This window comes from Mytilus trossulus, chromosome 9 (genome assembly GCF_036588685.1).
Source record: "Mytilus trossulus isolate FHL-02 chromosome 9, PNRI_Mtr1.1.1.hap1, whole genome shotgun sequence".
NCBI lineage: Eukaryota > Metazoa > Mollusca > Bivalvia > Mytilida > Mytilidae > Mytilus > Mytilus trossulus.
The window spans coordinates 46199642-46343820 of NC_086381.1; the positions used below are offsets into that span (position 1 = coordinate 46199642).

The 144179-nt window shown below is 31.4% G+C and overlaps 8 protein-coding genes and 1 pseudogene across 12 annotated transcripts; 4 read left to right on the forward strand and 5 right to left on the reverse strand.

Moving 5' to 3' along the window:
- Nucleotides 1-1722: 1722 nt before the first annotated feature.
- On the forward strand, nucleotides 1723-11758 carry LOC134683937 (uncharacterized). Its single transcript, XM_063543248.1, has 4 exons — nucleotides 1723-1858; nucleotides 7487-7553; nucleotides 8251-8424; nucleotides 11574-11758. The coding sequence occupies exons 1-4, from the start codon at nucleotides 1817-1819 to the stop codon at nucleotides 11591-11593; spliced, it is 303 nt and encodes a 100-aa protein (XP_063399318.1). The 5' UTR covers nucleotides 1723-1816; the 3' UTR covers nucleotides 11594-11758.
- Nucleotides 11759-23954: 12196 nt separating this feature from the next.
- Nucleotides 23955-61505, reverse strand: LOC134683001 (uncharacterized). 2 transcript variants are annotated; one of them, XM_063541987.1, is made up of 16 exons: nucleotides 61384-61505; nucleotides 55994-56107; nucleotides 51890-52107; nucleotides 49896-50065; nucleotides 48638-48743; nucleotides 48144-48244; nucleotides 47383-47544; nucleotides 39505-39598; nucleotides 37808-37871; nucleotides 36581-36690; nucleotides 35841-36097; nucleotides 28423-28480; nucleotides 27510-27724; nucleotides 26709-26799; nucleotides 25349-25466; nucleotides 23955-24285 (listed from the first exon to the last, which is right to left on the reverse strand). In XM_063541987.1, coding segments are annotated over exons 2-16 (1980 nt in total). In that variant the 5' UTR covers nucleotides 55996-56107; nucleotides 61384-61505; the 3' UTR covers nucleotides 23955-24071. The 2 variants fall into 2 exon arrangements, with proteins under 2 accessions (XP_063398057.1, XP_063398058.1); XM_063541988.1 differs by having other exon boundaries at nucleotides 55937-56107; nucleotides 61384-61497.
- LOC134683002 (renalase-like) lies at nucleotides 61154-67975 on the forward strand. 2 transcript variants are annotated; one of them, XM_063541991.1, is made up of 4 exons: nucleotides 61154-61171; nucleotides 62339-62525; nucleotides 63817-64794; nucleotides 67814-67975. In XM_063541991.1, exons 2-4 carry the CDS (start codon nucleotides 62423-62425, stop codon nucleotides 67918-67920), a joined length of 1188 nt encoding a protein of 395 aa, XP_063398061.1. In that variant the 5' UTR covers nucleotides 61154-61171; nucleotides 62339-62422; the 3' UTR covers nucleotides 67921-67975. The 2 variants fall into 2 exon arrangements, with proteins under 2 accessions (XP_063398061.1, XP_063398060.1); XM_063541990.1 differs by lacking the exon at nucleotides 61154-61171 and adding an exon at nucleotides 61188-61306.
- A 3368-nt stretch (nucleotides 67976-71343) lies between these two features.
- LOC134683003 (very long chain fatty acid elongase 4-like) lies at nucleotides 71344-86930 on the reverse strand. 3 transcript variants are annotated; one of them, XM_063541994.1, is made up of 8 exons: nucleotides 86810-86930; nucleotides 82262-82345; nucleotides 80094-80281; nucleotides 79447-79527; nucleotides 78540-78711; nucleotides 77747-77874; nucleotides 75701-75862; nucleotides 71344-74744 (listed from the first exon to the last, which is right to left on the reverse strand). In XM_063541994.1, exons 2-8 carry the CDS (start codon nucleotides 82326-82328, stop codon nucleotides 74634-74636), a joined length of 909 nt encoding a protein of 302 aa, XP_063398064.1. In that variant the 5' UTR covers nucleotides 82329-82345; nucleotides 86810-86930; the 3' UTR covers nucleotides 71344-74633. The 3 variants fall into 3 exon arrangements, with proteins under 3 accessions (XP_063398064.1, XP_063398062.1, XP_063398063.1); XM_063541992.1 differs by lacking the exon at nucleotides 75701-75862 and adding an exon at nucleotides 75906-76070; XM_063541993.1 differs by lacking the exons at nucleotides 75701-75862; nucleotides 86810-86930 and adding exons at nucleotides 75906-76070; nucleotides 82913-83075.
- Nucleotides 86895-96168, forward strand: LOC134683004 (very long chain fatty acid elongase 4-like). The gene is made up of 8 exons (XM_063541995.1): nucleotides 86895-87082; nucleotides 88276-88353; nucleotides 89321-89508; nucleotides 90103-90186; nucleotides 90969-91025; nucleotides 92832-92946; nucleotides 94127-94254; nucleotides 94716-96168. The coding sequence occupies exons 2-8, from the start codon at nucleotides 88296-88298 to the stop codon at nucleotides 94935-94937; spliced, it is 852 nt and encodes a 283-aa protein (XP_063398065.1). The 5' UTR covers nucleotides 86895-87082; nucleotides 88276-88295; the 3' UTR covers nucleotides 94938-96168.
- A 4993-nt stretch (nucleotides 96169-101161) lies between these two features.
- LOC134683005 (NADH dehydrogenase [ubiquinone] 1 alpha subcomplex subunit 9, mitochondrial-like) lies at nucleotides 101162-113891 on the reverse strand. The gene is made up of 11 exons (XM_063541996.1): nucleotides 113783-113891; nucleotides 110780-110953; nucleotides 109410-109507; nucleotides 108772-108863; nucleotides 108147-108309; nucleotides 107669-107777; nucleotides 106524-106594; nucleotides 104889-104965; nucleotides 103622-103717; nucleotides 102638-102716; nucleotides 101162-101475 (listed from the first exon to the last, which is right to left on the reverse strand). Exons 1-11 carry the CDS (start codon nucleotides 113820-113822, stop codon nucleotides 101281-101283), a joined length of 1194 nt encoding a protein of 397 aa, XP_063398066.1. The 5' UTR covers nucleotides 113823-113891; the 3' UTR covers nucleotides 101162-101280.
- Nucleotides 113892-113927: 36 nt separating this feature from the next.
- Nucleotides 113928-120974, forward strand: LOC134683007 (thioredoxin-like protein 4A). Its single transcript, XM_063542000.1, has 2 exons — nucleotides 113928-114084; nucleotides 119959-120974. The coding sequence occupies exon 2, from the start codon at nucleotides 120021-120023 to the stop codon at nucleotides 120447-120449; it is 429 nt and encodes a 142-aa protein (XP_063398070.1). The 5' UTR covers nucleotides 113928-114084; nucleotides 119959-120020; the 3' UTR covers nucleotides 120450-120974.
- A 16612-nt stretch (nucleotides 120975-137586) lies between these two features.
- Nucleotides 137587-138644, reverse strand: LOC134683938 (integrase/recombinase xerD homolog; annotated as a pseudogene).
- On the reverse strand, nucleotides 138640-140694 carry LOC134684670 (uncharacterized). The gene has a single exon (XM_063543974.1). The coding sequence runs from the start codon at nucleotides 140692-140694 to the stop codon at nucleotides 138640-138642; it is 2055 nt and encodes a 684-aa protein (XP_063400044.1).
- Between the last annotated feature and the right edge of the window lie 3485 nt (nucleotides 140695-144179).

Sequence of the window (144179 nt, forward strand, 5' to 3'; positions counted from 1 at the left end):
TTACATAAATATGAATGCTCGTGAAAATAATGTTTATGGTATACATTATGAAAATGAAGATGCGGTATGATTGCCTATGAGACAACAATCCATAACAAGACCAAAATGACACAAACATTAAAAATTATAGGTCACCGTACGGCCTTCAACAATGAGCAAAGCCCATACCGCATAGTCAGCTATAAAAGGCCCAGATAAGAAAATGTAAAACACTTCAAACCAGAAAACTAACGGCCTTATTTATGTATTAACGTTTATGATATGAAAGGTTTCAACTTTTACAAAACTAGAGCTAAAAGTTGGATTCAAATGTTTACTTGATTTGGCCTTTTTAATTTCATTTGACGTTATTTGCCTTTTTAATTTAATTTGATTCGAGCGTCAGTGATACGTCTTTTGTACACGAAACGCGCGTCTGACGCAAAAACTGGCAAAATTTATATCCTGGTATCCATCTATACTGAGTTTTTGTAGATACCTTGTAATAGTATCTTGACTCCAATCTACTAATATTGGATCTTAGTACTCTTAATTTCAGCGAAAATAAGACATATATTTATAATAAGACCTACATGTATAAGACATATAAGATATATATATTAAAAACCTCCCACATTGTAGACTAGCACAACCTTAAATGGAACACCATGCATTCGGTATTCCTACCGTACCAAAAAAATATTAACTAAAATCATACAAGTCAATATAATTATGATCGTCATACAACCGATGAAAATGAAAACGTAACGTTAAAAGTTACGACCGAAGCGCTTTTTTTATCGATCTTCTTAGGAAACGCTCAAAGTAAAGCTAAATATTAAGGGCCAACAACTTACAAATCACAGATTTAAGATGATCGCTCATAGTGTACATGAAATGATATTTTCGGTTTCAATAGGTTTATTTATTTTTATTTTTTTTTGATAGATTCACAATCTTAAAATTTCAGGATACTGTTCTTCTTTTCATTATTCATTTTGTAATTAAAAATGATTTGGTATATTTCGTGCTATTTATTTATTAAGAATGATAGTTATCAGAGCCGTATTTACATCAGTGTTTACAGTTACCCCTCTTTTCGCCCCTTTTCTATTTTTGATATTTTAATCAAAAGTTTAAAAAATCAAACTTTCAAAAAGTGAAAAAATCAAAATTGCACGTTAGGTTTAGTATTTTAAAAGTTTGTTCAAATTCCTAAACTATCAAATTTTTAAACGATATTTAGAATTTTAATATTTTAATAATTTGGTTAAAATTTCAAAATTTCAAAACTTTAACACAATTTGAAATTTTGATATTTTAAAACTTTGATCAAAATTCTAAAAATCTAAAATTTCAAAACTTTTTAAAACTTTGAATTGATAAGTGTTACACGGACCCAAGTCCGTAGAATAGAAGGTCGGTTACGAAAAGCCAAAAAAAAAAAATACGGCGATTTGAGAACATATATAATAGTCTACAGTGATATAATAAAATAGAAATCATTTGGATATAATTTTATTATTTATCATATTATGACTCGGTTGATATAAACAAAAAAAATGTCGATTAAATGAGGGGAAAGGTATTCAATTCATGGTCGTTGATTTGGAACATTATTTTATAATGACGTCTAATGTAAATGATTATTGAAAATATTTATTCTGTCACAGTGTCGATTGTAGACCTACTTAATATTTCGCGGGAAATCAAGGGGGAGATAACACTATATCGGAACTCCTTTTGATTTACCTTTATTAGAGTTTACATAAAAAGATATGTGACTTTGTCTCTGTTAAAAATGTTAAAATAGTATTAACAGGCATTTAAGTTAGAGATGACAGTATTAGATGCAGCAAAAAGAGCCAAACTTGCAGAAGTTAGTAAGATCTATTCTTTGAAATTTGTAGTAGGCACTGTCAAATAACCCGTTTAAACAAAAAGGGGGATGGTAGAAGGGTCCATAACCATGTAACTAATATGAGACGCCAGCTTGAAATGTAGACGCTAGAGGAAAGAAGACACAGCCTCCGTCTTATCCTGATTTACAAGGTGGTTGAGGGTCTGGTGCCGGCTCTACCAGCCGACAATTTTGTCATACCAGCAAGACCGAAACGAACAATTAAAGCCAAAACTTACTTAAACTGTGAAACTGACAATATCATCGAACGTCAAGTTATCAATAACACCAGAGGACTGAAAGTACCAAATAGCAACAAACCACAGTACAAACATTCATTTTTTGTGGAAACAACTATTCACTTGAACCAACTACCAGATAAAGTTGTGCATGCAGGTTCTGTAGAGGCATTTAAGACCGCTCTACAAGAACACCGCCCATAACAACGGCGCTCTTCTCCACCATGTATAAAAGCCTTAATAGGATTCTACACGTACCACTACAGATACAGATAGGTAGAGAAACCGGCCCCCTTTCACTTTCAGTCTGTGTAACATAGATTTTAAAATAAATTCAGCAGTTTATATATGAGTTATGCTCATTTCCAAACAAAACAGCCTGTTAATTGGGATCTGTTATCCTTTAAAATTAGAGCAAGCCATGTAAACCATGGATAGAAACAAGTTCTGTGACTTTGGCTTTGCATGTTCACAGCAAATTATCTGAAATATCTTTATTAGAGGGTGGTAACACAACACAGAAACACATGAATTGAAAACCGTGATGAAGTTGGACAGAAAATATAAATGTAGGAAAAACAAAGCATGAGAATTTGAATCGTAAATATTAAGGGGGTCTCATTGGGGGGTTCGGATCCCTGATCCCGCTTACTACTGTTTTGTCAGATTCCCGTATCCCGCTTACACTATATACGTAAGCTATTCTCATTTTTTTGTCATTTCCCGGGTCCTGCAAGACCTCATTTCCCGTTTTCACGACACGATAATTTGACTTTCACGTGTCACGCTTACAAAAAATCAGCAATCCCGCGTCACACTTAGACCCCAATGAGACCCACTATTAAGGGGAAAAAAGAACTAGAAGTGATTACTCAGCTGTTCTTGGAGATCATACAGTCACTATCAATGGACATGTAGAGCTTGCGGTCACCTTCTAACATCCACTAATTGCATCTGATTTAAAAACCAATGTTGAAAGTCATTTGATGGACTGCAATAGTAGAATGGTAACAATATACAATCATCAAGTACTTTTAAATTACACAAGTTTCGGATGGTAATTATAACACACAGACTTTCAATAAGTCCCGGTTTACTTTTACTTCAAATGCAAGACAAGCATGAGAATTTAAGAGTGTCAACACTAAACAGGGTAATAACTCTTTTTTTTCCAAACGAGAAATAAAAGGTTAAGAACTGAAAAACATGAAATAAAAAGGCAGAAAACTTTGCACAAAATAACCCTTTACAACCCTCTTGTTACCAAAGTCTATATATAGATTATAGTTGCACATTTGAAATACATCCACTTCAATAATACATACGTAAACTCAATATGTGAATAGTGGAAGGTATTGTAATAATAATTTTAATTAATAAACACATGAACTTCCCTATTTCAAGTCAAGTGGCACATGCGGCACATAGTTAAATAGACCACTTTCGAGTTCATCCGTCACGGGAAAAATCTCGTCAATTAAACGCACCTCAATGACGTTGTTTACCAGATAGAGGGGGTCGCCTGTATCCCTGCACTATTAACTTTCATCAAGTGTCTTAGTGATCGTCATTGTGCAGGATAAACTAGAAAGAATGGTTCTTCTGTAGGTACTTAATGACAATTCCCTAATGACAGCATTGCTGATTGTCACTTTTGAGAATTCAATTTGCAGAATAATTTGCAATATAGAATTGTAGTTTTCCAACCAATCGCTTAATATGGAAATGGAAGAGACGACGCCCCTAAAAGCACAAATGACGTTCACTAAAAGCAGAGTTTTTGACGGAAATGCATCGAAATTCGAAAGTTGTCTATTGGCCAATTGTCAAATCAGCACCCAATATAGTCTTAATCTTCGCACCGTTGTTGAATATTTTAAGAAAGAAGATTGAAATAAGGAAGGCATTGTACAGAAATACTCATTTAATACTTACTTATTTACATGTTTTCTTTGTATATAGTTTTTTCGTTCAACTGTGAATTCAACGTATTTGGTATTTTTTTATGCATGCTCAAACCAGTTGAGCATTTTTCAGGACTCTTGGTTCGACATACAGGTTCTGCCAACTGTCACTATTTGTTGGTTATTTTCACTATGGAGCCTCACCAATTGGAAATTTTATAGAGCAATTTTCGTCCACAGTTCTAAACTAACAATCAATTGTACCATAGGTCATGTAGGTATATGATTTTTAAAAAAAGTATGAAGAAGCAAATAAACATTATTAAAATAAAATTGACATGATTGAAGGCCCCATGAAAGATTTTGTGGGACTGTGAGAGCTATCTTGCTAAAAAAAAAGCTTGGTAATCTTGAAATGTCGGCAACTGCAAAAAATCTACATGGTTTAATGCTGTTTAAAGGTATAATAAAGGAGTGACCGGTGAAAAATAATGTTATTCCAATTCTTGAACCAATGCATATAAACATCATAAACTTAGTCTTCTGTGCACCTTTTTATCATTTTTTTTTCGCACACTAGTATATTACGTATAATCGTCAAATTTATTTTTCAATCAGTCAGTGTTGTTGTGAAAATATGGTATGTAATTAAAGTTCGTGTTTTGAAGCCGAAATTTAACTATTGTCACCTGTCTGTCAACATTTATCCAAAAGCATGTATGTCATTGTATGTTGAGTATGTGTTTAACATGTACAATCAGAAAATAGTTTATTTTAAGGACATACATGCATATTGCGATCACTGGATTTTTTGGAGATGGGTCATGTTGAGGTCACTTTGCATATGGAAAATATGTGTTGAGGAATTAAAATAAAGTAAACTTAATTTGAACAACCGAAAGAATTTTCTTCAGAAAAAAGTATATGTACATAAGTTTTATAATGAAAACTATCCATTGAGTTATAAAAAACATATAACAGGCTATTATTTGAACTTGGAATTATTTTTATACGACCCCAAATTTTGAAAAAAATTTCATCGTATATTGCTATCACGTTGGCGTCATCGTCTGCGTCGTCGCCGGCGGCGTCCGAATACTTTTAGTTTTCGCACTCTAACTTTAGTAAAAGTGAATAGAAATCTATGAAATTTTAACACAAGGTATATGACCATAAAAGGAAGGTTGGTATTGATTTTGGGAGTTTTGGTCCCAACATTTTAGGAATTAGGGGCCAAAAAGGGCCCAAATAAGCATTTTCTTGGTTTTCGCACTATAACTTTAGTTTTAGTTAATAGAAATCTATGAAATTTTGACACAAGGTTTATGACCACATAAGAAAGGTTGGGATTGATTTTGGGAGTTTTGGTTTCAACAGTTTAGGAATAAGGGGCCAAAAAAGGGCCCAAATAAGCATTATTCTTGGTTTTCGCACAATAACTTTGGTTTAAGTAAATAGAAATCAATGAAATTAAAACACAATGTTTATGACCACAAAAGGAAGGTTGGTATTGATTTTGGGAGTTTAGGTCCCAACAGTTTAGGAAAAAGGGGCCCAAAGGGTCCAAAATTAAACTTTGTTTGATTTCATCAAAATTGAATAATTGGGGTTCTTTGATATGCCGAATCTAACTGTGTATGTAGATTCTTAACTTTTAGTCATGTTTTCAAATTGGTCTACATTAAGGTCCAAAGGGTCCAAAATTAAACTTAGTTTGATTTTGACAAAAAATGAATCGGTTGGGTTCTTTGATATGTTGAATCTAAAAATGTACTTAGATTCTTGATTATTGGCCCAGTTTTCAAGTTGGTCCAAATCTGGGTCCAAAATTAAACTTTATTTGATTTCATCAAAAATTGAATAAATGGGGTTCGTTGATATGCCAAATCTAACTGTGTATGTAGATTCTTCATTTTTGGTCCCGTTTTCAAATTGGCCTACATTAAGGTCCAAAGGGTCCATAATTAAACTAAGTTTGATTTTTACAAAAATTAAATTCTTGGGCCTCTTTGATATGCTGAATCTAAACATGTACTTAGATTTTTGATTATGGGCCCAGTTTTCAAGTTGGTCCAAATCAGGATCTAAAATTATTATATTAAGTATTGTGCAATAGCAAGTCTTTTCAATTGCACAGTATTGTGCAATGGCAAGAAATATCTAATTTCACAATATTGTGAAATAGCAATTTTTTTTAAAATTAGAGTTATCTTTCTTTGTCCAGAATAGTAAGCAAGAAATATCTTATTGCAAGAATTTTTTTTAATTGGAGTTATCTTTCTTTTTCCAGAATCAACTTAAATCTTTGTTATATACAATATGCAATGTATATTCACTTTTTACTACTAACTGATAAATTTAAATGATCTTTACCATTCAGTGATAACAAGCAGTTTTTTTACATCTTAATATTTTATGATGTATTTAAATGAGTAGTTATTGTTGCAAACTCCATTAGAATATTTTAATTGAGATAAGTTTTGGAATAAGGGAAAGGGGGATGTGATTAAAAAATTGGGTTCAATTTTTCTCATTTGAAATTTCATAAATAGAAAGAAAATTTCTTCAAACATTTTTTTGAGAGGATTAATATTCAACAGCATAGTGAATTGCTCTAAGAGAAAACAAAAATTTTAAGTTCATTAGAACACATTCATTCTGTGTCAGAAACCTATGCTGTGTCAACTATTTAATCACAATCCAAATTTAGAGCTGAATCCAGCTTGAATGTTGTGTCCATACTTGCCCCAACCGTTCAGGGTTCAACCTCTGTGGTCGTATAAAGCTACGCCCTTCGGAGCATCTGGTTAATTATGGAATTTGTATAATTTCTTGTGTTTAAAATTTTTGATAAATTCCATGTTTATTTGGTATTATAAATTACAATACAACACTATCTAACCAAAATACATTGTATGGACAGTGTTATTAACCACTCAAAAGATTATTATAATCTTTTGAGTGGTAAATAACACTGTCCATACAATGTATTTTGGTTAGATAGTGTTGTATTGTAAATTTCCAACAATCTATGGCTTCCATGAATTATTTCTTAAATAGACCCTCAAATCTGCACATGTAGTCATTATAGGCATGAAAAATTAATAAATGAGTATTTTGCAGTTTGTATTCTTGCACAATTACTACTGAGACTGCACTTTTTGGGAATAAATTTAAAGCATTTTTTTTCAAATTGGGAATTTTCTCCAGGGGAAAAAGCCAATTATTCTCCAGTAATTTAAGGCAAACAATATGATTGAATGATCAGATTTGTCATTTATGCACTTGCTGATTAAACATGTCTGTCATTGCTAGAAAAAAGATCAAATTGGTAAAGTACAAGTATATTTTATTATATACTTATATCGTGTAAACTTTAAAAAGAGAGAGAGAATTAGCAGTGTCAATATTTTTCTACTTTATGTTTTTATCAACTGAGTTCTAAGATCATGTTTATTTTTCAGTATAGAAAACAGAAAGATGCTTGTTTTTTGGAAGCTATTTGGCAGTCAGTTTTAGTATTAGGCGCAGGTAGGTAAATTGAATATGATATGTTAGGACAGCTTATTGTTATGTTTGTAACCAGTTGAATAAGTAAAAGAAAAGTAACACATAAACAAAATAATACATGCAAATAAGGAGATGTGGTATAGTGATAGTTGCCAGTGATACTAACTATTCAACTGAAACTAAAAAACAAAGTGTTAACAATTACAGATCAATTAATGAGCAATAATTATCAACAATGAGCAAAATCAAACCTTTTATACATGTAGTTAGTTTTATTAAAATATTACAAATCAGTAAATATATGTAAAATATGATATTCTAACTGTTTATAGTCAGTTGCCTAAAAGATACCAGTAAATGTTTCAGGAAATTGCATTGTTGAAAAAGTTATGTTGACCTTCAGATGACTGAGATTTTATAACTTTTACTTATCATATGTGATGTTTCCATAATTACTCTGTTTGATAGGTTATTTACAAACAAACTTAATTTACCAATTAGAATTTCTTTGTTTTCAAAATTCCAATAGGGAACATGCTTTATATAATTGTATCAAAAAACCAATTTTTCAAGATGTTTAGGCTATTGACCTTCTTCAGTTCTTTATTTTCCCTCTCAACTACATGGCTGACATTACATTTGTTTTTCCTTTTCAATCATTGAAAAGATTTTCCCTTACCTTAAAGGACTATGAACTATAATAGATAATATTTTTCAGCATGTGGAGGTGTACATCTTGGTCAAAAGCTACTATCTTCTGTGTTACCGTATGGACCAATGAAACATGTGATGGTGACAGTGTTAGTCGGGGCTGGAGCATCAACTTATGTATCAGCAAAGGAGTCTGCTAAATGTATACATAAGTGGAATAGACATATAGACAGATTATATGGTAAGCAGTGGAATATGATTCTCTGCCTAAAAAAAATAGAGGAAGAATTAATTATTGATTGATACTTTTGAATTAGTTGTACATTTATGCTGACTTACTGAAATTTTACAGGAACTACACATACCGAAAACTTGAACTTAGACTTAAATTTACCATCCTATTATTATCTTTTTTTGCATCACAACAAGTACATTCTTATACAATTATTTTTTAAAACTATAAATTCATTAGATGTGACAAATATTTTGAAGGGTTAAATTCTACGTTCTACAAACGATAACTAAGAAGCTGCCATTTTGAGTTCCTAATGTTTTGTTTGTTTTGTAATTCCTCATAACAAGAAAGTCAGGTTTTGTGCCTCAAAACCTTCTTTTTGTCATTATTGAAACAAAAAAGAAGCCTACGAAAAGTATAAAATGTCTAGTGTTTATGTTTGACATCGAGAGTATACATATAATGTCACTTTTTAGCTCACCTGGCCCGAAGGGCCAAGTGAGCTTATGCCATCACTTGGCGTCCGTCGTCGTCCATCGTCTGTCGTCTGTCGGCGTCGGCTGTCGTCGTAAACTATTTAAAGAATCTTCTCCTCTGAAACTACTAGGCCAAATACTTCCAAACTTTAACTGAATGTTCCTTAGGATATCTAGTTTATAAAATGTATCCGAAGTTTTGATCTATCAACAAACATGGTCGCCATTGCTAAAAATAGAACATAGGGGTCAAATGCAGTTTTTGGCTTATATCTAAAAACGAAAGCATTTAGAGCAAATCTGACATGGGGGTAAAAATGTTCATTAGGTCAACATCTATCAGCCCTGAAATTTTCAGATGAATCAAACAACCCATTGTTGGGTTGCTGCCACTTAATTGGTAATTTTAAGGAAATTTTGCAGTTTTTGGTGATTATCTTGAAAATTATTATAGATAAAGATAAACTGTAAACAGCAAAAATGATCAGCAAAGTAAGATCTACAAATAAGTAAATTATGAACAAAATTATCAATTGACCCCTTAAGGGGTTATTGTCCTTTAATGACAATTTTTCACAATTTGTGCATTATATTTGCTAACTTTAAAAAATCTTCTCCTCTAAAACTACTCGACCAAATTCAACCAAACTTCAACTGAATGATCAGTAGGGTGAATAAAATAAATTTGTGTTTTATTTTCTATTTTGTCAAAAAACATGGCCGTCATGGCTAAAAATAGAACACAGGGTAAAATGCAGTTTTTGGCTTATATCTCAAAAACTCTAGCATTTAGAGCAAATAAGACAAGAAGTTAAAGTATTTATTAGGTCAAGTTCTACCTGTCCTGAAATTTTCAGCCGAATTGGGTAACTGGTTTTTCAGGTATAATGCCCCTGAATTGATGATTTTAAAGAAATTTTGCAGTTTTTGGCTATTATCTTGAATATTATCATAGATACAGATAAACTGTTTATAGCAAAAATGTTAAGCAAAGTAAGATCTACAAATAAGTCAATTTGACCAAAATTGTCAATTGACCCCTTAAGGAGTTATTGCCCTTTAAAGACTTTTTTTCTCAATTTGTTCATCATGTTGACTTACTTTAAAAAAATCTTCTCCTTTGAAACTGCTGTATCAATTTCAGCCAAACTCAGGCTAAATGAGTTTCAGAGTATCTAGTAAAAATTTTATATTTTATTTCCTTGTATGTCAAGAAACATAGCTCCTATGGCTAAAATAGAACATAGGAGAAAATGATTTTTTTTTGCTTTTGAAGAAAAAAGGACGATTCAAAGCGATTCAGGCTCTTGAGAGCCTCTTGTTTAGATACCAAAGACAATGTCGCAGAATTTTTCATTTATTGCATTATAAAGCCAAAATATCAAATGGAATTGATTTTGATATGTGACATTAGAATGGAGATAACTGTATTATATTTTAAGCCTGGCCTTCGTAAATGTTGATTTTACTGTAGCAAATATTTGTTCATGTGTTGCTAGGTAAACTCATTTGCGATATTAAAGGCCAAGCTTAAAATACAATACAATTATCTCCTAAATACCATTGAACAAGTCAATTATTAGCTCACCTGGCCCAGTGGGCCAATAGGAGCTTTTTTGCAATTACTTTGTACCTGTCATAAGAGTTAATGCCCTTTAACAACAATTTTTTTCTAATTTGATTTCATATTTGCTTACAATCTTGAAAATTATATAAATAGTTTAATTGTAAAATGAGGAACAATCACCAGGATAATTTCTGCAAAACATTGACATACTAAACCCCCAACGGGAAGGATTGTGCCTGATGTTCATATGATGAAATCATAATCTTTAGTCAGTTTAATTGAAGTCTGGAGCTGGCATGTCAGTTAACTGCTAGTAGTCTGTTGTTATTTATGTATTATTGTCATTTTGTTTATTTTTTTTGGTTACATCTTCTGACATCAGACTCAGACTTCTCTTGAACTGAATTTTAATGTGCGTATTGTTATGCGTTTACTTTTCTACATTGGTTAGAGGTATAGGGGGAGGGTTGAGATCTCACAAACATGTTCAACCCTGCCGCATTTTTGCGCCTGTCCCAAGTCAGGAGCCTCTGGCCTTTGTTAGTCTTGTATTATTTTGATTTTAGTTTCTTGTGTACAATTTGGAAATTAGTATGGCGTTCATTATCACTGAACTAGTATATATTTGTTTAGGGGCCAGCTGAAGGATGCCTCGGGGTGCGGGAATTTCTCGCTACATTGAAGACCTATTGGTGACCTTCTGCTGTTGTTTTTTTATTTGGTCGGGTTGTTGTCTCTTTGACACATTCCCTATTTCCATTCTCAATTTTTCATGACTAAAATTGTCTGTTAACCCATAAGTAATAGATTTATTCCCTTTTAATCAAGATTTTTTTTTTATTAAAAAAAGGCTGTAATTGTTGACGATGCAAGTGAGTGACTTGAACTTCTTAAAGCCTCTAGAACTTTCTGGAATAATGCCCCACTTGCAAAAAAAAGTGACAATTGTTGAAGATGCAGTTGAGTGAGTAAAGAGCCTGTTATATAAACTAAAGTAATGGCTTTCTGTGTACTGGTATAAATCAAAATCCAGAGCAACATGTAAATGAACAAATTATTTTTCACTGGAATGACCTTGGAAGAAATAACATTTAAATGTTTTTATTTTTCAGATAGAAACAAAAAGACCTAACCAGTATTCACTAGTGGACACAAGACTGATTTATTGATTGGTGGCCTAACACCACGTGAATTTTATGTGGCAGATAAAAGTAGGGAATTAACAGTTGTGATAAACTTGTACAACAGAGAGAACTGTCTGAAAACTTGTTTTGAGAATTGAAGAATCATCATTGTTTTTTTTATTAAATTAAATTTTTATATAAAATTTTAACGTTGTGTTCTTTCCCTGAGACTGGTAGTGACAAAATAAAATGCCTATAAATCATAATAACTTGTTGGCTTAGAAAATCAAGTACATTGGTCTGGTTTTGGCTGAAGTTTATGTTCTCCATAAAATACAAAGTTGGGTTTCATGTGATATCATATTCAGTTGAGTTCATACTGGATATGATTTAAAGACTACAGTGTTTGCCTGTCATGCTGGAGGTTTGGGATTCTAACCTCGGCCAGGTTAAAACAAAGACTTTCAAATTGGTATAAGTATAAAAAAGAAGATGTGGTATGATTGCCAATGAGACAACTATCCACAAAAGACCAAAATGACACAGACATTAACAACTATAGGTCACCATATGGCCTTCAACAATGAGCAAAGCCCATACCCCATAGTCAGCTATAACAGGCGATAAGACAATGTAAAACAATTCAAACGAGAAAATTAATGGCCTTATTTATGTAAAAAAATGAAAGTGTTGGTTTTTCTTTGAAAAAAGATTTTTTTATTGTCCTTTTGATGTTTGCTTCTTTTTCTTTCTTTTTTTAAACAGATCACCTTATACTCAGAAAGTTGTAATGTAAGAAGTTTATGAGATACTTACTCTTTTTGAAAGAAAAACCATAGACAACTTTTAGGTTATTCTAGGGGTGTCTAGTTGGTGCTTCTAGAAAATAGTATGGATGGGTTAACACTACCTCATAAAAAAACCTTAAAAAACAAGCTTAAATGTGTAAGTTGCATAACAATGTACAGTGTCAAATATTACAGAAGGTTTTGGGTTCAGTATGAAACAACCAGCTTAATGCTTTGTATTTTATTGTTTAGATTATTCAAAATTAACTTTCCTACTAATTTTCACCTTGACAATAATAGACCAAATAGTTTTGTATAATATTAAGCCTAGGTCATATAAAAGAAATAACCGAGTCATCTATAATGTATTAGTTTTGTCCATTTACAAGTGGGTAAGCTATGTTTGTAATGGTTCATCCCAGTAAAGTTCAGTCCATTCTTGAATAGGTACACATTTAAAAGTGGTATAGTCCATAACAGTCCAGTCTGTTTGATAAGTAACTTTAACAAGTGAGTAGTTTTCTTTATGAGCAATGTGCTCATCTTCACTGACTGAACAATTTAGGATTTGAGTAAAGGTCAATTAACTGAACTCTCATATGTTGTATTTTGTAAACCTATTGAGCCAAGATTATGATTCACATGTTAATAGAATTTGTTTTTAACATGATAAATCATTGTTCAGTTAATAATTACTGAAATTAAATCACAATTAATACCTAGTCACATGTTGCATCTTTAAGGTAAATGCATTATAATGTTGCAGTAAAAATAGACAAAATTGAATATATGGATTTAAAAATTTAAATAAAAAATTTATTAGACAACTTTCGAGTTCATCCGTCACCGGAAAAAACTCGTCAATTATACGCGCCTTTATCATCGTCATTTGTGCGTTTAGGGGCGTCGTTACTTCCTTCCAATGTTGAGCGAGTGGTTGGAAAACTACAATTCTATATTGTACGAATTATTCGGCAAATTGAATTCTCAAAATTGACAACCAACACTGCTGTCATTAGGGAAATGTCAGTAAGTACCTACATAGCAACCATTATTTCTAGTTTATCCTGCACAAAGACGATCACTAAGACGCTTGATGAACGTAAATAGTGCAGGGATACAGGCGAGCCCCTCTATCTGGTAAATGACGTCATAAAGGCGTGTATAATTGACGAGTTTTTGCCGGTGACGGATGAACTCGAAAGTGGTCTATTATTGTCATATTTCCTGCCGATTGTTGTATTAAAAAATCTCTAAAACCCCTGGTTAATTCTTGAGTTATCCTAGGGGTGTCTAAAAGGTATGAAAATATCAAAAACATCTATTTTCAAATTTCCTGCTGACTGTTTCTATAACTTATTAATATACTGAGCACATTCCAAATATGGACTTCTTGAGTTTTCTCAATTGAATTATTTCATATTTTTCATGTTGGGACCTTTTAAAGTTGACCATACTGTATGGGTTTTTCTCATTGTTGAAGGCCATATGGTTGCCTATATCTGCTTACATCTATTTCATTTGAATTTTAGTGGATGGTTGCCTCACTGGTAAATTCACCATATCTTCTTATTTTTATATCCTCAGGTCTTGTAACTGACATTGTAATTAAATATTGAAACCCAACAATATATTTATATAAGAGGCAAATTATACATACAGATTTTGTCTTACACATTGTAAAATCAAAAGGCATGTTTTGGTTTTAGTTGGAAAAATTATAGCTATTTAAAATGGAGAATGGAAGTAAATCTAAAATATTTTAGCCATAGAAAATGTCAAAGGGAGGTAATTTTCCTTGATGTTTTATTAAACTGTTCAAAAAAAGAATACATTGGATCCACAATGCCAAATATCAATGAATTTGGATTAAAATAACCATTCTTAACATTGTAATGCTATCTATGCTGAGATTTATGCTATTTCAATTTTTATTATTATACTTTCAATAAAATGTCAGTTTTATCTTGGGATAACTGAAGATTTATAAAGATGTCTGATCAGTATTAAATGTTTGTTTATTTCATTGTGTGACTGAAAGTTTCATTATTGTTCATTCTTATTTGTTTTATATAACTGGATTATCCAGGTAGGCCATTAATAATCACCTGAAGGATCTGGTTTTTGCTTTCCTAAGACAATTATAGAAGAGTGTGCTGTTTCTGGCCATGTCAGCAATTTGTAAATGTGTGCCACCTATTGTAATTCGTTGATTCATATGGTATGTTGTTGTTTTTAGTATTAGAACATTCCCATTCAGATTATTTGGCCATGCAAACAATTTGTAAATGTGTGCCACCTATTGTAATTCGTTGATTCATATGGTATGTTGTTGTTTTTAGTATTTGAACATTCCCATTCAGATTATTTGGCCATGTTAACAATTTGTAAATGTGTGTCACCTATTGTAATTCGTTGATTCATATGGTATGTTGTTGTTTTTAGTATTAGAACATTCCCGATTTAGATTATTATACCCCCGCTTTAAGAAAAGGGGGGGTATACTGTTTTACCTCTGTCTGTCCCTCCGTCCGTCCGTCAGTCCGTCAGTCTGTCCGTCCCATGAATATCTTTTGTTGCATTTTTCTCAGGAACTACAATACAAGGATTTCTGAAATTTGGTTTCAGGGTTTCTGAAATTTGGTTTCAGGGTTTATCTAAGTCAGCTATACCGTGTGATGCGTTTTCAGATTGATCACTTGACAACTTCCTGTTAACCGAACACTTGTATGATTTTACACATGATAGCCAAGTTGAAAACTTTCGTCACACTTTTCTCAGGAACTACAATACAAGGATTTCTGAAATTTGGTTTCAGGGTTTATTTAAGTCAGCTATACCGTGTGATGCGTTTTCAGATTGATTACTTGACAACTTCCTGTTTACCGAACACTTGTATGATTTTACCATGATAGCCAAGTTGAAAATTTTCGTCATACTTTTCTCAGGAACTACAATACAAGGATTTCTGAAATTTGGTTTCAGAATTTATATAAGTCAGCTATACTGTGTGATGTGCTTTCAGATTGATCACTTGACAACTTCCTGTTAACCGAACACTTGTATGATTTTACACATGATAGCCAAGTTGAAAACTTTCGTCACACTTTTCTCAGGAACTACAATACAAGGATTTCTGAAATTTGGTTTCAGGATTTATATAAGTCAGCTATACCGTGTAATGTGTTTTCAGATTCATCACTCGACAACTTCCTGTTAACCCAACACTTGCATATTTTTACACTATTTATTTTTTCGTCGCATTTTTCTCAGGAACTACAATACAAGGATTTCTGAAATTTGGTTTCAGGGTTTATCTAAGTCAGCTATACTGTGTGATGCGTTTTCAGATTGATCACGTTTACCGAACACTTGTATGTTATACATGATAGCCAAGTTGAAAATTTTCGTCACACTTTTCTCAGGAACTACAATACAAGGATTTCTGAAATTTGGTTTCAGGATTTATATAAGTCAGCTATACCCTGTTATGCGTTTTCAGATTCATCACTCAACAACTTCCTGTTTACTGAACACTTACATATTTTTACACTATTTATATTATCCACTTGCGGCGGGGGTATCATCAGTGAGCAGTAGCTCGCAGTTACACTTGTTTGGCCACATCCCCCCAGTAGAGGCCATTTTAAAACTTTTACGTAGTTTACATGTTTTGTGACTAGGTCCGCTTAAAGGGGTCCAATAATGTTTGTCTATGTATTTGCATTGTTAGATCTCATTTCAATGGCTATTATTTGGCTCTACCTCCTCAGTAATCATTCATTGAATAAAAATAAAAATTAGGAACGAGACTACTATCCACCAAAGTTGATGATGTAAGCAATCATAGGCTACTGTAAGGCCTTCAACAATGAGAAACATTGTTGTTCAGATACTTTGAGTGTTTTTAAACATTTGCCTTATAAAAAGCACATACAGGTGTGGCATATCTCTGTGCCAACAGTTGATTCAGTAACTGTTGATTTAGTAACTCTGTTGATTCAGTAACTGTTGATTCAGTAACTGTTGATTCATTAACTTAATTTAGTAACTGTTAATTCAGTAACTATTGATTCAGTAACTGTTGATTCAGTAACTATTGATTCAGTAACTTAATTTAGTAACTGTTAATTCAGTAACTATTGATTCAGTAACTGTTGATTCATTAACTGTTGATTCAGTAACTATTGATTCAGTAACTGTTGATTCAGTAACTTAATTTAGTAACTGTTAATTCAGTAACTATTGATTCAGCAACTTGATTCAGTAACTGTTGATTCAGTAACTGTTGATTCAGTAACTTGATTCAGTAATTGTTGATTCAGTAACTATTGATTCAGTAACTGTTGATTCAGTCACTATTGATTCAGTAACTGTTGATTCAGTAACTATTGATTCAGATACTATTGATTCAGTAACTGTTGATTCAGTAACTGTTGATTCATTAACTGTTGATACAGTGACTGTTGATTTAGTAACTGTTGATTCAGTAACTTGATTCAGTAATTGTTGATTCAGTAACTGTTGATTCAGTAACTGTTGATTCAGTAACTTGATTCAGTAATTGTTGATTCAGTAACTGTTGATTCAGTAACTATTGATTTAGTAACTGTTGATTCAGTAACTTGATTCAGTAACTGTTGATTCAGTAACAGTTACTGTTAATTCAGTAACTGTAATGAATTACTAAGGTACCTAATTTTTCTTGACATATCTTTTGTCTTTCTTTATCAATTGACTGGGAATGTAAACCTCAAAGATATTTCAGACCAAGTAATTCATATTGCCAATTTGTACAGCAGGCCTGTGTTGTTCAGTTACCTTTATAAATTGAAATGTTACCCAACAAACTATCTTTTGGCATGCATTTAACTTTTTAATACAAAAAAATGTGAAAGGAATTAAATCTTAAGAAAAAACAAATTAATTTAGTAAGTTCTTCTAAGCTATTGACAGATTGTCAGTGATGTGCATTGTATGTGTGTGCGATTGTCTTTGTTATAACACACTGATTTTTGTTTTCTTTCTTCTATCTGTTTTTTATGGATTTTTAACATTTCCTCTTTGTTTGTAACACATGTGCCTCCATTTTCTTCAAGTCTTTAATTCAACGATCAATCTTAAACAACATCATTTTTTTCTACAAAACAACAGCTAAATTTGACAAAATCTCAAAGGACAAGATTTGGGGCCCTTTATAGCTTGCTGTTCGGTGAGAGCCAAGGCTCTGTGTTGAAGACCATACTTTGACCTATAATAGTTTACTTTTACAAGTTGTGACTTGGATGGAGAGTTGTCTGATTGGCATTCATACAATATTTACTTATATCTAAGAAAATTAGCAATACTGAAATAAACAAAATCATTTTCTGATTTTTTTTTTATTAAAATGTATATAAAATCCTTTTGCTGGTACATGAAAACATAAATACTCCAAACTAAATACATAAAATAGATTACGTTAATCTTATACAATTCCAATTCATTCAATAGATCAAGAAAAGTATATTACTCTTTTAATTTTAATAAATAAGGCATCACAATTTCTTTTTTTCTAAATTGCACAAAATTCTATTTCAAACATTGCAAAGGTGACAAATGTGTAGATATCTCAATTTGGTTTCACAGTCTGTCATTATTTTGAAATAAACAATAAATACATATAATTGTTCCTCTTAACTCTTATGTTAAAAATGAAATCTGTAATCTTGATATATGCAGCAAAACGCAAATTAGATGAACTGAGAAAAATCATGATATTGAAGAAAAAAATCTTGAAAGCATACAATTTGGTATCAAGTGAAAAGCTCTAGTTTGATTGAGCCTAAATAAGTGTTCACTGTTTAAGTAAATATGCTACCTGAATACAAATACAAAATGTATAGAAGAACATGACAAGATCAATAATATCACATATCAGTAATTTTATTATGCACAGTATTAAAATAGAAAAAAAAGAGTAAAATCACTTAAATACTGGACTCCGAGGAAAATTCAAAACGGAAAGTCCCTATCACATGGCAAAATCAAAAGCTCAAACACATAATATGGATGAATAACAACAGTCATACTCCTGAGCTAGTACAGGCATTTTCTTCTGTATAAAATGGTGGATTTAATCTGGTTTTATAGCCTAAGCTTAACATCTCACTTGTACGACGGTCGCATAAAATTCCATTATATTGAAAAGGCACATCTCTATAACAACCACAATCGTCATATTCTTGACTTAGTACAGGCACTTCCTATGTAGAAAATGGTGGATTTAACCTGATTGTATAGCTAGCTTAACCTCTCACTTGTATGACAGTTGCATAAAATTCCATTATATTGAAAAGGTACATCTCTATATGAATATATTACCCTTAGTAAGAACATCTGTAAGTCCAATTATTTTCAGTTTTAAAATATATCAACATAACTAAGTATCAAGTTGGTATTAAAGAATATGTCTTGGCTAAATAAAACATCTTAACAAACACAAAAAACATGTTAACTCAAGCAATAACTTAAAACAAATATCTAAAACAGATAAAACCTACCCAATAAAACTGAGTATTTTAGTACAATATGTAATCCTTTTTATACACCCGTCTTTTAGACGGGACGTATTATGGTTTACCGCTGTCCGTTCGTCTGTCCCTCCGTCCGTCGTCCACACTTCGGACAATAACTCAAAAACACTTTCACCAATTTCCATGAAACTTAAGTGAATTGTTTATATCTATTGAAGTAAGCTCCCTTTTGTTTTTTTTAAATTTCAGATTTTAAGTTTTGGATTTATGGGGCTTTATTCATAAAAAAAGGGGGATTTTCAACACTTTGGACAATAACTCAAAAAGGCTTTCACCAATGTCCATGAAACTTTGGTGAATTGTTTATATCTATTGATGTAAGCTCCCTTTCAATTTTTATAAATTTCAGATTTTAAGTTTTGGATTTATGGGGCTTTATTCATAAAAAAAAGGGGGATTTTCAACATTTCGGACAATAACTCAAAAAGGCCTTCACCAATGTCCATGAAACTTTGGTGAATTGTTTATATCTATTGACATAAGCTCCCTTTCCATTTTTATAAATTTTAGATTTTACGTTTTCTTAAGTAATGAATTTTTATACTTAAAAGGGGGATTTTATGAAACTTTAGTGAATATATTAATGTAACATCCCTTTTGATTTGTATATTTATTTCTAGTTGATCATATAAATTCATTTAAAGCATAAAAGACAAGTTAAAAGAGCAACGGGCATATCATGCCCTAAAGCGCAGCCCTTTATTAATTATTACTCTAGTATTTTGTTACAAGAAAAACTAAAATAAGTAAAAAATATGAAAACAATGTGAAAAAAAGCTTTGCAGCAGTAAAATCTTATAACTTGAATATGATAAGCTAATGACAACTACCTGCATTTTTTAAAGCTAATTTAGTAATTAAACTTTCAAAAACATTTCAACATCACATAAAAAATAAACAGCTGCGCCATGAGCGCATGATACGCCCGACGTCTTGTGTGGAAGTTTTATGCAATAATCATAAATAGTTTATGAGGAAGTTTTAAGCAATAACCATTTATTGTTTTTGAGAGACGGCGGGACATGTGAAACCCCCCCCCCCCCCCCCCCCCACCCTGTTTTTTTTTTTACAAATATCACTAAAATAAAATTTTGAATCAAACCAAAAAGTATACAGATCTTTAAATTAGTAAAACAAAGAAGTGTGTACAGTTTCAAGCAATAAACATAAATTGTTTTGAGATACGGCGCGACATGTAAAAAAAAAAAAACTCCCCTTTTTTACAAAATACTCATTAACTCAAAAATAAAATTTTGAGTTATCACCAAAAAGTATACAGATCTTTAGATTAATATAACAAAGAAGTGTGTAAAGTTTTAAGCAATAATCATAAATCGTTTTTGAGATACCGCACGACATGTAAAAAAAACCTCCCCCTTTTTTACAAAATACTCAATAACTCAAAAATGAAATTTTGAATCATCACCAAAAAGTATACAGATATTAAGATTAATATAACTAAGAAGTGTGTGAAGTTTTAAGCAATAATCAAGAAACGTTTTTGAGATACGGTGCGACATGTGAAAAAACCACACCCCTGTTTTAGTTACAAAGTGCCGTAACTCAAAAAGTTTAAATCTTATTTTCACTAAAAAGTATACAGATCATTTGACCATCATAAGAAACAACTATATTAAGTTTCATGAAATTTGGATAAGTCGTTCTCAAGTTACGGTGCGACATGTTAACGCCAGACAGACGGACAGACGGACAGACGGACAGACGGACAGACGGACAGACGGACAGACAGACAGACGGACACCGGACATTTGTATACCATAATACGTCCCGTCAAAATTTTGATGGGCGTTTAAAAATCTTGATGATGATGCATATAACACAATTAAGTTTAAGTAAGTTTTTAGATTATGCCTCAGCTTGCAGCCTTATCACAAAAATTCAGCTGTAGTCTGCCAAAAGTCAGTCAACCAGAAACAAATAGGTGTACAGGTGCAACACTTATGCCTCGCCTTGCCACATTATCACAAAAATTCAGCTGTAAGAGATTGCCAAAAGTCAGTCAGCCAAAACAAACCACAAATTCAAGCTAACTAAAGATAAATAAATTGAAAATATTTTGAAAGCTTAATCTAAATAAAAATACCAAAGAAAGCAAGCTAATCTAAAACTCTCACTTGTATGACAGTTGCATAAAATTCCATTATACTGACAACAATGTATGAACAAAATAAACTGACATAATACGTAAAAATGTCAAAAATAAGTAGTTACAAGTTGTAATCTTATAAATATTTGACTGACATTTAATAAAGATCCAGATACAATATCAAGTTTAAATATGAACCACAACTCAAGACTTTAACTGAAGTTCATATCTGAGTATTAAATACATTGCAGACTTGAAAAGAAATAAATTCAAATAAACAATGAAATTTATACATTTTCCTATTAATACAATAATTTCCATACTAATACACTAAGGAGCAACTGAATTCAATCAATATTGAAGAATAAGAAAATGTATTGTTCTACTTAAGGGCCCTTGATGGGCAGTATGACATTTCTGACATTTTAAGTATTTTATCATTGAATACAAAAATATGAAAATAAACCTTTACATATATATCCCCTTAAACAGAATTATGCCTCAACTGCTTTTCAGCTAAACTTAAAAAAACTATCTCATAATCGTTAAAATGACATCCAGATCATATATCGGCAGTTCAAATATCAATTTTCCTTGTAAATTGTCATCAACATACCCAATTCAAAAGCCAAAGAATTGATCAATGTAAAAAGTAATATAATAAATCAAAAAAGATAAAAGTATTCATCATTAATATTTAATAGCACATCAGACTACACCTAGCACAAACATCAGACTCCTCCAAAAAAAATGGAATAAAACAAAAACAGACAGGAAAAAAATAAAAAAATCAACAAATTATAGGAAATAAAACCAAAAAAAAACAACACAGAGTACTGTAAAAAAAGGGGGAAGACAAAAACAACAACAATTAATAGACAAAAAAAACCAAAGAAAATCAACACAGAAAAACAGCAATGAAAATAAAGAATAAAAACAAAGAAATACAACAACAAAAACAGGAATAAAACAAAGACAAACAGCGACAAACAATACATGGTCTGCCAAGATATGTCAAGTCATTTGATGCTGACTTTAATAGGTCTTAGGCCTTACACTTCTACTATAGCAACAAATAAATAACAAGTATTTAGGTACTTCACAAAAATAACTTATAATATAACTGTAGCAGTCTACAAGGAATTGTGTAAAATTGTGATGCCAATAAAGTTACACCTATGTTTCAAATCAAGAAAAATAAAAAGATAATCACATGGAATTCATGTATAAAGTCAAGTATAAAGTACAGTGGTTTAAAACCTAAGGTTTTTGTTAAGGAATGATAACACTGCCTGTTTATCAAAAAGAACTCTGTTACTGAAAGTGCATCAAAAAGTATTATCGCACTGGGGGTAAATTATCAAGTTGTGATTGGTTTAACGCTGTCAAGTGGTGACCCCCTATGGAACTGTAAGGGGTTAGTAAATTTCATAGGGGGTTCATGACATCACGTCTACTGTTAATGGTGACGTTATCTATTACCATGATTACTGCTGTTGTGTTTCATTGTTTATTTTTCAACAAAACGCAGCAGAAAAAGTCCAGGGTGCAATAAATTCATTAGTATACAGTTAATTACTGACCTCCTACGGACCATAGAGGGCGAATAAAATCCATAGGCTGTCATGATCTGTCATCCCCTATGGATTTTACTAACTCTCTATGGATCCATAGGGGGTCAGTAGTGAAGCATATAACTTATACTGTTAGGTCTGGTCCTTATTGGGAATAAAATGGAATGTAATCTTTATTGTGGTCATTATGGTCATAGTGGAAACAAAAAAATATTTTTTCCTTAAAATAAATTTTGCCTGTTCAGATATTATTATGGACTAATCACCACAATCTTAACATATGATATTGATGCATGATTTTTTTTCTATTAACATATTCATAAAAAATAAATAAATCTAGTTGATATCTTGAGTATTAGAAGCTCTGAACACAAATTACAGTGACTTGACTGTTAGTGTTGCTATCCACCAATTGCAACTCATTCAAAATTTTGACCCAATTGCAATTTGTTTTATTAAACCAAATTGTTCAACTGGTCAGAATATTGAACAAATTGTTCAGTCTAAATGTAAAAGTGCAAGGTGATAAAATAAAACATACTTACAATCCTATAAGACTTAAACTCCACTTTAATGATGTTGTGAAAATTTGAGTCTATCAGTTTGTATAGGTATATTATAGTCATTACCATGCTTTAGGTGAAATTGTTTATTTTGAATTGCTATAAAAATGTCCAAACTAAGCTTTTATATAGTTTTTCTTTCTAAAAGTATTCTATATTCATAAGAACCAGATATCATTTAAAATAAAACATCATATACTCAGGAAATTATGTGTGAAATAACACAATGCTATTGATAAGTTTTCATGGGGAGATAACCTAAAATATTAATCTTTTGAATAAAGACATTTTGAAAGAAAAAAAATATTATCTCCCCATGGAAACTTCCTACAAACATATTGCAATTTTACACATATTTTACTGAATATGAAATGTTTTAATTCACAAAATGTCTGATTCTTATGAATATAAAAGACTTTTCGAAAGAAAAACTATATGAAAGCTTAGTATGGACATTTTTACAGCAATTCAAAATAACAATTTCACCTTAAGCATGGTAATGACTATAATATACCTATACAAACTGATAGACAAATTTTGTCACAACATCATTAAAGTGGAGTTAAAGTCTTATAGATTGTAAGTATGTTTTATTTAATCACCTTGCACTTTCACAACCTGACTGTGGTTTCTACAGCAGTTGGTTCAAATTTCTGACCAGTTGAACAATTTGGTTTAATAAAACAAATTGCAATTGGGTCAAAATTTTGAATGAGTTGCAATTGGTGGATAGCAACACTAACAGTCAAGTCACTGTAAAAGCCTATAGAATAAATAACTTCTATGATAAATGGAATGTTGCATTATAAGAATGATTCAAGAGTCAACATGGTTTCTGTATAAATCTAAGTACTTAGTACCCTGCATATAACAATGATTTTAGTGTAAATGTGGTTTCTGTATAAATCTAAGTACTAAGTATCCTGCAATCCTAAACACAACAATATATATAAATAGAGGCATTATGTATTGCCAGTACTCCAAATCTATGTTATAGTATTTTAGTATATCCTCTGACGGAATCATCGTTGAATTAGACTGTAAGCATGTGGTAAAGTGGGATCCTGATATATTATTGGATGGGGCAGCACACCTGAAAAATAAAATAAAGACAAGTCTAGTACAACTGTATCTATAAACAGTTCAACTGTCATTGGTCTTTCTTTTATCTTGGATTTGTATTTTGTTTATCTTGGATTTGTATTTTGTTTATTTTGGATTTGTATTTTTGTTTATCTTGGATTTAAATTTTGTTTATCTTAGATTTGTACTTCATGTTATTATTGTTTTTGTTGGTTTTTTTGTACTTTGTTTCTATATGTAAGTTTAGCCCTTTTCAAATGGTTCATGCAGTTTGCTCCTTTGTTGTACTGTCAAGATGCTGTTCCAGGTTAGGGGAGGGTTTTGTGCCTGCAAAATGTTTCACTCTGCCACATTCTGTTAAGGTTGCTTTATATGTATTCTCAACATCTGGTTTTATTCATACTTTACAAAGTTTAAGAGGACATTGGCTAATTAGCTGTCCCAAAGACATAAAAACTTAAGGCAAAGGATTACAATTACTTCTGAGGGTCAAACAAAACAAATTTTGTTTAAGTAACTAAATATAGAAAGATGTGGTATGAGTGCCAATGAGAAAAATCTCCATCCAAGTAACAATTTATAAAAGTAAACCATTATAAGTCAAGGTACGGCCTTCAACACAAGAGCTTATATTTTTTTTTCAAGAAAGAACCAGTAGTTAGTTGTAAGCATAACATTAAGAGACACTGGTCAATCAAATTATACAGCCACCCCAAAACCACCTGAAGTCTAAGGTTCAAAATTTTAAACTCAGTAGCTGTGTACATGATAGACATTTTATTTTTAAACTGGACTTAATTTTCAAATCTTCTGTAATAATATTCCTTGAATATAAAATAAGCAAAATATATCTCTGTGGAATTCTATGGAACAGTATGCAAAAAATAAAGAATGTTTTTGGGCAAAGACTTGAATAAAGTATAATGCTTTGTGAACTTATTAGCATCTGCTAGTAAGATATTTTGTTTTGCTGGTTAGATATTTGTTTACTAGGAGGTTTATTGTTGAGTAGAGAAATATTCAACATTGTTCAACTATCAATTTAAAGTCTTTAATATAATACATGTACTTACGAGAATGGAGCACTATTATGGAATTCCAGATATAATAAACAATTAAATGTATAATTGAGGAATGATATGTATTTTATCCAGGTCAACCATGGTGGCAAGCTACGAGTATAAAATCCTCCTAAAAAAGAAAAAAAGTAAACAATTTAATCCAGGATTATAACAAAGAATTCACATAGAAACAGATTCATACATTGTATTTTTTTTTCAATAATTGGTAAAAAATACTGGAATCACTGTTAAAACTTGTCAGTCTGTTCATTCTGGGGTTAAGTAAATAAAGTTTTAAATAGATTGATTAAGGACTCCCACATATATAAATATACAAAGATAACCAATTGAATTGTAGTATGTCATCCACTCAATGAGTGGCGGTATAAAAAAATTTTGCTTAAAGAAGGAATACATATCCTTCATATTCATTCACTCTTTTTAAACATAATTTCCATAAATCATCTCAGAATTATAACTTGTAGAGACAAAAGTGGCAGAAAACGAGATATAGTGATTGTTTTCAGTTCCATAACTATTAGTACATATAGTTTGATGACTTTTTTGTGTCCAGCCCCTTTGCTTATGGTCCAGTAATAATGCATTAATTAGCAATTTTCGATGTTAAGTTTTCTGCTTTAGTAAGTTTGAAAGGATCTACCTGTGATAGATAATTGGTATTAAATATGAAATTGCATAACCATTGGTACATCTCAGTTTAACAACTATTTCGAGGCCCTGCCCCCTAGGTCATTGTCCAGTGATTTTGAATTAAAAAAGTACAATGTTAAGGTCTGCTTAAGTTAGTTTCATAGGATTTACTTGTGAAAGATCAAAGATATTTTGTATGAATTGTATGTATTATTAACAGTTCATATAATTTTGATGGTTATTTTGAGGCCCTGCCTACTTTTTCATGGTACAGTGACTATGAATTAATTAGCAATTTTCAATGTTAAATTTTCTGCTTAAGTTAGTTTGATAAGAACTACTTCAGATAGATATTAAGCATATTTTGTTTAAATTTGCATTACTATCTGTATATATCAGTTTAACAAATATTTTTAGACCCTCTCCATGGCACAAGATAATGGTGCAGGGACTGAATTAATGCACCTTGTTGCTTTTCATCAGATTGTCTTTTCTGAATTTTATGCCAACAGGCGAGACATTTCTCTGTATCAACAGTTTATGAAAGTCTTAGCTAAGTAGTGTACCTACAGTTGTAAGAAAATTACAATTTTTCCATGATTTCAGGCAAAACTTGCAAACTTGAGCTTAACAGGCCAAAGGAACAAACCTCTCATTCTTTGTATTTTATGAATAAGCTAAGCTACAACATTGTAATTCATTATTTATACTATATAATTACCTAGTAACATAATACCCATAATGCAAACAGTAGCTAAACTCATTCCTTTTCTTATATCCATGCAAACTATACCAAGGAATAAACCTATACTCTAAGAAAAATAGAAAGTCAATATTAAAACCCAAAGCACATGTTAATAAAGTTTACCATCAAACATAAGGAATGTTCACCAATTTGAACAGCTATTTAATAGAACATTAGAGATTTACTGAATATTTCATGACATGGATCCTTATAAGGATATGAATATATGGGAAATCTTTAACCAACAGTTACAAATATATATAATTTTTATTTTAAAACTTTGCATATATATTTAAAATTGGTGTAATTGATATAATAATAAGTTTCAAAAGATGTTGTGCAAAGTATACCTCAATTGTAAGAGACATTGACAAAAAATCCATGCTAATAATGTTTTCAGAATTCAAATTATCTTAAAACAGGAAGTGACTGCCAGTACTAAATCAACAAATATGGATTGAAACTGTGCTTGTTTTTCAATAATGTATTGTTTCTATAATTATGTATGCATTTTGGAAATTATAACAGGGAAAACCTTTTTTAAATATAATAACACATTTGAGATGCTGACATAATTACACATTGCAAGGGATCTGATTATTTCTGAACTTTTATTATTGTATTAAAATGTGTTTTTTTTTTTGGGGGGGGGGGGGGTTATAGTCACAACATATGTTTTAATGGGATAGCACAACAATACTTGATCATTTATCTGTCTAATTTTTGTTTACTTCATTTTCTCATCCTTGACCTTGACCTTCAGTTGTAAGAGTTTACCTGGCCAGCAATAGCATGAATGATCAATGTCCCTATAGTGGCAAAGAAAGCTGTTACACCATTGAGTCCTACACACCAATACACAACAGTAATGAACAATATTGGCTGTATGAGTATTAATGGAATTTCACTGGTCATTTTGGCCAGGTAATAGGCTGACAATCTGTACCATCCTGCTGACCTCTCCTTGTTTATAACCATTCTTTCTGATGGAACTATACAAAAAATGATGAAAAAGGTCAAATTGCTTTTAAGAAATATTGATGAACCAACAACATTGGGTATAGTAATAATATAAGTGTGCTTTAAGAATTCAGTCAAGTATAAGAGTTAGTCATCTACAGTCCTTAGTAAACTAAATTTACAACTCTTTAGATTCTGGAAAATTTGACTTCTTGTCTTGAGTCTCTCTTGACACAAGTATATTTAATAATACAGGGTTTGACCTCTAATTTTTTCATGTGTGTGTGCATCTTGCTGTTGGGTTACCTTCTCATTGATAGATAACAAATATCTCTTTTTATTTATGTTTAGTTGTATAAATGGTAGTCTTTGTAATTGCATTTCCCTAAATCTGTTAGCTTACTTGGATAGTTTTTAGATTCCCTTGAACTTACTGTCAGTATTTTATTGTACTCTTATTATAACCATTTTTATTTAGCAAAATAATTTAACTATTGAACAGGTGTGTAATGTAAGTAAGTGTTTTTAAAGAGTTTTAGATGCATTAATTTTGACATATTTTTTCTTTTCATATCCCTTTATACGATTATAGAATTTTCCATATAAATCAAATGCCTTTATAATGAAATTATTTGTATTTGCATTCAATGCATCATTTTAGGCAGTAAAATCACTTTTATCTTTGTTTATGGCAATTTTTACATCAATATGTATGTGAAGCTTAACTTACAAGAAGTGATGGTATCAAACAGGGGTGTGAATCCAAATGTCATCCCAAGGTAAAATATCTACAAATAAATCAAACAATATACTAAGGATTCCTTATTATTCATTGGATACTAATTTTCGAAGTTTTTGTGAGTATTAAGGTAAACCATGAATTAAAATGGTCAACACATTACATTTTTTTAAAGATAGTACTGTATGCAGATGTTGGCAAACCATGGAATCACATATCCACAAAAAAGGCGTTTTTTTTTCGGTGATCCATGAAAACTGGTAAATAAATCCACAGTAATAAATTGTGGTTGATACATAGATATGTCTCACCTAAAAAATATTTTTATACAACAAAATACAAATTGACTAAATTCTATCATGAAATGGGGAATCTTCAAAAATATTAGAATCATCAAATATAACTTTGATACTAATACATTTAGAAAAAAATAATAATAAACTATGCTTATTTAAAGTCTCACGATTTTCTTCAAATATTTAAAAAAAAAAATCATGAAAGATTTTAATTTTTATACGCCAGACGCCTGTTTTTTCCTACAAAAGAATCATCAGGAACATTGGAATAAAAAAAGTTAAATCACCGATAAAGAAGAAATTGAATAAATTCAAGGGTCAAAACTTAAAAAAAAAGTTTTGCAAAATATACAAAGTTCTAAGATTATATAGAGTGAAAATCCTTAGTATGTTGAATATTTCAATAATGAATCTACCACACCAAATATACAACTAAGATTATATACACCTGGTGTGAACATCCTTAGTATGTTGAATATTTCAATAGTGAATCTGCCACACCAAATATCTAACTAAGATTATATACACTTGGTGTGAACATCCTTAGTATGTTGAATATTTCAATAATGAACCTACCACACAAAATATACAACTAAGATTATATACACCTGGTGTGAAAATCCTAAGTATGTTGAATATTTCAATAATGAATCTACCACACCAAATATACAACTAAGATTATATACACTTGGTGTGAACATCCTTAGTATGTTGAATATTTCAATAATGAACCTACCACACCAAATATACAACTAAGATTATATACACCTGGTGTGAAAATCCTAAGTATGTTGAATATTTCAATAATGAATCTACCACACCAAATATACAACTAAGATTATATACACTTGGTGTGACCATCCTTAGTATGTTGAATATTTCAATAATGAACTTACCACACCAAATATACAACTAAGATTATATACACCTGGTGTGAAAATCCTAAGTATGCTGAATATTTTACAAATGAACCTACACCAAATATACAACTAAGATTATATACACCTGGTGTGAAAATCCTTAGTATGTTGAATATTTCAATAATGAACCTACCACCCCAAATATACAACTAAGATTATGCTTTATGCTCTCCCTTGAGGTTGGATGTGGGATATTTTGCTCGGATAATTTTCTTGTGTTTTTGAAGCTTTTCACAAGGAATTTCGTCAACATATTTGGTGAGCTAGAACAATTTTGTACAATCACTATATTTTCACATAGCATGATAAGAAATACAACTTTAAAATCAATAGATCGGCAACACAAACTTTGTCAATGTGTAAAGTAATGAATAGTGAACTGTTTTAATCCACCCGTTAGATTATTTATTCAAAATGAACAGTGACAAAAGTGTAAACAATGAACCAGACTTAATATACACTGAATTGCAACCCTGTTCCCTACAATGCAGTCAAAATACTTATATACAAAATAACTTTGATACGGAAATTACATCAAATAGCTCACAAGACATCATCAGACAATTTCTTGGTTCTCAAAGCGAGCATATGGCAAACCCGTTTGATTATACCCCGTCTACCAATATGTCTAACCAAGACCCTGACCCAAAGACATTAGTATTACAGAGCATTGAAGATCAATGTAATGGCCTACCCAAAGACACTTTCGTTACCCGATTGGTTCAATTTTGTGACAATGACGCAATAGCTCTAGAGCAACTACGATTACAATATTTTGTCATAGCAAAGCAAAGACCGGACTTTCCGTTTGCATCTGCAATTTTGAAAAAACGCATGCAACCAAAAACAAAGAAAGGCGAGCCATTGGTAAATAAGCTTGGTCGTGATTGCTTTTCCCTCCGTCTTGCAACTAAAGGCGAATTTTGCGATGATTTAAAAGAAGCTCTAAGTATTAAATCATCGATAAGGGACACTACTTGTGTGGATGACTTTGTCACATCTACCCCGCAGCTGTATGTAGATAGTTCCATTAGAGACACTTTGATACATGTCGAAAGTTCAATAATTGAATTAAAGATTGCCCACGAGAACGACAAATCTGCTTTACTGTGTAAAATTGATAGTTTACAAAAACAAAATGTAAAACTTAATGATGATTTCACTAAGCAAAAGGAACGCATGAATAACATTCAAAGTCAATTAAACTTGGCTAGAACTGCAAATAATAAACTAAATGATAATTTAGCATGTGTTAAATCGGAACTTAAAAGTGTGTCACTAAAGCAAGTAGATTTAGCTAAGGATAACTCGATTACCACAGAAACAATGCGCTCAGCAAACAACAAAATAAAAGAAATCGAACTTGTTATTGTAAACAACACAACGGCTGTTTCGAAATGCGAAGCTAGAATCTCTAAAGTATCTGTCGTAGCAAATGAAACAAAAACCCGTTTGAATTCTGAAGCATCACGCATCACAAATATAAGTGATATCCGCTCAACTGGAATTTGTAGTGTTAAAAGTAAGGTGCTTCTGTTAAGTGACCAAGTAAAGGACGTCAATACCGCTTTAGAGGATTTTCAGACAAAAGTTAATTCATCTATGACATCCACTAGTGAATTACGAAGACGCGTAGTTAATGTCGAAAAGAACGTCCAAGCGAGTAAACGTAAAGTAATGACTTACGCAGCAGCCGCAGTTCAAACATCAGATAAATCTGTATCTGTTGAACCTGTGGATTCTCCGATTAGGTCCGAGACACCTCGCACTTCAACTTTATGTCCGACATCACCTGCACACGATCGAAATCGTGTATCTCAAGGGACAATATCTAATACGGATAATCAAGTTAGAAACATGCCAACTTCATCCAAAACAACGAAAATTCAAGCAAATGACAATAACAGTATTTCGGTACATTTTCCAAGATCAGTATGCAACCCAAAAACTTCGGACTTTAAAGGTTTCACTCGTAAAAGTAGACGTGTTAGTCGTTTCTATATAGGCGGGATCGATAAATCATGTAGTTCTGAAGATAATATGCGATATTTTCTTTCCGAGCGGAATATACGTGTGACATTTTTAAGATATTTCAATAGACCATCAAAACGTACTGCCGCCGCTCAACTCAATATTGTAGCAGATGATGAACATTTAATAACTCATCCAGAATTTTGGCCCCAAGGAATTTACATGAAACAATGGTTACCGTGGGAGCAATTCGCCAGTGAACATTCTATAAACCCTTCATAATGACTGTTGCTAAAGAAAAACTTAATCTAATGTGTTGGAATTGTAGAGGTGTTTTTTCGTGTATACCGTTCCTAGCTGAAAGTCTTCGAATGTATAATGTAAATGTATGCGCCTTATCAGAACATTGGCTACGTACTTTTCAATTACATGTTCTTGATTCGATTGATAAGAATTATATCTCAATTGCAAAAGGGACTGATGAATTTAATCCTGAATTACTCACCTGCAGAGGACGTTCCGGGGTTGCATTACTCATATCAAAAGACATTTATCCGTTTACATCTTTAATTGAGGTTAACAGCGACAGAATTATCGGTATTGAAATAAACATACCAAACAGTGAAAAGTTTTATGTGTTCTCTTTATACTTACCTGCAGTAACTCAACCGTACGAATATTTCCGTAACGAAGTAGAATTGCTGTTCGAACTGTCTTCCGTATACGAAGAATTTGGTTCTGTGATTTTAATGGGGGACTTCAATTCGAAAATAGACGGCCCGAGGTGTAAAATTAAACACGACGAAAGAAGTAAACTTTGTAAAACTTTGATGGCAACTCACAATCTTTGTTCAGTAAATATGGAATTAATGTGTAAAGGTCCTGTTAATACGTTCCAATCTTACGAAGGTGGTCCTTCAACTTGTATTGATCACATCTTAATCAACCGTACAAAATTGCAACAAGTTAAACAAGCTAAGGTTATTGACAATCATTCATTTAGCACGTCCGATCATAACCCAATATTATGTACCTTAGAAACGGAATCTCATCTCCATCATCCACAAGAGACTAGTGACCCAACTGTATCTTGGGAACGCGCACGACGTACTAACTCTATAGAGGATTACACTTTTGCAGTATCAACAAATCTATGGACGGTAAAATTTCCAAATACAGCCACACCTGATGTGATTGAATCGTACTATTCTTGCATAGTCAATGCTATAAAGAAAGCCGAAAAAGACACTTTACCGTATAAAAAGTTCAATCGCCACTCAAAACCGTATTGGAATCCAAACCTTACAGTTTTACGAGATTCGATGCGTAGTATTCGGAATGAATGGATAAACAATTGTCACTGTCATGATACAAACTGTGAGTTTTTTCAAAAATACAAGTCTTCAAAACGAGAATTTCGTACAGCTTTGAGAAAAACATTTGACGAATATGAAAGTAATTTAGCAAAAACTATCGAAAGTAACCTTGATATCGATCAGAAAACGGTTTGGACAATCATAAATAATCGAAAAAAGAAATCAAGCGCTTGTAGTGCGTTAGTGAAAGATGGTGTGACTTATACCGATCCTAAAAAGATCAACGATATCTGGCTATCTCATTTCCAAAACGTATTTTCTCCGTCGACATATACCGACCCGAAGCGTGAAACTGAAATTACCGAAAAAGTGTCATCTATTCGCAAAATTGTCAACCGAGATCAGAAGAACATTACATTTAAATTATCAGATGTCAATGAAATTTGTTCAAAACTAAAGAACAACAAAGCGTGTGGCCACGACGGCTTGTTTTATGAGCACATACGGCATGGCGGTAAATTACTTATAAAACACTTACATCACCTTTTCAACTTGTGTATCAAATGTGCGTACATTCCGAACGACTGGAGAAAGAGTATGATAATACTTCTTTATAAAGGTGGAAACAAGCCAAAAACAGATACAAACTCATACAGAGGCATCTCGTTAGTGCCGAGTGTCACAAAGATCTTCGAGAAGATGGTCGACTTGCTACTTACCTTATTGCGTACTGACTTCCCGAATGTCCAACAGGTAGCTTACCAAAAACTCTTGTCTAGTTAAAACGCTTCATTCAATCTTAATGAAGTAACTATTCATCATATAAAAAAGAACGGAACAGTTATAGTTGTTTTATTAGACAGCACTAAAGCATTTGACACAGTACCTCCTGATGGATTACGTATTAAACTCTTTGAATATGGTGCGACCGGAAAATTATGGCTACTATTAGATAACATGTACACAGATTTATCAAGTGCTATTCTGTCTGGTGGAAAACTTTCGAAATGGTTTAAACTAAACCGTGGTGTGCGCCAAGGTAGTGCATTGTCTGCAAAATTATATCTGATCTTTATTAACGATTTGATTAATGAACTTGAATCTAGCAACAAAGGAGCATTCTTATATGACATTAATAGTAGTTCTCCCGTCCAGGCAGATGACATTTCTCTCATTGCCACAAATCACGAATCCGTTCAGAAAATGGTATCAATTTGTGAACAATACAGCGAATCATGGAGCTTCTCCTTTTCACCCACGAAAAGCAAACTGCTTCAATTCGGCAAAAAACTAACAGGTCCAGATATATTCTTATACAACGAACCTATTCTATCAGTTAAAAGTGCAACACATGTTGGCATTTCACTAGACACTTCAATGAAAACAATGGATCGTACACTGAAAGCGTGTCGAACATTAAGAGCAACCACTGCGTCTGTGATTCGCTCTGGTATTCACCCTGCTGTTCTCAACCCTATAGTATGTGCAAAGATTATTCGCCAAGTATGCTACCCAAAAGCTCTTTACGGATGCGAGATCTGGGGCAAGCTGTCTAAAACAGAAACACTTATGTTAGAACGGACGCATCACTATGTTTGCAAGTTCATTCAAGGATTACCTAGACGGACAAGAACTGATATGTGCCTTTCTCTCATTGGTTGGTTAAACCTAGACAGTTTTATTAATGAACGAAAGTTACTGTTCTTCGGACGAATTTGTAATTTACCACAAAGAGCGATTTCAGTTCGTATTCTCGTACGTAAACTTTTTGAACTCAAGTACTTCAATCAAGAGTACACCAACTGTGCATCGGATTTTTCAAAGGACTGTGTGGATATACTCTACAAATACCATTTATCAGACTATTTAACAAAGTTTATGGATAGCGGAAATTTTCCGTCCCAGCGTATATGGAAGCGAATAGTTCACAGATCTATTTTTGAATATGAACTTAACGAACGGCAACAACGTATAAATATAGATAGTGACTTTAACATTTTCAAGAAGATACATAAAGTATTTCAGCCTCATCCTGCATGGACAGTTGCATTAGACTTTCCGTATTTGCGTAAACAGGCAAATTACATAGTATCCCTGTGTTGTTTGGTCCACAATACAAACAGTGATAGTATTTTATGCGATAAATGTGGTAAACTTTTCACTGACCCGTGTATTCACGCAATTTCGTCATGTGACTATTTATCCGACATTCGGGATGAATTCTGGTGCGAGCTTCTATGCTTAAATCCAATAACTTTCAGTGCCTTTCTTGGATCCTTAAATGACGAAGATTTCTGTTACATTTTGCTCTCATGCGAAACCGAATTTGAACTAGACTGTGAGCAGAAAAAACGTTTTCAATTTTTATGTGTCAAATATGTTTACAGATTTTGCAAAACATTTTCTCATTCCTAATTGACAATATGAATTAAGTTCAAAGTTTTGTGTGTGGTTTTTTTTTTTTTTTTTTTTTTTTTTTTTTTTTTTTTTTTTCCCTTCTCAATCCGAATTTACAATGTGAATTAAGTTGAAAGTAGTTTCAATTATTATTATTACTATTTTTTATTTTTCATTTATGTATTTTTTTTTTTTTATTTTTTTCGATTCAAATTTGTATATATTGTGTTATGCTATAATATTGTATTGATATCACTATCTCTCCTTAGGGAGGCTAATAAAGATATATATATATATACACTTGGTGTGAACATCCTTAGTATGTTGAATATTTCAATAATGAACCTACCACACCAAATATACAACTAAGATTATATACACCTGGTGTGAAAATCCTAAGTATGCTGAATATTTTACAAATGAACCTACCACACCAAATATACAACTAAGATTATATACACCTGGTGTGAAAATCCTTAGTATGTTGAATATTTCAATAATAAACCTACCACACCCATCCTATCACGAAGTGTCTCCTCAATCCTTGGTAACTGAAACCATATCAAACTCAATAATACAGTCATAACTACAGTCTCTATAATCTTAAACTTATTGAATATAAGAGCTTTTGATTGTCTAAATGTTCTGATTGTCAGCTGTGTGTACTGTGTAATAAATCCAGTCGGCCATTTTGGATCATTAGAATTTGTTTCAACTTGATCAGATTCAGGAATCTCCATTAAACTAATGTGAACGCTGTCTGATTCTGAAAAGAAAGATTAAAGTCTGATATTATTTGGTACGAATTTCTTCAGTATATTCCCTTTAAAAATCACACAGAAAATGTGCCTATTGGATACAAATGATGCATCTGCTGGCATATAACGTTATAAAGGGGCCTACCTCCAGAAACTGAAAGTAAAAATGACACCATCTTGATCTGTGTTTAGTGTTAATAAGCATTGTTTATAAGTTTCATAACACTTGGTTTCAGCTACTAAAGTTAAAGAAAGGAAACCAATTTGGGGAGAACAGATAGAAGGATAAGGGTATCACTTTATGCCCCATCTGGTGACGATTGGGTCATAAAAATTTGCTGTTTCTATTATAAATTTAAATTTAAATGTTGAAATAGAGTAAAAATTAAAAATATTTTTAATAGATAATTTAAATTGCTGAATGTTGATTTTGAAGTATGTGCATAGCTGAAGATAAATATTCATTCATTTAAAATTGAACAAGAACATACCATAGGATTCACTTCCATTTTTCTGTTTGACTTTTTGGTATTTTTTCTGTTCATCAGTCATATTCCCTGTTCTAGAAGTTTTCAGTTCTTTTGGCCAGGAATCTGTATTTCTGAGAAAAATACACAGAAAATTACAGCCTAATATGTTACAGTATTAGTTATCGTTTAACAAGCTGCCTGTAGAAAACATGTTCGACAAAAAAGAGGAGTATGAAAAATGCACTTATATGTAAACTTGAATTCAGTTCAGTGAAATTTTGTGCTAATGTGTCACCAGTAAACTTAGTTTGTGACCAACCAATTGATGCCATCTGAGCTGTAAATACAAAACAGGTATCTCCTACATACAGTGTTCAGTGAAGGGAAGTATAACTACATCTATATTGTCAGGTTTTAACTCTTCAATCCATTTAAATCCTGGTCATGTTACTGTGGATTCATTAATATTCGATGGATACCAATTTTCGTGGATTTCATTGGTACATGGAAACCACGAATTTAAATATTCAACAAATTACAAATTTTTTAAAGGAATATATGCAGACTTTGCCAAAACCACGAAATTAAATATCCACGAATATGCAAGTTTTCCTCAAACCACGAAAACTGATATCCACAAAAAATAAATGAATTCACAATATTACATTTGTGTTTTTAGTTTGAGATAAATAATGCAATGCATTATGAATGCTTTTATTAACATTGGAAAAGTATTCTTGGTTTGAGTTAACTGAAATTTTGACACATCCAATTTCAAATCTTCAGTAGTCAAAATACATATATTCAAACTGAACAAAGTTTGGGACCTATTAAAGGAAGATATTGACTCATCCGAAAATTTCAAGTCAACTGACTTCAAGACTAAGAGAGTTAACTGTTTTATGGTTTGTAATTCATTTGACTCCTGCAAATTAAAATCAAGATCTGTGGATTCAATTATTTTCGTGGGTCTTGACATTCATGTATTGAGAAAATATTGCATTTTCCTGGTTATTTGACTTCTTTGTTTTGCTAATCTTTGCATACAAAGTTTGTAATTCATTGAACATTTGAATATTTGTGGGTCACCTGTACCCATAAAACCAACTAAAATTGGTAACCAATGAAAAATAATGAATCCACATTAGTATATACCAATCACTAATGTTGTTTCTATGCAGTTTTTAACATCAATTAGTCAAAAGCACTGCCTCCTTCCTTGTATCTATAAATGTAGCACATCATTACCTTAGCTTGTATGCAGCATTAACAATCTGTTGTCTGGTATTATCGTCTTCTTTCAGTTTCTCTACTAAAATTACAAGAATTTCATAAAATTTTACCATAAATTTTAATTGATATGCAATATTTTACAAATATTAAAGAATGAAGCATTTTAAAATAAATGCATAGTATAGGGAAAAGCCAGAGAGGCTATACAACTATAAAGAAAAAGGGCAAATACTGTGGATTCATTTATTTTCGTGGGTATCAATTTTCGTGGATTGCTGAAAACTTGCATATTCGTGGATATTGGATTTCTTGGCTTTGACAATTTCTGTATATTAAGCCTATTATAAATATGCATTTCATTGAACATTTGATTTCGTGGTTAACCCATACACACGAAACCCACGAAAATTGGTATCCAACAAATAATAATGAATCCACAGTAGACCAATTTCATATTACTGACCACAGAGGTTATATTTTTTTGACAGATTACAGCATAAAGCATACATAAAAGATTTATTTAAAGTCGGTTATACATATAACAATACAACATAAGCTTTGTAGAGCTTTTATCCGACATAATTGTTACCTTCTCAGTTGTTGCATGGACATCCTGGTACTCAGTCAAGCAAGAGCAACATAAATGAGTAAATTTAAGATTTTAATCAGTATAATTTTGAGGGAAAGTTTACTGTTTAATGCTTTCAATATATTGCTCCGTTTAAATATTTGATTTTACTTCTTTTGGTTGCTCATGATTGACTGAGTACCAGGATGTCTAAACACAGAGTAGGTTACCTGTCTAAAAGACTATTCAGTAAGACATGACAAGCTTACATTCTTTAGTTGCTGTTTGACAAAACTATTTGAATCATAATATAAAACAACAAGAATGTGTCCAAAGTACACGGATGCCCCACTGGCACTATCATTTTCCATGTTCCATGGACCGTAAAATTGGGTCAAAGTCTAATTTGGCTTTAAAATTAGAAAGATCATATCATAAACAGCAAGTGTACCAAGTTTCAAGTTGATTGGACTTCAGCTTCATCAAAAACTACCTTGACCAAAAACTTTAACCTGAAACTCCCATTTTCATTTTCTATGTTCAGTTGACCGTGAAATTGGGGTCAAAAGTCTAGTTTGGCTTTAAAATTAGATCATATCATAAGCAACAAGTGTACTAAGTTTCTAGTTGATTGGACTTCAGCTTCATCAAAAACTACCTTGACCAAAAACTTTAACCTGAAACTCCCATTTTCATTTTCTATGTTCAGTTGACCGTGAAATTGGGGTCAAAAGTCTAATTTGGCTTTAAAATTAGAAAGATCATATCATAAGCAACAAGTGTACTAAGTTTCTAGTTGATTGGACTTCAGCTTCATCAAAAACTACCTTGACCAAAAACTTTAACCTGCGGACGAACGAACGAACGAACGGACGGACGAACGAATGAACGAACGCAGCCACAGACCAGAAAACATAATGCCCCTTTACTATCGTAGGTGGGGCATAAAAAGATGTGGTATGATTTCCAATGAGACAACTCTCCACAAGAGACCAAAATGACACAGAAATTAACAATTATAGGTCACCGTACAGCCTTTTACAATGAGCAAAGCCCATACCTCATAGTGAGCTATAAAAGGACTCGATATGATAGTCTTATCTGAGTTTAACTCAAATATAGGACTTTCTTATGGTCAACTCACAAATAAAATCTGCTGGATTATAATGAGGCTCCATAGGGAAACCAGCATTGCTGAAGAAATCTATGACCTCTCCTGTCTTCCCAAAATAAGCAACCTAAAAATAACAAATAAAAGTTGATTGGTTATCCTTCTATGAATAATTTTAAAGGAATATTCTAAAAGTGAAATGACAACATGATATACAAAAAAAGTATTGGTAATACTGTGGATTCATTTAGGTAGCAATACACAGTTAGAAGTTTAGTTTCGCATTATGGCCCCTGTGAATTTTTTAAATATGAAATTTATTGTACAATAAAATTGATTTTTAGATAATTGAAGAATAATATAGCCTTCTTAGTGGGTTTATATGAACATTTAGATTGATTTTAACATGTTTTATAGGCCATTTCAATGATTGACAGTCCGTATTTTCCTATCCGTACCGTTCATAGGTCCATAAATTATTGTAGTGTTTATCAACAAAGATTTTGCGCTCGATCTTTTCAATTCAATTTTATGGAAAAACGAGCAGGAAGACATATGATTTTTTTTGGACCACTTGATAGATATAAACCTATGGATTCAGGAAAGGTATCACTGTAAGTCATTGAAATTTTCCTTTAAACCAAATTCTGGAGACTTTTGTGACATGTTCACCCCCCTTTTTTGCTATATTTTGTATCTAAGAAATGCAGATTGTTGCCATGGTTACACCCTAAAGGGATTATATTTCACCCTTATGACCATTAGAAATCAAATCTAGGGAAGATTCTCTTTCTACAAGTATATACATGCATAACACACATATAAAGCCTTCTTTGTTAGACAGGGGGAGAAAGAGGGTGGTTAAAAATTATGAGTGTCAATTTTAAGTTTTTTTCCTAACTGTGTATTGCTACCTTATGGCATTTGACAAAGCAAATTATTGCCTTTTTTTTAGACAAATATACCACAAAACTATTGATATTTAGGTTCTAGATACAATTCTAAGGGAGAAACAACCTTTAGTATGACAATATATCTTAGTTTTGTTGTTTATTGTCCTTAGCAACTAATATAGACATTTTGACACAAAGCCTTGGTTCCGTTATTACTTGATACTTTATTGGCTACCCCTTGGAAAAGAAGATTGCATGTTATGTAGAAACCTTAGAAGGGAACGCTTTATATTTTTTCATGCGACTAAATCAAATTTATTATTTTAGCAAGTATAAAGTCACAATTTAGCATGAATTAAGCCCAATTTTTCCCCCGCTGTTATAAATAAATTCAGTATTGACTAAATTTTAACCAAGGCCTTGGTATTGTAATACACAACAAAATTGACATTCTAGAGCTTTAAAATAGCTTTAACTTGTAAAACTTGTCTACTGTTAAGGTTAATTTAGGTTTTTAAACAAGGAAAGACAGGCTTAGAAGGTATAGTTTTAGAAAATTGACTAAAAAAGGAGAAAATGCACTTTGACATGGCATGTTTCATAAAATCACTTTTTTGTTGCGTTTCAGTGTCAACTGCTAACCTTCATAAAATATTTATTTCTGAACTGATTTTCAAAACAAGCAGGCGAAAATGCTCGTTTTAACTAGTAGAAAACAGAAATCCATTTAAAGTGGAATTGGGGAAAAAAAATGTTAATCCTTAAGGTAGCAATACACAGTTAGAAGTTTAGTTTCGCATTATGGCCCCTGTGAATTTTTTAAATATGAAAGTTTTTGTACAATAAAATTGATTTTTAGATAATTGAAGAATAATATAGCCTTCTTAGTGGGTTTATATGAACATTTAGATTGATTTTAACATGTTTTATAGGCCATTTCAATGATTGACTGTCCGTATTTTCCTATCCGTACCGTTCATAGGTCCATAAATTATTGTAGTGTTTATCAACAAAGATTTTGCGCTCAATCTTTTCAATTCAATTTTATGGAAAAACGAGCAGGAAGACATATGATTTTTTTTTGGACCACTTGATAGATATAAACCTATGGATTCAGGAAAGGTATCACTGTAAGTCATTGAAATTTTCCTTTAAACCAAATTTTGGAGACTTTTGTGACATGTTCACCCCCCTTTTTTGCTATATTTTGTATCTAAGAAATGCAGATTGTTGCCATAGTTACACCCAAAAGGGATTATATTTCACCCTTATGACCATTAGAAATCAAATCTATGGAAGATTCTCTTTCTACAAGTATATACATGCATAACACACATATAAAGCCTTCTTTGGTAGACAGGGGGAGAAAGAGGGTGGTTAAAAATTATGAGTGTCAATTTTAAGTTTATTTCTTAACTGTGTATTGCTACCTTATTTTCATGGGTATCAATTTTCTTGGATTGATGAAAACATGCATTTTCGTGGGTATTTGATTTATTGGTGTTACACTCTTTATACAAAACCTATATTAAATTGGTAATTGGTTGAACATTTCAATTCCTGGTTCACCTGTATCCACCAAGGAGGGGGGATAGGACCTTTAATGGGACTCCGGCATCGGGTGTATTTAAGCTTGGGTTTTCGGGATTTACACTGTCAGGATCAGGGAATTCTTTTTTTTTAAATTTTGGGATGTCAGGATTGAGATTATTTAAATTTTGGGACCTCTTGATTTCTTGTTTATAAGCCCGAAATTTTGGGATCAGGACCCCTCCTATCCCCCTAACCAAACGCACAAAATTTGGAATCCAGCAAATAATAATGAATCCACAGTAGTGTGTGTGATTTTGAGGATTTAGCTAAAAGTATAAAAGATCAGGGTTTTATTGAAATTATAGATCAGGAAATCACACAGGACGAAATACTGTCAGCTGTTAAAAAGTTATGTAATGGGAAAGCCCCAGGGGAAGATGAGATTGTCAACGAATTTATAAAAAGCATGGTGAATCAATTTTTGCCTATTTACACTAAGTTATTTAATTTAGTGTTTGATTCTGGAATCGTTCCAAATTCATGGCTTATTGGTATCATTAAGCCGTTATTTAAAAATAAGGGGGATCCAAACAATTTGGATAATTACAGAGCTATTTGTCTTACATCGAATTTAGGAAAAGTGTTCACCTCTATACTTAATTCAAGACTTAATGCTCTGTCAGACGAGATCGGGATTATAACTGATGCCCAGGGTGGTTTTCGTAAGGGATATTCTGTCCAAGATAGTATGTTTATCATGCATGCTTTAATTTCATTATATTTGAGTTCGGGAAAGAAATTATTTTGCGCTTTTGTAGATTTTAGAAAAGCGTTTGACACAGTGTGGAGGGTGGGACTATGGCAAAAACTATTAAAATATAATATTGGTGGGAAAATGTTTAAAGTTATATTGAGCATGTATACAGATATTAAGTCTTGTGTTAAAAATGGAGAACTGAAAACAGATTTTTTCCCGTGTGAGGTAGGTGTAAGACAGGGAGAAAAAATGTCACCTTTTCTCTTTGCCTTATACCTTAATGACTTGGAGGAATATCTGGATGAAAACTCTGTGGATGGTCTAAAATTTATTAATGGAAAATTTACAGAGAATCTTGATTTGTATATCAAGTTATTTATTCTTCTGTACGCCGATGACACAATCATTTTTGCGGAATCGGCAGAAGGGTTACAAAAGGCTCTGGATGTTTTTGAGCAATATTGTTTTGAGTGGAAACTCACTGTTAATGTTACAAAAACAAAGATTGTAATTTTTTCAAAGAGAAAGTATAATAAGAATGTTACTTTTAAACTATGTAATGAAATTATTGAAATTAAAGATTCATATGTTTATCTTGGTCTGCTGTTTAATTACAACGGAAATTTCTTTCAAGCTCGTTAAAAATTGGTAGACCAAGCTCAAAAAGCACTTTATGCTCTTTACAAGAAGATACAAAATATCTCACTTCCGATTGATCTACAGCTAAAATTATTTGATGCTTTGGTGGTTCCTATTTTGACCTATTCCTCGGAAATATGGGGGTTTGAAAATAAAAATAATACTGAAAAGTTACATCTACAGTTTTGTAAGCGCACTTTGGGTGTGCGATCATCTACGCCAAATTTTATGGTATATGGGGAACTTGGAAGATTTCCGCTTGAACTGCAGATCAAGTTAAAAATGGTATGTTTTTGGCACAAGCTAGCAACAAATGATAAAAAACTTTCGGGCAAACTTTATAAGTTACTTTGGTACATGCATGAGCATGAAGGTTGTAATTTTAAGTGGTTTAACTATGTAAAATCTGTGTTTAATGATTGTGGCTTTTGTGAACTATATAATTTTCCGGAGCAAGTTGATTATAATTATATTAAAATTAATGTAAGGCAGCGTCTCCAGGACCAGTTTATTCAAAAATGGTTCTCAGATATAAACAATTCATCAAGGGGGGAATTTTATCTACACTTTAAAGAAGAGTTTTGCTTGGAACCATATCTGTTAAAATTAAGGCGGGGTCATAGGGTAAACATATGTAAATTAAGGGTATGTAATACAAAGTTTCCCATCGAAACAGGAAGATGGAGAAATGTACCACGAAATGAGAGGATTTGTCCACTTTGTAAAGCTGGTCTTGGAGATGTATACCACTATATATGTAAATGTACCAACTATGAAGTTAAGGATTTAAGGGGGAAGTTCATACCTCCATATTATTTAAAATATCCAAATGAAAAAAAAGTACTTGGCATGCTTAAATATAGTAATAGTAATGTGCTGTCTAAGCTGTCAATTTTTATTCAAAAGGTAGAAAAGATGCTTGTCTAATTTAAAACTGTAATAAACACAAACTTATTTTTGAAGATGTATAATTTAAAAATGTATTATGTTTGTATGATGAACTATGTTGTAATTAATATTGTGTATATAAATATGCTCCTGTTACGCAGTCTTCTGCGGCTGAGTTTTCTCCAATAAACTATCAAACTATCAATATTAGATGTTGAATGATCACATGATAAGTCAGCATGTTCTTCCAGAACAATTGTAGAATTAAATAGTGTCCCTCATGAAATGATGTCCCATGGACAGATATTCATGGATATGACCTGTGAAATTTTTTCAAGGACAGAATTTTATTATAAAATATTGTCCACTACTGTGTAAAAGTGTCCCTTGAAAAAATACTTGTTTTTTTACCTTTGTTGGATATTTTTTCATAGTTCATAGTGAAATCATAACTATTTATGTTAAATTGGAGTTAACATTAAATTTACAGCATGCAGGTGTCAAGGACAAAGTTATACCAAATGAATATGTTAGTACTTTACTATTTGTTTACAGCATGCAGGTGTCAAGGACAAAGTTATACCAAATGAATATGTTAGTACTTTACTATTTGTTTACAGCATGCAAGTGTCAAGGACACATGAAAAATGCATAATGAAGATGTTAGTACAAAAAAATGTACTTTACTTTTATTTACAGCATGCATTCAAGGACACATACAAAATGCTTTACAATGTATACATAATGAGTATGTTAGTACTTTACCTTCTATTTACAGCATGCAGGTGTCAAGGGCACATACAAAATGTAGTTATACTTAATGAATATGTTAGTACAAAACAAGAATGTATCCATAGTACAAAGATGCCCCACTCACACTATCATTTTCTATGTTTAGTGGACCTTGAAATTGGGGTAAAATCTCTAATTTAGCATTTGAATTAGAAAGATCATATCATAGGGAACACGTATACTAAGTTTAATTTTGATTGGACTTCAACTTCATCAAAAATACCTTGACCAAAAACTTTTACCAGAAATTTGCACTATCATTTTCTATGTTCAGTGACCCGTGAAATTTGGGTCAAAACTATAATTTAGCATTCAAAGTAGAAAGATCATATCATAGGGAATATGTGTACTCAGTTTCAAGTTGATTGGACTTCAATTTCATCAAAAACTACCTTGATCAAAAACTTTAACCTGAAGTTGGACAGATGGACGGACGGACCAACGAACCCCACAGACCAGAACAAAATGCCCCTCTACTATCGTAGGTGGGGCTTAAAATTGTACTTTACCTTCTATTTACAACATGCAGGTGTCAAGAACACATACAAAATGCAGTTATACATGAATTTGTTAGTACAGGTACAAACTGAAAAATACAGTGTTGAAGCAAACTATAGGTAGGCATGAAACTGAAAATACACAAAGTTACACACTAAATATAAACTGAACATAAATTGTTAGAACTAAGGCAGCAACCATTTGATTTTCTGGGGGGGCTATGTTTTTTTTTCTGTGCAAACTTTTTTTTTCGCCTTCGGCAAAGAACAATCTATTTTTTTAGCGACAAACGGAAAACATTTTTTTCTTTCAATTTTAGCATAACATATAGTGGCAGCTGAGGGTGAAACAAACAATTTTTTTTTCTCAGGGTCCAAAACAAATTATTTTTTTCACCAAAACCTGGAAACAAACTTTTTTTTCCAAAAAAAAAAACCCATAGCCCCCCCCCCAGAAAATCAAATGGTTGCTGCCTAAGTACATATGTGTACACAAAAAATAACATAAATTGTTAGAACTGAATACATATGTGTACACAAACAAAACATAAATTGTTAGATCTAAATACAGATGTGTACACACAAAGAACATATTTAAATTGTTTGAACTAAATACACTAGTGTAAACAAACAGAATATAAATGGCTATAGTTTTGTATATCCATTCATTTAAATATATAAGATTACACAGGGGTATTCCTTGGAACAATAGTCCATTTGCCAATTACTGATTTGATTCTGTTATTACACACTTTTTCAATAAATTACTTCCCTTTGTCAATAAAAGACAGGTTCTTTACTGGACAAACTTGGCTTTTGCGCATGCAAAGCATGAAACGTTGAATGTCATATATCGGCTTTTTAACAATTTAATTAAAAAAAAACTACTGGTATCGAAAGTTTTTAGCTTGATAACAAATTAAATGTAATTAAAAGATTACGCACAGATACATTTGCTTTTTCTGCTAGCTATCCATTGTCAATAAAAAAATATGTTACTCTTAAGGGAGACAACCAAATAAGGGATCTCTAATTACAGGGTCAATAACTGGAATTGGCAAACAGACAATTGAATATTCCATATGACTAGTTATTTTATCATTTTTCTGTGGTTGATATGCACATGAATATTTTCAATGAAAAAATTCCATAGATCTATACCCTTATGTGTGGCAGAATTACAGGAAAAGTAACTCCAATTTTATTTTCTAGAAACGCCTAGGTAGAACTAATCAATCATACTGTATATCAAGAAATTTTTGAGTCAAATTTTGTTTATGTTTAAAGCTTTAGACAAAAAAGGTAAATCTTCACTGAGTTTTTTCTTTGTGATTCAATGTGTTGCACTAAATTTAATATTCAAGAAGTAAAACTCCTACATAATTGAGACACAAATGAAAATTTCCCCAAAAAACCTAGGACGAAGATCAAAAACATTTGTTAGTACTCTATATAACTATCATAAATAATGAATGGAAGGCCTTATTTGAGCTATAAAATGCAGCATTACAAAGTCATGCATAATAGCATTTACTATGCATTCAAATTCTAGATGGGTAGTGTATCATAGAACGAAACTTGTAGAACTATTGTTAATTCAGAAAATTTTGCTTGCATATAAATTTAATAGCAATTATTAAACTATGGATTCAAATGTCAGATTAAAATTATTATGATTCAATTTTAGAAAACGCTGCATACAAATTATGCTACAATGTATTAAAATTCAAATTGTAAGTTTTTTATGTGCAAATCCTATCAAGTTGAATTATATAATTCATAAAAATTTCTGAATAAACAGTATTTCCTAATTTCTGTTAGTCATGCAAAACTCCAAATAATAAGTTAACTGAATGATATTTCAATTACAGTATTTCATTCTGTTAGTATAGATTGCGTTGTGTTAAATTACCTCTCCATCAGATAGCAGTAATAGATTGTCAAACTGATAGAAAATAAAACTGGATGGCTGATGTATGGTTGTGACAACAGTTTTATTGTGGTCTTTGGCATATGTCTTCAAAATTTGTATCAAACCAAAGGCTGTACTGTAATCAAGACCTGATGTTGGTTCCTAAATGGAGATAATGTATAACATGTACTTGATCAAATAGATAGACAAATGGACAGACAAATAGAAATATGATCACAAGGACAGATGGACAGTGTGATTGTACTATAGATCCCATTTTAGAGTAATATGGTATAAAATACTATATTTCATTTTTATTTCACTTTCAGGGTTGATACAAAAACAACTGACATAAATTTGGAAAGTGTCCATGGAACACAGATTGTGCCCCTGCTTGCATATTACATTATAAAGGGCCATAACTCAAGAATGAGAAAGTGATGCTACCCAAATTTGTACTTGATCTGAGTTTTGAGGTTATGAGCATCACATTAAAGTTTCATAACATTTGGTTGAAATAAACTAAAATTAGAGAACAGAAACAAACAATTTTCCAGAAATTTTCAATTTGTAAAGGGACATAACTCTAGAATAGTAAAAGTGACACCAGTAAGGTTCAAACTTGATCTGTAATTAGCAGTAAAAAGCATTGTGTATAAGATTCATAACATATGGTTAATGTAGCAATATACAGTTAGGAAAAAACATCTGTAACGGCAGGGGCATGAAATACCTGAAATCTATGAGCTTACAGTACTCACATCTAAAAGTATCATAACAGGGTCAGTTATTAATTCACAGGCAATGTTTGCTCTTTTCTTCTCTCCACCAGATAACCCTCTCAGCCAAACATCTCCAATAACTGCCACAGAAACAAAAATAAACAATATACTGTACAATGACATATAGTTGTCAATTTCGGATCATTTGGTGTCTTTTGGAAAGTTGTCTCATTGGCAATCATAGCACATTTTTTTTTAGAAATATATATACACAAAATTTAAACTTGTTCACACGTTTCAGTTCAATTTATGTGAGAATAAGGCAATCAAATTATTCCATTTCCATGGTGAGAATTAAGGTTTTCTCCTGAATTCTTAATAAGATTTTTCAATTAAAAACATCGGACTTGAAACATTCACGTGTCTGTAAAATTATTGACCCACATTTTTAGTAAATTCTAAAATTCTAAATTGTCAACTACCATGATACCAATATGCAAGAAGCCTTGGGAAGAACACTGCCTATTACATACTTGTGTCTAAACATTTTCTGAGGTCAAGGTCATCTATAAGTTGTTCCATTCTTCTTTCTTTCTCTACCTTTGGCATTTTGTCTGGTAGACGGATCATTGCAGTAAACTGTCAAAAAAAAATAACAAAAAGATGTTTTATGAACAGTTTGCAATTGCAAAACTTTCATTATATTTGAAATAGACTGTTGGATGTTGCTTGCTTACTGTCCAGTAATATTATTATGCCTTAAATTTTGCACATGTGCTATATCTTTATTTGCCCAAAGTTTTAGTTGTGCTTCAGTTATGGTATGTTTAGATATGTATTTTAGTAATGCTTTGCCTGTATTTCAATATGCCTGTGCTGTTATATATTTTGTCTGCCTGTTCTATGTTTTAATGTTGTTTTTATGTTATTTTATATTTGGTAAAAAGCTCTTGAGAGCTTATGTTTGTATTGTTATATGTGATCCAAATTAAAATAAAACTTTAATATTTGTACATGTATTCATATTTGTATTCAGTGACATTTATTCCATGCATAATTTCAAGACAAGGAAAACATTTAAAAGATATTTAGATTATTTTGACATTGAATTAATAAACTTGACGGTCTATTTTCATTTTTTTTAATCCTTTATTTACCATTTTCTATTTCATTACATTGTGTGTCCAACGAAAAATTAATAAACTTTGATTTCACTGCATACATATATTTTCTTATGATTAAATTTCTGGTATGCTAAGTTGTATTTTGACTTTATTTCAATCTTACATGGTGGATATTCATTTAAATTTATGGTATTTAATCGAAAAACATAAAATGTTGTTCTTAAAGAGCTTTCTTGTTGTCAGTTTAAATGAATGCAACTGTTGCTTTTTGAAAATTTTGAATAGGTTTTCTGTCATCTTGTTGACTAAAGCTGTCTAAGTATAGGTGGTTAATAATGTGCTCTTTATAATAATGTTTTGTTTGCAAGCTATGAAAAATCTAATAAATAATGAAATATATTGAAGACAAACTGTTATCACTAGCCAGTCAACACTGAGGTTGTGAGTTCAAACCCTGCTTGTGAGGGTGCACTCCACTCCATTTTTAATCGACTAGGATTGTCAGTTTTCCTATTGAAGGTTGGTGGTTTCTCCTGATACTCCAGCTTCAACCACAAAAAAAATGGCCGCCACAAAATAGCCCAAACGTGGTGCTTAAAAAATTAATTAATCAATCAAATGATGATATGCAATGGTTTATGTAAATGTATCAATATTTTAAACTTACTGACAAAGTTTCTCTTAGAGTTAAGTTTGGGAAGAAAACATCCTGCTGTAGTACATAACACACTTTCCTTCTCATCGATTTGGAGACAGAACAACCATTGAGAGTTATCTCCCCTGATGTAGATGGGAATCTTCCTGCTAATGTATTTAACAGTGTAGTTTTCCCACCTCCTGGAATTAAAAACAGTGAATTATGATTATAAAGCCAATTAAATGCAGGGATGTTTTCTTTGAATGCATTGATTTGTTTTGTGACAAGATTGGATTTATTTAAATTGCAAATGAACATTGTGAAGTCAACAAAAGGCTTTTATTTGTTTGTTTGTTCATTTCATCATTTGTTTTGTTTGTGTTTATTTATAATTTTTTCTTTTCTATAGTAAATTTCACTTGAAGTTGAAGTACAAAAAAAATATCATTATTTATAAAACATCTCTGGTACATTATATTCTTATAAAATAAGAAACAAAAATAGAAACACCAGCATTTTTTTTACAACACAAGTCTACAAGGTAGTCGGACTCTGCAGCTTTCGCTAATCTAACAGAAGATGATTATTTGTGTACACCAATTTGAAGCATACTTATTGCCTGGTAATAAAATGACATCATTTCTTGTCATCCGTATGGCAGATTTTTTTTTAGCACATTATTTCCCCCTTTGGCATATTTTCTTCTCTGGACGAACCTGCTCTTTTCCGTCCTATGGCAATAAGGCTAAATAAATGGCATATTGCCCTTTTAATATACCTCTAATTAATTTCTAATACATATAATGAATCACTGTTGAATAATTATTGTAACAAGGTATAAAGTAAAGCACATATTCTTTTTGACTTTTGGCAGCTTGTTAAAAATCTTGTGACCTTATGTCTAGCATTGTCAAGCCTAAATGATAACCACAAATGTGACAGGGTTATAATCAATCTAATCATTTTCTGTGATTTATTTTGTTATTCATTCAATTGTTTAGTTCAAATTTTGGGCACCATGATTGGTTAATAAAATTATCTTATCTATAATAGCTATAATTCAAACTTGCATTTTGAAGAAATTTTTTTTTTGAAGTAAACAGGACTTTTCTCAATATCTCAAAATTTTTTAGTCTAAAATGACAAAATCGCAATGATAAATGCACTCAATAATTTCTGAATTTACAGTATACAGAATTAACTTTGTCATTCTATTGAGATAAATCTATTGAGTATCAGGAGACAATTATGATGTTCAGAACTTAAGTATTTTGGTGGACCGACTCCTGGCTGAGAACACCATGATAAATGGCATCTTAAGTAAATTTTGTTCACATGATGTCAGATGATAAATATTTAGATATAATTAAAATGATTCCCTATTCTATTCTATGATTATATAGGTTATCCATAAATTTGTGTAAACGTTACATATATATATAAAAAAAATTAAAAAAAATAAATATCCGAATTCTTACCCCCAACAGATTCAAAGTTAAAAAACAAAGCATTATTTTGTTAAATATATAGGCACTAGTATAGAATTTTGTGGCTAAAATCTAACAAACAGTCACATCTTGGTTTATGAAATGTATATAATATAGTTTTATCTCTTGAACAAGAAAACTTTGTATGATATGGGAAAATAAGTTTTAATTGACCTTCTTCATATAATACTAGACAGAGTATGTATTTGTTTTTTTGTTTTTTTGGGGGGGGAGGGGGGAGGGGCAGGGGGGTAAATCTTTTGATAGTAAAAAACCACCATGATGATAGATATAGGCGTTAGTAGATTTTGTTTATTTTGTGGCAGATACAAGTTGATTTAATTGATTTTTAAAAGTCCACGAAGGCTCTGATTCTCATCACTAATCAACCATATGATTTAATAATTTGGCCATGACGGCCAATGGCAATATTTAAAGAAGTATGGTGTCAGAAGAAATTTAAATGTAAACACTTGCTTTATTGTCCTGTAAGTTTTACATAACACTTTGTACAAAAATAAACAATTTAAATCTTACCACTGGGTCCCATTATAGCAGTTAAACATCCTGCTTTAGCAATACCAGATACATCTTTTAGAATCTGTCTTTTATTGATGGTCACATTTACATGGTTAAATATCAGCTCCATTTCTTGACCACTCTTTGGCGAAGACACAAAATCATTCTCCATATTAGTCAAATCTAATTTCTCTTCCACCATTTTATTTTTTTGGTCCTTTTTTACAAAATGTGACCTGCAATGCAAATATGTAACATTTAGAAGGACAATAAAATGATATAACTTTCTAAATGAAAATTTGAATAATTTATGAGGGTGTGGATGGAGTTTAACAGAATAGAGAATAATGGGCAAAATATAATAAGAATAAACAGAGAGAAAAGTGGACTAAAAAATAGAAAAATGAAAATAATGGGCAAACATAGCAAAAAGAGAACAGAGAAGAGTGGACAAAAAAATTGAAATAAAGAAAGAGGGTGCTAAAATAAAAAGAATAAAGGAAAATAAGCAAAAGTACAAAAGTATTATTAATAAAGAACAAGGTCCAAAAATGAATGAATACAGAAACAAAAGAACTTCCCATCCAAACCCTCGTTTATATCCTGGTCAGAAAATACCTGTTAAGAATACATGTAAATAATTACATTGCCTAATCTTACGTTCTCAATTAATTGTAATAGCAGAGTAAACTGAAATCTTTTAGAAAAAGTTCTAAAATTGTTCAATACTTGTGGTTGCTTGTAAAAGCTCATCTGAATCACTTACGGTTTCCAGACCAAAATCAAATAAAATTGAGAATGGAAATGGGGAATGTGTCAAAGAGACAACAACCCAACCATAGAAAAAAACAACAGCAGAAGTTCACCAACAGGTCTTCAATGTAGCGAGAATTCCCACACCCGGAGGCGTCCTTCAGCTGGCCCCTAAAAAAATAAATACTTAGGTTCAGTGATAATGAACGCCATACTTATTTCCAAATTGTACACAAGAAACTAAAATTAAAATGATAAAATCAAACACTATCTACAGATAATAAGTTTTGATATAAATTGAAATTGTTTAATATTCCTTACACCTGTACACTCTAATCTTGAAAATTTATGCAGCACAAAATAGGCTCAAGAATGCATAGCACACATTAAACAAACACAGCATATCTGTTATGTACAAACAGAAGCTTAAATGTAAATATCATCAATATTAAATGTTTCGTTTACATGGTATAATTTATGAAGTCAACTTAGCATATATGGCTTATGAACATGGTAATTAAATTTCAATTTTTGAGGAGGAAAAACCTGTTTTCTTTGGTTTACTGTGAGTATTAAATTAAGCTGCTCACTAAGAAGTTTAAAATTATTAAAAAGTTATTACCAGTATACTTTAATGTTAATTATCATACTATCCAGAAATGCCAAAAATCTCCTTAATTTCTTAAAGTCATTTTGTGTCACTTCATACTTGCAGATGCTGTTTTATTTAATTTACGATTATATAAACAATTCTGGTTTTGGTTTTATGAAAGCAAGGCCACCTGTTTAGATACTAAAAGGAAAATGAACTGACAAGAAAATGACAAAAAGATAAAACTATAAAAGGACAAGCTATAGCATACAAAACAAAATTTAGGTGGGGGGTGATCCTGTATGCTGATGAGGGAATTCGAAGGTAACAGCATATCCTGCTCCATTTATAATTTGCCCAATACATATCAACAAAAAAATAGCAGTTAAGACAAAAAGTTGCACTTGAACAATTTTGAATTTGATAACCAATATTAGATATATGAGAACTTTTAACAAATTAATTGTTTATAATAGATGTATGAAGATGTTGTATGAGTGCCAATGAGACAACTTTCCATCCTTGTCAGAATTTATAAAACATGTAAAAGTTAACCATTATAGGTCAAGGTGCAGTCTTCAACAAAGAGCCTTGGCTCATACCAAACAGCCCCTAAAGGGCCCCAACAAATTCTAGTGTAAAACCATTCAAACAGGAAAACCAATTTAATTGTCTAATCTATATATAAAAACAAGAAAAAAACCACTTATGAACGCAATCAACAAAGGTAGTAGTTTCTTTATGGTCATTCTTTTTTCATTTTGTAACTTTAATATAGAGGCGATTGACCTTTTTTAAACTGTGACAACCAGCATTTTTTTATTTGTCCTCTATGAACTGTTTATCTCACCTACCTACATCCAAGGGTTTATTCTTTAAGTGTCCAATATATCTAATATTTCCTACATGTAGGTACTTAAAATTTTTCTAGTGTCACTCTAAATTTGACAATAAGTAAAATGAAAAAACATCAAAAATAATCTCAATAATTTGAAATTGAACCTAATCTTTTAAGAGACGATGTTTAAATAATCTAGGGTTTGATGTCACCTTAATTGCTGACAAAAAGTCAAATAAATTTAACTTAACACTTTCTCAAATAACTTCTTATTCATATTCATAGTCTTTGTTTTTTAGTAGACATCCTTGAATACAATGTATAAAGTTTAAAAACACTTGAATGTTAATATTTATGCCCTTTTTTACATTTACTTTCGTGGGTACCAATTTTCATGGATTGAGGAAAACTTGGACATCCCAATTAGGGACCTCCCAGGATATTTAATTTTGTGATTTTGGAAAAGTCTACATATATTCCTTAAACTTTATGTGTAAATTGTTGAACATTTTAGTTCATGGTTCTCCTGAACCTATGAAATCCTTGAAAATTGGTATCCTACAAATATCTTTGAATCCCAACATTACAATATAATATAGGAAGGTAAAACAAATGTTCGTCCTGATATAGATAGGTTACGTCTCTGTAAAAGTTCATTCACCTCAAACTAAAGTGAAGTCAAATTATAGTGTTATAAACATTATTAAGTAATCCTATAGTCTATAAAAGCTAGTAAACATTCTAAAATAAAACTTTATAAAGTTTGACTGGTCCTTGAACTATGAAAAACAAATATTTCAAAATTTGTAACAATAAAAAATTACGACAACAAAAATTTTCTCTAAAAAATATACTGGCGTGGGTCATTGAACCAAGGATGCAAAAAATTATTCGTCCTTGATTGAAACACAAAAAATTATATTAACTTTTTAGGAGTACAGTTTGAAAGAGAATCACTGTCACAGACTCCAGGCATCAATAATTATTGTCGACAGGGGCGGATCCAGCCATTTTAAAAAAGGGGTTTCTAACCCAGGACAAAGGGGGGGTCCAACCCCCGCCCAGAACCCCCCTTCTGGATCCGCGCCTGGTCTAGCTAGGAAATTGTCTTTTCTAAGCTCTGATGGACCATCAAAGGTTTTTAATAAATAATTCAAACAGATCTTGATCTTTGCTTAAAAGGGCAAAATTGATATGTACCGAATCTGATGTTCAGGTCAGTCCAAACAGGGGGAGTTAGTAAATCCCTTAAGTATGAGGTCAACTCCTTACGGGAAGAAGAAGAAACACAGTCTTTGATATGAGTGTTTGAGCATAAGTATTGCAATAAGAATATATCAAATATAAATACATGTATGACTGTATTTAGCTTTTCCTAAAATCACAATAAATATACTCCCATTTGTGTTCATTTTTCAAAATATGCAATAATAAATGCAAACATTTTTTTACCAATTTACAGTATTAATCATAACATGCATAGATTAGACCGTTGGTTTTCCCTTTTGAATGGTTTTACTCTAGTAATTTTGGGGCCCTTTATAGCTTGTTGTTCGGTGTGAGCCAAGGCTCTGTGTTGAAGGCCGTATTTTAACCTATAATGGTTTACTTTTTAAATTGTTATCTGGATGGAGAGTTGTCTCATCGGCACTCACACCACATCTTCCTATATCTAATAACTTACTTGTGAGGCAAAAAGTTTTCAATTTTTTTTTTCAATTTTCAAAATATGCAATAATAAATGCATACATTTTTTTTTACCAATTTACAGTATTGATAATAACATGTATAACTTACAAGGTAAAATGTTTTCAAACTTTTTTTTTCTTAAATTATACAAACCAAAAAAAAGGAAAAGCGGTAAAATGAAAATCTATGTTACCTTGATTTAATTGCAAATTGTTATACAGGTAATCTCCGTATCAATCGGATGAATTACATGCATGTGATGTCTGCTTTTCCATGTGCTGTCCTAAACTCCTAAACTCTCCGTGTGATGGCGATAGTTAGTCATGTCCCTGAATAATTACCGAATTGTCCTCCACTTAAACTTCTGAAATTGTGTGTGTAAATATATTTAAACAGTGAGACAGAAAATGACATAATAATACTAAGTTATCAATAGTACTATTTTATGTTGTAACCACTCACCCTGAAAGACTACGGTATATGATTTAAATGGACTATAGTGAGAAAAAGAGAGGGATTTGAATATCTGGTTTCTGAGACTATAAACTGTAATATACATTATTTATGGAATGCAGAAAACAACACTAAATTATTCATCAGTAATATGAAATTAAAATATTATATTTCTCACTTTTGGCCTTACTTTATTTAAGAAACGTAATACAATATAAACCAATAAGCTTAAAGAATACATATATTATAATTTTAGCCTTAGAACAGTATGAGGTCAATACAAGGTTAAATTGACCTAAGAGAAGCATATTGATTGAGGACTAAGCCTGAGGTCAATATGCTTCTTTAAGTTGATAAAACATCATATTGACATCAACAACAGGCTGTTATTATTATGTAATTTAAATCAACAAGTATTGCATGAACATTATTAAATTAGGGATTTATAGAAGCATATTGATTGAGGACAAAGTTGGAAGTAAATATACTTCTCTAAGGTTATTAAATTAACATCATATTGACCTCAACAACAGGCTTTTGTTGTTATATAATTAATCAACAACTGTTGCATGAACATTGGTAAATAGCAGATTTCTAGAATTTATTTCTAGTAACATGCTGTGTGTGTTGTGGAATATGCTGTTTTTGACCTCCAAAAATCTGAACACAACCTTGAACAGTATTGGCCATGTTGGAGTGAAAACTGAGTTAATACAATGTACAAATGTACATGTGATCAAATTTTAAAGAATTACAAATCCTTAAAAATATTTAATTAAATAATATTTTCTATTTCTCTCTTTTAACCGGGAGTTGTGTAAGAAATGTCACAAATATAGGAAGATGTGGTATGAATGCCAATGAGACAACTCTCTGGAGTCTTGGCTCACACCAAACAGTAAGCTATAAAGGACCCCATACTCTAACATATAGTACATTTGTTTATAGTATAACTAATCGCCGTATTTGAATATCAAAAATAAGACAACGCATGACCGAACGACGCATGGATTAAATGAGTGCGCAGCACGAGTTTAATCCATAGCGGCGTTCGGTCACAAGTTGTCTTATTTTTTATATTCAAATACGGCGATTAGTTATACTTTTTATTACATTGTCAAATTGCTTTTATTTATGGAATTAATGTAGAAAATGTAAGGAACTATATGGTTTTCCTACGCATGTTTTGTTTCGACGTCATCGACGTCTTGACAACGCCTATTGTTGTATGACGTCAGAGAGTGAAATAACCACGTTTATTTCACATGTGAAATTATCGGATTTATCTAACTGGGAAATCAATGTAATTCATTGCAACCAATGTAATAAATATATATAAAGGGTATATGTAAATGAGACTCAGAGTGTAAATCCAATTTCTTCTAATTTTGACACTTAAAATGGATATAAAGGTTGGGTAACATTTACTTCTTGACATTTTGCTTCGTATTACGGTGCAAAGCTAAGATTAGTTTCATTTGATATTCATGCCATCTTGAAATTGTTACAGTAAATATCACAGTTCTGATTTAATTGTTGCCTAATATGAATTGATGTGGCTATGCTTCTTTGGAGTTAAATAAGATATAGCATTGGGAACAGACCCTGGAAAGTAGAAGATATTAAATATGGAGGATAGCATGGTTAAAGTATATGATTGCAATTTAAGATATCAAATTCTCATCAATAATTAATGCACCATGCTGACGTAAGCTATTAGACTGAGATATCGATGCACTCTGTACCTTTAAAGAAAGGTTAAACATGTATCCAAATTAATTTTGTTAAATCAGAAACATGCTGAAAGAAATTTCACTTTAGTAGATAAGATAGATAAGATAATTTTTATTAACCAATCATGGTGCCCAAAATTTGAGCTATACAATCAAATGAATGAATTACAAAATAAAGCACAGAAAATGATAAGAATGATTAAAGTACATTTAGACAACAAAAAAACAAAAAAAAACACAAGAATACACATTTACACTAATTAACCTGATATAAACCAAGTTATTGACAAAACATAGTTGTTATGGGTGCCACTGTGACCTGGAGAAATTACATAATTCCTCCTATAGTACTAGGTCTATGGGAGACAACTCCTGGTCAATTTTATTTCCTATATATAATATTTTCTATAATTTTCTTTCGTTCTTCAAAAAGGGAGTGCAATAAATTAGATAAGTTTGAAGTTACAAACAAATCTTCAGATGAAAGAATCCAAACAAAATTCATTTCATCAGATAGATTGTATGTTATCTGTAACAAAATGATATTATGACAAAAGAAGTGTGTACTAAGTTGTGGATTCAGGGCCATAGAGGATAAAACAGTCTATGTATTTTGCTTCAAATCATAAAAAAAAACAACACTTTGCCTCCCAACGTTCAGAGGTATTTTTACTATTTTGGACAATAACACCCTCCTTCCCTTTCTCATATCCTCCCCAGCTTCTGTTCAGTAAAGTATTCAGGTGGATGACATAGTAGTTAATGGGACTCTATTTCACGAGGTTCTGTGAAATATGCAACAGATAATAAATACTGGAACATACTATCCGCACAACACAGATAAATTTTCACTCCTCTGGAAAAATCTACCTGTGAAATAACATGTCTGGAAAAAAATTACTGGGACAAAGTATCCCCAGGATAGAATTTCACAGAGGAAGAAATAAACTGATACACATGCATACATTTGTATAAATAATCATTGGAAGCTAGTTGCTAGTATCTAGATAAATCATCATGAATCCAAAATGACTAGTAATTACCATGATTACAAATTAAGATTTTAATGCTGTGCCTTCCAGAAAAAAAAACCAGAAAACAACTACAGTAACCATGGTAACTGTATATTCATTATTATTCCTTCGATATCGATTTATGTGGATTTCATGCATGGATACCTGGGAACCATAAATTCTTATGTGCAATTTTCATTAAGAATAAAATTAAGAATGGAAATGGGGAACGTGTCAAAGAGATAACAACCCCACTATAAAGCAGACAACAACAGAAGGTCACCAACAGGTCTTCAATGCAGCGAGAAATTCCTGCACCTAGAGGCGTCTTTCAGCTAGACCCTTAACAAATATATATACTAGTTCAGTGATAATGAATGCCATACCAAACTCCAAATTGTACACAAGAAACTAAAATTAAAAATAATACAAGACTAACACAGGCCAGAGGCTCCTGAATTGGGACAGGGGCAAAAATGCGGCGGTGTTAAACATGTTGCAGACATTGGCAAAACCACGAAACCAAATTAATATCCATGAAATTGCAATTGTTCCTGAATCCATGAAAACTGGTACCCATGAAAATAAATGAATCCACAGTATTTTGAGTGAATAATGAATTGGCTTGAACATGCTTTATGTTATTTCTAATACAAAAAAAGGATCTCTTGAATAAATAATTGCTCTTTTAAAATGGTATTCCATTCACACTGGAAAGCTATAAAGCTATATATATGTTACAGTAAATAGGTGAAATTAGGAATTACATGTAAACCCTGATGCACTTAGAAAATACAAGTAATTCCTGAAATGGCCCAGTTATTACCATGATTACCAGTAATTACTAATTTTAAAATGATTTTTTACTCCTATTTACTAACTAATAAAACAATGCTGTAATATGGTCAGCTGATCAAAAGTCAGGGTAATACTTATATTAAACTATAGAAGATCTGTGAGTGAGCACTCTTAAAAAGTGATTAGACTAAAATGTACCTTTTTGTTATATGATCATTAGCTACAAGATATATAAAAAATCATTTGTTTTTGTTAAATCATTAATGAAAATGATATAGTGAAATTATAATTCACTTTTAGCAGTCAATCTGGATCTATTTTACTAAAATAAGCTGAGAAACTGAGTTGTACATGTTGTATGTGTATTTTCAAATTCAGTCAGTCAGTATACTAATTTTATTCTTTCTAAATATGTGCACTTTCATTTGATTTATAATTTTTTTTCAAGTTTCATCTTATTTGCATTTTTTTAATGTATTTTCAACTGATAAATACAAATTCAAAAATTAATTGTCTCTTCACTTAGTTCCCAAAATCCGCAAATTATTAATAATTTCTAAGTTTTTTTTCACATTTTATTCTTGATCTGAAGACATTTTTTTCACCAGATGCAGGAATATCTAGCCTATGAATGTCAATTTGGCTACTTGTCCAAATTTTAGTGTTCATGCAGACAATACCTGGCTGTCTGTCTCTGGAAATGATCTAAGTAAAGTTCTGCACAGTCTCAAGAATTCTCAAGTTCCAAATAAAAAGTAAAATATTATAGATTTTTATTTTTAACAAATGACAAACACATGTAACTCCAGAGTAGATTTTAAGAATAAAAAGTAAACATTAACTCATGAATTGAAAGTATCTATAATAACACATTAATGTTACTTTTCTCTAAATAACTTATTAAAGTTATATACATGTACCCTTGATTGATATCTACCTTTTTTAGGGGGATATCAATATCCCATTTCCCATTAAGCTTTTGTTCAAATATCCCGTATCTCTGCTAAAACTATTCTGAAATATCAGTATGAGGGAGGGAAGGAGGGGTCCTGATCCTGAAATTCTGAGCTTAAAAAACACAAAATCCTGAGGTCCGGAAATTCGAAAAAAGAATTCCCTGATCCCAAAAGGTTCAATCCCCAAATCCTGAGCTTAAAAACACCCGATCCCAGAGTCCCGATAAAGGTCCTATCCCCCTCCAGTATATGTATACATGGTATATTTTATAAATGTATAATGCATACTGTAAATTTTCAACAATATATCTTTTTTTGATAGATTTTTTAGATTTCTTTATATATAAATTTGACTTTCGTGTTTGAATAAAGATTATTTTTTAAGATAAATCCTTTAAAACGCTTAACCACTAAACATTTAGTATCGTTTTGTCTAAAATTTTCATATTTTATTCGATCAATACTTATGCAACTGGTGAGTCGAAATTCCCTCAACAAGGCAGAATAATGTCATGTTAAAACAACATAAAATTCCTTATTTAGAACGATTATACCTCTCTAATAATGCAGAAGTTTAATTATTCCTATCGTATGCTCAAATAAACAAAAGGTCGGTTTACGATGAGATAAAAACTGCATCCCGGCACACACATGGTTGTACTGAAAACACAACGCTTTAAAACTTACTCTAAATGTTGATTTTCATTCTTTTGAACTTCATAATATTAATGTTATAGTAGGACAACAACACTTTGATGAAGAAGTCCGCTTATTTACTCTGCAACCGTAGCTGCACCAGTCAATAAATTTTACACACAATATTTACAAAACGAATTTGGTGGAGCTCGTATACCCAAATCAGTTTTTCTGTGTGAAGTGTATTTTTTTGTTCAGTGATGTAAGGATTTATTTAAATGTAAAATAAAAACTCTAAAAAACCTATCTCACCATTAATTAAAATGTTGATTTTAAAGGCTTCAAACGGGTGTGAATGGTCAAAACATTAATTTTTTTACCATCAATCTCAAAACATTATCTCCTTCAATACATCATTTGGCAAGAATTTTTACTGTTATTTTTCATGAAGGTACCCGCATAACCACCCTCAGTCATTAATGCTGCATTTGGACAATGCATTATTGACAAATATTTCCTGAGACCAGTCCCAGTTTTGATTTTCTCGGTTTTTTTTTATATATTAGATCGTTGTTTTTCCCATTTGAATGGTTTTATACACATTTTGGTGGCCATTTAAAGCTTGCTGTTCGTTGTTAGCCAAGGCTCTGTGTTGGAGAAAACAGGGACGAAAGATACCATAGAGAAATCTCATAATTTAAAAAAAAAACTTACAACGCCATGGCTAAAAACAAAAAAGACAAACAATAGTACACATGACACAACATAGAAAACTAAAGAATACGCAACATGAACCCCACCAAAACTGGGGGTGATCTCAGGTGCGGCGGAAGGGTTGACTGTACTTAGACCTATATATATATATTGTTTTTTTTACTTTTGCAAATTGTTACTTGGATTAGAGAGTTTTCTCATTGGCATATTGATAATAACTCTTTCAAACTTCTAAAACAAGTTATGAGTATGTGTATATGATTAAAATAAAAGAAACATTTTGAAATTCCAGATAGATATTTTCCAGTTTGAAGACAGCTGATCAAGGATATGTATATGCATATGAAGAAACCAAAAGAAGCTAATTGAAGACAACATGGAGAGATCTGTAGCAATAATTGGTGGAGGTATTTCTGGGCTGGTTTGTGCTGCTAGACTTAAGCAACTTAATATGAACAACGTTACAGTTTTTGATACAGGTATTCATAAAAATTAAATAAAGAATATTGTTATCTCCCTTGAAAAAAATGTAATATGATAACTGTGTGAGATTTATAAAATAAATGTTTATATTTTACAACTATATAATTATTTCTTTTAACTAAAATATAACCTTAAAAGTCAAACTAAACAAAACGCCTACATGATTTTTAAAACTGTACAGTGTAAAATATATACATAATGAAATCTAAAGAAAAAAAAATTCAAAAGTGAAAATGAAATTAATTCAAATGAAATCAATTTTAAATGATGAGCTTAAGGAGGCTCGCGGGTATAAGATTTTCCGAAAAAAAATAAACTTTAATTTTTCATTTCAAATTTTATTCCCTTCCTTAAGTAGTTGTTACTTTATCATATGATCCAAAATTCCGAAAAATCAATTCGTGTTGGCCCCAGGTGATTTTCAAAGTGTTGATATCACTGAAAAAGCTCCAAATTATCTCCCTTTGGTGCAAAAATGCCATTTTTTGGTATTAAAATTAAAATATCTTTGTTAACTCATCGGTGACCTATATTTTTTATTGTTGTTTTTCGAATAAGCTGTACATGAACTAAATAATTGTAAAATTTAAGCGATTTCTGTAATTTAGTTCTTTTTTTATTTCGATATTACCGATATTTCTCCTATTAGTTCAACAGAAATAAAGGACATTAACAAAAATGTATGCTTCTTTCGAAGGCAGATAGTGAGCGTAAATAAACGGTGACCCCATTTCTTTATTTAATTTTTCTATTAAGAATAAGTTAAAGTTCGTTTATAGAAAAATATAGGTATATCCTATATTAAATAAAAAAAATGATTTAGACCCGCGAGCCCCCTTAAGGTAAAAAAATTCTTAGAAAAGAATCTGATATAAGTAAACTTTTAATTTTCCTAGCCTTTAATTAAGTCATGTAAGTGGTAAGAAGATTTATTCACTAAAGAAAATTCATTATAGAACTAGAGTTTTTATTGGTGCAGCAATGCCAAGAGAAATAAAAGTTTTATTCTACTGCCTATAAATGTACTTTTTCCTACTCTATGAAAATAGAAAATTATTTAAGGAGTACTCAATATTTCAAGAGGAATATGATGCTTCACCAATCAAACATTGGTTTATCTAGATATTAGAAGATGTATGAATATATATACATGCAGTGGAATTATATTGCATAATGAAAAATGATAGAAAATTTACCAACCTTCTTCATGTCATTGAGAACAAAAATGAATGAGATACTCAGACATGTAAGAATTGTTTAAAAAAATGTATTTTTTATCATCCATAGGTAAACATGGCCCTGGCGGAAGATGTTCCAGTCGTACAGTCAATGTAGATGGAAATTTACATACATTTGACCATTCAGCTCAGTATTTTACTGTCTCAGATCAACGATTTGCTAAAATAGTCTCATTTCTTCATAAACAAGGGGCTGTGAAAATATGGAATGGTAAAATTGGACACTTAAAAGAAGGGAAGTTTACTCAGGATGACCAGCTGACTCAAGCTTTTATAGGCTCTGATGGAATGGTGTCTATTCCAAAATGTCTAGCTGGTCTAGTTCAAGTAAAAGGACCAGCATGGATAGCAAACGTTGAATGGGAGTCATCACTTGGAAAATGGAAGGTTGACAAATATGGCTACTTTAATTATTTGGTGATTGCTCATAACGGGAAATGTGCAGATAATTTAATGTCAAATGCAGGTGCACCAAACATCCATCGTCTATTACAAGTTAGGTTTAGTGATACTTTGAATATGAGAGAAAACAAAATGCAACTGTGTTCAATATGGGCACTACTTGTGGCATTTCCTTCCTCACTTAAACTACAATATGTTGCTGCACATGTTGAAGACAGTCAGATCTCCTGGATAGCAAACAACACTTCCAAAATGGAGGTCAGGGCAACTTTAAGTAAATCAGTTGAATGTTGGACAATTTTTAGTACCAAATCTTTTGCATCTGCCAATAAAGTTCCACAAGAACATATTCCACCAGCAAAAGCCAAAGATATAACTAACACTCTTCTCTCTGCTTTTAGTAGAGTCACAAAAATTCATAAGCAATTACCTCCCCCTTGTTTTACAAGGGTACAGTTATGGGGTGCAGCTGTTCCCCTGAATGTTCTACAGAATAAGGATGAGTGTGTATTTGATGGACAACATAACATAGGAATATGTGGTGACTGGTTAGTTAGTCCTTGCATACAGGGAGCTGCTATTAGTGGATTGGCTTTGGCAGAAAAGATACAAAATAATTGCTCAGGTAAATTAAGATGTACAATTCAAAATATGTTTCATTTTACAATTTATCAGTACACAAGTACATAATATAAAAAAGAAGATGTGGTACTGTTGCCAATGAGACACCTATCCACAAATGACCAAAATGACACAGACATTAACAACTATAGGTCACTGTACGGCCTTTAACAATGAGCAAAGCCCATACCTCATAGTCAGCTATAAAGATAATAGCCAGTTTTAAGTTGGCATCACTACATTGAATAATAAGTATCTTATTTATTATCATGATTATGGAAAACATATTAATAAAAATGTGTATTAAATATAAGTGTATGTAAAATCAAACAAATTTTATTCAGATAAAAAAACCTGTTTGGTTTTTTATACGACCGCAAATTTTGAAAAAATTTTCGTCGTATATTGCTATCACGTTGGCGTCGTCGTCGTCGTCGTCATCGTCGTCGTCGTCGTCGTCGTCGTCGTCGTCGTCGTCGTCCGAATACTTTTAGTTTTCGCACTCTAACTTTAGTAAAAGTGAATAGAAATCTAGGAAATTTTAACACAAGGTTTATGACCATAAAAGGAAGGCTGGTATTGATTTTGGGAGTTTTGGTCCCAACATTTTAGGAATTAGGGGCCAAAAAGGGCCCAAATAAGCATTTTCTTGGTTTTCGCACTATAATTTTAGTTTAAGTTAATAGAAATCTATGAAATTTTGATACAAGGTTTATAACCACAAAAGGAAGGTTGGTATTGATTTTGGGAGTTTTTGTTTCAACAGTTTAGGAATTAGGGGCCAAAAAAGGGCCCAAATAAGCATTATTCTTGGTTTTCGCACAATAACTTTAGTTAAAGTAAATAGAAATCAATGAAATTTAAACACAATGTTTATGACCACAAAAGGAAGGTTGGTATTGATTTTGGAGGTTTTGGTCCCAACAGTTTAGGAATTAGGGGCCAAAAAGGGACCCAAATAAGCATTTTTCTTGGTTTTCGCACCATAGTGTTAGTATAAGTAAATAGAAATCTATGAAATTTAAACACAAGGTTAATGACTATTAAAGGAAGGTTGGTATTGATTTTGGGAGTTTTGGTCCCAACAGTTAAGGAAAAAGGGGCCCAAAGGGTCCAAAATTAAATTTTGTTTGATCTCATCAAAATTGAATAATTGGGGTTCTTTAATATGCTGAATCTAACTGTGTATGTAGATTCTTAATTTTTGGTCCTGTTTTCAAATTGGTCTACATTAAGGTCCAAAGGGTCCAAAATTAAACTTAGTTTGATTTTAACAAAAATTGAAACCTTTGGGTTCTTTGATATGCTGAATCTAAAAATGTACTTAGATTTTTGATTATTGGCCCAGTTTTCAAGTTGGCCCAAATCGAGGTCCAAAATTAAACATTGTTTGATTTCATCAAAAATTGAATAATTGGGGTTCTTTGATATGCCAAATCTAACTGTGTATGTAGATTCTTAATTTTTGGTCCAGTTTTAAAATTGGTCTAAATTAAAGTGCAAAGGGTCCAAAAGTAAACTAAGTTTGATTTTAACAAAAATTAAATTCTTGGGCCTCTTTGATATGCTGAATCTAAACATGTACTTAGATTTTTGATTATGGGCCCACTTTTCAAGTTGGTCCAAATCAGGATCTAAAATTATTATATTAAGTATTGTGCAATAGCAAGTCTTTTCAATTGCACAGTATTGTGCAATGGCAAGAAATATCTAATTTCACAATATTGTGAAATAGCAAATTTTTTTTTAATTAAGAGTTATCTTTCTTTGTCCAGTATAGTAAGCAAGAAATATCTGCAATATTTTTTTTTAATTGGAGTTATCTTTCTTTGTCCAGAATCAACTTAAATCTTTGTTATATACAATATACAATGTATATTCACTTTTTACTACCAACTGATAAATTTAAATAATCTTTACCATTCAGTGATAACAAGCAGTTTTTTTACATCTTAATATTTTATGATGTATTTAAATGAGTAGTAATTGTTGCAAACTCCATTAGAATATTTTAATTGAAATTTTTTTGGAATAAGGGAAAGGGGGATGTGAATAAAAAATTGGGTTCAATTTTTCTCATTTGAAATTTCATAAATAAAAAGAAAATTTCTTCAAACATTTTTTTGAGAGGATTAATATTCAACAGCATAGTGAATTGCTCTAGGAGAAAACAAAAATTTTAAGTTCATTTGAATACATTCATTCTGTGTCAGAAACCTAAGCTGTGTCAACAATTTAATCACAATCCAAATTTAGAGCGGAATCCAGCTTGAATGTTGTGTCCATACTTGCCCCAACCGTTCAGGGTTCAACCTCTGCGGTCGTATAAAGCTACGCCCTGCGGAGCATCTGGTTTTACTGTTGAAATAAAAACCATTGATTCATTTTTAAAATGTACAAACTACAAAACAAAATGTTCATTAAAATCAACTACATTAAATTGAAAAAGGGACATTGAGAATGTGTCATGCAACCTGACCAAAGAGCAGAAAACAGCAAAAGGCCACCAATGGGTCTTATCTGATTGAAGATTAAAAAAAACAAACTATAATTTAAACATACAAAGAAATTGGTATTTGATTCTATGTATATCATAAAAGGAAATTCTTGTTAAAAAAACTATTTCAACATTAATTCATGGTTTAGAGTGAATGATAATCATAAAACAAATACAGTCAAACCTGTATATATATGAAGGTCACCCTCTAGACCCGAAAAAAATTACCTCATATCAAAAAAGGTCGTATTTGATTTGAGGTTCCAGAAACAAAAGGATTGTTACAGCTGAAAAAGGAGAGGTTAGGTTGACAGCAAAGTCTTCACTTTTACAGTTGCCTTTATTACAGGTTTAACTGCATAGGTACATGTCCCGAATGCATTTACAGAGATTGTTACAAGGGAGATAATTCATGATTTTATTTTAAACTATCATAGACGGTCTTATCTTCATCATTCATTACTTAGTGAATAAAATATTTTTTTTCTTTTGGTATATTTCAAAGTCTCTTTGTTACCTTTTGTAGGTTCTACAAGAAATAGTACAGATTTACTGCCAAGATTCAAGCCAGCAGAATCAAAAACAATAGGAGCTTTTCCTTCTAATCCAGGAATGATATTTAACCCAAAATAAATAACTTATTTCTCAGGCCATATTTGTTGCTTTTAATATAGTTTCTCAAATTATATTTCCTGAAGTCTTTAGTTTTATGTATGCAAGCTAATTTTTTTTTTTTTTTTTTTTTAATTTAAAATAACATATGAAACTCAAACTTAAAATGTCCATTTATTATCAATAAGGACAAGGATGGCTACATCACCAGGTCACCATATAACCCTCAACGTTGAGCAAAACCACATCAGAACAGCTGGCCCTTATATAAAAACGTGTACTAGTTCAGTGAAAATGGACGTCATTCTAAACTCCAAAAACTAAAATTAAAAAGAAATAAAAGACTAACAAAGTCCAGAGGCTCCTGACTTGGGACATATTTACCATAAACATGTGAATTCCATAAAAAAAATCAGAAACCCTGAAAAATCAGTACATGCACAGCAAAAAAAAAGCATACAAAAAACAATGGAATAGCCCTTTTGATTGCTGTTCTTCATCTCAAGGTCATTGTAAGGCTTTCAACATTGAGCAAAAAAAAAAACTCACCTCCCTTCAAGTGTGAATAATATGATTTATTCATATAGGCTTCTGTTTCATAAAAGTTTGAAGCAAAGTGTGACTTGTTGTATTGTCTAGCTAGCAAACAAATGTAGCAGGAACTCTAATGATGCATCATGCAGTGTGATTTGATCTTTAAATAAAGCTAAAGGTAGATACATGTAGCATGTGACAATAGTCACAATATGCAAGTTAGAGGGATTACTATCCAGTAATTATGATTTCATGAACTTTAATATAGGTTAACTACATTTTGGTGTAAAATTTACATATCCTACTGTTAGGTTTCATCTAACCTCCCCTTCATTTTCATGATTCACTTTTTATGATTTGGTTTATTTGCCAGTTTCTATAAGGAGTAGGGCCCCTTATTTTAGTGTAAGTGATAAGTGAACGCTGTATAGTCTGTCTAATAGGTATCATCTGACTTTGACCCACTTTCATGGCTAATAAGTTAAGAATGTTTTCATGGCTTTGTCATATGCTAAAAGCAATAGGTCAACTATATTGGGTGAATGAAATGATTTGAAGGAATACATGTCTGTCTGGCTGGTTTCATCCACCTTTGACCTCATTTTCATTGTTGAGACACAAGTCATTGTTAGATTTCCTTGGATTTTGTCTGTTCTTCAGATTCTACAAGCAATTGGTCTGTTATGTTTGGTTTATGAAATGCTTGTGTGATGTACATGTTGTCTGGCAGAGTTTATTTGACCTTATTTTTATGGTTCATTGGTCAAATGTTGAACTTTTATACCCACTTTGTGTGTGGTGCATAACTTTGGTTCTGCAACACATGAGCTATCCAGACTTGCACATTGCAAAAGGTCAAGTTTTTTCTTTACTGTGAATGACGTCTTTACACTAAATCCTTTGGATGTGGGGTGTGTAAGTTATGATAATTTAGTCTTAGTTGCATGATTTTTGTTGATCCTGCAACTTTTGTTGCAGAAACCTCGACATAGGGATAGTGATCCAGCGGCGGCTACCGCGGCGGTGTTAGCTAACTTCTTAAAAGGTTTATATTTTAGAAGGTGAAAGACCTGGATGCTTCATACTTTGTATATAAATGCCTCATGTTAAGAAGTTTCCGTCAGTCACATGTCCAATGTCCTTGACCTCATTTTCATGTTTCAGTGACCACTTGAAAAAAAAGTTCAGAATTTTAGTAATGTTGAATTTTCTGTTATTATAAGTAATAAGATAACTATATTTGGTATTTGCATACCTTGCAAGGACCTCATGCCTGTCAGACAGTTTCACTTGACCTCGACCTCATTTCATGGATCAGTGAACAAGGTTAAGTTTTGGTGGTCAAGTCCATATCTCAGATACTATAAGCAATAGGGCTAGTATATTTGGTGTATGGAAGTACTGTAAGGTGTACATGTCCAACTGGCAGGTGTCATCTGACCTTGACCTCATTTACATGGTTCAGTGGTTATAGTTAAGTTTTTGTGTTTTGGTCTGTTTTCTCATACTTTATGCAATAGGTCTACTATATTTGTTGTATGGAATGATTGTTAGGTGTACATGTCTAGCGGCAGATGTCATCCTACCTTGACCTCATTTTCATGGTTCAGTGGTCAAAGTTCAGTTTTTAAGTTTTGGTCTAATATGTTTATCTAATATTATATGCCAAAGGTCAACTATATTTGGTGTATGAAAATATATTATGATCTATATGTCAGTCCCGCAGGTTTTATTTGACCATGACCTCAATTTCAAGGTTCATTGCACAGTGTTAAGTTTTTGTGTTTTGGTCTATTTTTCTTAAACTATAAGTAATAGGTCAACTATATTTGTTGTATGGAAGCATTGTTAGCTGTACATGTCTGCCTGGTATGGTTCATCCAACCTTGACATCATTTTCATGGTTCGTTGGTCTTTGTTTAGCTGTCTTGGTTAATGTTAAGTTTATGTGAAAGTTGTAATAAAGCTTTATATTTAGGTCTACCAACATAATATCAATGATAAGTAAAGAAGGCGAGACATTTCAGTGTGTGCACTCTTGTTTTTTTATTAGTTTATAGTGGCTTTGAACTTGCTTCCATTAACTGTGAGTACTCTCAGATCAGTACTTAGTGTATTTTCGTTGGGATATAGAAGTACCCAGCACCAACTCGGTGTTTTTGTTCTATGGATTTCTTTTTATCCATCTGATGAGTTAAGCCTTTGAAACTGATTTTTATAGTTTGTTCTTATACTATACTGTTACACCATTTTCCCACTTTAGAGGAGGGTTGAGATCCCGCTTACCTGTTTAACCCTGCACATTCTGTATGAATATGCTTGTCCCAAGTCGGAAACCTGTATTTCAGCAGTTGTGGTTGGTTGATGTGTGACATATTTGTTTTTCGCTCATTTCTAGTACATTAGTTAGGCCTTTAGTTTTCTCATTTTAAATGTTTTACATTTGTCATTTGTGGATTTGATAGCGGACTATGTGGTACATGTATTGACTTTGCTCATTGTTGAAAACCGTACAGTGATCATAAATTGTTGATTTCTGTGTCATTAGGTTCCTCATGGAGAGTTGAGTCATAATCTCATTGGCAATCGTACCATATCTTATTTTTTATATTGGTATGCAGTTGCATTATGGGCTGGGAGGGATTTGTGTCTTGTATCAATGTTAGATCACCTTGACCTTGACTTTGAACTTTGACAGTTAATATTGTCCAATTCGTATCTGTTGCATGACGTTTGTTCCTGAGCACTTTGTATGCAGTTGCATTATGGGATGGGGATATATGTCATATAACACATTTTGAATTTGACCCCCAGTATAGTAAAATATTATCCAGCGCATGTCGGGTGCATACATTTTTAACTAAATGCTTCCACAATTGTCCCCCTTGACAATAAATAATAAACTATAACTTCAATGTATTCAATATTTTTATATTATTATTTATATAAATATGCACAAAATAAATATCAAATGTGAAGACACTTTGTATAAAAAGAATACTTAAATAACATTTGTTGAATTATAACATGTTAAAAACACATTCAAGAGTGGTAAAATCACATTGTCTTTTATCATGGTTTCTTCTGTAAACTGGTTAAAGGATATTCATAATTAATCATATAATGATTTTTGATTCATCTGCTCACCCTTGGTCTTATTCCACTGTTAAATCGATGATTAATAAAGTAATGTTAGACTTTGTAGACAAGATTGCTTGGGGTAAACAAACATTTGTATCAAAGGGTACAAAGCTTGAATTTTCAAGAGCTGTCATTTAACCAAAGTGTATGTTATTAATTTTGGATCATAGAATGTTACATGTAAGATCTACTGAAGAAATAACATGTCAGTGGTGTTAATCCTCATGATAAAAAATAGTAACTTAATAAATAAATATCCCCCCCAAAAATCTGGACCTTAACATTTACAGTTATCCTTCCACTAAAAATTTTAAAGTTTTTAATGTAAGCTGTCTAAAGACTTTTTTCATGTTTTAGTAATTATTTAGCAGGGGACATAACTCACAAGATTAGACAAAGCCTGATAATGATTTCCTAACAAAGAAAATGTCATTCACTACATGATTAGGAAAGATAAGTAGGAAATTAATAAACCTATACATATAAGACACAATATTGCAATACATATACAGGTATATTGCATTAGATCTAAATCAGCAGTAAACTTGTTTGTGCCAAGAGTTACTTCCCATGTTAAAATTGTATAAGGGAGACAACTTCTGTTATCAAGAGATTACTGACAATACTATTGCCACACTATTTTGAATTTCATGACAATTGTATTATTTATAAACCAATACTGCTGTTAGGTAAAATTACATGGGAAGAAAAGTTCACTTATATTTAATTCTTGTGATAGAAACATGGTTATATAAAAAAAGAAGAAAAAAACAAACAAAATACCAACAAACTTGAGCAGCAGTAACAAAAAGGAATTCATTAACAAGAAGAAATCGAACAAACACTAATTAAACAAAATTTAAATATGGTTTAACAGTTTAGAAACATGAAAAAGATTAACATGATTTAATACTAAATAACAAGATATGGATTTCATGATCAGAGTAAACAATTTTTTATACAAATATTTTATTGCATTTCCTTTATATATATGTGATTATACAACTAAAAAAGTTGACATTTTTCATCTTTTTAGTATATTTGATCATCTTTCCTTAACAATAGAAAGACTGAGCACACAAACACAGATACAAATTATGCATATTTTCAATGGGAGATAACCCTAGCTTTTAAAGATAGAAATATTGCAGACCTCAGTCAGAAAATTCAATAAAAACTATTTTCAAAAATATATAAATAAAGAAAACATAACAAAAATGTCAGATTCTTTCAGGTGTTTTTATTCATATAAGAATATCAGCTGTATTGTATGCAAATATATTACGGACTGTATAATGAATATGTAAAGAATGAATATGCATGAGGTGAAATTTAAATAATGAACTTTAATAATTTTGTGTCATGGATGGATACCCCATATACTTTGTTTTCTATTTTAAAAATTTAAATGAAATTAATGCTTATATTCAACAGGAAATACTTATCCTTTCATCGCAAATCTATATATTAATTTTAGTAGTCATTTTTATGATATGAATATGGTTTTGTAAGACTTATATTAGCTACTTTACATAATGAAAGATTGTCTTTGGTTCAAATTTGTCTATCAACTAATAAATGGATCTGGGTAAAAAAATAAATAAAGAATATTAAACCTATAGTTACTAGCTAAGAGACCTCTAATAACTGGTTTTTGACCACTAACATACAACAATACTTTCAATTTTATGAACAATGAGAACAAACTACAAATTCTATAGATTTTGGAATTGCAAACCGAGCGAATAATCGCTAAATGGGTATGCCTATGAATTACTATAGGATACATACATTCAATGTCTAAATAAATGCAGTCATAAACATATCTCATTTCAAGACCTGCTTGAAGTTCCAGGTGCTAAATATTTAAGAAGTGATAGTATAAGACCTAATGCCCAAAAATACAATGTTTAATGATCTACATCCGAAAAAATGAGACTCAAAACTAACTTATATGTCCTATAACTAAAAATTCTAATTTGGGTGATATGAAAAAAGTGGTGGCCCATGTATCTGTCCTTTTTTTTAAACTGGCAGATTGTGATTCAAAATTTATGTGATGGAACTAAACTTGTAGGACTCACTCATAGATGAATTATATTCTATGTGGTAAAAATGAATTATGATAACATTTTTCAAAAGTTGTTTCTTAGGAAACAGCATCAAACTGCCCTATTAACACAATATTAAGGATATATCTATCAGGAAGCTGTAATCATCAGGAAAATGTTACTTTTTGAGGAAAAAAATGGAATTTAATTTTTATATGCAGAAAATCATGCTAAGCATGTAAGTGAAAAGACTTTGACTTTATAAACATTTATAATTGTATTCAAACTGTCTGTGATATAAAGTATGAACTGTGTCAATCTTTAATATACAATGAGAGGAGACAGCAAATTTTAGAACTCATATGACAATTAGGGTTTTTATTTACTGTGAAATTATGATTGAATTTTATGGTTAATTGGGGCCTAAAAAGTTTTTACTGGACAACCAATACAATTTATTTTTTTAACCTAACATTCCTAACAAAAAGTGAACAAAAATTTATTTTCAATTAAACACATTTTTTCTCTCCATTTTTTTTAATGAATTTCTATCAAACTTAACTACAAACCGGTACAACTTTCCATTTAAGTCAACACCAAGAAAACATTTTGTTGTAAAACATTATATAGGATTTTTACAGCAAATATAATTGCAGAAGATTTGTCATTTGTCATATCATTGGTAAACAATTTAGACCATGTCAATCAGTTACTGACTCCAATGATACAAGTTGATATGCCATCTTTATATTAAACACAACTTAAATTTACCCTTTCAAAATGACATTAACACTAACTCATGGTTCTGTTTAAGTATACTTTATACTCCAGACCAATAAAAGTTGAAGTCTCCAATTATTGGTTCATATTTATAAAAGATGATTGCCAACTATCCTCCAATTCAAAGACAACCAGAATTGACCCCAATTGTCATGCTATTGAACACAAAAAATATAACTAACAGAGGTAAAATCAAATTAGCCATATAAATACTGGTCCATAATACACTTATTTATGTTTCTTTGTTTCAACATGTCCATTGATGGTTGATTTGTCATTAGATATATGACCATTGGCCTTGGAAGATTTAACTGTTCCATTTGATTCTTTCTTGGAGGCCTGAAAAATAAAATACAAAAAAGTTTAAGACAAAATTGAATTAAAATGTGAAGATAACGATTAATGAAAAATATCATTTTTGTGTTTACATAATTTACCTTCATTAAGTTTCAGAAATGATTCAACAGATTACATGCAATAACACTTTTAAAAAAAAACATTTACATAGGAATCATGTTGATTGTGAGATAGGATACAATACAATGTACTACCTTCTTAATAAATCAGGAATTTGTCCATGGAACGCAGATGATGCCCGGCTTGCATGTAATGTTTTAAAGGGACACAACTTAAGAACTGTTAAAGTGATACTGCCCAAATTTGTACTTGATCTGTGTTTCGTTGTAATAAGCATTGTGTATATGTTTCATAACATTTAGTTGAGGCAAACTTAAGTTATAGAATGGATATAAAAATTCCTCAACAATCAGTAAATGGGGGATAACTCTACAACAATAAAAGTGATGCCACTAATATTTTAACTTTATCTGTGTTTTGTGGTAATAAGCAATTGTGTATATGACATTTGGTTGAGGCAACTGAATTTAGAAACCAATTTTTCGGTACCAACAGACATACAGAAAGAGAAGGGTAAAACTTAATGCCCCCTCTGCTACGGCTGGGGCAAAAAAATGGTCTGATTCACAAAAACCACGACACAAAAACTACACCTAGTTTTTGGTGGGGATTGTGTTGCTCAAACTTAATCTTTCTATGTTATTTTGTGTACTATTTTTGTCTCTTGGTCTTTTTTTCTCTTTTAGTCATGGTGTTGAACTTTTTGTTGTTGACTTAGTAAAAAAAAAATGATGAAGAATTTCTTTCCTTGTATTAAATATCTCTTTCTCAAAATCTATCCCCATATATATTTTCTTTTTTAAAATACAAAATATAAATGGAAATATAATCAGGAATTCTTGTTCAATCAAAAATGTAAACAAAAACAAAAACTTTACCTTTCTTCTTACTGATTTGATATATGCATGGAAATAAAAGTTGAGAAACAGGCACAGAATGGTGAAGGCATAGAAAACAAGTGCCCACTGCATCCACATTGGAAATTCACATTGTCTGACCAGTGACTGGGCAGCATGGGCAATTCCTACCACAAATTGGATCTAAATTAAAGAAAACAATAATAAATACAAATAATATTATTACCTTTGACCTTGCTGGCCTCTTTATATATGTCTGGATATAAAAGTTGAGGAACAGTGCTATTATAGTTGCACCATAACAAAAGCCTGCATACTGCATCCATTTTGGGAAGTCACAATCGAAGTAAAGACTTTGAAGAGTGTAAATCATGCCTACATAGAATTGGGTCTAGAAAGAGAAACATAATAATATGTACTTTACAATTGGAGCATTTTTTTTCATGCTTCATGCAAATTATTTCAGAATGTTCATGCTTCGTACAAAATTTTATAGAGATGCAACTATTTTCCACCTCATGCAGAACATGTTTAAAGATAAAGCTGCAATAGTTTTAGTTCAAGTAAATTTTCTAAGATTTTGATTTCAAATTATTTTTAAAAATTCCAATTAAACTTAATTATTTGAAAGCAACTCATTAGATCTTTACAACATTTTTCAATGGTAAAATTTATTTTCAACAAATAGTTCTATTTTATCTATCAATTTTATATTGCAAAATGATAGATGAGTTAGTCAATGAATACTGTTACATGTGCAGACACAATGTATGTCTTGAGTGAAAATATTGGGATGTTGAGTAAGAGTGCATGCCAATAAGAAATTATATGGAGACGGATTAATAAAAGTTTTATTCAAACTTTTTTCTGAATCCCATATTTGAACTTTATGTAACATTGTAATATTTATCTTGTAATATTTCATTAACAAATACTGTTTAAATTAAGAAGTTACATATTTGATCTTAATTTTAGAATGCTAGAAATTGTTCAAATAAATAAACCTAATTATTTTCACAGAAAAAAAATCTACATTCTTCATGAATCTATTAAAAAGCTTTGCCAACTTTGTGAATCAATTTTCTTTTATTATACTTAATCTTAGTTGACCTTCAAGTCTGCAATAAGTTTAAACCAAAATAAAAAGTAACTACAAGTCAAATTAATTGTAAGTTTTGAAACATTTCTTAATTCTCATTCTTAATCTGCAACTCTTTTGATATTAAATCTTATCTTACAAATAAAAGTCATGAACATTTCTGTATTACTCATGATCAATTTTAAGCATTAGATTTTTTATGAAAAGAGTTGCTCAACTCTTCAAAATTTTAAAAATAAATACTCTTTAGAATCTTTCAAAAGACATTCACTAAAAGCCAGTGTAAAGATAAACATTTTATCACCTAATCAGGTTAAAATAATTTAGGATCAAATCTAATTTTGTTCTGAGTACAACACCTACAAAAGCTAGTATGTCAACATTTTGCTATTTTGCATTGTACATGTATTTGTTAAAGGTGTTGGTGCAGAAAGATAGACACATACTGAATGTATAAAGATTATATGACAATAGAGGCATCTTCTTGTTATAGTATGTCTACATGTAAGAAGGCAATATAAAATTTCTGCATACATATTAAGTTTATAAAATAGAAAAAGTTCTATGGAGTCAAGCTTAGTTCAGACATATCAAAGAATATTTTGGTTTTTTTTACAATCTCTGTAGGACAGGTTTTTTTTTTGTGAATATAAATTTTTGTACTAAACTTTTTTTTTGTGAATATTTCTTAGAAATATGAAGAAAGTTTTTTTTTTACAAAATATATGCATCTTAAAAGTATATATAAATAAGTGTTTGCAAATCTATAAATTCATAACGTGTCATTCATTGTGTCAAAAACTGCAAATGAAATGGAATAAAGTTAAAATGGGATCACTAAAAAAAATGTTTTTATTCATAAAATAGTGAAGGCAAATTTAAAAATTCTAACATTTTACAAGTACAAAAATATATATTTGTATATGTGGGAAACACAGTTACAAAGAGCACAAATTTCAGAAACCTACCAATTGCATCATTGTTAAATATCTTTTCCACCATAAATATTTCTGCATATGTGGCCCAAGGGCAGATAATCCATAATAACCATACATAAGAACATGAATGAAAGAGTTGATCATTGCACCAAAGAAAGCTGAAATGAAAGAGAGTAAAATAGATAAATAAGGTGTTTTTTCATGGATATATGGAAGCCTTTTTAAAATATAAATCAATGAAAACTATTTTCATGAAATATATATTACATTTTTTTTAAGAGGTTCTGTGCAAAAGTTTGTGTTTTAATGAGGTTGTAAAATAGAAAAGTGTACATGTTTAACAAGACTTTTCACCAAAGCAGACAAAATATCATCTTCAACATTTCAATTTGCCTAATATCAATTTCTATCAGGCTTTCCACTTTCAGTTGTGAAAGTTGACATGATGATGTTAAAGATAAAAATAATGCGATTTCACATGGTGATAAATTTGCATTAGCCTGAAAGCTAACCTTTTCACATCTACATTTAGCTAGTATTTAACATAAAACTATTTTCCATTCAGGTATTGTTTACATTTTTATCTTGTAACACTTATAATTAAAGAATACTGTAGATTTCTTATTTCATAGCTACCATTTTTTGTGGATTGAGGAAAACTTGCATTTTTCGTAGATATTTGATTTCATGTTTTTTTCAAAGTCTGCATGCAAGACTTAAGTGAATTTTTTATTCGTTTCACCTGTAACAACGAAATCCATGTAATTAGTATCCCATGAATAATAATGAATCCACAGTACCTTAAAACACATGTTATACTTACATTGTCCACCAGCTACCCATTTAACTCCAATCCACCATAGGGGAAACATAGAAGCATGATGATATACATGTAAGAAACTAACTTGGTTATTTTTCTTACGTAATACAAAAAATATTGTATCTAACATTTCTAAACACTTAGAGAAATAAAACCACCATAATGCCTTGGCTATCTGAAATGAAGAAAAAAGATAAACATTAAAATTTTACTTCTGGTATGGCTGTAACCAAAAACATAATGGCTGTAATTAAAAACTGTAACCAAAAACATGAGTGCTACTACAACTAATGTGGGTTTTTTTGGCTAAATCTACATTGTCTGTAAAAGACATCAAAAAGACACATCAAATGATGTTACGTATGCATTTTACAAATTTCATGGTTATATAAATAATAACTTGCTAATTGACATTATGCACTTTATTAGGACTGATTTTATAAAGAAAAGTTCTCACACAGTACAATTCATCATTGTCAAACTACTAAAAAATATGGAATCATTCAGTTTAAAAGTACCCAAGTAAATATGGCTGAATTATTTAACAGATGAACTGATAAACAGATGGAAAATGTAAACTAAATGGATAGCTCCTATTCTTATAGAGTTGAATAAAACATAATGCATATGTTCCATTTACACTTTTTGTGGTCGTCATCAATGATTTAAAGTTGTTTATGCATTACATTTTTTTATAATTTAATTTTGGATATAACACATCTTCTGATTGACTGACGTTGTATTGTTTTTCAGCTCATAGACATAATTTTCATGATTTACTCAGGTTTAAAATGGAATTTAGAGTTAAATTATTAGAAATGACTGTAATATTTTTTCTGTCTATTCAAATAACATAAAAAAAATATTACAGCCATTCCTTAAATATAAAATTAAATGTGTATAAACTTACTTGTAATTCATTTTCATCATCTGTGTAAACAACTGTTTGACATGAATAGTTATACCCTGCTTTTGTTGTGTAATAAATAACCTGGAAAAAAATCAAAATACATTTAAATAGAGCCAATTCAGTATAAATACAAATAAATCTATAGTTTATAATAGCAAAGTTTGTCAGTAGAAAAGTATTTACATACATATTGTAATCTTTAAAAAGAAACAAATATATATATAACAATAAACAATTGTTTATAAAATTTTATAAATCATTCTTAACTTTCTCTTGCTTAGCTCAGATATATCCAGACATAAGGTTTAAGCTCTATGAAATTATATAATTGTTTAAATTTATAAACCAATTTTTCAAGACGTTTCGCCCAATGGCCTTCTTCAGTTCTTTATTATCTATGATATTGCCAGGCATCGAAGAAAAAACATGCTTTAAATGTACCATGACTGTACATATGTAAGGTAGTGTTATTATTTTGAAATGAGAAAACCCTCAGACCGACTTTCAGTGCTATTGGATTGGCTTGCAAAAGGGAAAAAATAACAGCAGAGTTTTGATTGGTTATAACATGATTTTAGATATTTATCTTATTCTTTTTAATTCATTCAGCTCATAATTACCATCTCTGTATTTTTTAAAGGACTTACCTGAGTAAATATATGTAAATTTAATATCACAAGAGCTATGTTGTAGTAAAATAAAAAATTTCCTAATTTCACTGGTTCTCGTTTTTCCATAAATTTCATTCCAGCTAAAACTATTATGATATATGCTATTGTTGTTACTAATGTAGGAACAATGCTTTGCATCAAGAACCAGTCTTTTACTCTAGGATCTGCAATAGATAGAAAACAAATAATAATTAATTCAGTGATATTTATTGTACAAAATTGAATAAAAACTGTAAAATTAAAAAAAAACTAAATCAATTAATGCTGCAGATAACAACCTAAGTTTTTGGGTGTGTTAATGTGTATGTTGCACTTAATTAGTGGCAAAGAAACTGATCGGCATTATGGCCATCAATTTATAAATCTATAAGATTTAAATATCTATGACCATTATATTAAAAAATATTATAACATAGTAAAATCAATAGAAAGTGGTGTAATTGCAGATGTGTCAGTTATCAACAAAGGACCATTAAAAAGATCAAATATGAAGACATTTTATTTATTATGTTTATACAGATATCAATGTGCAGGACAATTATATATATAAGTACCTACAGCCAACCTTTAATATACATGCTTACAGATTAGACAGTGTTTTCCCTAATGACTAGGTTTTACACTTGTCATTTTTGGGGCCTTTTATCTTGCTGTTGGTGTGAGTCAAGACTCTGTATTAAAGACCATACTCTGACCTATGATGGTTTACTTTTACAAATTGTGACTTGAATAAATAGTGGTCTCATTGGCGCTCATACCACATATTTTTATATTTTTATATATATTAATAATGGGCAATTCTTTTAAATTTTGATCTTTGAATTAAAAGATCCATGTATGGCAAGCTAGACTAATTATTGATATTTTGTATGAATCATTTATTTGTCAAGTTTCAATGTTTGTTTGTTAAATGTTATCAAGCCTTCAGGGTATATATTATTGAGCAATTCAAATACCACCATTCAATTCATTAATATTGGAGGATTTTTCCCAATCATCTATGCAATGGGGACAATGTTGAGGCGTATTGTGTGTACAGTTAGCTGTCTTGTCTAATGTTAATAACTGTATGTTAGTTGTCTGTTGTTTATTATTGTTGCTTTTTGGCTCATTTCCAGATAAATCTTAACTTTTAACTTTTCATCATAGTAATCTTAAATATAAGCTTCAGATTTCCAACTGACCAAATTACAATCACAAATAATCACACTTTCTTAATTAGATTACACCATGTTTGTGTTGCAACAAAACTTAGATTTGAACAAAGATTAAATTTAAAAGGCCATACAAAAAAAGTTTTTTTTGTGTACATAATGTATGTCCATATTAAAAAGCCCATAGTACATACACCATGAAGATTTAGCAGACAGTGTATAGAATATCTGACAGTTCACCCACATCTAGTCTAACTTATCTTAACAACAATTCTTTAACAAGTCAAATTTTAACCTAAGTTTTTCTTTTACTTTATTTGGCCTTGTGCGTAAAGACAGGAAATAAACTGAATATTACAAAATGTTAAGAGGAAGACATATGGATAAGTTTTGGGTATTCCATTTCCTTCTTTATTATCAGTAGTGTACTTGTAAATAACCAAAAACAATTAAAATACTTCACATATCAGTGATTTAAACTTTGATATACAAATATGTATCATGTCTGGAGTGTTTAAATGTATTATATCTTAGATAAAGGGCATTTCGCAATTTTTGAAATGCAAATACTGTTAAAGAGAACAAATGAAAAATAACACTTTATGGTTTAAATTTCTAGCTAGAGGAGGACAATTTTCTCTCTTATTACTCAAATTTACAAATAGTTTAGAAATGAGAAACAAATTATGTTTATGCATTCAATAGCCATCTGGTATAAACATGACAAATCAATTTTAATTAATTAATGAATGATAGAAGCATTTATGGAAATAAATTATTCATGGTGAGATAAAAAAGAAAAAGAAAATATGTTATTATACATATCAAAAATTTATACACAAATAATGTTCCTGGATAAGTATAGAATGAACAGTCAAATAAAAATTGAGTTTCAATTTCGGTCAGCACAATATGTTATGCATGACATTGCATTATCAAATTTGATCACATGATTTTGTAAATACAGAAACAAGAAAAATCAAGCCTTACCTGATATTGACAGAGCCCAGTCATAAAATTCTGATACTTCATAATATTTGTCCTTTATTATATCCATGTCTATTTATTTAAAATCTGAAATAAAAACAATTAATTTATACATTGCAAAAAGACACCAGTTACTATATACATGTAGTTCAATTTTAAATAACAAAACTATACTTCACCACATTTCTATTTATCTCACTTTTAAAATAAGTGACACTGGAGGCCAATTACTTAAAATATTTATATCTAACCATGCTAACTGTATTTTTGGAAATATCTGCCTCTAACATATACACACATTGGTCATTCTTTCTTTACCATGTTTACGTTCAACTATCATCAGCACTTTGTACGTAAGGAACAGAATTTCATTTTTACCTCAAATCATTACATATTCAATCATATTTAGCACAATGTCAATGTGATGCACAAAATATTTTTTTGTTATAATCTTTTGAAAAAAATCCAATTTAAAAGGCATTCATATATATTCACTGTAAAATGTTCTACTTGCCCTAGAATTTGACAGCTCTTTGTAATCGTATACAAGTATTAGATAAACACAATTAATAATAAATATGAATGGATTCCCACTTTTTACAACCCATCATCGATTACCATGGCATGAGTATAAATATATTCAGTTTAAATTACCTTTTCTGATCAAATATAGGTCTTTCCAGTCCTGTGCATCTAGGCTAATTAATTCAATATATATAGCTGATCTTTTATTACTTAAAAAAAACAAAAATCAATCACAGTTTAAAACTGTAGAACGAGTTGACACAAGCGAAACCCTGTTTTGATGTGTTGTAGCAACAGCTAGAATTGTCTTGATTTAGCAATTAGTCTGTTTGGGTTATTTAAATCCCAATTCAATGAGGTGCTTAACTGACAGAAAGGATTAATCTTGTACTATTTAATAGACCTTTACACATGTAGACAATAGTGATCTTGACCTTGTCATTAATGAAATTAAATACCATATTGATTATGTAATTGTTGTAGGACAAAAATTAAAAACAAATTTGCAAGATTGTACATTTTGTCACTTTTTTATATTAAATTTGTTTAAAACTTATTTTATTTTTTATAATCATTTGATTTAATTGATTTACAGATATTTACATGATTTCAGGTGACAACATATGAATAATAAATGTAATTTTACAATTTCTTTAATGGATTATTGTATACATGTACAATTTGTACTACATGTAGTAGTTTATTAGGTTATAAACCTTTTGACTTTTACATGTATACCCAACATCTTCTTTATAATGTGTATTCATGAATTTAAAGGTATAGATATACACATGATACATGTATAGATTTAAAAATAAAGAATAAAAACTAAAAAAAATATATACCATACCAATTAAGAGAACCAAAACTGATAAAATGTCCTTGTTCAACTTTGTATTCATAAATTAAAAACCTGAGCTTTTACCCAATATTTATTGACTAATATAAACTTTTTTTCAGGTACAAAATATTTGTAAGACATTAAGTAATTAAAACATGCATATGGATGCAACCTTTTAAGTCAATAATGTAACCTACACCATTTAAACATTTATATCAAATTTTATGCATATCTTGATAATGCTACAAAGCAGTGCACTGAGACTTGTAGAATAAAAACTGAGAAAATAGGACAACAAACTGTTGAAGTAATGAGGTTTTTAAATTATTGCATTCGAGCCTGCATGACAGCATGTATATATAAAAACATCATGGATACCTACATGTAGATTCAAATTATCTATGCCAGACTCACATATATTGTCTGCAAAAGACTCACCAGTGGCACTAGAATTAAAATTTATCTAAAAAGGCCAAATAAAGTCAAGGAGCATTGAGAACCCAAATTTCTAAAGCCTTGCCAAATTCAGCCAAGATAGTCTAGTTCTTGGTGTTGAAAATTCTTAGTTATTTCGAAAAATTCAAAGTTCTGAAAACTGTGAGTTAATTTGTAATTTTGACCAAATTAAATGATATAACTCATGATCCTGTCATCACAGAAGTGTTGATTATTGGGCTGGTGACATGTATCTCAGAATTGGGTACCAGGGTAGTGTTGGCATGATAAGCATGTTGCCTGTTGGATTATGAGTGACAAAGAAAAGTATAACATATATTCTATTAGTCAAAACACTTGACAAATAATTTCAGTTCATTCTGTCAGTAATGATAAAGAGCTCTTGAGTGTTATAAATAAACATCTGATATCTCATGGGACTATTTGATTACAAAATGTATATATATACATCATGTACATGTACATGATTGTTTATCTTTACTCTGTCCTAACATGATTTACACTATGATGTGCAGGGGCGGATCCAGCCATTTTAAAAAGGGGGGAGGGGGGGTTACCAACCCAGGACAAAAAAAAGGGGGGGGGTCCAATTATATGTCCCCATTCAAATGTATTGATCCCCCCCTGGATCTGCCAATGATGTGGCTAAAATGAAATTGGATACCCTGCATTTATCATGCATTTCAATAGCATATCAATCATCAAATCACAGACCAACCCCTCCTTAGTAATGAAAAACTATCATTCAGGATTGAACATTTTGTGTAAAAGGTATAATTTCAAGTTTATAAATAAAGACATTAACTTGAGATTTTCTACACAAAATTTTCAATCTAAAACAGATTAAAGTTTATTCAAAGCATGTTTAACACTTGAAAAATACTTTTAATTGAGAAATGAAGAGATGTGTACATGTAGATAAAAGCTCATATGATCATCTAGGCCAAAATTTAAAATATGTTTGTTTCCCCTCCCCCACCCGGGTGAAAAAATATTTTCCAAAAAAAAATCAAAATTTTTTTTTTTCCAGAAAATAATTTGTTTCCATTTTTGGAAAGTGCTTGAAAGCAGAAGGATTGATAATCTAAATAGATACACTCAAATTGTGCACAAACAACTGATAAGTGACCTGGACTGGTCAAGTCAAGCCATTCATGTGACCATGCTATGACAATCACATCCAGTTAAAAAAAAAAAAAAAGAACCTGCATTCCTAGTCTGTTTACAAAGGGTAGACCCGGGGGAGGGGAAACAGACATTCTTTTAAATGTGGCCCTATTGATCTATTCAAACAGTTACCATTTTCTACCCTAAGAATATTTAGACTTCCACAGCTGTATTAGGCAATTTTTTTTAAGGAAATCCAGTCCTCAAATCTCTTATATTTTGTACCTTTAATAACTATTTGTTCCTCATTCAAGCTTTTGCTGTTTAACCAGTCTGCACCAAAAACTTTTTCAATTACTAGTCCGAAGCAAATATTCTGACATTTTTCTTATTGGTCCAAACAAAATTTTGCAAAAACTCACTAGTCCGGATCAAATTTTACTAGTCTGGGGCATCGGACTAGTGGCTCACCGTGCAGACTGTTTAACTGCTGAGTCTTAAGAAGATAAAACACCAATATAACATATACACATGTATTCATAAACTCAAACTTACAAGCAGTTAACTTATTTAGATACATGTATATATACATTTTAAATGTACATGTAAGAAGATGCATGCTAAGATTGTAAAGCATACATGTCATGTATGTATTAATTAATTTCTATATTATTTCAAGACAATCTTTCTATTACATTATCAATAATTTTAAAATTTGGCTTTAACACGAGAACAATTTGGTATGCTCTCTCCAAAATTGTTCCAAAAATATATTGTTGGCAAAAAACAATAATTGAGAATAAACATTTATAAAAGTCATGAACATGATGAATGTAGACCATACTAAATCTATGAACCAGCATTCTGTTAAAATATCAATGAAATAAAGCTTGAAGAAATTAAATTATCATTATAATAAACAAGTCTTTATATGGTTAGTGATAGCCAAACTTTACACAGTCAATGTTAGAGTAACACGGTCTGTATCATAGTCCGAGATTACTCCGACATCCAACAATTGTTTTGCTGTGGGCCCAGCTTGTCAGGCAAAACAGCTGTTGGATGTCAGAGTAATCTCGGACTATCTGTGTCACAGTGTTATTATACTTCCTGGTCCCAATTGGATGAATTGCAGGGCTTAATTATTTGGATTAGGTTAGTAAGTATAATATTTTTCCATTAAAAATAATCTCACAACTATCAGAAAAGATGGCATCGGCTAGTCATCACTGATACCATCCTTCCTTGGTATCTTTAACTGTTGATCATATCAATACTAACAGGTCAGAAAAGCCTTTATATGTTTAGGAACAAATTAATAGGTAACTTTTTCACCTTGCACCCAATTTAGTACAAAGTTCATTCCTTAAATAAACAAAACATTAAATCTGTTGATTCAATTAAAATTACTAATTATAGGTACTTTATAAAGAAAACTCAGTTTGCTTAATTAGCAATCATGTTTTTAATCGATATTAATTGTGATTATAAGTCACTGAAGTGATCAAACGTGCAGACGCCAGATTCCGGGTGTTGCACCACGGGGGATGGCCAGAGCATATGAAATATTTCTCGAATTGGTATAGAATGAAAAACTATATGTAAAATAAAAGAAAATGTACCTTCTCTGTTGTAAACAATTGTCAGGAAACCGGGTAACAAGCATGGACTTACTGCATGTGTTGCTATAAACAACTAGAAACAAATATACCGGTGAAAGCACCTGCTAGCCAATGAAATCCCCGTTTGCTTAATTATCTTACAAAAATCTTGCAAGTCAACGTTTCTGATTGGTCAAAATCAATGAAAGTAAATTTAGATTTGTTGAGGATCTCCGGAATAAATCTAATGCAGAGTTTACCAGTTGCTAGAGAAACAGATTTATTCACCTTCTGGTAAGAACTGTTTGTGTCATCAATTTAATTATGTGCATTCTCAATACATTGCTACAATTAACAATACTTTATACTTATTATTCTAAACAATTAATAACATGTTTGTATGTCTCCACACTTCTGAAAACACTCTGTCTCTGGAAACAGTGGAATAATGGCAATAATCAGTCAGCAAAATTATTGGTTTACCATACTGAAAAAAAAATGCAAATATTAACACTTTACTGTAGATCTTCCCACATAGCATTTTCATATATATCATCAGATTTTTTCAATTTATTTCATTCGATAGCATGGTTCAAACTGACCTTATATTATCTGCTCCGAATACACTTTATATCGCTATTCCTGGCTGACCTGAGAATCTGTCCCGCTTGAAAAATTGACGTCATACAACAATCACTTTCAATTGTGGCATCAGATATTTTGTATTATGACGTCAAAATTGTTACGGCAACCTGTATACATGTATATGATGTCCAGTTATTCATGGTGTACAAATAGCAATAACGTTTATAGCCTTTTGCCATCAAGCAACAATCAATTTTTAATTATGGCATAATTTTTTTATGTCAAAGTTTACCGGAACTTGTTGATTTTATGTAATGGCAGACAAATCCATCCAAGATTCATCAAAATATCCTTGTCATGATTCCTCAGAGGTGGTCTCATTGGGGGGTTCCGATCCCGGATCCCGCTTAGTGTTTTGTCAGATTCCCGTATCCTGCTTACACTATGTACGTAAGCAATTCTCATTTTTTTGCCATTTCCCGGGTCCCGCAAGACCTCATTTCCCGTTTTCACGACACAATAATTTGAGTTTCACGCTTACGAAAAATCGGCAATCCCGCGTCATGCTTAGACCCCAATGAGACCCACCTCAGAGGGCTGAAATAATATCATGAGTTACCATTATTTTGATTTGAAACTTGATTTGTCAAAGTCATTCGATTTTTTTTTTTATCATCATAAAGGAAATGTACATTTTATTGTCATGCGCTTATAAGAATGATAGTTAAATACATTTTGCCAAAATTCACAACAAGGATTTCCTGTGTTATTGGTTATATGCAGTTAATAAAGGTTTCATTTGGAATTTGAATCAATTAATGTCAGATTAGATGTATTGTTTAGTTTTAAGTTGTTATTCAAAATTTTGTAATTATTGTAAAATTTATATTTTTCAATTTTAGATCAATCACCAGTACCGACCATGGGACTGTCATCGTTCATTGATGATTATGATGAAGTTTGGAAGATTAAAATGGGAGGTATGTCTGTATACAAGTTTTATTCTTACAGTACATGTATCATTAAAGAACAAAACAAAAACAATCCATGAAAACACAGAAATTATATTGAAGTTTGTTAATATAATTTTACCTACAGGTATAAAGGAGAAAAGAAAAACACATTTTTTATTATTAACCAACCATTTAACTTCAAGGGGATGTTATGTTTTTTGTCTTTTTTGAGGCTATCAAGCAAATTAATTTTTCAAATTTTAACCCTATCAGATGTTCAGAATATTTTATTTTGTCATCTGCTTGACCACACACTTTTTTCCCATCAAATTGGGGTTCAGAATATTTAGAAAAAAATACCCTCTTTTTTTAAGTTAAATGGTTGTTCCCTATAGTGTATAACATTAACAGGGATAATTGAGAGAAAAACGGAGAAATTCTATATTTTTAGTGATTATATTTTATAGTAAAATAGTAAAGTTCTAAAGAAAAGGACTGCTGCTCTATTTTTTATGGCACATACAAGTAAAAAATTTTTTTAGACATTTCATTTCAAATTTTATTTCATTGAATCAGAAGCACATTATAATTTTTAGTTGAAATGAGGAAAAATTACAACATATAATAATACATTTTGTAAACCATCAAAGCACATGGTATTGAAGATGAAGGTGCATTCATGGTATTAATTAATGAGACAATACATTTTGTACATCACAACACAGGGGCAGATCCAGTCATTTTAAAAAGGGGGGTTCCCAACCCAGGACAAAGGGGGTGTTCCAACTATATGTCCCCATTCAAATGCATTGATAGGCCAAAAAAGAGGGGCTCCAACCACCAGAACCCCCCTTGGATCTGCCAATGCAGCATAATGTTCAAAACTGATAAATAATACATTAAAAATAATTTATTTTAACTATAATTGTTAGTCCAATGTTACACTTACAATTTTTGACCCTATCAAATAATATATCATTGGTTGTGTTTTCAGACATAAGAACCCAAGATTGGTTCATGATGACATCACCTATACCTACCATTTTTATCATCATGGGTTATCTGCTTTTTGTACATAAGGGACTTCGATGGATGAAAAAACGAGAGGCTTATGATTTAAAAAGAGTTCTACAAGTTTACAACTTTTGCTTGATATTGGTGAATGCCTATATTTGTTATGAGGTAAGTTTATAGACATGTGCCTTATTGAAAAGTGACTTTTGAATTTCACAATATATAACTGTTTTCACCTTTGTATACCGTTGAATGATATCGATGAGTACCCGGTATAAATATTTGCAAACCAAGCATGACATGTAAATAATATGGAAATAATCTGACAAATTCTAAATCAATTCATATTTATTTCAATGAACTTACATTGCTCTATCTGCATTGTCAGAGGCAGGAGTGAGTCTTTATAACTTGAGATGTGGTAGATTGCCAATGAGACAACTATCCATCAGAGACCAAGACTCAACTAAATATCACTGTGTCTGTGGCACAGTATTAATCCTGTTGAGTCATTATTAAAATCCTCTTTGAGCACCAGCCAAGAAAGTAAAATGCTTTAAGACAACAGGTTCTTCAAGACAAAATTGTGCTTAAGTCTAATCTACTTCTTTTGTTTTTTTCTTTTTTCTGAAATGTTATGACGATGGCAGTAAATAAAAATAAAATCAAACCAATCTTTACTAAATTTGTGAAAGGGATTAAATATTGATATCATGAATTCTGGTTGTTTGACCTTGTATGTATTTGTGTTTTAATTTTCAGTTTTTTGTATCAGCATGGACGAATCCCAAAGTAGATAAATTTTGTGCACCTGTTGACAAGTCTAATGATCCTCTCTCTCTTAGGGTAAGTAACTGACAATTTTGTAGTCATGGTAAAGAAAAAGTATGGAATAACAAAAATGTCAATTGACTGATCATTCAGAAGTATTTTTAATCTTTGTTCTTTCCACTGTACTTCTCTAAGTTTATGTTTTATCTAGTAATCTCTAAGTTTTAAATATTTTAATGTTACAGTTAGTGCATTATTCAGTGCAACTTTAATTTTGGCCAGATACTTTAGTGTTAATCTCTCCCATGTTTCCATTAAAATTTTAAAAGTGATGTATTCATAGCATTTTCCCTTCACATAGATATGACTATTAAAATGAAGGGTTAATAGAAAAAAGTAAGAATATTTTCGCCTCATGTAAATGTATTGGTTTTTTTTGTGTTTTTTATTAATTTATAAGGGGAGACAATCTCAAGCAAAATTTATAAGATTTTATTGTTTGACAATATTCCAAAAAAGGGATTGGATAAATGCTCATCCTATATATATAAATCCTTTCCCATAGAATGATATTTGACTTTTACATATAACGCTATTCATACATCATAAAGTCTCACATCTAGTAAGGGCAGGGAACTCTTTTGCAACTAACAATACCTACATTATACTTCAAAAACATTTAGTATAGTTTGGTGAAGCAAAATTTATGAATAAGCAAGATTGCAGAAGTTGTACAATGAAATTGAGATAAGCACACAAGTTGCATTTCTATATATATATATATTTTATACTATAGTAACCATAGTTCTTTTATCACTGATAGAATTATTGGACATTATTTTAAATCTTTTTTTCAGTTGGCCAATGCAGTATGGTGGTTTTACTTCTCAAAGATCATTGAGTTAATGGATACTGTGAGTATATTTATTGGTAAATAGGATAAGATAGGAATTATTTGTTCACATCAACTCTGGGTTTTATGATACATATTTAAAAAAATCTCTGAAATATAATTGGATCATTACACCTATAAAAATTAAATCAATTGGTTGGACTCATTATTGTTTTTATAGTCCAAAAATATTTTATAGGGTTTCAACTTTCAATAGCTGAATGCTTGTTGTACATAATTTAGTTTCATTTTCATCCTGCTAAATTTATTTATGTAGTATAGTTGAAGCTTGTTAACTGCTTCATTCATTTAAATTCTAGATATAGTTGTTATTACTGTTAATTTTTAACAAGAATTTAGTTACCATAGTTACAGTGTTGTACATTTTACTCAATAGTCCATTTGCCAATTACCCATTCGATTCAATTGTTTAATATTTTTTAAACGAATTACTTCCCTTTGTGAATCCTAGACTGGTTCCATACCAGACAAATTTGGCTTTTGCCAATAAAAAGAATAGAAAAATTGAAAATGGTGTATCGGTGGTTCAACTAATTTATCATGAAAAACAATTTCTGATGACAAAAGTATATTTAGCTTAACAAGAAGATGATGTAATTAAAAGATTTGAAAACCTTAAAGATTACTCACATTATGCACAGGTAAATTTGCTCTTTCTGCTAGCTCCCCATTGTAAATAAAAATTAATGTTCCTCATAAGGGAGACAACTAAAAAGGGATCTCTGATAACAGGGTCAATTGACGGGAATTGGCAAATAGCCTATTGCAATGCAAGATTTAATAATGTTTGTGAATTAACAGTATCAAATATTCATTTGGTTATTGAAATTTTGATTCTTAATAATAGTCCAGTCAAACTAAGATTTTAACCTCAAACTAATTGAAACAGGTTTTTTTAAAGTTCTAATCTATAGCATTATGCCCTTTATATACACAGAAAAAAGTCCCATAAAATCTAACTTGAGGAAAACTCAAAATCAGCATTTTTAATTTCCTATGGAAATTCACATTGGAACGGGAGGTAACTCTTACAAAAATGAGTCTTTTTTGGTCAGTTTTTGTTGTTTTTCTTGAAATTTATGTAAAGTAAGATATTTTGATGGGGTTATAAGTTTGTATATCACTAAATAATATAATCTTCTGCTCATGAAATGTACAAAACCGAAGTGGTATGGGTAGTTTTATCTTTTTAATGCATTTTTCTTCAAGAATTTGCAAATTTGAAGCTTTGTGACCATTTTGAAAAAATTATGTGAAAATTTGATATTGTTTATAACTGTATATTATATGTTTTCAGCAACTTACTTATCTAAAGAAACTTTAAACCACAAAAAGAACAGTACATGCTTAATTATTTTGATTAAATTTGAGATTCCTTACCTTGACAGGTTGAAAAATTCAATAAATGGTCACCTAATGAATTACGAAATCTAGATTATAGCTTGATAAAAGATATGGAAACACCTTTAGAGTTGTTTGTTATGCTCAAAAATCAAGAATCAATACGTTCTGATGAATAGAGGCGGTAAAGTTATAATTTTGTATCAATTTTTATTGGTATTTCTGCCTTTTTTGCAAGAGTTATCTCCCTTTTCAATGCAAATCTCCATAGGAATTTTAAATGGTGATTTTTTTAAGTCTCCCTCCAGTTAGATTTTATGGGACTTTTTCTGTGTATATTTGGGGTATAATGCTACAGATTAAAACTTTAAAATCTTCTGTTGCATTACTTTCGGGTTAGGGTCAAATTTATGCTAGATTGACTGGACTAGAATACTTTTCCTAATTTAACTCTATTCCATTGTAGGTTTTCTTCATATTGAGAAAGAAGAATACCCAGGTTACCTTTCTCCATGTTTATCATCACTCTACCATGCCAGCTATTTGGTGGATTGGAGTTTTCTTTGCACCTGGTGGAGAAGGTAGGTTAAAGTTGATACATCCATATATTAAAATTTAAGATGTGATAAAGTTTTCCATGGAAGACATTTGCCACAGCTCTTCCTTGCATTAATCAATATATAAGTATCAAAACATTATAATTTCTATATTTTGGTGACAGAGAGGTACTAAAATCTGTTTTCTACTTGGTGAAAAATAGAAATAAAATGCTGCAACCCATATCACAAAAAATCCTACAAGAAAAAACCTCACAATTCATGAACATTTCAGGATACTGTGGGTTCATTAATTATCATGGTTACCATTTTTGGTTGATTAAGGAAAACTTGCATGCTCTTGAACATTTAAATTGTGTTTTTTCTAAGGTCTGCATACAAGCGTATAGAAAGATTGTCATTTGTGGAACAGTTAATTTTGTGACCTGTTTCCTTGAAATCCACGAAGATAACTAGTAATAATGAGTCTACAGTAGCTTATGATCAACTTTTTGTAAAAAAAAAATCCTGAATTTTATCACCTAATCAATTAAAACAAATTTTCAATTGAATTGAGGATGAACCAGTTAGGCTTATTTAACCAATTAATATTTCACCAGCGAAATAAAATGCATGGCAAATGTATACAAAACAAAACATTTTTTTTTTAGTTAATCAGAACTATAGTCAAATGTAATTATTGCAACATCAAAGGTTTTGTATAAATAAAAACTTTTTAAGTTTTGATAGCATGATTAGTATGAAACATTTTCTAACATTGCAGTTATCAATTTTGCATTCTTGTCAATTGATAAACAATCACAATAATAAGTGAACACAATAAATTCTTAATCTATATAAAAAAGAAAATGTGGTATGATTGCCAATGAGACAATTATCCACAAAAGAGCAAAATGACACAGACATCAACAACTATAGGCCACCGTTTTGCCTCCAACAATGAGCAAAGCCCATACCACATAGTCAGCTATAAAAGGCCCGGATAAGACAATGTATAACAATTGAAACAAGAAAACTAACGGCCTTATTTATGTAAAAAAATGATCGAAAAACAAATATGTAACACATAAACAAACGACAACCACTGAATAACAGGCTCCTGACTTGGGACAGGCAAATACATAAAAAATGTGGCGGGGTTAAACATGTAAGTACATCTTAACATTTTAACTTATATTATTACTTGTATATTTTTTTATTTTAGCTTACCTGTGTGCCAGTATCAACAGTTTTATCCACATTCTGATGTACAGTTACTATTTCCTGTCATCGCTAGGACCACACATGCAGAAATATCTCTGGTGGAAGAAATACATGACCACTCTTCAACTGGTATGTTTTTGCAGTCACCAAAAAATAACATTTAGACAAATTTTTTTAAAGTTACAAATATATATTTTATTATTTACCTGATTAAATCTAGATTTGAAAAATTGATTCTTATTATAAATGAAGGAAACAGGATAGTTATAAATACAGCAAGAACACATTGTCCTTTGAAGAAAACAGGAGAGAAAATGAAAATCGTTTTTAGATTTGAGTAGTTATTAAGAATATTAAATGATTTTAAATTCATTGTGAAAAGATTTTTGAAATAAGACTTCTGGAGCCATAGGCTCAACTCTTATTCCATTCATTGTAGAAATAGTTACCTGTCAGAACAGTTAATCCCAAGATAGACTCTGAGTTCTACAAAGAGTCAAGGTTTTTTCTTTTTTTTCATCTATTATCAGCTTTAAATGATCTTCTGAATAATTGCCTTATTAATATGTTTTTATTATCCAACATTTCAGGTACAATTCTGGTGGATAATGTTCCATACAATCTATGCTATTCATCTAAACTGTGGCTTCCCAAACAAGTTCAATTGGGCCTTGGTGGTGTACGATTTATCACATATCGTACTGTTTACAAACTTTTACTACCAGACCTACACTAAGAAGGAAAGAAGACTCAAGTTAGAACAACAGATGCTGGCCAAAGTGGAGGAGATCAAGGGCAATAAAATAAACTAAAGAGTTGATTAAAAGTTTGAATTGAAAAGATCACTAACAAAGGAGTATGTTCAGTAAGGGCCATATTTGGATCCAAATATTAAGTCTATTGATACAAAATTAAAAATATTTCAAGTGGATGAAAATACATGTTAAAATGTTAAATAGAACTATTTTTGGTCATGCTTTATGTGTAAAGTATTGAAAAGAAAACTCCAAGTAGACTAAAAGTAGAGATTTTTAAGAAGTTGACAACATTGGCTGGATTTTAACTAAAATCATGTATAGGATACATGGAATACTGCATTTGGCACATAAAATGCTCAAATCAGAGTTGTACATGAATATATTAACTTATTTTCAAAATATCATTTTTGTTGACGTATGTGCTGTATGTTTCACTTCTTAAAAACCAACCTGTTGTTTTCATTGAATTTTTTAAAATCTGAAATATTGTGCTCTAAGTGACATCATGATAAAAAAAAAAAACATATAGTAAATTTTCAAAAAAGAGACCTATTTCCTATGTATATTTTGTTATTAGAATGATATATTATTATAATGGTCAATAAATTCTTCTATTTGAAATTTAAGCTAAAAATAGGGGCCATATTGGGGCCATAACAAATCTACTCCTTAAGTATAACAATTAAACAAGTAATAAATTGTATCACACTATATTATTTTTACATCATTTGAAAATTACATACATGCCAATAGATATGAAGGAATTAATGTGCTATTTGATCTCTAGTTTAATATTTATCATATTCTATACGTTGATTATTCCTTTTTGAATAGGATTATAAAAAAAAATAATCAATGAACAATAAAATCTGTTAGTCTTATGTGACCATCTGAAGGATGTTTATAAGTAGGTTTATCAGATTTTTTTGGATTTGTATTAAAACAGCTAAAATAGTGGCTTGATCAAACTCCCTCCTTTGTCTTTCGTAATATCCTGCTATATCATTTATAACATTGCACTTAACATTTTCAATTAAATCATTAGAGAAATAGATTCTACCACTTCACCTTGGTGATAATAATATTTATTTAATCATGATAATCATATTTTTAAATTTTAACTATCAAGCATGGATAAGTCTCATTATTAATTCTGCGGCGTAGTAGAATTTATATTTATCATGTTACATGTATTACTTAATGTGATTTGTACTGTGCTATTTAAATAGTTGTTTTGTTAAAATTATTTTTCTTTGTTTAATTATGTTGCATTCAGTCTGTACCACCTGTAACTACTTGTCCAAAGACCAATATTCTGACGTTTTTCATATTGGTCCAAACAAAGTTTTGCAAAAGCTTACTAGTCCGAATAAAAATTAACTAGCCGGAGGCATCGGACTAGTGGCTATCTGTGCAGACTGGGCATTTAACTTTCATGACATCATGACACTATTAATTTAAGTTTTACACTGTCACTTGCATTTATATCATACCCCATGTCAATAATCTTTGTTTCTTATTGTATAGATGTTATAGATATCAGTGAACAGGGTGGCGTTAAGTATTTACGTGGGTGAAATTTTCATCGGGAAGCCGCACGTTAAGTCTACAAATTAGTGTCTTAAAACCTATTTTTTTATTGCATTTACTATTATTTTCTGAGAATTGTTTATATTTTTACTATTTGTCCAGAAATAGATCTCTCTCAAATAATTAGTGCATAATGTCCATAAGAAAGTAAATATATTTATAAATGGTTGGTAATTGTCTATTGAATGAATGTCTATTGAATGAATTTAAATCAAAGATAATCATGTATGACTGTTTTGTAGGTACACTTTAAATTTTGTTCATGGGTTATTTAAATATCAACTAAAACACATTGATTGCAAACATATGCTTGCAGTTGAAACATTTAACAATAATCTGGTTTATTATTATATTATTAAATAACTACAAATTTCTATTAAAGATGGAAGCATATTACTGAATTATAGATTTGCATGATAAAACAAGTGGCAATGCTATTTTATTTGGTAGGCAATATTCTTGTTTACAATTTACATTTTGAATTGTTTATAGATTCTTATGCAGTTAGTAAATTTCATGACACTGTTCCAAGTGCTAAATTGGTTCATGCAGGAAAATTATTTTTTTATGTTTCATAATTTCCTTACATGAAGTATCTAACACATAGCAATAACCATTTTTAGCTTGTGAAATTTTACCCTTTTCTTGATCTATAAACTGTTATAATATTTTGTTGTGTTTTGTTTGTATTATCTTAATTTCTAAATGATCTCTAACAAATATCTGTCTGTGATGTTTTGGAACATTTGTGTTATGCAATAGTTTATACTCCTATATTTCTTTCAATGTTGAATGTAGTGTATATTGTGAAATATTCTCCAATTATCTCCCTTTTTTTAAATTGTCAAAGCAGATTCTTCATTAAAAAGAACTGATTTGTTGTGCATTTTGTTTTGGTAACTGTTTATTTTAATTATTGATTTGAATTTCCTTTGACATTATTTTATTTACAAACACTCAGGTATTAAAACAAATCCTTTAAAGACTAATATTGTGAAGATGTTATTTACAGAACATCTTTTTATCTATAAAGTGATATGAACAAAACCATTCGGTTGAAATAAAATTTATTCAATCATGTATGAACCAGCTGGGAAAATTCTGAAAAAACCTGTGTCTTGACTTGGCAATTTTAAAAAATATTTATGTAAAGATTGACACTAAATAATCAATTTAGTCTAAATTATGTGTCAAATTATGTTTAAATTAAAAAAAAATAAGCAAGAACCAGTTTGAATTTTACACTTGATCTGATAGCAAACACAACTATGCCATGGATTAAGAGCATAATACAGAAACAAAGGAGATAATCCAGTTAAAGTAGCATTTTATTTCTTAACCTTTTGTTTGGAAAATCAGTCTTTTATAAACACTGTGACATATAATATTTTTGATACTCTTATTTTATGCAATAAGATTGTAGTTTTTGTTTGTTTTAATTTATTTTTTGAATTGATTGTTTATTTATATTTTTGTAATAATGTAATAAATACATTAAAACATGTTTATTTTCTTTACAAGTCTTGAAAGTAAAATAACAAAAATATGGAACTCTGAGGAAAATTCTCCACGGAAAGTCCATAAAGGCAAATGGCAACCTCAAAAGTTCAAACACATAAATAAATGGATAACTGTCCTATTCCTGACTTGGTATAGGCATTTTCATACATGTATGTAGAAATGGTAGTTTAAGCCTGTTTTTAGCTCACCTGGCCGGAAGGGCCAAGTGAGCTTTTCTCATCACTTGGCGTCCGGCGTCGTCCGGCGTCGTCCTGCGTTAACTTTTACAAAAATCTTCTCCTCTGAAACTACTAGGCCAAATTTAACCAAACTTGGCCACAATCATCATTGGGGTATCTAGTTTAAAAATTGTGTCCGGTGACCCCGCCAACTAACCAAGATGGCCGCCATGGCTATAAATAGAACATAGGGGTAAAATGCAGTTTTTGGCTTATAACTCAAAAACCAAAGCATTTAGGGCAAATCTGACATGGGGTAATATTGTTAATCAGGTAAAGATCTATTTGCCCTGAAATTTTCAGATGAATCTGACATTCCGTTGTTAGGTTGCTGCCCCTGAATTGGTAATTTTAAGGAAATTTTGTTGTTTTTGGTTATTATCTTGAATATTATTTTAGATAGAGATAAACTGTAAAAAGCAATAATGTTCAGCAAAGTAAGATCTACAAATAAGTCAACATGACCAAAATGATCAGTTGACCACTTTAGGAGTTATTGCCCTTTATAGTCAATTTTTAACCATTTTTCGTAAATCTTAGTAATCTTTTAGAAAAATCTTCTCCTCTGAAACTGCTGGGCCAAATTATTTGAAACTTGGCCACAATCATCATTGGGGTATCTAGTTTAAAAATTGTGTCTGGTGACCCCGCCAACTAACCAAGATGACCGCCATGGCTATAAATAGTACATAGGGGTAAAATGCAGTTTTTGGCTTATAACTCAAAAACCAAAGCATTTAGAGCAAATCTGACATGAGTAAAATTGTTAATCAGGCTAAGATCTATCTGCCCTGAAATTTTCAGATGAATTGGACAACCTGTTTTGGGGTTGCGGCTCCTGAATTGGTAATTTTAAGGAAATTTTGCTGTTTTTGGTTATTATATTAAATATTATTATAGATATAGGTAAACTGTAAACAGCAATAATGTTCAGCAAGGTCAGATTTACAAATAAGTCAACATGACCAAAATGGTCAGTTGACCTCTTTAGGAGTTATTGCCCTTTAAAGTCAATTTTTAACCATTTTTCGTAAATTTTTAATCTCTTTACTAAAATCTTCTTCTCTGAAACTGCTGTGCCAAATTGATCCAAACTTGGCCGCAATCATCTTTGGGGTTTCTTGTTTAAAAAATGTGTCCGGTGACCTGGCCATCAAACCAAGATGGCCGCCACGGCTAAAAATAGAACATAGGGGTAAAATGCAGTTTTTGGCTTATAACTCAAAAACCAAATAATTTAGAGAAAATCTGACATGAAGTAAAATTGTTAATCAGGTCAAGATCTATCTGCCCTGAAATTTTCAGATGAATTGGACAACCTGTTTTTGGGTTGCGGCCCCTGAATTGGTAATTTTAAGGAAATTTTGCTGTTTTTGGTTATTATATTGAATATTATTATAGATATAGGTAAACTGTAAACAGTAATAATGTTCAGCAAAGTAAGATCTACAAATAAGTCAACTTGAACGAAATGGTCAATTGACCCCTGTAGGAGTTATTGACCTTTGTAGTCAATTTTCAATCTGCTTCCTTTGTTTAATATTCACATAGACCAAGGTGAGCGACACAGGCTCTTTAGAGCCTCTAGTTTAGCTAGTTAACCCTCTCATTGGTATGACAGTTGCATGCAATTTCATTATATTGATAACTATGTGTGAACAAAACTAAACAGACATAATAGGTAAAGAATGTCAAAAATAGGGTTACATCAGTCAACATTGTGTTATATAAAATCAATCAAATAAGTCAACAAAGAAAAACCAAAACAGCATATAGAAAAGGTAGTATACCATATCATCATCTGATGTGATGTACCTGTTTCTTTAATTATCATTTACATGCCTAAGTAGCAGAGTGCATTAATGGTGGCCATATAATGTTTCAATCATTTATGTTTTACTTTTCAGTCATGGTAATAAGTCTTAGAATAAAGCTGATTGTACAGATACAAAAATTTATTTGTCAGCGATTAATTCTGATTGGTCAGCTAAAAATTTCTCCTTTTTAAATAAATAGCCTTTTCTTCCAAAACTTTTGTATTGAGAAACATTTGTCATTCATAACAAAAATATACAATTTTATAAAGTTGGGCCGTCTCAAATTTGCTCAAAGACCTTCTTTCACAGCACTTAAGTTCAAAATGAATCCTACAAAAATCACATTTCCTAAAATCAGGGTTGTAAACAAACTTTCACATGGGAGAGTTTTCAAATATTTCTTTTTTATGTAGATGTATGTAAACTGTTTCAAGTCAAAGCCTTCTTCTGCTGCTTTTTCATTCTTTACTTATACCCTGATGAGATGTTGATCAAACACTTATATATAAGCTAGAATTGATCTGGAGGTAAACTAGACATATATATTTCCTGATAATTGAGTGTCTTTATACAATGTTGAGCACAAAGCTGACCATTCTGAAAACGTAGTGAATTATATGACAGAATAGATTATAAAAGATCTGTTATCACCGCCAAATTTCATTAATAACAAAAAAAAAACATTTGATACAAGAGATATTTACTGAAGAGGTCCCTGAAAATGGTGTTGAGTAACAAGTTTTTCAAATTGTAAAGATTGAAGGATTTGGTATGCATAGCTTCAATCCAACCATTTTATCTTAAATATCCTGTACCAAGTCAGGAATATGGCAGTTGTTATCTAAAAGTATGTTTTTATGTATGTTGCATTGTCATTTGTTTTTTTGTTGCACTTTATTGTTTTTATTGTTTTCTGTTATATTTGATGTGCTTACCTCAGTTTTAGTTTGTAACCCAACTGTTTTCCTCTTTATTAATTTATGACTTTTGAACAGTGGTATACTGCTGTTGCCTTTATTTAGAGTAAATGAGGCAACATCTGGTCTTCCCATATTTGTTGAAGATGTATGTAATGAAACACATTCAATTTAATCTATCTATAGTGAGCCATAATAACTATAAACAACACAAAAACAACTAAAGTTTAATTAAGCCATCAAAGACATACATAAATTAAAACTTTATAAATCTGTTTCTTAGCATTCCTTTTATCAATTTGAATCTAAATTGTTTAACTAAACCACAGTCCACTTAGTATGAGGCTCCAGCTGGTCTTACTGTAGATTTTATGGACTCTGGAATCTTAAATTCACCAAGTGATGGAGCGTAATAGTTTTCACGGACATATGGTGCTGTAATAAATGGGCACACTTTCTCAAATGAGTGTAGTTTGACATTAAGATCTTCTAATGTTGGGCATCCAGTCAATGTATCTGAAACATGCTCCTGAAAAATAAACAAATTAGGTAAATATATGATGAACTAAAGTCACATCAGATAGCTTTATGTCCAACAAGTTATTGTTTAATGCACATAAATTCTATCAATCAAAGTTCCTTTAAGTACTGAAGGGACGCAAAATTAAATATTGCATTTAATCAAAGCATTGGATGTAGTTGATTCAATTCAATTACAATTCTGGATAAAGGAAGAAAACTTCTATTTTTAAAGATGACTAACAATGACAACTTTAATATTTTTAAACCAGATATTACATTCCTGGACCTTGCAAAAGTTATGTAATTTTCTTGACAATGTAACATTCATTTTGTAACTTCAATATCTGAGCATATATTTCATTGATAAGTGTCTGGAAATGTTCATGGATAGGATGTATAAAATGTTATGATCAATGCACTATATTTTGTGTATCTCAAAGGTAGTGATAAACTCTGGAAGACTTAGATATCAAGTCAGTATCATTTAGGGTTTTTGATTGCATTTCATGCAATCTTTACCCAAAATATGGACATAGTTTACAATTGACAACCAATCTAAGTTTAGTGCCAATATGATCAACTTTCTAATAAGAGTGATACATTTCCTTAAAAAAAAAAATCATTGCATTTACTTATGAGTAGAAAGAGATTTCTATACAGATTAGAATGTAATTTATGGAGACAGTAAACACTAGTTCTCAACCAATGAAAACTGTTCATATCTCAGAACTGTTGTACTTTCTTTTCCTCAACAAAACTGTTTTTTATACTAGTTGAACCTTCTTTAAGTGCAATGTTTTCTGCTTTTTACCGGGTGATTTAATACTTTTTGTCATTTTTTGTTGGAATGCTAAAAAAATATAGACAAGCTTTCTATTGAAACAGGTGAAAAATGTGACAGTATTCCTGTCTGTGATTTATCACATTCCCTATGTAAGTTACATGTAGATAATTAAAACAACAGATATCTGCAGCCAGCTAACATACAGCACCCTAAGACCTTAATATGCCACATACTGCAGATTCATTAATAATTTCTAAATACAAGTTTTCATGAGTAAAGGGGAACCATAAATTTTGGAAAGGCTTGTATGCAGACTTATGCAAAACCATCAACAAATCTGTTTCCATGAATATGAATGAATACACAGAAAATACAGTAATCTTACCTTCTCAAGTCTGTCCAATACAAATCTTGGATATCCATGAGATAAAAACTGAACTTTGTCAAAGAAATGGGCTCTTGCTCTGAAAAAGTATTAGTAAATATTAAATTACTAAATGGGTATTCACACAATGCATGTTGAAATTCTTTGTCACTTCAATAATATACATATTTAGGAAAGACTGTTCAAATTCAGAGTATTTCCGGTAAAGACCGATTTTGGCCTCAAATATCAAGTTCATATAACGAAAGATTTTAGACACTTTTAAAACACTTAAGTGTCTTTTTCAATTGATTCGATTAGTTTAAGTGAAAGATTTTATCATTAAAAAACGCACCGATTTGACCTTAAGGTGGCTCACTAGTATAAGATTTTCAGAAAAAAAATAAACATTATTTTTTCATTACAAGTTTTATTTATTATCTTTAGTAGTTGTTACTTTATCATATGGTACAAAAAGATCATTCCAAAATGCTAGTTTCCCAGTTATAACTGGACATAACTCTAAAATGATAAGAGACTCACTACCTTTTCAAACTCTGTCTAAGAGCTTTGGTTATTAGTATTGTGTATAAGTTTCATAAAATGTGTATGATACAAACTTTAGTAAGAGTGTGGAATAGATAAAATGTGTATGATACAAACTTTAGTATGTGTGGAATAGATAAAATGTGTATGACACAAAATTTAGTAAGAGTGGAATAGATAAAATGTGTATGATGCAAACTTTAGTAAGAGTGTGGAATAGATAAAATGTGTTTGATACAAACTTTAGTAAGAGTGTGGAATAGATAAAATATGTATGATACAAACTTTAGTAAGAGTGTGGAATAGATAAAATGTGTATGATACAAACTTTAGTAAGAGTTTGGAATAGATAAAATGTGTATGATACAAACTTTAGGTAAGAGTGTGGAATAGATAAATTTACAATTTTTATTACTAAATATAATAAAATATAAGCATAAACATATTCAATAATCTTACTTAAAGTAGGGCCCAATTCCACATATATTTCCTGTTGGATATCTGGCACATTTATAGATGAAATCTAGAATATCACATAAATAGTAACTGCCAGGCCTGAAATTAACAAAACAAACAAATACTTTTAAATTCTCATTATATCATAAGCAGTCTACAAAATTAAACAAATATAATTTGATAAGCTTTCAATTGACATATGTTTCATGGGAAATACCTATATTTATCAATTACACTAACAGTCACATAACCTTTTTTGTAAATGTATTTACCAGAAATGATGTACGTAAAAATGAAATTCAATGAAAGTACAAAAAATGTACAAATGTATTTACAAAATAAATAATTTTTGCAATTGTTAGTCCTGTATGGTTTTAATTTGATTCATTTATACATGTGTTTTGGAGATTAGTGTGACATTCATTTTTGCTGAACATTAAGTATACATTGTTGTTTAGGGGCGAGCTGAAGCCCGCCTCCAGGTGCAGGATTTTGAAGGTGTTGAAGACCCTTGATGGTCTATGGCTGTTTTCTACTCTTGGTCAGTTGACACTATTCCTCTTCCCATTCTCACTTTTACTAGGATAAATCATGTATAAACCCCCCTTAAATGAATTGAACTTAACTGTGTTAGAACTTGGAATCAAAACACATGGTTAATTTAGTTTATATTTTCCCTATATATATTTTTTCATGTTCTTTTGAGTATGTTTTTTTTTACCCAAATAAGGAACCTTAATAGTAGTTGTCCAATGCCAGACATAGAATTCTGTTTTTTAAATGATTTTCATCATTTGGAGAATTTGGTGGTAATTGCAGATTTTTGATTGTTTTTGCTAAAGGAAAAAGGGACAATAATGACTTTATATGGCTCAAATATTACAGCAAATTTGACCGATAGGTCACTTGATCTAAAATACATCGCTGAAAAACTATGGTAAATAGAGTTGAGAAAATACATTTTTGTTTTTATATTTGATGAAGTTTCAACCCATGGTGATAGTTGTATATAAAGCAAAATTTCATATTTTTTTTCCCCCATAATATATGTAAAAAAAATTTCTTTAAAAATATGCAGTTACTTAGTTGAGCATGCTATTTCCATCTAGGAAAAAGGGATAGAAATCCTTCAAAACAGCATTTTCTTCATTTTCAGGAGTTAGGTGCTATGATGAGGTAATTATAATTTTATAACATAAGCAAGTGATTAACTATGTTGACTGGTTCTATCAAATGCAAACATACATACAATTTTTACCCCATTTCTTACCCCACAAGTTCAAAGGTCTTTCCAGCTGCATCAGGATCATTCAATGCACTAATAACACCATCAGTAACATCAGTTACCTGTAATACAAGATTAAATAATAGTTTCAATGACCCTATAAACACATTATTTGTTAAAACAAGGGCTATTTCATTAAAATGTATGTGGGAGGGTAGGAAGGAAAGTTTCATTATTGAATTTGGGTCATGGGCCTTTTTTTAAAGTATGTGTCTATTACCATTGATTATGCAAAATTATCTAAAAATGGTTCTAGGGATATTTTGAAAGTCCCTTTCTACCCTCCCACATATATTTTTATGGAATAGCCCTAAGATAAATCAGGTATATACCCCCTCATAATACTTTGAACCTCAGGTCTTGATAGTGTGTTTATGTAGAATTTCATTCACGGCTTCAAAACTAAAATCAGTTTTACAGACATTTGTTTTAAATGTCATCAGTTTCAAATTCGAATTCAAAATTGATGAAATATTACATTTGGAACTATTGTAAGAATTGCAGTATAACAAGCACAACCGTACATTATCAGATAATAACAAGAATGTGTCCATAGAGGCATAGACTAGAACATTGATGCCCCATCCGCTCTATCATTTTCTATGTTCGGTGGATCGTGAAAATGGGGATAAAACTCTAATTTGGCATTAAAATTAGACAGATCATATCATAGGGAACATGTGTAATTTATCAAACACTAACTCGACCAAAAACTTTAACCTGAAGCGGGACACACTAACTAACAGACGAATGAACAGATGGACAAATGAACAGATGGACAAGAAAAGACAGACAAACCAACGAACAGATGAATGGACACAGACCAGAAAACATAATGCCCTTAAATGGGGTACATAAAGTATACAAGTTTGAGCTTTCTAAAAAGCTATGGACTGCTTAGCTCTATCCTAATTTAATGTAATATGCATGCATGAGGTTGTTGATTTGGTATTGGAAATTTGGTATTTTAGATATTGATTGCTATATAAAAGATTTACTTTAAGAGTGGTGTTATACATCAATGCTTTTAATTTTTTTTAATTACTTGTGGAAAATTCAAAACATTTACAAATAGACACGTCTCTTGATGAACACTCTAGATGTGTGCCTAGATTATCAGAAGTTATAAAATACAGATAATGCATTTTTGTAAACATTGTTTAGCAAAGCAAATCATTCATATTGCAGATTAACAAAGCAAATAAACATGTATTAATAATTGATATTTCAATATTGACTTTATCTGTGAAATATATGCTTAATAAAATGAACATGACCCATTTCCTTTCTCAATTTTATGAATTAATGACAGTTGATCAGAACTGAAATACACATAGTTAATTTTCCAGCATTTGATGTCCTGAGACTAGAAAAGTCTGTTATCAATTATCTCATTTAAGCCAATAAATGTTGCTGTATCTTAGCCGCATCATAATGCAACCAATCAGAATCTATATGTGATCAGTAATTAATTCACAATGGTGTGTATGTCGACTGAAACTAATAGCTCCGCACCGTGATGCGAAGCAAAAAACTACTTGTACAAGGCTTTGAAACAAAGGATAGAAATGCTTGGCAAAGCATGAACAAATATGTAAACCCATTTTGAAGAAAACTTACATAGACTGGTTTTTTAATTGTCTTTTGTCCCTTCTGCCATAATGGAGTCTTAAAATTTACATATCTTCTCACTGAAAAATTATGATAAGAGGGTATATTTATTCTGCAAATAGCAACATTTATTAGACAAATTAAGTACATAAAATGTATAGCATATATATATGAATGATCAACAAGTAAAACTGCAAGTTACTGCTCTCTGATGATACCCCCACCAAAATATTTTGGTAAACAGGAAGTTGTTGAGGGATGAATCTGAAAACACATCACATGGTATAACTTACTAATATAAACCCTGAAACCAAATTTCAGAAATCCTTGTCCAATAATTCCTGAGAAAAATGACATGGAACAGACAGACTTACGGAAGGATGGACAGACAGAGGAAAACAGAATACCCCTCTTTTTTAAAGCGGGGATATAATTACAAGTATGTCTGATTTCCAGTAGAATAAGATGGTTGCCTTTACCTAATCATTTCATGTTTCTATCTGATTATTCAAATGTTTGCACTTGTCAAAATATAATTTCTTTATAATTGGAAGTTGCGTAGGTACAGATATTATATAACAAATCAGAACAGTAAGAGGAAACCATGAATCCAATACTTGACATTATAAAAAAAAATATTCAAAAAAATTCTTTGATCAGAGCAAATGATGAAACCAAGAATTTAGGTACGCTATCAGACATAGCAACATTTTTTAAAACAAGTGAACAAGAACTACTGCTCACTAATTATCATACCCCAACCCCACTAAAAGTATGTGGTAAACAGGAAGTTGTTGAGTGATGAATCTGAAAACCCTATTGCTGACTCACATAAACCCTGAAACTAAATTTCAGAAATCCTTGTAATGTAGTTCATGAGAAAGATGAGACAAACAATATTTAGGGGACAAATGAACAAACTGATGGATTCCATCAATCTCTGGTGCAGAGGTCACATATCTGTTCTGTTCAATACTTTGTAACACTACACTCAATATTAAGTAAAGTATTGCGGAGCATGTATAGAACGGATATGAACTCTGCGCCGGAGATTGGAATTCCATAGAACCTTTTTTTTCACTTAGAAGTAACTTGTTCTAAATTTAATAAATTGCACAGTTATCAATCCATTTTATCCAATGAAAACAACTTACATCTACTAATGTAGTATCTTATAAATCTATCTTCATCACCAAATACGTCTGCTGGTCTGAATATGATGGCCTCTGGGAACTCTTCTCGTACAGCTACTTCTCCTGCATACTGAAACATATAATTAGCTTTAAATAGAAATTAACAGTATTATTGCCCATATAGAAAGTCCATTTACCAATAAGCTTCTGCCAAGTTCTGGCAAAGTATTTTAAAATTCTATCAACATGATGAATTTATTGATGTCTTAAAAAGACTTGGACTCCTTACTGTCATGACTGTAGCTAAATGTAAACTTTAAAAAAAAGTTTTTTCTTCACTGAAATTTATACAAAAAAAATTAAAAAGAATATATTCCTAATTCTAACCTAGTGTCATAAGGCAGAATGTTTTGCTTCACCCAAAAATGCCACAGACTCAACGATAAAGGGTAGACAAAGGGCTAATGTACTGATTATATAAATAACCTTTGTATCTTACCTTACTTTTGAGGAAATCTGAGCCACCCTTTTTCAAACATTCTGGTGGGTTAGGACTTGCATTTAATGAGGAAAAATGTAGCAATTTTTTAACTCCAGCTTCTTTTGAATATTTTGCGATTTTCCTAGCAGTGACATTATGTACATCATCGTAATTAAAATTTCTGAAATGGAAAAAAAATCAATATCAACAAAAATACTTATAAAATACATCTTAAAAATGCGGAACAAAGTTTCAAAAATAAATCAAACACATGTTACTGCCAAGCAAGGAACACTTAACAGGCTTTTATTTCAACTTGGAATTATTTTTAATTATAGAATTTGCATAATTTTTTGTGCTTGAAGTTTTTACTAAATTCCATGATTATTTCGTATTATAATGCTTTGAGCGATGCATAACACTTTCCATTCAACATATTTTGTATAGATAGTGTTGTGCGCCAAACACATGAAACAGTAATAGTCTATGTTTTTCAAAAATAAGTCAAACACCTTTTAATGGTGTACAATGAACATTTGCTATCATAAATGAACAGAATAATAAATACAATATTAAAATAGTCTCTGTTAAATGCATTTATATCTTTTTCGAACTAAGGGAGATTTAGAGCTTGATGTCATACCTTGTTTCAAATTCTCTTCCAATGAGGTTGACTACTGCAGTAGAGTATTTCAAAACTTTTCTAATGTCATCATCATTTCGCACATCAATTTCCTGTCAAAAGTAACACAAATATGATAAAAAAACAAAGAGTAACCGAAGAATATTGTACCAATAACTTCCATGACCATTTGGTAAAATATTTAAAGCTTAAAATTCTAATGTTTAGTTTTTTCAAAAAGAATACTAAAGAAATAGTAAACCACTGTTTGTGAATTTTTTTTTATAAATGTTGAAAAGATGGATTCATATAATAGTTTGTATTTGAAGAAAATATATAATATCTTTTCACATCTGAAAATGTAGTCAAAATAATAAATGGGAGGATTTCTAATTACCTTACTGAAGACCTTATACCTTGATGGTCTGATTTACAATCAATTTACAGAATAACAGATAGCTTGTGAAAACTCTTAGGAAGAACTCCACAGTAACTTTCAGAAAATTTGGACCCCTGGGGTATCCTATAACTAGCTTAAAGTCCATTTCTGTGCATTTTTGCTTTTTATAGTAAATTGTATACTTCTCAATGCCAAATAATAATTTTAACTACTGAGAAAATATTTCTTAAACCCCAAAATTTCTATAAATCCTGCTTACATGCATAATTAATTGTCCTAAATCTGCGGAAGGCTTCATACCCCAACATCTAGCATCATCTCCTCGCCATGGTAATATAATCTGACTTCCTGTCTTTCCTAAAATAAAATAAATATGTAAAGTCCAGGGTATAATTTGATAACAGTTTAAAAGTCCTGACTTCATGTTTTAGAATGAGAATCAAGAGATAAAGGTACTTAAGGTATTTAACAGATGGTAAAAATTGTGGCTTTTGTGGACAAATAGTAAAGCAAAACTAAAAATCAGAATAAAAGATTTAAGAAAACACAAATATAACATTTGATTTGATGACACAGTTTGACAATAGCATGACACAAAGGGATATTAACCAGGTTTAATTCTCCTCTTTTGATCAAAGTTTTTTTCTGGTAAATAATGTAAATTTTGGCAAAATTAACATGAAATCTCTTTATTGTTTGACATCAAAGTCTGTGACAATATTGTTAATTTACTTGTTTGAATTGGGTTAGGATCAAGCTTTAGGTCACTGAGATAAAATAGAGAATGGAAATGGAAACCGAAAAGCAGAAAACAGGAAAAAAAGAGTACTCTTTTATCAATCCTTTGTGTGTTGTAAAATTTTGATATTTGTTTTGGTGCTTGATACTGATTTGATGAGTTTGTTCTTACAAACGTTTGTTGTTCTGTTAGATCACTTTTCCTGGTAAGATAAGAGAGTTCTGAAAATAAGCAATGGTTGGTTGTAATTATGAGAACTATAACTGTTTTTTGTTGACTTTTCAAAGTTGTCTTTAAATCTATAACTTATGCCTCTGATTATTTACATATGTACTTCTGAACATATCCCATTTTTCTCCTCTTTCTTCTACATGTTCTATAGATGTCTTTACCATATGGGTTTTGTCCATTGTTAAATGCAATACAGTGATCTTATTTGTAAAAGGGGAAATATGAAAATAAGGCAGACTATTTTCTAGACACTTAATTATGTTAATATACAACCTTGTTCAAGGCTTGTAAGATTAAGAATTTTAAAACACTAAATGGTGCACCATGAACACATGATTCAATTGACACAACTTCATGTTTTAAACTGTTGAAGAGTTGCAAAAAGCTGACAGGTATCTTCAAAGGGGGAGGGGTCCTGATCCTGAAATCCTGGGCTTAAATATATGATATCTAGAGGTCACGAATTTAAAGAAATTTAAATCTCAACATCCCGAAATTCAAAAAAAAAAGAATTCATGGATCCCGAAATCCTCAGCTTAAAAACACTCAATCCCAGAGTGCTGATAAAGGTCGGACCTCCCATCTTCAAAGCCTTAGTTCATAATTTAAACATAATGTCATATCCTATCTGATTATAAAACATAATTATATAACTTTACCTAATCTATTCACTATAAATCTTCCTAAGAATCCAGTTGATCCAAAAACCGTAACTACTTCTCCACTGAAAGACGATCGGCCACCAGTTCCTCTCTTGTAGTTTTGTATAGTAACATCACTTCTATCTCTTTTCTGCACTGTATAGTAGCCAATACATCTTGGCAAGTCTTTCCCTACAACATAATAAAAGAAAATGAAACCAAATTTCATAAATTTCATGTGTACTACGCTCTTTTCTGGATTAACCATAAGCTTCATTTGGAAAGCCAAATATTAGAAAGCCACTGATACATGTATATATATATAAGAACCAAAAATTTTCAAGATCTACATCTTAAGAAAACTTTACATTGAAAATTGATTATTAATACAAAGTCACTGGACCATAACATAGAGAACAGTGTCTCAAAATTGCCATCAAACTGTAGATAATAATGTAACTTTATATAGAATATCAATGATCTATCAAAAGTAGTTCCTATCAAACTTAAATAAGCAGAAAACTTAACAATTATTGAAGCCATCATCACTAAAATTGCAGTCAGCATAAAAACAATCACTATCTCCTTCTTTCCATTGAGAAAATTATTTATCCCCCATAGTTCAAATGAAGTGATTGTAAGCAACTATCAGGCAACCATCCAATATGGTTATTGAATAAATATTTGTATGATAATATATATTTGGAATGTGTATTTTTTTTGTGACCTTCACTAATGTCAAATTGTTATTTTCTATTTTCTGTCATAAAAGATATACCAATCAAGTACCAAAGTCAAATGAAAATATTCTAAAGTCAACCATGTGTGACATATAATTATAGAAATTCATTTGTACTGTTATACAGTAATGTCAGTAGATGCACATTGTTGTTAAGTAATATTCCTTTTAAAAACAAACATTGACAAATTTATATCAAAAACAATTACTGCATTTACATGTAAATCGCATGTACCTGTATGTTTAGATTGAGTTTAGTAATTTCAATTGATATTTTACAGTGTGTCGTTCTATGTGGTAATGTTACACTTGTTTCAGGGTAGGGCAGCTGGTGTAGGGTGAAGGATAGCGTCTATTAAAAAGTTCAAACCAACTGCATTTGTTTGCACCTGTCCTAAGTCAGGAACATGATGTTCAGCATGTTCAGTAGTTATTTGTTGATGTGGTTATACATTGTAAGTGTTTCTCCTTTCTTGTTTTTATACAGATTATACCATTAGTTTTCATGTTTAATTGGTTTACACTACCAGTAGTCATTTTTGGGACCCTAAATACATGTAGCTTCATCTTACATGTAGGTAAGGTGTGAACCAAGGTTGTGTGTTCAAGGCTGTTCATAGACTTATAATGGTTTACTTTTACAAATTGTGACTTGGATGGAGAGTTGTCTCATTGTCACTTATACCACATTTTCTTACATCTAAGTAATACGATCATAACAATGCTTGATGGTGTACATGTAAACAAGCTGACTAATCATCATTTAATTAAATCCTATAATTGATAATGAAATATGACAGAATTTTATAGAATTTGATAATTTCTCAATGGTGATCAAAAGTGTACAATACATTTTGTACATTAAAACTAGACAGTTACTAGTATATATAAGGATGGTCATGGGGGTACCTTCATGAGGAATCACGGTAAAATTTCTTGCCAAATGACCTAAACAGTACTGTTTGGTGCATCACGATAAAATGTGCACTTTCTTAAAGACAATAAAACAATCAAATAATTTGACCAATGACGTTAATTTTTCTTCGAAAACAAACGGTAACAATAATTATTTGAGACTTCTGACGAATAATGGTAAGGATATTTTGACTAATCAATGTGACAATATGATAGGCGAAAAATATATATATAAATATATATAAAATATATTTATATTTATATTGATGATTATATATTCTTAAAATGTTTATTAAATTGAATAAAATAAATACAGGGGAATATCTATTAAGAAAATCATGACCTTGTAAAAGGTTGTTCAATTGACCGCTACTGCATATGAAATATTTACATGCAGATCATGAGGTGACATGTAACAATTAGTTAAACACTGGACATACGTGTATTGCATACCATGTGGAGACATGTAGCAATAACAATTAGTTAAAACACTGGACATGCGTGTATTCTTTGATCATTAATTTCCAGGTTGGCCAAAACATGTCAATTAGAGTCAACTTAATAGATATTCATCCCTGTATCTTTTAATTTAAGACTATGATGGTCAAATTAATAGAAACCTTGACACTGTTTATATTCTGTATATATACTTGTGTATTTTACTGTATAGAGGAGACCGTCCGTTATGGACACTGGTCCAGACGGGCTGGAATAAACTACTATTCCAAATAACCATGTGTTGTGTTACATCAAGACAAAATTTTAATCAATTTGAAGCTAACGGCAGTCAAAATTTACCTTTTGACGCCTGACGGTAAAGGGCATTCCTGTCCTTCTATATGAATGGTGAATTTCTATGAAATAAATCTCCGAAATCAATACACCTTATCCCTAATCCCGGCTAAGCTGGCCGCTTGAACTTTTGACGTCTACAACAATCACTTTTCCATTGTGGCGTCAGATATTTTGTTTTATGACGTCAAAATTTTACAGGAACCTGTGTGATATCCAGTAATGGCGGACAAATAGCGATAAGGTGTATAACTATAATTTATCATGCATGAGCAAAAAAATACACACGAATGGGACAGCTCTAATTTTAATTAGGTGCCGATCTGTTATATTGCCGGAGTGTCTCTCTCAGGTGCCGAATTATCTGGGCCGAACTATCTATTTTTTTCAATATAAGTCTACATAATTTCAAATTTTCAAATTATGTACGAAGCCAGGCACCAGGGGCAGGGATGGTTTACAAATGAACAAAGCCCATTGCCTTAATCTGTGAATGACTATGATACTGGTATATTTGTTTCTTTGCATTTTTTATGTCAGTGCAAAAGAAATGTGTATTTTAAAGTGAATCTTACGGCCAAGACCAATGACCTGTCTCACGGTCAGAGTTGCCATTCTTGGTTGACAATGTAATGTAGAAGCTTTCTTTTGAGGATGACAAATTCGATCTTTTAAACACTTGAATGATCTTACTTTGATCTATATCAATAAACGCTTGAATCGATACTGCAATTTTCTTGATTTAAAACGTTTAGACGACATCATCTTTTAAAATTTTTACTTAAAAGAAAGGAAAAAAAATAAAAACAAGGAATTTTGAGACAAATTTCTTCAAGACAATAAGGCATTCCTGAGCAAATTATAAATTAACAAAGAGGTAACAAGATCTTCTTCATTAAGGATAGAGAGTACATCCAAATTTTGTTCTAACTCCAAAATGATCCAACATGAACATGATGAAAAATCATTGTATTCTTCACTAAAAAACTGTTGTGCTGACATCAGTTGCAGAATGTCACAATTTAAATTTAAAATGAAGGGGGTCTCATTGGGGGTTCCGATCCCAGACCCCGCTTACTGTTTTGTCAGATTCCTGTATCCCAATTACACTATCATATGTACGTAAGCAATTGTCATTTTTTGTCCTTTCCTGGGTCCTGCAAGACCTCATTTCCTATTTTCACGCCACAATAATTTGTCTTTCACGTGTCACGCTTACAAAAAATTGGCAATCCAACATCACGCTTAGATCCCAATGAGACCCACAATGAATAGGGTGAACGGGTATGTAGTGATAGTCCGATGTTTTGATAGTCTGACAGTTCGATGGTCCGACAGTTTGATGGTTGACAATTCGATGGTCCGACTGTTTGATGTTCCGACAGTTTAGTGGTATTTCTACTTCATATTTATGTGGGTTGGAAGTCATGTACCGGATTTGAGTACTGCGTATATATGATGAATGACAAGGCCGTAACTAGGCATCTTATTTTAGTGAGGCAAACCAATTGAGCCGAGCGAAGCGAGGCGAAATTTTTTTTTGGAGGGTATGAAATGAATGGTGCAAAATCCTGCATTCTAGGCATTTTTAGAGAGTATGATAATGTTTTGAATTTGGACATTTTTTATATAAATTTTTCATATTTTAAAACTTTAACTAACACCAAATGTTTTACAACTTTATTTAAATTTATATGTAAGATAATCATCCAAATATCCCATGATTTGAGTCTGTTGCCAGAATTAACATAGAACAAACATCGATTCAGTAGAGATGGCCAAATTTTTTTTATGGCTGGTTCAGTCAAATCGTTTCAGAATCATAATTTGCTCTGCTGATATTCATTTCACGATGAACATGGAGCATGGCAAGACCGCACAATCTCTCGCCACTCATGCATCCAAGTTTGCAGTTGTTTCAGGCAGTCTGTGTTTCCAAAGGTAGCAGATTATCAACACAATGATCAATGTATTCTTCCAATTCATTCTCCATCAGCGATTCGGTAGAAGCATCGGTAGTATCAGTTTTGTTTGCAAAAACGAATTATCACAATCATACAGTCGCAGTCACAAAATATTAAACTCGCTTTTATGCTTACAAAGAGTAGACAAATTAGGGATAGAATGAGATAAGATACATGTATATGATTCTATCTATAGAGTAAGTATATTATGATATGGGTACAGGGGAATTGGAATCAATGGAGGTTTCGACGTTTACATGTAGGTTCGTAATTTCAAATTAATTCTAGAAATAGTTGGTGGTATTTTATAAATTTCTATAAATTTGGGGGTGTCTGATTCCGAAACCCCGAATATAAAGAAACAAAATTCCGTAGACCCGAATAACTAAAGACAAAATCCTGAGTTAAAGGTTCTACCATTCCTCAATAATATCAAATTGGAATATGGGATATTTTTTCATTTTTATACGACCGCAAATTTTGAAAAAATTTTCGTCGTATATTGCTATCACGTTGGCGTCGTCGTCCGAATACTTTTAGTTTTCGCACTCTAACTTTAGTAAAAGTGAATAGAAATCTATGAAATTTTAACACAAGGTTTATGACCATAAAAGGAAGGCTGGTATTGATTTTGGGGATTTTGGTCCCAACATTTTAGGAATTAGGGGCCAAAAAGGGCCCAAATAAGCAATTTCTTGGTTTTCGCACTATAACTTTAGTTTAAGTTAATAGAAATCTATGAAATTTTGACACAAGGTTTATGACCACAAAAGAAAGGTTGGGATTGATTTTGGGAGTTTTGGTTTCAACAGTTTAGGAATTAGGGGCCAAAAAAGGGCCCAAATAAGCATTATTCTTGGTTTTCGCACAATAACTTTAGTTAAAGTAAATAGAAATCAATGAAATTTAAACACAATGTTTATGGCCACAAAAGGAAGGTTGGTATTGATTTTGGGAGTTTTGGTCCCAACAGTTAAGGAAAAAGGGGCCCAAAGGGTCCAAAATTAAACTTTGTTTGATTTCATCAAAATTGAATAATTGGGGTTCTTTAATATGCCGAATCTAACTGTGTATGTAGGTTCTTAATTTTTGGTCCTGTTTTCAAATTGGTCTACATTAAGGTCCAAAGGGTCCAAAATTAAACTTAGTTTGATTTTAACAAAAATTGAAACCTTGGGGTTCTTTGATATGCTGAATCTAAAAATGTACTTAGATTTTTGATTATTGGCCCAGTTTTCAAGTTGGCCCAAATCGAGGTCCAAAATTAAACATAGTTTGATTTCATCAAAAATTGAATAATTGGGGTTCTTTGATATGCCAAATCTAACTGTGTATGTAGATTCTTAATTTTTGGTCCAGTTTTAAAATTGGTCTCAATTAAAGTGCAAAGGGTCCAAAATGAAACTAAGTTTGATTTTAACAAAAATTAAATTCTTGGGCCTCTTTGATATGCTGAATCTAAACATGTACCTAGATTTTTGATTATGGGCCCAGTTTTCAAGTTGGTCCAAATCAGGATCTAAAATTATTATATTAAGTATTGTGCAATAGCAAGTCTTTTCAATTGCACAGTATTGTGCAATGGCAAGAAATATCTAATTTCACAATATTGTGAAATTGCAATTTTTTTTTAATTAAGAGTTATCTTTCTTTGTCCAGTATAGTAACCAAGAAATATCTGCAAGAATTTTTTTTAATTGGAGTATCTTTCTTTGTCCAGAATCAACTTAAATCTTTGTTATATACAATATACAATGTATATTCACTTTTTACTACCAACTGATAAATTTAAATAATCTTTACCATTCAGTGATAACAAGCAGTTTTTTTACATCTTAATATTTTATGATGTATTTAAATGAGTAGTAATTGTTGCAAACTCCATTAGAATATTTTAATTGAAATTAGTTTTGGAATAAGGGAAAGGGGGATGTGATTAAAAAATTGGGTTCAATTTTTCTCATTTGAAATTTCATAAATAAAAAGAAAATTTCTTCAAACATTTTTTTGAGAGGATTAATATTCAACAGCATAGTGAATTGCTCTAAGAGAAAACAAAAATTTTAAGTTCATTTGAATACATTCATTCTGTGTCAGAAACCTATGCTGTGTCAACTATTTAATCACAATCCAAATTTAGAGCGGAATCCAGCTTGAATGTTGTGTCAATACTTGCCCCAACCGTTCAGGGTTCAACCTCTGCGGTCGTATAAAGCTACGCCCTGCGGAGCATCTGGTTTAAGGTTAAAGAAACATGGATAAAACTAATCCATGCATGTTTCATATTATTTATATTTTATATATCTGTAAAGAGAAAGATTAAAGTTCATGAAATGAATATGCAGATAGGACTGCCTCCTTGCGATACCCAGTACTTGATTTGTCAGTCTACCGTTTTTAGATTGTTCTAGTGAAGTTATATGCAATACTCAGACTCTGTTACTGTAACAAAAAAATAGTTTACTAGAATTATTCCTTCATTACCTTCACTGTCGCTTTTCCTTTTTCTGCAAGAGCATGTTTTAACTAGAGATCCATGATGATTATATCTACTATAAGGAAATGTAATTGAGAAACATAGTTTAAAGGGAATAATGACCAGTTATAGAAATTAAGGTTGAGACAAAACGACAAATGACTTTTATTTTCATATGTATATAAAAAAAAATCGTCGTCGAAATTTTAGTGAGGCAATTGCCTCACTTGCCTCAAGGGTAGTTACGGCCTTGAATGAATCATGAACTGATCTAAAAGTAAAAAGATCCTAACTGGAGGGAAAATTGAACATGACTTCCAGTCACTTGTGTGTGTTAAAGACCTCCATAAGTCAGTTTTGGTCACACATGACTGTTTTTACTGTATTCACAGTACTCATTTGACTGACTAGTGCTGCCCCATGGCATACAAATCCTGCACTATTTCATTTTGAAGATAGTTGTTTCTTAAAGGGTCCAATATTACTAAGTTACTAAAGTACAGTACTACCTGTGACTTTATCTTATTAATGGTGGCCATAAAAATTATGTTCACCATGGTGGCCCTATATGTTCATCATCATACCCCTTGTTACTTTTTTAATACACAAGGTATTACTCAAAAACTAGTCAAGGATAAAGGGAAATCTTGAATGCATTGAAGTGTTAAAATTTTATAACTTACAGGTCAGGTGTCTCAGGTAAAATATACATGTATGTGTTTGTCAAATTTAATAACTGTGATAATGACAAGAAATTCAAAAATAAATTGAAATAATAAAACTAGTTGAACAAACAGCTTAATTAAAATTAATTTTCTAAAATGAAAATGGTTTATTATTGTAGATAGACTGATCTGCATTCAATATTATTTAACAAATGATAAAGATTGTCTTTAGGACTCATATATATGCTAAATAAAATTTAGGAAATTCATTATTTCTTTATTGAATAAAATATTAATAAGTATTAGAAATATTCATTACAACAAAATTTGATAATATTTTTATTTTCATTTGATATTTTAAACATGATCCATGTTTAAGAGGTTAAGCATTTCTTTTACTTTTTGTTCTTGGGTTAGAGACATTATAATGAGAAGGTAAATAATTTTCAAATGGATTATTTCAAAGTTGTTTTGTTAATTTTACAATCAAGGAATATGTGTTCTTCATTGACCTACAAGAGACACAGTTTACACATTTTATCCTTTTTAGGAATTTTATATTGTCCAATATTTTGTATTTCTAAATTATGACAAAAAATTCATTACCTATTGACACAATTAAGTTTACAGTTTTTATCAAAAGTTTTTATTTTTAGATTTTTCTTTAAATTCATTTTTTATTAAGGACTTTAAAAGTCTTAATTCATTCAAGTCCCTGCAATTATTAACTTTATCTAAAAGGCCTAGGTTGATTGAAATATTCTTTGTAAATGTATACAAATAATATGTATCATGCCAGTCCAGCACTCTTGACAATATAATACACTGAAAAACAATGATTTAATTAATAGACCATTAAAGTGTCACCATCTTTAGAAGTGCAAAAAAATAATGTAGTTTAAATAGCTTAAAATATAGGTTGAAATATGAAAGAATATTTTATAATGAAAATTAAACAAAAAGAATAAATTATTAAAGAAAGGGGTTATCCGTGGCAGACATGTCTGCGACTGTATTCGATTTCATGAATAACTTTAATAGGTATCTACCAACGATTTAAAAAAATATGTATATATATTTTTATAGAAAAGATATTGAACGTATTTTGATGTTAGCATGGAGTTTTAAACCGAGCAAAGTCAGAATCAGGAGGGGGAGGGGGTATCTGTAAATTAAGTAAAAACAATAACCACAGGGATTCAGTTTTGGTAAAGTTAGGTCTGTTGCGTCTCGAAAGCCAGGTAGAACGTCTTGTGCCTGCATGTGATTAGTCTATATCATATCTGGTTGTATATGTCAGACTATCCAACCATTGGACTATTAACTACGTGTATTTGACTGTCGGACTATAGAACTGTCAGACTGTCTAGCGGAGCCCGTCTAAACATGTTAAAAAACTGTTCAACATAAAACAAAAATCAAGGAAATCTTAGCACAAGTAATAAAACTGAATATATTAAGGAATAAAGTACTAGAATTGGATTTTTTTATCAAACCCTTGGCAGAACAAACAAGCTTCATATTTCAGAAGGTACTGAGAAGACCTGGTTACTTCATACCTTGACTTTGCAGATACATTACATGTATGTATCTCTGATAAGTTGTCCATGCATCTTTAATCATATTTTGTTTACTTATATTTTCAGGTGCAAAGATAACTAAATTATAAAAGTTTGAGGGTTTCCCCATCAACTCATCTACCATCAGAATGTCGTACATGTTACAGCATCTTCACAATGGATGGCAAGTGGATCAGGCAATTCTGTCGGAGGAGGACCGAGTTGTTGTTATTAGATTTGGTCACGATTGGGACCCTACGTGTATGGTGCAGGACGAAACATTATACAGATGTGCTGAGAAGATGAAAAATTTCGCCGTCTGCTATCTGGTTGACATTACTCAAGTTCCTGATTTCAACAAGATGTACGAGTTGTACGATCCTTGTACAGTTATGTTCTTTTATAGAAACAAACACATCATGATTGATTTGGGTACAGGTAACAACAATAAAATCAACTGGGCCATGGAGGATCCTCAAGAATTCATTGACATTGTTGAAACTTTGTTCCGCGGAGCCAGAAAAGGAAGAGGTCTTGTAGTGTCACCAAAAGATTATTCTACTAAATATAGATATTGATACAGTGTAATCGTTACAAACATGTATGGATATTGTTGTATTAAGTGTTTGTTAATGAATGAGAGAGGAAATTATTTCAGATATCATTGAATCAACATTTTGTTTTTTAATCTTATTTTTCTGTCAAATATCTCCATTTATTTCTCAAGTATTAGTTAGAATGGTATTTCTTGAGAGTATAGACTTTTTTAACAGTACTTATGAGAAAAAGTTGATAAATGTTATTTTTAAATCCTTCTTTTCTTTTATTTTTGTGGCTGAAACAACTTTTTAAATTTTTATTCTTTATAGACAATGATAAAATGGTTAAAATATATGATAAATAAACACATTTTTGTACATATACATGATGTACAGAGCACCACATATACAGGGTTTCTTTGAATCTTGATTTAATTGAAATATATGTAAAATTCTAAACAAACATGACATATTGTAAACAAAATACATACACTATCTGTAATATGTAAAACTTGTGCTCTTAAGACTATCTATGAGACAAAATTAAAATATCATGACCAACGTATAATTGAGTTATTTATTCTTTCTTGAAAATAATATCACAGCGAGATCACAATATCATAACAATGAACATACCAATGTACACAAAGTGTTCATTTTTGCTTAAGTGAATTGTTATACAACTGCCAAAATTTTAAAAAAAATGGTCGTATATTGATATCAGTGCGTTGTTGTCCATGTCGTCAGCGTCTTCCGAAGACAGATGGTTTACTGATTATACCTTTAGTACAGGTTAATAGAATTTTTTAACACAATGTTTATGACCACAAAAGGAAGGTAGGGATTGATTTTGGGGGTAATGATCCCAAAGGTTTAGGAATAAAGGGCCCAAATAAGCATTTTTATACGACCGCAAATTTTGAAAAAATTTTCGTCGTATATTGCTATCACGTTGGCGTCGTCGTCTGCGTCGTCGTTGTCGTCGTCGTCATCGTCCGAATACTTTTACTTTTCGCACTCTAACTTTAGTAAAAGTGAATAGAAATCTATGAAATTTTAACACAAGGTATATGACCATAAAAGGAAGGTTGGTATTGATTTTGGGAGTTTTGGTCCCAACATTTAAGGAAATAGGGGCCAAAAAGGGCCCAAATAAGCATTTTCTTGGTTTTCGCACTATAACTTTAGTTTAAGTAAATAGAAATCTATGAAATTTTGACACAAGGTTTATGACCACAAAAGAAAGGTTGGGATTGATTTTGGGAGTTTTGGTTCCAACAGTTTAGGAATTAGGGGTCAAAAAAGGGCCCAAATAAGCATTATTCTTGGTTTTCGCACAATTACTTTAGTTTAAGTAAATAGAAATCAATGAAATTTAAACACAATGTTTATGACCACAAAAGGAAGATTGGTTATGATTTTGGGAGTTTAGGTCCCAACAGTTTAGGAATTAGGGGCCAAAAAGGGACCCAAATAAGCATTTTTCTTGGTTTTCGCACCATAACGTTAGTATAAGTAAATAGAAATCTATGAAATTTAAACACAAGGTTTATGACCATAAAAGGAAGGTTGGTATTGATTTTGGGAGTTTTGGTCCCAACAGTTTAGGAAAAAGGGGCCCAAAGGGTCCAAAATTAAACTTTGTTTGATTTCATCAAAATTGAATAATTGGGGTTCTTTGATATGCCGAATCTAACTGTGTATGTAGATTCTTAACTTTTGGTCATGTTTTCAAATTGGTCTACATTAAGGTCCAAAGGGTCCAAAATTAAACTTAGTTTGATTTTGACAAAAAATGAATCGGTTGGGTTCTTTGATATGTTGAATCTAAAAATGTACTTAGATTCTTGATTATTGGCCCAGTTTTCAAGTTGGTCCAAATCTGGGTCCAAAATTAAACTTTATTTGATTTCATCAAAAATTGAATAAATGGGGTTCTTTGATATGCCAAATCTAACTGTGTATGTAGATTCTTCATTTTTGGTCCCGTTTTCAAATTGGCCCACATTAAGGTCTAACGGGTCCATAATTAAACTAAGTTTGATTTTAACAAAAATTAAATTCTTGGGCGTCTTTGATATGCTGAAACTTAACATGTACTTAGATTTTTGATTATGGGCCCAGTTTTCAAGTTGGTCCAAATCAGGATCTAAAATTATTATATTAAGTATTGTGCAATAGCAAGTCTTCTCAATTGCACAGTATTGTGCAATGGCAAGAAATATCTAATTTCACAATATTGTGAAATAGCAAATTTTTTTTTTAATTAGAGTTATCTTTCTTTGTCCAGAATAGTAAGCAAGAAATATCTTATTGCCAGAATTTTTTTTAATTGGAGTTATCTTTCTTTGTCCAGAATCAACTTTAACCTTTGTTATATACAATATACAACATGTACAATGTATATTCACTTTTTACTACCAACTGATAAATTTAAATAATCTTTACCATTCAGTGATAACAAGCAGTTTTTTTACATCTTAATATTTTATGATGTATTTAAATGAGTAGTTATTGTTGCAAACTCCATTAGAAAATTTTAATTGAGATTAGTTTTGGAATAAGGGAGAGGGGGATGTGATTAAAAAATTGGGTTCAATTTTTCTCATTTGAAATTTCATAAATAAAAAGAAAATTTCTTCAAACATTTTTTTGCGAGGATTAATATTCAACAGCATAGTGAATTACTCTAAGAGAAAACAAAAATTTTAAGTTCATTAGAACACATTCATTCTGTGTCAGAAACCTATGCTGTGTCAACTATTTAATCACAATCCAAATTTAGAGCTGAATCCAGCTTGAATGTTGTGTCCATACTTGCCCCAACTGTTCAGGGTTCAACCTCTGCGGTCGTATAAAGCTACGCCCTGCGGAGCATCTGGTTGTAGTTTGCAGTCAATAACTTGTCATTAAGTGTATAAATCTCTGAAATCATACTACAAGTCTCCATGGATGGTTATGGCTCAAATCATTTAGCAATTAGTGACCAAAAAAGGGGAAAAACAAGGGTTTTTCTTATTCAAGGACAAATTAGACAATTTAAAAGCAGTGTAAGGGAGGTAATTAACTGTTTGAATACCTCCTTTACACTGCTTGAGAATTATGAATAAGAAATGATGATTGTCTTGAGATGTTTAGCTGTAAATTTATTTTCAGAAGTAACTATTAATTAATATTAATTTTTACCATGACTGTAGTCATTTTTGTCGAGCCTTCGACTTTAGTCGATAAAGCGAGACTAAGCGATCCAACATTCCGGCGGCGGCGGCGGCGGCGTCCACAAATATTCACTCTGTGGTTAAATTTTTTGAAAATATAATAACTTTCTTAAACTATACTAGATTTCTACCAAACTTGGACAGAAGCTTGTTTATGATCATAACATAGTATCCAGAAGTAAATTTTTCAAAAATAAAATTCCATTTTTTCTGTTTTTTTACTTATAAATGGACTTAGTTTTTCTGTGGGGAAACATTACATTCACTCTGTGGTTAAAGTTTTTAAAATTTGAATATCTTTCTTAAACTATACTGGATTTCTACCAAACTTGGACAGAAGATTGTTTATGATCATAAGATAGTATCCAGAAGTAAAGTTTGCAAAAATAAAATTCCTTTTTTTCTGTCTTTTGCTTATAAATGGACTTAGTTTTTTCTGCGGGGAAACATTACATTCACTCTGTGGTTAAAGTTTTTAAAATTTTAATAACTTTCTTTAACTATCATGGGTTTGTACCAAACTTGGGCAGAAGCTTGTTTATGATCATAAGATAGTATCCAGAAGTAAATTTTGTAAAAAAATAAATCCAGTTAACATAAAATACAGTCTGCACTTAAAGTTTTTAAAACATCTATTCGATTCATAAACTATCCTGAAATGTATACCAAACTTGGACAGAAGCATCTTACAATCAAAAGATAGTATCAGTAGGAATATTTTTATTGATTGTTTTCCTCATTTTTGTTGAGCCTGGGAGTTACAGCAAAAGTAGGCGAGACACTGGGTTCCGCGGAACCCTTACAAATTTTTATTTATTCTAATGTTTTATTTTGTATTTAAATAAGTAGTTATTGTTGCAAACTCCATTAGAAATTTGAATTGAGATTTTTTTTTTGAAATAAGGGAAAGGGGGATGTGGAAAAAAAATTGGTGGGGGGGACAATTTTTATCATTTCCGATTTCAGAAATTTAAAAGAAAATTTCTTTAAATATATTTTTTTGGTGGATTAATATTCCTGAAACAGCATAGTGTGTTGCTTAAGGGATTCATAAGATCACATTCATTCTGTGTCAGAAACCTATGTTGTGTCAACTATTCAATCACAATACAAATTCAGAGCTGTATCAAGCTTGAATGTTTTGCCTATACTTGCCCCCAACTGTTCAGGGTTTCGACCTCTGCGGTCATATAAAGCGGCGCTCTGCAGAGCATCTGGTTTATATCTATTGACATAAGCTCCCTTTTCACTTTTATGAATTTCTGATATGACATTGAAAAGACTTTATATTTTGAAAACATGACTGGCATATCTTGTGCTCATGGCACAGCTGCTAATTTGCTTATCCATTTTTATACGACTGCAAAATTTGAAAAAAATTTCGTCGTATATTGCTATCACGTTGGCGTCTTCGTCTGTGTCGTCTTCGTGGTCGTCGACGTCCGAATACTTTGAGTTTTCGCACTCTAACTTTAGTAAAAGTGAATAGAAATCTATGAAATTTTAACACAAGGTTTAAAACCACAAAAGGAAGGTTGGTATTGATTTTATGGAGTTTTGGTCCCAACATTTTAGGAATAAGGGGCCAAAAAGGGCCCAAATAAGCATTTTCTTGGTTTTCGCACTATAACTTTAGTTTAAGGTAATAGAAATCATTGAAATTTTGACACAAGGTTTATGACCACAAAAGAAAGGTTGGGATTGATTTTAGGAGTTTTGGTCCCAACAGTTCAGGAATTAGGGGCCAAAAAGGGACCCAAATAAGCATTTTTCTTGGTTTTCGCACCATAACTTAAGTATAAGTAAATAGAATTCTATGAAATTTAAACACAAGGTTTATGACCATAAAAGGAAGGTTGATATTGATTTTAAGAGTTTTGGTCCAAACTGAATAAAGGGGCCCAAAGGGTCCAAAATTAAATTTTGTTTGATTTAATCAAAATTGAACAATTGGGGTTCTTTGATATGCCGAATCTAACTGTGTATGTAGATTCTTCATTTTTGGTCCTGTTTTCAAATTGGTCTACTTTAAAGTCCAAAGGGTCCAAAATTAAACTTAGTTTGCTTCAACAAAAATTGAAATCTTGGGGTTCTTTGATATGCTGAATCTAAAAATGTACTTAGATTTTTTATTATGGGCCCAGTTTTCAAGTTGGTCCAAATCGGGGTCCAAAATTAAACTTTGTTTGATTTCATCAAAAATTTAATAAATGGGGTTCTTTGATATGCCAAATCTAACTGTGTATGTAGATTCTTCATTTTTGGTCCTGTTTTCAAATTGGTCTACATTAAAGTCCAAAGGGTCCAATATTAAACTTAGTTTGATTTTAACAAAAATTGAAATCTTGGGGTTCTTTGATATGCTGAATTCAAACATGTACTTAGATTTTTGATTATGGGCCCAGTTTTCAAGTTGGTCCAAATCAGGATCTAAAATTATTATATTAAGTATTGTGCAATAGCAAGTCTTTTCAATTGCACAGTATTGCGCAATGGCAAGAAATATCTAATTGCACAATATTGTGCAATAGCAAGATTTTTTTTTAATTGGAGTTATCTTTCTTTGTCCAGAATCAACTTAAATCTTTGTTATATATACAATACTAGAACACACCCGTGAAATCGCGGCCGACATTTAGAGCGTAGTTTATAGTATGTAAAGTGTTGTTGGAAGAATTATGTAAAATATTGAATGACTGGAGAATTTCAGCAAAAGTATCATAAGTCAAAGGTTATTGGGGACAGGAAAATGTGTTTTTTTTTTTATCCCTCCTCCTTTATTTCCAAAATTCCCCATTTTTTGTTTTCTATCATTTTCAATATGAACATAATACATTTTAGTGGGGAATTTCAGCAAAAGTATCATAAGTTATAGGTTATTGGGGACAGGAAAATGTTTTTTTATGTCCCTCCTCCTTTATTTCCAAAATTCCCAATTTTTGGTTTTCTATCAATTTCAATATGAACACAATACATTGAGTATGTTATGAACATTTAAGTAAGGAGCCTGTAATTCAGTGGTTGCCGTTTGTTTATGTGTTACATATTTGTATTTCGTTCATTTTTTGTACATCAATAAGGCCGCTAGTTTTCTGGTTTGGATTGTGCTACCTTGTCAGTTCAGGGCCTTTTAAAGCTGATTATGCGGTATGAGCTTTGCTCGTTGTTGAAGGTTGTACGGTGAACTATAGTTGTTAATTTCTGTATCATTTTGGTCTCTTGTGGAGAGTTGTCTCAACATGGCTATCATACCACATCTTCTTTTTTTGTAATCAATGAATTTTGTAAAAGATTTAATAACTGGAGAATTTCAGAAAAGGTATCAAAAAGTTCACATGAATAATTTTAGCGCTTATATAAATCTGTATATTATGAACATTCATTACTATATAAATATAGTGTATTTACTTTCAATTTTAAGTTTACTAATCGATCCATGGTGGTCATTGATATAGTATACAGACCCTCTCTATTTAATAAACTATGTGACCGCCTTGAATAGTAAACTTGAAAATGATAGCAGATAGAATTCTTAAAATACAGTATACAGAAAAACGCAAACCGGAAGTCTAATCAGACTTAAAATTTCATCCAATGACGGGACAATATCCGGATGCCTTTTTTCTCGTTTTTCTCCCAAAATAACTCAATCTGAATAATCATATGAATGGATGACAAATGCGACTATGCACTGTACCTATAGGACACAGAGGCGTGTTGATTAATTTATTGTGAAAAGAAGAGAAGCGACACCAAAAATGAGGTCTTCTCGTTTAATAGTATAGATACAATGTATATTCACTTTTTACTACCAACTGATAAATTAAAATAATCTTTACCATTCAGTGATAACAAGCAGTTTTTTTACATCTTAATATTTTATGATGTATTTAAATGAGTAGTTATTGTTGCAAACTCCATTAGAAATTTTAATTGAGATTAGTTTTGGAATAAGGGAAAGGGGGATGTGAAAAAAGAATTGGGTTCAACTTTTCTCATTTGAAATTTCATAAATAAGGCCACACCAATTTGATTCCTTGTTCGACGGACCCGCCCGCACCTATTTTTTTGGGTAAATATTATATAAAGATCTCAACATTTGTTTTTTAAAATCAGTCCAGCCTTTATATAACGAATTTAAACCTATCAGCACCCCACAACACTGTAAATATCTGCGAGAGTGTTTGTTTCAGCATGAAACCAATTTATTCCAAGCGGGATTGCTCCGATATAAGGGGACGACCATTTGATATTCTGGGGGGGGGGGGCAGGAGGATTTATTTTTGATCGGTTATTTATTTTTGTAAACTGAGAGGACAGATTATTCATTTTCTGCACTATTGAAGCAAGATTTTTCATTTTCATTAAAGCAAGGGACTGATTATTCATTTTCACAACTATATTTATGATAGTCGAAAACATACATTTTTTTAAATATTTGTTAATTATGAATAATACATGTATAGTCAAGTCATTATGTACCATTTAATCAGAAAAGATCAGTATCCCCTGCAGAAATTTTAAGATTCAAGATTTATTTCATAACCTCAGACACATACTTGCATGACTTGTGTACAAGAGGACAATATATATACAAATATACTAAGATAATACATAGCGAGACAGGACTAACGAAACACAAATACCATGGTGGGTATGGTTGTCCTGCGAGAGAACGTACTGTGCTGGTGATTTGGTCCTGACGGGTGCTGGTGGGTCCTGATTCTGTGCTGGTGGGTTTGTTTACATTGTACCAGAACGGCAATAAAACGACTGTTTTGTTGCTTAATTTTTATCTGATGTGTCATAAATACCATGCAAAGTATATTACAACAATATTTTATTGCAAAAGTCGTGCAAGTTCGTTAAACGGAATTGTCCTGACGCTGTGCTGGTGATAAGAAAAACGGTCCTGGTTCTGTGCTCCTATGTCCTGGTTCTGTGCTCCTATGTCCTGATTCTGTGCTTTTATATTTTAGTTAAAAGTGGCATATATTCAAGATCATTGATGCTGTACTGTTATTGACTTATTAGCTGTTGTCTGCTTTCTTGAAATTGACATTGTTGTGAATCTGTTTACTGTTATTATGAGAGAAAAAATACCCCTATTTTTTATTTTTTTTAAAAACTAACTGTAATCTTATTTATTGGCCTGTTGATGGAACCCTTCTTGTCCCCTTTTAAGATAAGAAAATATGATTACGATTTTCGGGATTACGATCATTTTGAAAGATCACCAAAATACGTTGTAATGTATACAATACTTATATAAAGTAGATGATGTGGTATATTTGTTGTCAATGGACAAATTTCCATAAGAATCCAAAGGAAGTATGTGTTAACAACCATACGTCATCGTACGACCTTCAACAATAACCCAGAAAATAAAAATGTAAAACGTTTTGCATAAAAATGGAGAGCAAAAATATAGAACAAATGACTTTCTGAGCGTTTGAATCATGTCTTTCGCAGCTTAAAACACATTTGTTTGTGAACAATTGAGTGCTGACTATAGAATGACAATAGTATTGCGGGTTTGTTTGTTTGGTGGTTTTTTGGGGGGTGGGGGGGGAGGGAGGGGGATAAGTTAGAGCGAGGTTACAGTGAAAGCTTGAAATAGTTTCCCGTAAGATTTAAAAGTTGTATTGTAAAAGAAAAATGTATTAAGAATCACTTGCTGTAAGATTTTTCCAACAATTTATTTTTTGTCTGAACGGTTATCAGGTATTTTTTTTTTCGAAAGTTCGATAGAACACTAAAAAAAATCACTATTTTATAAAAGGGCAGGCTAGAATATGTCAGAGAATGCAGACGAGATAACCTAGAGAACACTAATAAAATTAAGATTTCTTAGCTTTTTTCATTTCAAAATAAATATTTTTGATAAAGAATTACGGGGGAGAAAGTGAACAATGTGTCCTTCTTTTCTATATATAAATATTTTTCATGAATAAAAATAAAATGTGACTTGATTATAATTGAAAATGAGTAAATGGAAAAAATACCCAACTAAAATACACTTTTATTTTAATATTGGTAATATCACTAAAATTGAGAAAGGAAATGGTGAATATGTCAAAGCGACAACCACCCGACCATAGAGCAGACAACAGCCGAAGGCAACCAATGGGTCTTCAATGTAGCGAGAATTCCCGCACCCGTAGGTGTCCTTCAGCTGGCCCCTAAAAATATGTATAATTGTACAGTGATAATGGACGTCATACTAAACTCCGAATTATACACAAGAAACTAAAATTTAAAATCATACAAGACTAACAAAGGCCAGAGGCTCCTGACTTGGGACAGGCGCAAAATTGCGGCGGGGTTAAACATGTTTATGAGATCTTAACCCCCCCCCCCCCCCCTATACCTCTAGCCAATGTAGAAAAGTAAAAGAATAACAATACGCACATTAAAATTAAGTTCAAGAGAAGTCCGAGTCCGATGTCAAAAGATGTAACAAAAGAAAATAAATAAAATGACAATAATACATAAATAACAACAGACTACTAGCAGTTAACTGACATGCCAGCTCCAGACCTCAATTAAACTGATTGAAAGATTATGTCTTCATCATATGAATATCAGGCACAATCCCTCCTGTTAGGGGTTTAGTATTATATTATCATAAAATATATGAGAAGAACATAACCCGTGTCATGCCAACAACTGTTTTTTTAGAAATAAATGTGTTTAGTTACGATGCAAAGACCCTATCAGTGAATCAATATTAAAGCCAAAATATGCAATCTTTAATGACCTGCCAACAGTATCGTAACTATATCCCCTTCTTATAAGTCTATTTAAAGGTTTTGTTAGTTTCTGAGGAGAATACTGACATTTTTGTGCTTTATAAAGAATATTTCCATAAAATATTGGACTAAGCTTTTAAGTTTTGTGTGTCAAACACACCATCTCTGTAGTAATGACTCCATACTAAGATATTTCACTTCATTCATTTTTTTTTCTGCATTTTTTTATATTGTGAATTCATAGAATTATTATATTTAAATGAAGCCTTAATTTATATTTAAAAAAAACTGAATCTAAAGCCAGATATATCAAACATTTTTGTTTCCATCTATCCGTTTTCAGAACTTTAACAATCAACAATAACGCGCCTGGAAAGTAAAATGTGTACTCGGCTGTCCGTAATCGACCATTTTTAGACACCCCAGGCTCCTAAAAAAACAAGCCGGGGTGGGGGTTCAAAGATGCAAATTAAGTACTTATATCAATATTTTATCTTTTCATGTACGGTTTATGACCCCTCCTGTGGTCTGTCAATTCCGAAATGTGCAAACTGCAATAGTATCAAAACAGCACAGACAATGAATAATAGAGATATAATTTTGTACATATATCAAGGGGAAACTTCTTGCAAAGCATTACTATTTATAGTTCATTATTGTATTTAGTAGAAAAAGAGAATTTAGTGAAAATAAAATCACCATTTTTGTAGAAAATTCACAGACCTTTGTACAGAGATTTTTGTTATGTTTATATAGCATGGGATCAACACAATGGTTCATTACCGAGTAAAAAAAATCAAAATGTCTATCTACCTTGCACATTTCAGAAAAATCAGATCAGATAACGAAACCTGTTTCAGCAACATTTATAAGCAATTTAAGATTGTGACCTTCACAGTTTCCATTCGCCACAAATATTCTCGTTACAACGAATCATTTTAAATACAAAAATACGTGTTGCATGCAGCCTTTTGTTTAATTATTAATATATGTATACGGATAAAGTTATGAAAGGCAGCAGGGTCACCAGGGTGAGGAGTCCATGTCATCTGAAATAAATGCTAAGCATAGATCTAGAATCATGACATTAAAAAAAGTCTCTTCTTTTCGACTTTTTTCGAACAAATTGACACATAAAATGAATTATATAGTATTGTGGAGTTTTTAACTTATTTTAGATAATATATATTGGACGAAAGGTGTTGCCCTTTTATGTTATTATGTAATACAAGTTCAGATCATTTGAAAACACATATTAAACAGCCAAATGGATGCACAAGAGCTAAAATAGGAGTCATAGATCCTGTTGGCAACAATTATCCGGCTAATTTTATTGATTTTGTAACATTTGTTTCAAATATGACCAACTTCTTATCCAAAATCACCAGCACCGTATCAGGACCCACCAGCACAATGACAGGACCCACCAGCACAGTATCAGGACATGAATAAATTGAGAAAATGCTTAATTTTAATAAATTGCAATGTTTTTTCACAAAATTGTTTTGTCGTGTGGATTGCGGTATAGAAAACGGACTCTATGAGCATTTTTGTTTTATTTTTTCAGTTCGAGATTTTCTGAAAATGAGCATTTTTGTGTTACGCTTACTGAAACAGTTTAGAGGGTCATTCTTTTAATAGTTTATATATGAACCCATAAGAAACGAAATTGAAAAATCTCAACTGTTTTCTTCCATTTTTTATGAGTGAAAACGTCAAAAATCATCATTTTCGTCTTTGTTTACATTTTTTCATTGATCACCAGCACCCGTCAGGACCGAATCACCAGCACAGTACGTTCTCTCGCAGGACAATCATACCCACCGATAGTAATAAGTATATTATAAAAGACAATTGGTATAATTAGATTAAGTATTTTATAAGGCACTGGCTACGGTTACATGGAAATGTAACAATAATAAAAATATTATTGTTACATTGGAGACTAATTGCCGGAATGCAAAGTTGGGCAAGGAACTGAGTCCAACTGACTAATTACGAATGTAACAATAATTATTGAGGCTACAGTTACATTGCGTTATAATATTGTTACATGAAAAACACCAATGTACGCTAGATTTATTAAACTTAAATCTTCTATAGTTTTGTTGCTTAATTCTTTCATATGTACTAAATAATACTTGTTATAATGATAAATAATAAATATCATTATTCAACAAATGGTGTTTAAATAGTTTTACGTATTAATGGTTTTGATGTTCTTAAAGATATACTACTTCAGATAAGTAGTGCCAAAGGCGAAACATATAATTCATGATGGTTTGTTGTTGAGAACTCGGGCTGAGAAAAGTGTGCCCTTCTAAGTATTTAACTGCACAGCTACTTTTATAACTGTCTTTATACTTTGAACAATGGACGAAGATATTCCTATAACCAATTTTGTATTGGGTGAAAACATAAAAAAACTTGGGTTGCGTTGGAAACGAAACTGAAACAATATCAAGACACAAACCTACAACTTCATTCATACATCAAAAGCAAAGTTTGCTAATTGTGAACTTAAATACTATGAACTTCTGTATACATGTTAACGTTACGATGATGTATCCATCCTCAATCTCGTCCATGGAGGGCGTAATTTCCTTTCAAAATCAGATGGAGCTCACCCAAACCAAAGGTATTTTCCCCCTTTTTTAACGAATATACCTTTATACGAATTTGTCGGACTTGAACATGCTCCAAAAACCACATCAATGACTGGATATGGAGCAACTGTCATTGTAAATAAAATAAATCAAGAAATTGTGTTATTATTGTATGTATTGTACATTAAATAAATTTCTACGTTTTATTATCCTTAGTACATATTACTAGCCCCAACGTACATTGCTGTTTTTCGTGTAACAATAACGCCATGAAACCGTAGCCTCATAATTATTGTTACATTCGTAATTAATCGGTTCCTTACCCAAAAAATCATTCCGGCAATTAGTCTCCAATGTAACAATAATATTTTTATTATTGTTACATTTCCATGTAACCGTAGCCAGTGCCATTTTATAATTTTCTTCAAGAAATGAATCATTTATATTCCCAAGCAATATACATGTATTGCATACAACATAAATACATAGTATTAAAGTTAATTTAGTTTGGTTTAACTAGCCTTTTTCAAAAGTATTGTTAAGATATTTTGCCGAGCGGAGCGAGGCAAAAAAATTTTGAAGGGTTTTGATACCGCTGAAGGCCCAAGAAGCTATACCCTGCTAAGTTATTTATTTTCAATACATTGCAAGTCAGGTTATTTATTTTCAAACTACCACATAACAAACCATTTATTTTTGTGATTATCAAGGCTGAGTTATTTATTTTCAAAATCCTCCTGCCCCCCCCCCCCCTCACCAAAAAAAATATTAAAACTTTAATATTTTGACCCCTCATAAAAGGGATATTCATAACATTAAGGGGTTGTTCTGAACCTGATTATGACTTGGATGGAAAATTGTCTCATTGTCAGTCACACATACATAGACCAGATTTAATTATTCAATTATTTCTTGTTGAACAGGGAAAAAATACTTCATAAATTAAAGACTGAATGTCAAGGTACAAGTTATAAATCAAGTTTTAATATAGTCAAAACCTACTATTTTATGTTTACAAAAAAAAATTATAATCGCTCGCCTTTACTTTTTAAGCTTCGCCTCAAAAAATTTCAAATATTTTTTTATTAAAATTTTCAAATCGCTCGCTCGCCCCAATTTTTGGGGTCCAAAAATCCGTAGAACAAGAAATTAAGTTGGTGTGGCCTAAGAGAAAACAAAAATTTTAAGTTATTTTAAGAACACATTCATTCTGTGTCAAAAACCTATGCTGTGTCAACTATTTAATCACAATCCAAATTTAGAGCTGAATCCAGCTTGAATGTTGTGTCCATACTTACCCCAACCGTTCAGGGTTAACCTATGCGGTCGTATAAAGCTACGCCCTGCGGAGCATCTGGTTGTGTTTTGGTCTGTTTTTCTTATACTATATGCAATAGGTCTACTATAATTGGTGTATGGAATGATTGTAAGGTGTACATGTCTAGCTGATAGGTGTCATCTGACCTTGACCTCATTTTCATGGTTCAGTGGTCAAAGTTAAGTTTTTTTTAGTTTTGGTCTATTTTTCTAATACTTTGTCGGTTACGCAGGTTTTATTTGACCTTGACCTCATTTTCACGGTCCATTGCTAAGGTTTAAGTGTTTGTGTTTTGGTCTGTTTTCTTTATTTATAAGCAATAAGTCAATTATATTTGTTGTATTGAAGAATTGTTAGCTTTACATGTCTGTCTGGAATGGTTCATCTGACCTTGACCTCATTTTTATGGTTCATTGATCAATCTTTCATTTTCTTGGTTAATGTTGAGTTCATGTGACAGTTGAAATAAAGATTTATATTTAGGTCTATCAAGATAGTATCAAGGATTAGTAAAGAAGGCGTGACATTTCAGTGTGTGCACTCTTGTTGGTTATAGGTAGGTTTTTTGTGTTTTGGTCTGTTTTTCTTATACTGTATGCAATAGGTCTACTATATTTGGTGTATGGAATGATTGTAAGGTGCACATTTCTAGCTGGCAGAAGTCATTTGACCTTGACCTCATTTTCATGGTTCAGTGATCAATGTTACGTTTTTGATTAGCCTGCAACTTTTATTACAGAAAGCTGGACATAGGGATAGTAATCTGGCTGCAGCGTGGGCGTTAGCTATCTTCTAAAAAGCTTTATATTTTAGAAGGTGGAAGACCTGGATGCTTCTTTCTTTGTATATAGATGCCTCATGTTACGAACTTTCCGTCAGTCACATGTCCAATGTTCTTGACCTCATTTTCATGGTTCAGTGACAACTTGAAAAAAAAATAAAACATTTTTTGTAATGTTAAATTCTCTCTTAATATAAGTAGAAGGATAACTATATTTGGTATGTGCATACCTTGCAAGGTCCTCATGCCTGTCAGACAGTTTTCACTTGACCTCGACCTCATTTCATGGATCAGTGAACATGGTTAAGTTTTGGTTGTCAAGTCCATATCTCAGATACTAAAAGCAATATGTATAGTATATTCGGTGTATGGAAGGACTGTAAGGTGTACATGTCCAACTGGCAGGTGTCACCTGACCTTGACCTCATTTTCATGGTTTAGTGGTTATAGTAAAGTTTTTGTGTTTTGGTCTGTTTTTCTTTTACTGTATGCAATAGGTCTACTATATTTGGTGTATGGAAATATTGTAAGGTGCACATTTCTAGCTAGCAGAATTCATTTGACCTTGACCTCATTTTCATGGTTCAGTGATCAAAGTTATGTTTTTGTTTAGCCTGCAACTTTTATTGCAGAAAGCTGGACATAGGGATAGTAATCTGGCTGCAGCGAAGGCGTTAGCTATCTTCTAAAAAGCTTTATATTTTAGAAGGTGGAAGACCTGGATGCTTCTTACTTTGTATATAGATGCCTCATGTTACGAACTTTCTGTCAGTCACATGTCCAATGTTCTTGACCTCATTTTCATGGTTCAGTGACAACTTGAAAAAAAAAAACATTTTTTGTAATGTTAAATTCTCTCTTAATATAAGTAGAAGGATAACTATATCTGGTATGTGCATACCTTGCAAGGTCCTCATTCCTGTCAGACAGTTTTCACTTGACCTCGACCTCAGTTCATGGATCAGTGAACATGGTCAAGTTTTGGTTGTCAAGTCCATATCTCAGATACTATAAGAAATATGTCTAGTATATTCGGTGTATGGAAGGACTGTGAGGTTTGAATGTCCAACTGGCAGGTGTCATCTGACCTTGACCTCATTTCATGGATCAGTGAACATGGTTAAGTTTTGGTTGTCAAGTCCATATCTCAGATACTATAAGCAATATGTCTAGTATATTCGGTGTATGGAAGGACTGCGAGGTTTAAATGTCCAACTGGCAGGTGTCATCTGACCTTGACCTCATTTTCATGGTTCAGTGGTTATAGTTAAGTTTTTGTGTTTTGGTCTGTTTTTCTTATACTATATGCAATAGGTCTACTATATTTGGCGTATGGAATGATTGTAACTAGTAAGGTGTACATATCTAGCTTACAAAAGTCATCTGACCTTGACCTCGTTTTTATCGTTCAGTGGTCAAAGTTAAGTTTTTGAGTTTTGGTCTATTTTTCGAATACTATATGCAATAGGTCAACTTTATTTGGTGTATGGAAATATTTTATGATCTTTGTCAGTTGCTCAGGTTTTATTTGACCTTGACATCATTTTCATGGTTCAATGCTAAGTGTGAATTATTTGTGTTTTATAGTCTGGTTTTTTTTAAAATTTATAAGCAATATGTCAACTATATTTGTTCTATGGAATAATGTTAGCTGTACATGTCTGCCTGACATGGTTCATCTGAACTTGACCTCTTTCATGGTTCATTGATCAATGTTTAGTTTTCTTGGTTAATGTTAAGTTTATGTGACAGATGTAATAAAGCTGTATATTTAGGACTATCAACATTATATCAATGATTAGTAAAGAAGACAAGACATTTCAGCATGTACACACTTGTTGAGAGTTGGTCTTTTTCTGATACTATATGCTATAGGTCAATAATATTTGGTGTGTGGAAATATTTTATTATGTGCATGCCAGTCTTGCAGGTTTTATTTTACCATTACCGCATCTTCAATCATGGTTCATTGCTCTGTGTTAAGTTTTTGTGTTTTGGTCTGTTTTTCTCAAGCTATAAGCAATAGGTCAACAACTTTTTGTATGGTAGGATTGTATGCTGTACATGTATTCCTGACATGGTTTCATTTGAACTTGACCACATTTTCATGGTTCACTGGTCAATGTTTAGTTTTCTTTGTAAAGTCTGTTTCTTAGAAACTACTAGGAATAGATCAACTATATTTAGTGTTTTGATTGATTGTAAAGTGTACATGTATTTCTTTGTTTAATTTATATGACCTTGACCTCATTGTATTGGATCATGTTGATTTTATGTGATATTTTTTATAATAAAGCTTTATATTTAGGCCTATCAACATATTAGCACGTATTCTCTATACTACAGACGACAGACACACAAATGACACCCTTTTCTGCCATTGACAGCACACCAACAATACCTTCTTCGTACACATGGCAGTAAAAGAAATAAAACTCAAACACAAATACAAATTTGCCGACAGCCCGTCGTACGTGATAGAAAACCAAAGAAAGGGTAATCTATAGGCCTAATACCTTAGATATCTTCAAACGTTTTTCAGTGGAATCTACTATGTAACCGTCTTTACTAGAGTCAGACTTCCATCTACCGTGCTTCTTTAAGCATCTGTCACTAACATCAGCGTTTGTCGCCATTGTTGCCCCACCGGATCTGAACGAATGGAGACCTATGTTTCCATCTGGACAAATTGTTCGAATTCTCTTAAGAATAGACTCTCTAGCCGCCGTGTAACTTAGCTTTTTATCCTTAGTAATAAGCTTGCATGTATTACGAGATCTATAAATAGGCCGAAACAAATAAAAATTTTGCTGGCAAGAATCACTGAAACCTGCTAACCTAGTGTACCTTAGAAACATTGTGCAAGGACAAGCAGATGAATTACCCTTGGAAATCAAGACTTCAGAACTTTGCCTATATTGGTCTGTTTTGCTTTTTTCGATACACAAAATTAAATGAGATTCATGTACTTTTACATCACAAAAGCGTAACGAACTGACCTCATCATATCTAAGAAATCCTGAAAAACTCAAAATCATCATTGCCAAATCCCTTACAACAAGTAAATCTAAAGAATTTTTAAACATATCACAAAGTTCGATTAAAGTTTCCGGAGTAATTGGATCTTTCTTCTGTCTTTTTTGGTGCTACTCTTTTAGATGCTTCAAGAATTGATGTTACAAAAGTGTTTGATGTAGGATCGCTTAGACCATTTATCTCATGTGCCCATTTTATACCATACACTGCGTTCGAAATAGGGTGACAAGTAGAATTATTGTTCAATAAATGTGTTAAATACAGTGCAACATGAACTGGCTGAGCTGGCAAAGATTTGTGTCCTTGTAAAGTAATGAAACGTTCCCATCGTTGGTAAGAATTAAAATATGATTTAACAGTATTGTCACTTTTAGAGTTTATCAACAGTTCACACATCTTCGGATAAAGCTCGTACATATAACTGCCAACTTCTATACCACTGTCATGGACGGCCTCCTTCACTGTGTTGTCTAATGCAATCCCTGTTGAAATAAATAACGTCATAAGTATATTGAAAACTAAAATTCTATTCTTAATGCTATCAATCTAAATTTGAAACACTGTTGTCCAAATACTCCGCACTGCCCTCTGCCTCTTTTAGTCAGATTTTCCCCTTGAAAAAACTTTCTGTCAACTATGAAATCCTTAAAATTTCCAAATCGATCCACCAACATAGGCCAAAATGGTGCCGATGTCCATTCCGGGATGACTAAAGTGCCATTGCATTTTTCTATTCTAATCTTATTAATAACCTTTGGAATCAAACTTGGTGGTGGAACTATCCAATTATTTTGTTCACCCCATACTACTGTAAACGAGTCTATCCCAGCAGTCCCGGGACACCAAAACTTTGAGTTAAAAAGTTTGCACTTGGCATTGTAATCATGTGCGAACCTATCTATGTCATGTGGACCCCAAACGTGATCAAGATACAGAAAAATATCATCTCGTATTTCCCAGTCATCACAATCTGTTACCCTACTTAAAGTGTCTGCATACTGGTTTGATTCTCTTGGTAACCAAACCAAACTCAACTTAATTGCATTCTCTCTGCAAAATTCATCAACGAACAAAGCGTTCTTATGCAAAACCATTTTCCTACTACCAATATTAAGTATATGTGTGATATTCAGATTATCTGTGAAAACTCTGATAATCTTACCAGAGAGGATATTGACAAAATTTATCAATAATCTTTTTACAGCCTCGAGCTCTCTCCAGGTCGAACTTTCGGCCTGTTCCGCCATTGACCAACTACCAAACATTTCCAAAGGTTCGTCCTCTGAACCAGTGGTAACAAAACCACCGAAACCTGTACCAGATGCATCACTGAACACATAATAATCTTGTGGTACATTATAAGTCAACTGACTTAACCGAGATCCTATCTCGTTAAAATTTTCAACTTTATGTTGCCAAAAAATGCACTCCTCGAATGCGTCCGTACTAACTAGTACTTTGGCGTTCCAACTTGCCCTTTGCAATATACATTGGTACAAATACCGTGTTCTTAAACGTGCCTGATCTCCTAATACAGGCTGCATTGATATGATCTGTCCTACAATACTTGCAATAAATTTCACCCGGAAAAGCCTAATTCCGTAGTGAAATTGTAACCTGAAAACTTCCAAAATTCTTAAAAGCTTCTCTATTCTTTTTTCGGTAATTCTTATAACCCCTTCTATCATATCCCAATGAAAACCCAACCAGTCAAGACCTTGAATAGGAACCCAATTGCACTTCTCTGATGCAAGAACAAACCCAAATTGTTCCAAATCGGAATGGATTTTTTCACTCGCTAACATAGCCTCTTTCATGTTTTTGCACCCGCCGAGGCCATCGTCTAGATACATGACAATTTTTAGACCCGTACTTCTCCAATATTTTATAACTTCCCTGACTACCTTTGTGAAAATATACCCACTGGTTGACAACCCAAAAAGCAAAACATTATACACATAATATTCATGCTCCCATTTAAAACCTAAATATGTAGTATCTGTTTCAAAAATGCTTATATGATGATATGCGCTTTTTAAATCGTAAGAAAATACAAAATCTCCTTGATCATATAACTGTCTAGCAGTTTTTGCATCTTCATATTTGTGTTTAAATTTAACTACATATGGATTGATATGTCTTGCATCTAGTACTAATCTGAGTTTTGAACCTCTATTATGAGCTACAGTTAAAGGATTAACTACATATGGCTTACGAGACACTTTAGTAATACATCCTTTTTCTAGCAATTTTTCAATCTCGCTCTGAACAAATTCAGGATTGTCTCTTGCTGATTTGTTATTTTGTAATTCAACCATGCATGGAATTGTGCTGAAAGGAATTTTATACCCGTTTGCTATAATATCTAATACAAAATCCGTGGCACCTATTCTCTTCCATTCGCTCAAGCTCTCTTTTAAATGACCTACACCTGTACCGTTACATTTTACTATAGTAGTAGTATGTGTATTGCTCATTGACTGGACATCACGTGATGTCTGTGTTATTGAATTAACATTTCTCATTGAATAGAGTTCACCCGATGCTACTTCTGTTTTTGGGTGAGTATACATTTCTACTTTATTATCAATTTTACATATAGAAGTATCAATACTTATCTTATGTTTTTGCTCAGCAGCAGACTTTGGACAATTCCTAATCCAGTGCCGTACTCATTACAATAGAAACATCTACCGGGTCGTACATCAGACCTGGATCCACCACTAACGTTCACAGGGATCGAATTTGTTGTTTTCGCTGGAGCCTGTTGTGTGTATGGCACGCTCTTGCGGTCTGGGCGTCTTTTTAACTTTTCTTTTTTCAGCTTGCTTTCTGCTCTACTCTGCGCTTTATACATCTTCTTCTCGTCCTCGGAATCTTCAGCGAGTGGATTGGTAACGTATTCTTCTACCACGCGCCAACCCGCGTCTGAAGAATCTGCAAGTTTGATGAGCTTTTGTCGATTTTTTATCAAGTCCATACCTTCTGAAATTTTTCTTTTTGCACTGTTGATATTGGACTGCGTCAAGATGTCGGTCTCAAATTCTGCATGCACTTCTCTGATTTTGGCGTACACTTTCTGGTTGTGTTTGTGTTGTTCTTCGTTCCCCCTCTTTCGGAATTTATAACTGTCGGTCAGTGATTCGTCCATCCTAGCTATTTGCGTGTCCGACAGCACTTTCTGGTTGTCCTGTATCCTTCTTTGGAACCCTTCTAAACGTGAATCTAGTAACGTCGTCATACTGTTCAACATCTGGTCCTGTGTGGATTGAACGGCATTCTGTACTTCTGTCTGGATAACTTGCTGTAATTCGGCGTCCATTAGTTTACACGGTCAATACGACGGCTAGAAGTGAAGCTACCACAGAAAAAACACCTTATATATGACCACAACTCAGTCCTCTGATTGGCTAAAATTTCTTCGGCCTACCGAAAATTGACGATTCCCATATCGAGAATACAACATTTTCCCGCTATACTGATCGAAACGCGGGAAAATATTAATACTTACAACTTCTCGTCCAATCAAATTGCTTGAATTTGCCTTCTAATTTTCATAGTACATACTTTTTCCGTGTACTAAGTAACTACGCATGAATGACCACAAGGGTAAGATTTCATTGTATTGTAATCAAGATATTAGAACAAAAATTGCTACTGGCTATTTTGAAATAAATGCTATGCTCCAAATTAACTAAATAGTTTGTAATTAGTTTTCAAACAGATTTTTAACATCCTACTAATCAATGTTTTGATCTAAATTTTGTTTTGACAATTAAAAAAGTTTCTTTCATTAAAATAAAGAGTAATAGTTATGGTGCTTTATACCTTGATTAAAGTACAACTCAATCTAAAAGTTGTAATCCTTTATCTTCCATGCAATTACTTTGTACGCAAAGAGAGTCAACAATGAATCTTTTGAAGGGAAATTATTAGTAAAGCAATTTGATATATTTAGTCATAAATTGGTCGATAATTGGTTGCCTAATGTCTAGTGACAAATATTTCATACATATAAACTATTCACTAGACTACCTATGGGTAAATACCAGGGGCAGCCCCGCGCTCTAATTTTCATAGTATATACCTTTCTATACAATAACCGAGACATATCAATCATAATGAAAGAAGGCAAGGGAAGCACTAATGACAGGACGATTGCCCGGATAGTGACAGGACGGTTGACCGGACGACATATAAATAGTCATTAACTTTTTTGTTATCCGATAGGTTTGTTTAATATTTGTAAACCTGATAGATATTAAACTATAGTTTATGAAAATAAAACAAAAAGAGGGAAAATAATTATTTTTGAGCAAAAAAAGTTGACCGGACGGTATTCACACTCGCCAATATACGCTATATATATATTCAACAGGTCGACGACAAATGTTAATATCTCTTTTGTTTTACAATATTTGTCCATGAAACTCAGGAATCTGTGAGATTTATAAATATATTATACGAAAATATAAACTTGATTGCAAAAAAACGTGTTTTTCTCAAAAAAAAGTTGACCGGACGGTATTCACCCTCGCCGATATAGGCTATATATATATTGAAATGGTCGACGACAAGTGTTAATATCTCTTTTGTTTTACAATATTTGTCCATGAAACTCAGGAACCTGTGAGATTGAATAATATATTACACGAAAATATAATCTTTAAAGTAAAAAAGAAAATAAATCTGCAAAATAAGTTGACCGGACGGTATTCACTTTCGACGATGTACGCGTTGATTATATTGAACTGGTCGACGACAAGTGTTGATATCTCATTTGTTTTACAATATTTTATCATGAAATTCAGGAATCTGTGAGAATAATAAATATTGGATACGACAATATAAACTTGATAGTGAAAAAAAAAGTTTATCTCCAAAAAAAGTTGACCGGACGGTGATCACATTCGCCGATGTACGCGTTAATTATATTGTACTGATAAAAATAAGTGTCAATATCTTATTTGTTTTACAATATTTTTATTCGAAACTAAGAAATCTACGAGATCAATAAATACTTGATATGAAAATATAAACTTTATAGCAAGGATTTGTATAGTTAGACCAAAAATGTTTATGTGAGCGAGTTCACCAATGTATATTAGAAGTAATGATATTTAATCAAATTAATCTAATTTTGACACTTGTTGTAATCACCAATCAAGCCAAATAACATGTCATTAAAGTTTTCACACCTGAGACATCAAATACATTTAATTGAATTACCTTATAATCAGTTGGTAATTAGTATCCAATTAAAGAAGAAATTTCTAGTCCCATTTCATTTGTGATAGTGCTAAATGTATTAAAAGGTTTTGTTTCCTGTATTTGGTTTGTGAATGAACCACATTTGTTTTTTTGTCAAGACAAGACAAGACAATTTATTACAACTTAGGCACACGTATGGTGCTACAAGAGGATAACAAGTATACATCAACAATTACATAATTATACATTTGCAAGCAAGACAAACAATAAATAAATTAGCGATATCATACAATAGAATTAAAATATATAATAATTGGTTAATTTGTTTTGAAATAATTTGAATTGTAGGGTGAATAAAAATGTATTTTAATACTACATTGTCATACAGTACAAATTATGAAAATATCTTATCTAAATGTCTCAAAAACGAGCACAGTTTTGTTAGAACTGGTACATTACAATGTGACAATAGCCCAATAAATTTTAATTGGGAAGGATTCTTTGTGTAATATGTAGGTATATACCTTTCTCTTAATGACATAATTTGTTCATTGGTACATGTAAAAAAATAATGATATTCGTCACCAATTGTATTTGAATCGCAGTGGCGGCATATACGATCATCCTTTGGTGTATTTTTCCACCGACCAACCTCAATAGGGATTTTGATATTTGAACATCTAAATTTACTGTATATATAACGATCTGCCACTTTAAGATTCAATAAATATTGTTCTAAACAAAAAATAGTTTTGTATGACGCATAAAACTCCCCTCTTGACGAGTTTGTCATATCAGCGAATATACGCTGTCCAAATTGGTCAACTAATCTTTGTTTTATTTCTTT

What these genes read in the sequence shown, in the direction of transcription:
- LOC134683937 (XM_063543248.1), top strand. Translation starts at nt 1,817, where the DNA reads ATGACAGTATTAGATGCAGCAAAAAGAGCCAAACTTGCAGAA. An exon ending in AAAGAGCCAAACTTGCAGAA is followed by an intron (nt 1,859 to 7,486) that starts GTTAGTAAGATC and finishes TTTATTTTTCAG; the next exon opens with TATAGAAAACAGAAAGATGC. An exon ending in ACATATAGACAGATTATATG is followed by an intron (nt 8,425 to 11,573) that starts GTAAGCAGTGGA and finishes TTTATTTTTCAG; the next exon opens with ATAGAAACAAAAAGACCTAA.
- LOC134683001 (XM_063541987.1), bottom strand. An exon ending in CTCTAAGAGAAACTTTGTCA is followed by an intron (nt 48,744 to 49,895) that starts GTAAGTTTAAAA and finishes TTTTTTTGACAG; the next exon opens with TTTACTGCAATGATCCGTCT. An exon ending in TACTGCTATCTGATGGAGAG is followed by an intron (nt 39,599 to 47,382) that starts GTAATTTAACAC and finishes TGTTATTTTTAG; the next exon opens with GTTGCTTATTTTGGGAAGAC.
- LOC134683004 (XM_063541995.1), top strand. Translation starts at nt 88,296, where the DNA reads ATGGGACTGTCATCGTTCATTGATGATTATGATGAAGTTTGGAAGATT. An exon ending in ATGATCCTCTCTCTCTTAGG is followed by an intron (nt 90,187 to 90,968) that starts GTAAGTAACTGA and finishes TCTTTTTTTCAG; the next exon opens with TTGGCCAATGCAGTATGGTG. An exon ending in CTTTGCACCTGGTGGAGAAG is followed by an intron (nt 92,947 to 94,126) that starts GTAGGTTAAAGT and finishes TTTTTATTTTAG; the next exon opens with CTTACCTGTGTGCCAGTATC.
- LOC134683007 (XM_063542000.1), top strand. Translation starts at nt 120,021, where the DNA reads ATGTCGTACATGTTACAGCATCTTCACAATGGATGGCAAGTGGATCAG.
- LOC134683005 (XM_063541996.1), bottom strand. Translation starts at nt 113,822, where the DNA reads ATGGCAACTCTGACCGTGAGACAGGTCATTGGTCTTGGCC. An exon ending in ATTTATAGTGAATAGATTAG is followed by an intron (nt 109,508 to 110,779) that starts GTAAAGTTATAT and finishes ATTTTATTTTAG; the next exon opens with GAAAGACAGGAAGTCAGATT. An exon ending in AAGACCTTTGAACTTGTGGG is followed by an intron (nt 103,718 to 104,888) that starts GTAAGAAATGGG and finishes TGTTAATTTCAG; the next exon opens with GCCTGGCAGTTACTATTTAT.
- LOC134683002 (XM_063541991.1), top strand. Translation starts at nt 62,423, where the DNA reads ATGGAGAGATCTGTAGCAATAATTGGTGGAGGTATTTCTGGGCTGGTT. An exon ending in CGTTACAGTTTTTGATACAG is followed by an intron (nt 62,526 to 63,816) that starts GTATTCATAAAA and finishes TATCATCCATAG; the next exon opens with GTAAACATGGCCCTGGCGGA. An exon ending in GATACAAAATAATTGCTCAG is followed by an intron (nt 64,795 to 67,813) that starts GTAAATTAAGAT and finishes TACCTTTTGTAG; the next exon opens with GTTCTACAAGAAATAGTACA.
- LOC134683003 (XM_063541992.1), bottom strand. Translation starts at nt 82,328, where the DNA reads ATGGATATAATAAAGGACAAATATTATGAAGTATCAGAATTTTATGAC. An exon ending in CTGGGCTCTGTCAATATCAG is followed by an intron (nt 80,282 to 82,261) that starts GTAAGGCTTGAT and finishes TATCTATTGCAG; the next exon opens with ATCCTAGAGTAAAAGACTGG. An exon ending in ATGGGTAGCTGGTGGACAAT is followed by an intron (nt 77,875 to 78,539) that starts GTAAGTATAACA and finishes CTTTCATTTCAG; the next exon opens with CTTTCTTTGGTGCAATGATC.
- LOC134684670 (XM_063543974.1), bottom strand. Translation starts at nt 140,694, where the DNA reads ATGTATACTCACCCAAAAACAGAAGTAGCATCGGGTGAACTCTATTCA.